Genomic DNA, 109,893 nt, shown 5'->3' with positions numbered 1-109,893 from the left:
AAAACATCCAAAATAAAAACAACCAAGGCAAAACAGTAGGTGAACCTAGAAAAAGGGAAAAAGAATTAGTTGGTCACCATGGTATAAAATGATGTATGTTTGTTTGTTTGGTTTTTTAACCACTTACCTGCTGCCAATGCTTCCGGCCACAACTGTCAGGCACCTTTCTCACCTGGCCCTGATGAGGGGGTTGGCTGGGGGAGGAGTCATCGCAGGGCTGTGTTCACAAACCCTACACTACCTGAAGCGTTCCCCACTCCACACAATTACAACAGGATCAGGGACAAGGCACAAGCTTAGAAATTGGTTTACTGTGTTGAAAGAGTGTATGTAGAGCCAGTTTCAGGGCTGGCAGCAGTTTGCCAGATGTAACCAACTGTTAGAAACATTATCAGACTGTTGCTCTCTCTTAGCGGCTGCAGTTAAAAACCTTTAAAACAGCATCATCTGCTTCTAACTTGATCTGAATTTAACATTCATCTTCGGGTGTTTTGTCAGATAACGCAGAAAATAAAACCAGATTCTCAAAAACCAATTGTGCACACGACACAATCCGTCCGTCCCCAAATAAAACCAATTAACCAATCAGTCACTGTGGGCTGATTTCATTTGCTATTAGGAGTCATTTAGGACGCCTGCAGTATAGAGTGGCAGATAATCAGAAGCATATTTGATTATCCATTGAGGGAATTATACACCCGTCAGTGTGAGGAACTGGCCGGGTTGCAGAGATTATTTCTGTTATTATGGAGCTGAATGGCTCAGCCAATGGCTTCAATCCGATTTAGTGCTTTCAGAGAGAGAACCACTGTTGTAAACTGCACTCACACTCTCATCACTTAAGTGTTTATAGTTTTCATCGTGCATGTGCCTCCATGTGACTATAGTTGAAAATGTAATGTAGTTTGAGTCATTTGCTTTTCAAAGTATTAATGTTTACATTCGGAGTTACAACAAATTAATATTGTTATCATGTTGTTGTAAGTACTTCCACGTACTTGCAAACTAACCTAGAGTAACCTGGTGTCCTTGTGACGTTGCACCAATAGAAGTTGAGAAACCATCACAAAAAAGCTGAGAAATCACAGATAACAAATACAATTTCATAAACAATCATCAAAAGCTTTATTACAGTGTAGTTTGAGGGTTGGAAATAAACTTTTTTCTACAATGATGAAGAGAGAATAAATTACTTTAGTACAAAATAAACAATCACTTCAATTTTTCTCAGTAAAACTCAGTGTACATTGTGATTTTATCTTTTGTTCTGCTTCATGACATAGACAATAATTTAATTAAATATGATCCGGTATATATAAAACTACTGATGTGCAGTGTTTGTCATCACTGGAAATATAGCAAAATCATTTTATGTGACTTCTCAAGCATTAGGCAACTTGCTAAAGTTTCCCTTTAAACAAACTTGCAGCACAGACCAACCAAGACCAACACTGTATTTTATCATGTGACGAGTAGGAAGCTAAGTCTAGCAAAACTGTATCAGCTCTTTCATGCTGCATCCTTTCTCGCAGCAAATATCAGATATCCTCCCAGCAGCTCGTCTGATCCGAGAGGACATGGGGAACCAGTGAGGAGCCAGGGAGACGACGTCCTCCTTCTCGTCAGACTCTGCATGGACGTGCGCTGTCCCTGAAGCCCGGCACTCCTCCGTGGAGGCGTCATGGTCCCCTGTGCAGAGGAGAGGGAAAGATATGTGGAATTAAAAGTGATAAGCGGAAAACACACAAGATTTCTTGGTTTCAGTTGGAAACCTTCTGTGAAACTGCAAAGGAAATAAAAATAAAAAAAAGGTTTTGCATTTTGGAGTGAACCCCGTATGTATTTTGCTGGGTTGATGGATCAGATAGTCACTCGAATGATGACAAACTCCAAGTAAGAGTAAGGCATCTTCCTGCACAGCGGCAGACACTGTTATGTAGAAGGTGCACAAATGTGGCTTTAAATGTTTAAAATGGTAAATATCACTTACATCTGTGATGCTGTTTGCAAGGAGTGTCTCTCAACCCATGCACATGATATGTTTAAAAATGTAACATAAAGTACTTACAGTGAGGAGCGGGCAGCTGCTGGCCCATTTTTACGTCCGGGATGCTTCTCCTTAGCCGTGAGTTCCCACAGGATGAGACCGCCAGACGTATCAGCTCTCTGCCACACATCTTAATCCTCTCCTGTGCGTGAACCACACTCGCTGCAGCCACAAGCACCACCATCAGAGACACCAGGCGCTTCGCGGCAGCCATTGTATGATGTGTTACTGCTCCTCAGTTGGTCAGCGGAGGTAGGAACTGAACAACGTTGGGCGTGTGGAGAGTGGTGACTTCTGAGGCGAACATGAGGGGGTTTATATATTCATTGTTACCCACAGTGACGGTTTCCAAAAAACGTTGAGGCCACATGTTTGTTGGAAACATGTATTCAGCCTTGGTGAGGGAAAAGCATGTCCTGATCTGGAGCTCAGCATGATAGTGAGGCGAAGCCTCCTCAAGGTTGAAACTGTCATTAAGATTAAAAAAAAATGTCTCATAGTGAGAAAGAAAGAAAGAAAGAAAGAAAGAAAGAAAGAAAGAAAGAAAGAAAGAAAGAAATACTTTGTATTGTTTTGGGCCATTGAGCTTCACAAGAACATCACACAGCTGCAACAGAGGTCTGAGTTTGGGCCTTAATTGAGAAAAGCAATAAAACCAAGATACATTTCAAGCAGTTCAGATGCTAATAATCCCTGTGTTTACAGATCACAATGTGGTTTTAGTGGTTTTTAATTTGTTTCTTTCAGAGAGACGTGCCTAAGCTCCTATTCCGCTCACGGCATGTACGTATGTTTGTTTGAAATTTGTCAACACGTCGTAATTCATGTTATTACACTGAACAATTTCCCTTGAATGTGAGTGGCTTTTACACCTTATCTTGGCACATCTTGAGGGATGGGAGCTAATTGGAACAGAGTGCGACTGGCAAAAAGATGTCAAGGATATTGACGCAACTATTCACACACATGGTCACCCCGGGCCATACTGTAGTTGCATAAACATGCCAGTGATGACCGTTTCATATTTGCAGCGCTGATGAAAAACATGAAAGGTGGCACTTTAATGTATTAAACGTACTTCTGGCTATGCTTGGCATTTTAACCTCTAATGACGATATCACTGGTAAGTCATGACTCTCAGCTGCTGCTCTGAGCAGGAGGTAGAGATGTAAGTATCAGTCTTGTCTAAATCCTTTCACCTCACTGATTCTGATCCCTGTCCTTTATCCCTTGTAGAAGGAGGTTAAAGTCCATGCTGTTCATTACAGTCCACCCAGATATTTTCTACAGATATCGAATTAACCGCACTTTGTTTGGCTCATCATATTACTCGCCACTGTACCACTGACAGAACATTAGACTCCAGAAAAATGTTAACTGTGAACCGAAAGCTTGAAAGCTGATTGTTTTCTGTTTGGTTGATTTCTTCTGCCAAATCTTTTGTTTTGTTTTGTTTTGCACTTCAGGGCAAAATTAATTATAGATGCAAAATCATCCATGCCTCTCTTGAACAAAAGGAAACGTCTGAGTTTCAAGTTTCTCTGTCTGATGTGTCTTTTTGAGGACGTAAAGTTTAAAGCTGCTCCATGTTTGTATATAAGCAATGGATCGACTGACTGTCTGTAGTGATGAACCCATGGTGAATCATCAATGGGGGAGTTTTAGTGTCTTTCGTCTCATCGTTTTGGTTTTATGAATCGTAACCTTAACGTCTTGGTTCAGTCTGAGCTGCTCTCATGAACCTTTTAACAGCAGACAGACACAGTTAGCGACTTGCTGCTAAACCCAGTAGAGCAATTAGCATCTAAAGAGCCGAATAGAGCCATAGTGCAACAGTGTGCTGGCTGTTTCAGTATCACCCATTTGCTAACACTTATGTATTACTTAAGATCTCTTATTACTGCTTTAAGGTCATTAAAGGTTTTATGCCTGTGTATCAACGTACCGGGTACATTTGGTATCTGCCCTACGTTTGGTGGATGTGTATATTTGTGTACAAATATACAGATTTTACAGTGTATATTTTACAGTAATCCTGCGAAACCTTCAACGTCTTGCTCTTACATCATGTCATCATATCAAGTGAGAATTATATACTATATATCAAATATATTAGCTTTTTATCAGCAATAATTTTATTCAAATTGTTCATCTGTCTTTGAATATTCTGTATGTGTCTGTCTTCCTGTGTATCTGTGTCTGTCTGATTGTCTTACTGACCTTCCCCCGATGTCCCTTTTGACTGCATCTATTCCTGTCCACTCTGTCCAGCCGGAGTCACACGACGCAGCCAAAATCCCTCAGTACTCTTGACTTTTAATTGATGCTGACGACACCATTAAACCATTGGCATCTCTCCCAATACCTTATCCTGTAATACTATTAGACAGGAGCACCGACCCTCAGACGAATGAGACAAGTGTCTGTTAATAGACACAATCGTCAAGTCTCTTGTATTTAAAGGAAAATAATAATACGTGAGTGATATGAGGAAGAGATTTTTTATAATTCAGCAAGAATTTCACTTTTGATGGGAATTGAGGAGTACATATTTTAATACATAATAAAATCTGTGTTTGACATGGTTTCCAGCCTGTATTGCATTAAATTGTTTTTTTCTGTTTTGTTTTTATGTACGATAAAGAAAATTAATGACACATTTCACAGTATTCTGTACAGTCACTGAGTAATATACTGTATAAATTTTCAACTCTGAAATAGGAATGAAATAAATTAAATAGCTAAAACATACCTGTAAGATTTCATAAAATGTCCTTTACCTTTGTCACCTTCTGTTTACAATTCATACAGTTACAATCATTCATGCACAAGAGATATAAAACTGATCAGACTGAACAGATTTCAATCAGTGACTCCCCAAACAAAACCCTTGAAATCTTTTGGCTACTATTGTGTCAGGAAAAATATAAATAGAATGTGGACACATCTGTCACTAGTTCATAAATAAATTCTTACCTTTCAACAAGTATTTTTGTATTTGCATAAAACTCAAATGAAAAGATTCATAATGTTATATTGATATTTCACTCAATAATTCACTGTCTCTAATTGTGTTTCATTTGGGGGAAACTAATGACTAATACTTTATAGAGCTGTGTGTTTGTAAATCAGAGGTGACCAATGCAGGTGCAGGGTGTTTTGTCATGACCAGAGGCACGACACATCTTCAGCACAGCTGGACAGAGGGTCAGTGGGCGTGGTCGGGGATGGTACTCCAGCGCACCGAACAGACCGGTCTTGAGCAGATCTACTACAAAAGCTGCAGTCTTTGTCCATAGCACTGAGTGAGTAGCCAATAAAACACATTGAGATGAGATAATGCATTTGCTTACTGTACTTTTGGTCTTTGGAGAACTGTTGTCCAGGGCAGGAGCTGGTCTAATGATCTTAGCTGAAGAGCTAAACACAGCCAGCACACACTGCAGGGACAGTTCTTACTACAGAACTGGGACATGCTTGATTCTGACATTAAAAGTCCAGGAACATTCGAGCTCAGTTCTCACTCCCTGCAGAGACTGTGCCAAACATTGACCTGCTGTTTATACAATTATAAGCTCTTATCTGCATTTTCCTGTATGAGAAACCTATATCAGAAACTAATTGATATGCTATCACTCATAAAAGTGGCTTGTAAGCTCTTGAAATAGGACCTGATCGTACACACCTGATCAGATTCTCAGTGCGACTCAAATAGCGCAGGACCTGATTGACTTTCGCCCCTGTCCAACCAGGCAGGAGGTGCAAGCGGAAATCCTGGTAATCCTTGAGAACAAATTTACACTCATGATCTTAATAGCTACTGACACCCCCCCTGCTGCGCCTCCCCTCCCACTTAGGTACAGTCAAGAGCACGCTGAGTGACCGGACAGAAAGAAAAGGTGCGGTTTCCACAAGATTGCTATGCATGACGCATGGCATGTGATGGGACAGCTTTGCACGGGCGATGTTGGTGATGATGATTTTTCTCAAGTTTTCATTGCTTGAACATTTAAATATCCTCAGTCTAAAAAAGTGGAAAACAATGACTACAGTCCAACATGATGCTTCACCAGCTATTAGCCAAAATTTTTACAGAAGACTGAAGTCAAAGTAATACTGTCTGTTGTGCGGAGTATCAGGAATGTAAAGTAACATGTAAGAGACCATGTAGTTGTCCAAAACAGTTCATTAATAGCACTTCCAATGAAAAGAGTTTTTCACAAGCACCATGCTCCCTTCAAAGTGCAACATTGCTTCATTAATAATGTTACTACCTGACCTCCTTCTGTCAAACATCTATTTCAGTTTAGTCAGCAATGGTTGCAGCCGGGCGCTATTCTTGGAGACAGACAACAAGCTGTCCAGCAGGAGCATCTTGTCTATTTGACAGAGTAGTCATCACCCATTGCGTGCAAACAGCAACGACTATAAAGCTGAGGCTTAAAGCTTATCTCAACTTGCTGCTGCCTCATTTGCCCCCCCCTTTAGATTGTTTATCTTAAATCACACAGGCTCAGAGTTGGAGGCAGATGGGGTCTCACACTTTCTACACCCATGGGTGATAAGGCCATTTAGGGTTAGCGACTTAGTGACCAGGCAGCTTCTCTCAGTCCTCGCTCTCACGGATGGTTTGCCTTCCACTGGGCCGGTAGTGTATCTCATCATCGGAGTCGTCTGGCTGGGGTTCGAAGCAGCCGTCAAACTTACGCCTCAGACGTTTCTTGAGCTGGAAGCTGCGCTCTGTGTTTGAATACGTGTATTCCTGTTCCTTCAGCTTGGCGTAGTAGTCGGAGAACTTGTTGAACAGAATGGAGATGGGCATGCCATTGAGGATGATGCCAAACGAGATGCAGCCAAAAGCCACACAGCGGCCAAGATAGGAGATAGGGACAACATCTCCGTAGCCCACAGTAGAGATGCTGACCTGTAGGAGGAAGAGAGTAATGTGAGCCATCTTACATGCATCATCGGAAATGTGCTTTACTATTTGAATGAAATAAATGACTGCCTGCGCTGGTTTTTATATTTTTAGATGTTTTTATATTTACAAAATATAGAGAACTTGGTGGAAAAAGAGAAGTGGGATTTCCCTTATTTTGCTCCAAAGAGAGAGGGCTCATCCTCATAGTGCTTTTCATCCTGCCCCACAATACTCTTCGGACATGGCCTCATGAGAATCCAATAAAGTTCAAATGTTTCTTTTACTAATCATTTGTGATCATTCGGATCATTCGAATCATTTGTGTTGCAAGTTGGGAACGAGCAGGATCAAATAAACCTTCAGGAATGCACTTCACCACTTTCCATCTCTTGAAAGCAATCAGTGGATCTGGCCACAAACAAGATGCATTACACCGTATTATAGAGGATTAGACATATTTAAGTTAACAGCTGCCACCGGATAAATAAAAACCAAACGCCCTTACATGAGAGTGCAAGAACACAGAGAAACAAGTTGGTGATGTACAGTGATACTGAAGCCTGTAAGTACATTAAAAACAAAGACAGAAAAATACTGTAAAATTGTTAATGTTATTAATTCTGACTATCCCAACAAATGTCAGAGAAAATGAATCTCTTCCCTTTACCTCTGGTTGCCCTGTGAAATTCATTTATGAGGAGAAACAGAATCCAAGATAGTGAGCTTATATAATACCTACTTATCCAAATAGCTAATTAGCAAAATATACTTGCAACCCATTGCTGAATGATAACACAGAACAGGCTGAAAAAACTTTTTAAGTTGTCTTTTGTGTCGGCTTTATTCCAGCACCCATCCATGATATTTGTTGCATATTTCTTCCTGCTTAAGAAATCTATATCAAAGTTGGTTTAACCAACCTTTCACCAACAAACAGAGATTATACAATGAGTCTTTAAATACAGTGCTATCATGAATGCATTGCTTGGTAGAACCACAGAAATAGCATTTGCCCTGCTCTGTGCACTTCTGTCCTGGTCTGACTAGACAGGCAGCACAAATCCTGGAATGCCTAATCCTTGACACCTGAAATGCACCCCCCCCCCAGCACAGTCAAGAGGAACAGCTTAGCAAGGTTCATAACCATGCTAACTGATCCGGAAGAATCTAAGTAGCAGCCATAAGAGCTCGTCCAATCCCCATTAAGATGAGGGGCAGTTCAGGTGTTACCTGGCATCATATAAATATGTAGTCAAATGCAGCTTAAGCTGCATTTTGTTATGTCCGTCATGGCTTGATCTCATTTTTCTTTGATTCAATACATGGTCATGGTCAAGGAAAAATGTAAGAAAGGGGAAAGCTAAAATAGATTATTACAACATTTGGATCCAGCCAAGTTTATTGCAAAGTCACTAAAATACCATTTTTGGCCACGAAATACATAAATAAAGCCCTAATTGCTATTCATTCCTGCTTTTTTTTATTTAGGCAAAGCCTGTCTGGAGGTTGAAGTTCATCCTACTCACCGCAGCCCACCACCAGGCATCTGGTATGCTGCTGAATGGTGTCCCGGGCTGATCCACTTCCACAGAGTGCATCAGAGCAGAGAAGGTAAAGATGCCCATGGCAATGAATAGAAACAGACAGCACACCTAAATAATGACAGAGGATTATATGTCAACAGCAGTGCCCATTTATATTTGGATTTGGATTGGGCTACCAATCAGGTCACATGTTAATGTTGTTCATTATGACTGATCTAGAATACCTACATATTTATGTATTAACAAAATGTGCACATGGTATTTTCAGCGTGAATGGTCCAAATAAACAGTAGCTGTCAAAAACTACTAAGCCAAGAATGACATATACTCTTATTTGGATGAGGCTGAGGATTTTTCCTGTTCAGAAGAACCTTGTGTCAGATGTATTATATCAGTGTCGCCACAGGTGGGATCAACAAGTGGAGTACAGTAGTAAGTTGAAAAAAAAGGAGCATCTTAAATTCTTACGCTAGCTGTGCATATCACAGATTATAAAATTATTATGCTGTTATCCCACCACTTTGACTTCTGACATGATTGGCACATGTACATGGAACCTGTCAACCTTTTATGTGTTACTTCTCTTCCCACCAAAGTTTCTGTAAATCTTTCTAGGTTCCTGAGGAAGTTATGGTGAACTTGTTAGCAAAACTATTTAGTGCACATCCAGTAGATGTAGTGAAACAGAAGCATCAATTTGGAGTCACATTTATGGCCATGTAGCAAGTGTTGTAATGTTTTTCGACTTTACCAACTTCGTGAAATATCTGCCTCTTGAGCAGCTGAATGCTCCACTATCTTTATCAGCTAGCTGCTAACTAGCTAGCTTTTTAATTAAAACAGTTCCCCTCTGTGGTCGGAAATGCTGATGAATGGTGAGACTACACCAAAAACAGTAAGTTTAACACTAACAGTACAAGTTGCAAGCCACAAATCATATGATTTAGTGTTAATATAAGATATTGATTATAGCCACTTTCTTTCAGCTCATTTGGGAATTACATGTCTGCTCCTTTGTTTCGTGCGTGTCACCTCAGTTTAAGATGTCCACAATGGATATTTTTTGTGTTTGTGTTAGATTTTTCTCATTTGATATTCCTACATACCTGCTCAGAGCACTGGCGAATGGTGAAACCAAATGCTCTCATGCCTGTAGAATGACGGGCAAGCTTCAGGATACGGAAGATGCGCATCAGCTTGACGACCTTGAGCACCTTGCTGACTTTACTGACCCTTGCCATGGTCTTCAAATCTTGCTGCCCACTGACATCTTCTGCATCTATAACAAATGTCTCAAAAATGATCTGGATGAAGTAGGGCATAACAGCCACCATATCAACAAAGTTGAGGGCACTCTTCACAAAATGTTTGATGTTGGATGTGGTGACTAACCGCAGAAAGTACTCTGAGGTGAAGAAAAGAATGGAAGCGATCTCTATCCACTCCATGTAGGTTTTGCCAGCGAGTTTGTACTGCCTGAGTTCTTTCACTGTGTTCATTGTCATGGCAACAATCGAGATGAGCACGAAGAGACTGGAAAACACAGCAAAGGCTTTGGCTGACAATGAGGAGTAGGGATTCTCCATCAGGTCCCAGAGAGCCTTTCGAAGGCCTCCAAGAAACATGTTCTTGTATCCCTCGTCATCCTGGTGAGGTTTAATCTCATCAAGCAGCTCCTGGTTGACCTTGAGTTGGTCTCTGATGTCATCCACTTTTTCCTCAAACAGAATACGGCAGCACCTGAGTAGAAGAAGAGGAGAATTACCACCAATTTTTACTAGAACTACTTTTCAAAATCATGCTTGAAGTACACAAACAGTAACAGACCAAGCCACACAATACACGTAGTAGGCTATCAACTATCTGCAGCACACCTTGGAGTGTCCTTCAGTTTCAGTCCCCAGAATGACATCTCTTCCTCAAAGTTGACAGGGCAAAGGCTGTCCATAACCCACAGGACATTACTGCAGTAAAAGTGGAATATGTAGTGGAAAAACATGGGGTCCCTGTCGAAAAAGAACTCGTTGTTCTGAACATTGTAATCGTCACAGAGTGTCAGACGCTTGACTGGATCATCGCAGAGGGCAAGGACACCAATCCTGGTTTTTGGGTGTCGGAGGACCAAATGTTTCGGGATGTGGAACACCTTTCCACCCACGTTGAGGTTGACGATGTTTGACTGCCTTGGGTTTGGTGCATCTTTGGTTTGATATTTTGATTCATTTTTTTTCTCATCAGGAGCATCAAGGTTGTTCATAGATGTCCATGGTTTCACTGAGCTGTCCTGTGAAAAAGGAAATTCATGCTCCTGTTCTTCAATGCTTTGTGAAAAACTAATTTCCCGTTTAACGGTTGCAAAAAGACTAGAGCGACGCTTCTTTAGCACTTTCACCTTTGGTATCATAGTCTCCATTGTGACCGCTCCTTAGAAGACAAAAAAACGACAGCAAATGTTGTGTACCGGGTTCAGATAAAGTCAGAGAAAAACAACAACAACAATATTCCACAAGATCTCCATTTAAGCAAGATGTCCCTTGAAAATTTCTGCTTACAGGTTGAAACAAAGATAAAGTAAGAGCTCCCGTGCTTGTCTCTCAGCGTGCAAGAAGATCAACTGCATGAGTTAGGGATTCAGCCTCCTCACTGATTCTCTAATCCTATTGCTGTTCTTTCTGTCAAACACAAGTTAAAAATACTGTTCACAGGGATTAGTGTTGTGATTTAAAGCTTTGAGCTCTGAGAGAGGAGGAAGGGGAGAGGGAGTGGTGTGATGACAGTATTGTATTGCTAACGAGGCTATGGATAGCTTTCTCACAGGAAATTCATATGGTACAGATAGATTACACAAGCTAGCTTGAGCAACAATTTTTCTGCATTTGTGCTGAACAATGAAGATAAGCCTCACTTTGTAATATCAAACAACAGAATTTAACATTTAGTATTAAAAAAATTCTATTTTTCTCTATATTTTTACGAAAGCCTTAGGTGTATCTTTTCATTTCTATTCTTCACGATCAAATCCCTGTTTGGAGTTCATCTCTGCTAAAACTCCATAACATAAATAGTTTAGTCATTTCAAAATAAAAGCAAGCCAGAAAAAAATCCAGTTTTGGATTTTTTGGATTGGAAATATACACAAAAGGGATCATGTAGATATGTAGTCTTGTAGTTTGTTGTAAACATCCCAATGAAAGAACTGTATACTGTACTATAAAAGTATTCATAGTTACTGCAAGAATTCCATATATAGTACAAAACATTAAGAAACGTCATGTACAACAGTGGGCAAAACCATGTAGAGACCATTTATCTGGGTCTTTTATTTCACATTGTAAGGTTAAATTTAAAGTACACATACAGAGAATAATGGTATGGCCCAGGTTTCCACCCATGGAAGCTTCTGTGAATGGTATTTTCCAATCTAGCGGAAAAGGAAATAGGAATATAAAATAAAATGTATTTTTTTTATATAAAACGTTTTACTGTGTTCATATGTACATATGTGATTAAAATTAGTTTTAGTTTAATTATAATTTAATTAAAATTGTCAAATTTTGAAAAACTAAAAGATTAAAGTTGAGATATATACCGTCTGCGCACCACGTGACTTCCTTTCCGGTCTAACCTGACAACATGGACGCCAGCCGCGTGCAGCCGATCAAGCTCGCAAGAGTAAGAAAATACTTAATATGGTGAAAATAAACGTAACCAGACGGATAGTCAGCTTCAGAAACAATTGCTGTCTCATACAGTGCCAAAACATTGAAGCTAAATTAACGTTTAAGCAGCGATTAGCGTACGGCAGGTCGGCTCTCGTGCTTCCATCATGGAGGCCTGTTCATGCCATTATCTGTGCTGCTTCACCGTCACACCCGTGCATGCTGGCCTGGACTGTGTGTGGCCACTGTAGAAAACACGTATTCCTAAAGTTGTAACGTTAATCTAAGTTTTGTTTTACTTTCAGGTTACCAAGGTACTCGGAAGAACTGGTTCCCAGGGACAATGTACACAGGTATGCTAACATAGCTAATGTTTCAGGGTCGACGGTTCATCTGTTTAACGTAGGGATTTGTTCGTTCTTCTCTTTCCTTGATAAGTTACCGAACAACCCCGACAAGTTTAGCATGTTCATAAACGTTTTCAATGTATTTTCCCTTGCAGGTTATCTGCAGGTCGGCGTATTGTCATTTGCAAAGGTCCTAAACCTGTTTGTAGCCTTGCTAAGGGTAGTAATGTTACTTAAAGTGAGTGTGTGAGTGAAGCAAAAGACAGCTGAAAAATCTGCAGTACCATTGTTCCGGACTTCTGATACCCAAAAGTCCCATCACATCCTTTAATAAATGCGTGTTACATTTTTTTTTAATAGATGTTTTAGTTGTCTTAAGATTACTTTGGTGAACCCTTCAGAAACACTCATGTTTTCATGTGTCTGACTTTTGGCTTACAAAGACAAATATCTCTTAGGACAATAAAGTTGGACTTGAGCTCTGCGGATGTGTTCAAACTCTTAACTATTTATTAGAAAAGTTGTCAGTGAAACAGTAATTTTTGTTAGGTCTATTAAATAAAGCTGTATAAACTTGTCCTATATTAAAAATAGGGAAAAATGCATGTTTCATGGAGAACATGTCGATGTTTGCAAATACTTTTTTCTGTGTTAAGAACACAAAGATAATCAATTTCCAGTCATGTTAACAGGGAGGAGTAAATTCTTATATTAAAGAACTTGGAATTGGAGAACTTCTGATATTTTTGCTTGAATAATGACTTAAATGATAATCAATTAAAATGACCCAGCCAAATAATCATTTTAGCTCAGCACATTTATAAATGTGATTGATGTAATTCCTTCAGTTACTGGGGGGCACACATTAAGTCATGGCTGCACCAGTTCCTGTGTAAATAATAGTCGACCATCATGTGAGATTTTAACGTGCAAAGGTCTTAACTTGTTAATGTAATTTATCTGTGTACCTACAGGTCCGTGTTGAGTTCATGGATGATAGCAACCGCTCCATCATCAGGAACGTGAAGGGCCCAGTCAGAGAAGGAGATGTGCTGACACTTCTGGAGTCTGAAAGAGAAGCCAGGAGGCTGCGATAGGTGAGGGGACATGAGCCCAGCTATGTCCGTTAACCCATTCACCAGTGTGTGTTTGACTTTATGTCACTGACACCATTAAACTGTCAACATTATAAGCCTGCCAGCAATTTGAAGATGTAGCTTTGGGCTCTGGTGATGTGTAATAGACACATGTACTTAGACATTTAATAGACTAAACAGCAATATTTTTAAGGAAAAAACCCAGCAGTTGTAATAAACATAGTTTTTGCACAAGAATTTATCACAGTGTAAGAGACATCATGAACTCCAGTGTGAGGTAATGATACAACTGTGCAATCAATATGAATACATTTTGATGCAAGTGAGTAGATTAAGTAGTTGCATTGAACAGCATTATATTGTGCAATGTATGTAAATGGGAGGTGAGGAAAACATTACAGCTTTTAATGAAGTGTAATACAAAAACACAGCAGCCTTGTACTACCATGGAGTTGAAAGGAGCTCTTTAACACTTTCTACAAAAAATGAACTCTTTCACAAAGATACGATTTATTGCTTGGTATTTGAACCGTATTATGTGTTGTACTGGTGTTCATATTTGATTAAGCGTAGCTGTGACCCACTTCAACTCTTGGCCCTGATGACATTGGCTTGCCCACCACTTTCAGTGACAGTTGAACTCTTGTGACTTGTGGTTTACCATGTATTTCAGCCATGTCAGCGTACAGGGTTAGTTCTGTGGTCCTCTGTGCTGATCTCAGGACTCACGGTGCAGAAACACTGATCGATTTTTGGCAATATTAAATCTGATACTTCGCAATCAATTACTAAATTACCTGAAAGGAGAGTCTGTAATATTTCCCTGTTCTTTGCTAGTGTCCTGTTTACGTAGAAGCATTGAAAAAGACGGTTTTGTTTTTGTCGGCTGTGTTGAATGTGAATATATTTGAGATGGAGTGTGACTGATCTCTTGTCTTCACAGTGCCCACTGAAGCTGTGAGGTGCCGATCCAGCGCTGTGGAACAGAGGACACCATCCGTTTCACTTGGAATGGCCTACATCTCATTTGTTCAGATGTTTTGAAATAAATTTGGTTATTAAGATGGAAGTGTGGAAGTCCTGTGTTTATTTTACAGTAGATGTGAACTGTTTAGGGTTTTTTTTTTTTTGCTTACCATAATTAACAGACTTTGAGGCTTTGACGATTTATGGACTAAACAATATTTTTAAAGTTGTGACAACTGTAATAACTATAGTTTAGTTGTATTTATTACATTTGTGTATAATTAATTGCAAAATAATTTATCACAGTGCACAGTCAACCTTTTGTCTAATATGTGGTTTTTTTGTTACTTGTCAGTAGAGGTATACAGGCAACATGCTTGCACAGAGATGTGTAAATAAACTCTGGATATTGAGGCAGAGTGCCAAGTTATGGAAGTGACAGCCGCCTATTAAATTTCAATCGGTGCACTGCAATGGTAAAATACATGATTTATAGTTGAACTGTAATCCAGAGTCTCTTGCCATAAGAGAAACCTTAAACATATGCAAAATGAAAGAATTCAAGTTAATGATGTTCCTTTTTAAAGTATCAAAAACCAGTGTTAATTTTATCTTGTAGTTTTCCTACAAGCATGTCCACCATAAACAACACTGTAACTTATCCGACCACTGAAACTAGAGCAGATTATTTTTAAATTACCAAATGTCACAAGGGCAAGTTGATAGAAGCTAAATTTGTTGTACTGTTGTGAGTGTCGGATTGCTTGATGCTATTTTTGCACATTTATTTCCACAAATGCATTTTAATGTGGCTCAATATACATAGATCTACAGAAAAGGAACATTATTACTACCAGGTTCAGGTTGTGCAGTTTGCATTCTGTCCAGCAGAGTGCAGCATCGCTCTGATCATCACAATAGTGATGAGTAATTTCAAGACAACCTTTGTTTTAGAATAACTAACTAAACAAGCCCCTTTGCTCTGCCTTATTTAACCTTTAACTGAAGATTATTCATCTCTTTCATGTATTTTTAAACACAAAACTCTGTACACAGGCAAAAATTAGGTGCAGAAGCAACAACATTAAAACCACCTGTCTAAAACTGTGTAGGTCTCCCTCTGACCTGCTCTGAAGGAGTCCTGTGGCATTCTGTTAGTTGCAAGGTGGGGCCTCCATGGATCGCACTTTTTCCATCAGATTTCACATTATTGCTCGATCAGATTGAGATCTGGGGAATTTAGAGACCATGTTAACATTTTAACTCTTTGTCATTTTCTTCAAACAATCCATGAACATTTTTTGCAGCTGGAACAACTGATGAACAATGAAGAAACAAAACACAATCTCATAAATAAATGTGAATTTTTAACCAAAGTGTATCTAAGTATATTTTATGACAACAATGTTTCAGTTATTATATTTTTTGATGAATTTTAAAATACATGTTTTGAAAATTGAACACAAATGTACCACAAATGTGTTTATCTTGATTTTTTTTCCATTCTTTCTCACCATATTTCCATACTTCATGCAGTCCCCTGTTTCCTAAATCTACATGTTCCAACAATACACCACACAGTGTTCTGACTTTTTCATGGTTGCTTATGATCCTGGCTTAGCATAGCTCTGTTTAAATGCTGGGGAACAAATAACCTGAAACCAATTTATTGTTGCTCTAATGGTCTTTATGGAAGTGTACAACCTAAATGATGGTATGTAAGATATCTGAATATGAAATGAAGTATTTCTACACTGGGATAGAGTTTGTAAATCAATGCACTATAGGAATTTAGAAATCGCCATAAAACTCTTTCTGCACATCTATATATTTAAATATTATACTTATATATTTATATTCAAAACCTTTATGTGTGAAAGTTGTTTATGAGCATGACGTTGCTTGGCTGGATTCCAGCTTGAGGTTCATGAAGTGCCTGTTTGAACAAGGAAAGCAGGTCAGTCTGGGCTGTGTGTTGCTAAGTGGCTCTTTGCCTGCTGTATGTATGAGTAGTGTAGGTTAAATGATTTTCCATTTTCCATCTTACTTTGACCTACTTTACACAAGGATTTGAACTGACCTGGTGGTGTGGAAAAGTGAATTTATTTTAGCTGTAAAAACAACATGATGTGGAATCAGAGCACCTGCCAGACACAGCTCTACTACAGCATACTGCTTTGATATTTGTATGAATACAGCTTTAAAGGGGAACTCATTTATCTGTTTAACAGCATTTCATAGTCATTAATAAGTTGACCAATTACAAAAAAACTCTAAACAGGTGTTCCTTCAAATCAGTTTTTACAATATAAGCCCAAAAACCCAACAATACACCACCGTTTGAAGGTGTTTCACTGTAGGGAAAAATAGAGGTGCTAAAGAATGCCCAAAATAAACACTGCAACAAAGGAAAGTGTTTTACTTGTGGTTGCCACAGTTAATACTTGTGCATATCCATGCCAAAAGTAACACAGGTGCACCCACGTTCCTCTCACGGTGCAGATTATTTACAGGATTGCATCTGCAGTTCCTGAGGCTTACAAACTTTACTGCAGTTTCAACCGGGAGGGCATCAACCAGTAACATGGAACCAGAGCGGAAAACCGACACCAAACCACAAATTAAATTTTGGCAGCTATTCATTAAGTTAAAGTAAGACGTGCAACACCAAGTAGAGCATGCTGGCACTTGACAGCCGGACTCAGTGAACCAGAAAGAGAGATGATAATACAGTGAGAGAGAGAGAGAGAGAGACAGAGAGACAGAAAAACAGTTTTCTGATCTTCTTAATTCTACAAATCCAGTCAGAAATCAGGGTGTAAATCTGGCTTAACAGTATTTATCTTGCCAAATACCGACGCCTACATGTAACAGTATGTTTGTACAGTGTGCCTCCAGAGCCCCATGTGTGCATAAACAAATGAACAAGTTGCCCAGTAGTCTGTGTATCAGAAAACAGATTTACAAATCCCACAGTCTGGATCTGACTGTTAATCACCTGCACTTGTTTCATTCTCATTTTGACCTAAAGGACAGAAAATAAAAGAAAAAGCAATAGAAACAGATGATAAAAGGGGGGGGGGGGGTGTACCAAGTATATTATTCAGCAGGATTCACAGTCAACAACAGCCCTGTGCTTGAAAACAGCTTGGTGTCAGTTTACCCCCCCCCATGTCATCATCATTCTACACCTCTCCATCTCCTCACTTTACTCACCCATCCAGAGCTACGGGTGGCATGTGTTTACCATCTCTCCATCTCCCCCGTCTCCCTCCCTCTCTCTCTCCCTGTCCCAAGGCCACTCCCTGTTTGTCTGCATGCCACCAAGGTCTAACTGAGCCGGGAGAAAACACCAGCAGTGGACATGTCTGTCTGTCTGTAGGCAGTATCTGGGATCTGCAACATTAAACCAGACACACAAATATCAAGGACACTGCGCCTAGAGGTGCAGAAGTGTCGCTCCTATTTTAACTCTGTTGGTATGAAATGTTTGCTGCTTTCCAAATTTAGACCAAAATAAGGGCAACATTTATCTGTATTCGTTATCTCTGATTTCATTTTATCATATCATACAGGACATATTATGTACCCATGTAACCCTTAAGTTTATTTAGGATTTTGGCACTTGATCTTACCTGAACCCACAAAGCAGCTAATCGTGGCCCATATTTAAGTTTGGGTTTTCTGACCCCAAACATCACTGTTTTTGTTCACTATCACCTCTTTCACCATCTTGCATGTTTAAGCCACATCAGGAGGCTGTTTCCAACAGGACAGCTAGAGAAAACCACTGTACACTACCTGCTCACCACCAAACAGCAGGAAGACACAGGTAGCAACTAGCTGGTAAACATAGTGGAGAATTCAGCAGCTGAAGAGCCAGATATTTTCCTCAGGTGTTTGGCTGAAACCAAAATAGAGCTAAAATGAGATTGAATATTTAACTTAAATTCAACAAGAAGCCAGAAACATGATTCCAAATGAATGATAATGTTTCTCCATGAGCAAGTGTTGGCTAACAATGTCATCATATCAACTTTGAAGTTGATGATGTGTCAGTGGCCGAAAAATATTTTTTCCAGATTTACGCAAAAGTGTATAAAAAAAGTGATAAAATCGTTTCATGCAGAAAGTGCCCCTTTGATATTATGATGTATTATATTGTTGGATTGTTACTTAATACTGATACATGATGAAGCTGGTGAAGGTGGATTAACTTGAACTTTAACTACTTGAATTTACAGTTCAAGAAAACAGTAAATAAATGTAATGGAGTTCAATAATCTATAATAATCTATAAAGTACCATGAAATGGTAATATTCAAGTAAAGTACCTCAAAGCTAAGGTAAGGTAAGTACAGTACTGGAGTAAATATACTTTGCCAGGGGTGCTATTTAAGGTTCTTCACAGATTAATTATCTGTGTAACAAATGTACTGTACAGTGACACAAGTTCAAACTGCAGATCATCTTGTCGAGCTGGTGTGGAGAGGCTCACGGGAATTGAAGGAACTTGGCAGGAGGCTTTGGGCTTTGTCGCTCCCATGCTGGTTAACAGGATGTGCAGCAGGGAGGTCATGGAGTCTCCAGGGGGAGAGAGGCCTCTGATTTACACACTCTGATCCCTGCTATGACCTGGGTCACGGCCCTCAAAATTTACAAATGGGGCCCATAGGACACAAGGAGGGGATGCCAAGAAGACACCCCAGAGGTAACTAGAGGACATTCCCTGCCCCTCTCTCTGCTGGTTTCTGTCCTCTTTCTCACAATCTCAAACCTTTCTGATCACTGAACTTTAGTACACCCTGCTTCTCTACAGACTCCCCTTGTTTCCTGCCTTTAACTGCAGAAGGTGAGGCTGGTCTAATTAGGCTCCAGGGGGATACGCCAAAAGGAGAGCTTTACAAACAAAAAAAGGGTGAAAATAAATGCTAAAGATTAGAAACTTGGCATCCATAGCATATCTCACATTATATCTAGGACACTCAAATCACTAATGAGAGAGGCAATTAGAAACAAATATCTTTGAGAATAGGCATTAAATGAAACCTTTGTATATTTGTGAGAGCAACAACAGTGTAGAGAATAAATAAATACAAGACCAGAAAGGGTAAATGAGAGACAGCTTGAAGGATGACAACAAAAAGCCAAGCACAGCTTGGACATTCTTGATTTACTTTTATGTAAGCAAAAGTGCAAAAGGGGGAGACTTCATTGTGCGAAGGTCAGAAAAACAAGCCATCCATTTATTTTTTGAAGGCTCCGTCCCCCACAATGCATACGACTTGTAAAATATCTTTGCCCACAATTCCCTGCACAACTGTGTCACAGCACAAACAGCAGGTGCGCAGACAGACAGGCAAAGTGACGGGCTGAAACACAGGGTCAGACGCTTGGCTGTTGATAATAACGGAGCCTGTTGTGGAGGGATGGTGACGTGGGGGCGGGATTGAGAAAGAGCTGTTTTGGAGTTCTGTGGCACATGTCCTTTAATAAACATCGTAAAACAAAGCTTCTTGGACTCTGTCCCCTGGCCTGACATGAATGCTGGCACAGCGTACTGGCCATATACACAGTCAGGTGGTTTTCCAGAGGAGTGTTTGTGTTGCGCTGAGGGAGAATCTGATGTGATCAGGCTTGTTTTATGACTATGACACATGAGGCCTATAATTCTAAGATGACAAGCAGCTTCAGATTCAAGTTCACCTAAGAGAAACTATTTCCTCTCCAGTTTACACTTGTTACCCACCACCACTGAATAAGAAAGCCTCTTAACTATGTGATCAGTTTCCTCCTCAACATGGTCCTAAAGGAACAGTTCGACATTTTGGAATATACGCCTATTTGCTTTTTTGCTGAGGGTTAAATAAGAAAATCGATACAACAGATGTATGTATGAGAGTTGTATCAATCTTATCATCTTGGCAAGAGAGTGAAGAAGTGTAGTTCCCAAAATGTCCTAATCCATTAACATCTGAGCCATCTGTTATCTTCTGATGAGGAACAAAAGTTTGTAGTAGAAACACTAATTGTATACTCAGCAATTTGCAGGAAGAGAGGACATTATCTGGGTTAAAGGTTGTGTTGATGTTCTGTCTTCTTTTGTTTCTTTATTCAGCGTTCAGGTTTGTTTTCTCTGCTAAAGAAAGGGACAGGCTGTGTCAGTATGAATACAGGTACACTACGATATACAGCAGTCAATGACACCTGTAAAAACCCGAAACTCGAAAATAACTCCCTGCAGGGTTAAATTTCAGTGGCATCACATACTGGTTCTATATTATGATCCTGGAAGACATTTTACAGGCGCTCAGCAGTAAAAACCCTGAGCTGCTGACACACCTAATTAGAGATCAGGATACATTCAGGAAACACAGCTGGGTCAATATTTAGCAGGAACAAACTAAAATGGAATTTGACAAGTTAAAATCCAAGTTCGGGAGCAAAAATATTTACCAAAGTTTTAAGAGACAGGTTACTCTAACCTTCTAGCATTTGACCTGTCTTTACGCCAGTGTTTGAATATCTACTCAGTGAGTGCGTAGGACAAATGTTTGTCATGGCAGCTCAGAGGAGATGGTGCCACCAACTCACCTCCTGTTGGCAATGATCACCTCTGCATTTTCAACGCAGGCACAAGGAATGCATCATCTTAAATTAAGGCTCACGTGTGAAATAAAGTAACACTAAATACCACAACAGGTCATTTTAGCTGGATCAAAACTGCTGCACACGCTAAAGTAATAACTGCAATCACAGGACTGTTTCTGTTGATTCTATCCACAGAGAGGAGTCTCACAAAATAAGGATCCCTGGACTGATTTACCTCCAAAACTCTGAAACAACCTGTTGCATCCCTGACTTAGTTGTGAAAATATAGAAAAATACAAAGCTGAAAGCACTTCCTGGGAGCACTCAATTTCAATTAGATTTCAGGATTTGAGATTAATTTGGATCAGGGATCAGTCATTAGAGATTATAGGGGGTTTTAATAGAGTGCCTCAACAGATGGTAAGAAGTCAGAGACTCAGTGTGACAGCTGATAATTCTTTAAGTGCATAGGTTGCTTTTCCATTAAACGTCTTGATTTAAAAAGACTCTTGTTTCTAACCGGTCTTGACTCACATAACACAGTCCAATGAACTAAAACACCCTTCACTATATGTAACATGCACAGTAAACGTATTCACTTTCTTGCAGAGAGTTAAATGAGAAGATTTAACATGTCTGTACAGTAAATAGGAAGCTACTGCCAGCAGTCGGTCAGCTTAGCTTAGCACAAAGACTGGAAACAGATGGGAACAGCTGGCCTGGCTTTGTCAAAAGGTAAAAAAAAAAACACCAGCATCTTTAAATCTCACTTACTAACACATTTTTATCTTATTTGTTTTAATCCATGCAAAAGTGCAAAAACAACAAGTTGTGGTTTTATGGGTCGTTTTACAGTGGTTTTTGATGTCACCTTGAGGTTGGCAGGTAATTGGTAAAACTGCAAAGTGACATTGTTACACTTTGGTTTTTGAACAAATTAACCAAACATGATAAAGCTTGTTCATTTTCAGCTTTCAAGGTGCTGGTAGGCAGGTTTCATTACCTTTGGATAGGGCAAGGTTAGCTATTTCCCTGTTTCCAGTCTTTGCTAAGCTAAGCTACACATCTCCTGGTTCTAGCTTCATGTTTAACAGACGGACATGAGAGTGGTATCAATCTGAGAGCTGCCTCTGACATACAAAAGCTTTTTGAAACTGTATGTTGCACAACAAGACTTCCGGAGGGTGAGTGGTTTCCAAACAAATGTGCAGTATATTGTCCCTTCTGCATCAGAAATAAGAAACATAAATGTATGATTTCTGCAGAAGTGTCAGTGCTACAGAGTGCAGCTGCTGTGGTGCAGTTACAGGTCAGAACCCCTTCTGTTCTGGAAGAACACTTTGTAATTCAAGCCTTCTTTCCTTTTTCCTTTCCAGACCGTCGGCTGCTTTGCACTTGACAGTAAGAGGCTGTCTGCCAATACCCACATCTTTCCCAGAACAAGCCTCATTCATAGTTAGATCCCTCTTCAGTTCAAGTGTCCCCTCCATCTGACCTGCTTCCATCTCCACTCTTGTTGATTGAAATTAATGGGGCAATGAATTAGTATCATTGTGATCAGTAACCTACACCCAGCAGCCTCAAGTGCTCATTCCTCTCTGGTAAACATAGTATGCGTGCTTGAATGTTTTACAGGAGGCCAATTAGTTCATGGGAATCAGGCTTGATATCTGGGGCACACACCGCCATGGGGCCGATTTTTGGGGACAAAGCTGCGTCCTCTGAAACTCTGGGGAGACTAAACAGCCACTGCTTATCACGTCTGAGGGTTTGGGTCCATTAAATGTAAAGCATGGGTTCTGGAGAGCTCATTTAGCACCCACAGCTGCGGGTGCGATTGGAGCAGAATTCCCAGACAATGTAAATGTGTGTTTGAGTTATATATAGCAACTGCATTTAGCATGGAATTCATCCTTGACCTTGGTAAGTTGTTTTGGTCTCCAGTGGGATTTTTTTTCTGTGTAAACACTGCAGGATTCAGGCCATATACATATACACATGCTTTTGTTAAGTCACAAATAATGCATCATTTCCTTCTATGTATTCATTAGTACACTGTTATATTATAATACAAAATATATATATATATATTATATATATTATAACAATATTTTGACATTTGAAAAATATGTTTATTCACAGGTTTGATGAGACAACTGATCCCAATCTCACATGTGTGCATTAACTATGAAGCTTCCGCCAGCTTCATAGTTTATCTCAACATAGTGACTGTAAAAAGAAAGACTGCCGTCTTTACACATCATTTTTTGCACAGATTAAACAAATGGGTTATAACATGTTAGTGAGCTTCAGAGATGCTGGTAGGTGGGTTATTTCTGTCCTTTAGACAGAGCCAGGGTAGCTCTTTCCTTGTTAATATTGTTTATGCGAGCTGTAGCTTCATATTTAAAAGACAGATGGATATTATTGATCTTTTCAATAGATTAATCAAGTTTGACATTTTGAGAAATCCACTTATTCATAAAGATGAGAAAGGGGGAGAAACAGCTGCCCTGGTTCAGTCCAAAGGTAAAAACAAAAAAAAAGTTAGCATGTTATGTTTTGTGTGTTTAATCTGTGCAGAAGTGTAAAACTGGATGAATAACTGTTTCCATGTTTCCACTGTTTATGCTAAACTAAGCTAACCCAACCATCTCCTGGCTGGACTGATGTGAGAGTGGTATCAGTCTCCTCATCTAACTCTTTGCATGAATGCAGATTCCCACTATATGTCCCAAAGTTTCCCAAGATTTGGCACTATGACTTTAAGCATCAGCTGTAGTTGTTCAGTGCGGTCTGTTCTGTCATCGGCCCACATGGTGTCTTGCATGAGAAACACACTCAGTAAGTGAAGCTTGGGCTTTGTTTTACGTCAGTTGTGTAACTCTGGGGCTTCCTGCCTGGAAGTGAAGACAGATCAGGGCTAGAAGGCAGAAATGACTCAAAGTGTCCTCGCTATTTTTCACCAATCTGCCCTGACACTAAATGTCCGGGTACTCACTCAAGAGGATGTTTTTGTAAGTGTTGTCTTTCCTAAATGTAGCCACTGCAGTTAACCCAAGGATCAAGTCTAATACTGTTTGCAGTCTTACAAGGACAGCGCTTATTTGTTTGGTGACAGAGTAAGAGCCTAACCCAAGAATACTGGAAGTGCAGAGAGAAAGAACTGTCAGCGTACACAGCTGCTGAGGTCAACCACAGTCTATATGTATTTACATTATCCAAACTGGGATATGCGTACATTCTGTACTTTAATGCTTCCTGCCATCTGGGACACTCATTTAGTCCATGAGCAGTGAAAGAACTGAGGGAAAAGCATGAAGAGTCTGTTGAGGTAAAAACCAGTCTTAGAATTAAAAGTATCTCATCGCAAACAAATACTGACCCAGCCAAGCAGAAGCAGTAACAAAAACACATTCATTTGTATCATGTAGCACAGGTCTGTGCATGTGTAAGCTGAGATGTAGCCTGAGGAATGTAAAAGGAGACAGCAGTGTGTATGTGTATGTGTATGTGTATGTGTGTGCATCTAAGCATGAAAGACAGATAGAGTACATGTATGAATGAAATGTGTGTATGTGTTCATTAAAGTCTTTGGTCAGCTGCACAAACAGGGCACTGGAGTGCACGGACAACAGTTATGCATTCTTTTGACTTACATAACTTGTCTTATGTCACAAAGTTTTTGACCTAGAAGAGAAGTAACTGCTACACGCTTCTAATAAGAACTATTCCAACTTTGCAGGATGTTAAAAAAAAAAAAAAAAAAGCTAACCAAAATGCAGCTATTTAAAGCCTCAGAAAAGTCAAATATTTGGGAACTGACAGAGTCTCTTGATACATGCTGATGCAAAATGATGGACCAACCTTGTCCAAAGAGAGCAGGACTCAACACAGGAAATCTGTTATATCCTCTCAGCCTGCTCCCCCCTGCCTGGGCCTGTTCGTGACGAACTAAACCAGAGGTGAAACGAGTCACACCCGCCGGTTTTCATTTGCGTCTGTGCCATGTCAAATCAAGTACGCAGCTCCTGGGACAACAATAGTACAACAGTCACCAAAGGGTAATGAATGAATAAATGAGCAGGGGTCAAGTCTGAACAAAGAGGAACGTTATGCTCTCGCTTTGCACCACTTGGGGGCGGTAGTGTGTTTCATCTGGCCGTTCTGGAAAATTGGTTCAAGGCAAACGTTTTCCTCTGCACGTCTGGTGGGGCGCGAGTGTGTGTGAATGAGGACGTGTGTATCTGTCAGCAGGTTTGTCTGTCCTCACTGATTTATTTGCTTGACAGCTGAAAAAATGTTGTAATGTAATTGTCAATGTCTCTGTGAAATGCTGAGATGAAAATCATATTTTCTGAGGTCATTTGTTTCCGAATATGAGGTGAAATATGGAAATATTAGAAAATTTGAAACTGATTAATGGTGGCATTTTTATATTGGCAGAAGCACACGTGTAACTAACAACATTAAATAGCTGCATTCCTTTTAGTTATACCAGTTTCAGGGTCTCAGCACAGTCACTGTTACTAGTAACACCCGTGCTGTTCATTCTGTTCAAGTGAAAATCTAGCATACTGTACATTCCTGACCACACCCCAACCAAAACTATAAAAATATTATTTCTTCATCAGTTATGATTACGGTGTGCCTACAGAGCAGCATCCATCCTCTTGTGTTTAATTAGGGCAGAAAACTCCCTGCTGTTCATCCGTATTTACTTCTCCAGACCATCCTGACTGACGTTTCTACTCAAACAAGACAATCATAAGCTCCGTTCACTAACCCATGCACCTCAGTGGCCACGCAGTGGTTTTGGTCTGCTACTCATGAATATCTCATCATATAAGAAAAGAGGGAAATAGGACAGGTGATGATCCGTTACCCTATCTGACTCCAAGAGATGTGATGTAGGTAGGTACACATCTGTAGACAACCAGTATGTGTGTCAAATTGAGTGCCTTATTTTGATGATGGAGTCTTGCTTGGATATTCATATGCTGAGATCTCACAGGTCTGAACAGGAGCATGCAAGATGAAAATCTATTGTTTCTTTTCCTCCGTTTTCAGTTTTTCTTTTAAAAACTGGTCTAACATCTTTATTCTGGATTTTTTACTTCAATTAAATGGATTCAGATATATACTTCTGACAGACACATGTGGAAAATCAATGAATATAAAACCTCTAATAAAACAGTCCCAAATGGAAAAGATCACAGATCAGTGTCTATCCATGGGAACCAGAGGTTTAATGCTCTAACAGGCTCCAGCACCTGTTTTTTTTTCTTCCTCCCTCTTTCCATCCTCTTGTACATGACTAAGTCTGGGGGCCGCACTGGGATTTACAGATGTTCTGTGTTCGGAATCTGGGTAAAAGGTCACCATGCCGGCTAGCGATGGGAGCGGCCATTTTGGGAAATTGAATAAGCAGCTGTGGCGAATCGTGGATCTGGTGATGATCCAGTGACACGGGACTGTATGGCTATGCGAGTACAAATGAGAGGAGAGAGGATACAGAGGAGACAGATTCCTTCAAACCTCGCACAATAATGTTTATTTAATTCATTTGTTTAGTCTTCTCTAAAGTAAATATATTCCTACTTACAACCTGATGATTAGTCTGTTGGTTCTTGCTTGAACTGGTTCAGTGTTCTCTGGATGAGATCCAGTGGTGGAAAGTTACTGAATGCATTTTTACTCAAATACTGTACTTAAGTACATTTTGAGATATTTGTATATTACTGCAGTATTTTCATTTCATGTTACATACTTTTACTCCACTACATTTTGAAAGAAAATATAAGATATATAATATAAGAAAATATATATATTTTTTTAATTCTACTGACATCATTATACTGACGATGTTATTTTGTAGATTATAATTTTACATACAAACATATATTATGCATGAAAGAGGGAAAATTCATGATTGGTAACAATGAAAATAGGTTCATTGCTTTCAAACAGTATATTGATAAGAATTAAACTTTCATGACGAGAACATTAAAATGCTAATAATTAAATAGCAATCCGCGTTAGACTACACTACATAATAACTAGCCTACCTTTGAAACTTTGAGTTCATGTTTAATAACATATGTATTTTTACCTAAGTAAATTTTGAATGTAGGCTTCTTACTGATAAGGAGTATTTTTGCACATTGGTATTACAACTTTTACATAAATAAAAGATCACAATACTTCTTTCACCACTGATGAAATCACAAGGATTTTAAATGCTGAGGATCTTGTTGAATTATTATGCACTTCTGCCTTACTGGTTATGACCAAAACATGCATGAGTCATCCAGCAATTACAGTATCAAGAAAAACTGGATTTTGCCTGTAACAATTTGAACCAGCACATTCAGCGATTATTTTCCACAGCTGAACATCAGACGGGTCTTTCATGTTCATTTAAAGAAAATTAATTCTCCCCATGTGTGAAATAACACAAAGCCAAAAAAAATGAAGGCCTGCAGTCCATCTTTCACACCCTTACTGTGCACCCCACTCATATCCCTGCCAGTTCTGTAATGTCGCAGAAGAATGCAATAAATGTAATAAGGCACATACGTTTTTTTACATGTACAGTCATGACGCTCATACCAGGCTGTCATAAAGTTCAGCTATTAGCATGTTCCTCCTTGTACCTGCTCCACACATGTACTCTCCAACCACTTGGCCTTTCATTTACCTGTGAAAAATACTTAAGAAAATATCAAAGAATATTTTCATTAAATGATAGTGAACTGTAGCTGAAAGAATATGAATCATCACCGCAGTTGCTACACAAGTCTGTCAGTTTGAACAAACAAAAGCAAATCTGTCTACAATGACCTCAGGGCTCCTATGAAATGAAAAAGACTACCTGGAATTTAATGAGAAAAGCCTATTTTTAACCAGAACACTGCAGTCTTTGCTCGCCCCAGTGGAAACCACTCTCTGCTAAGGGTTTGGGAAAACAATGCCAATAATGTTTGTTACATTCCAGCGTGTAAATGAGGGCTGTAATTCCTCTGCACTGTGTTTCCCCTCTCAGCACCGTCAGCAGTCTCCCAGTTACCTTTCACCTACTTAGTCTGGGCTGCAGACAGGAGAGGGTTAAACCAGCTCCTTCTTTGTGGTCTGGCCCCGGATCACGTATGGCCTGTGATCTCTGTTTAAAAAAAAAAAAAAACCCTTCTGCTCGTAATGTGGGCATTCTCTGTGCTGTGAACTTTCCCCTAATTCTCACAGTCCTCACAGATGAAATCTTTGCTGAGGAGCACCTCAGGCCACATCGTTTGCATATTCCTCTCCTGTCTGTGACTGACTTTGTTCATTCCTCGCATTGTCCAAGAGGAGATAGTTAGGACAGCCTGATGTACTTGCTCTACAATAGCTCTTTCTACGGGCTTTTAAGAATCATATTTGAATCATTATCTGATCTATCTCTGTCAGTCAAATGAAATATCAAGGATGCTTTATTAGGTGGAGTACAATTTACACTTTTAATAAGATTGTTGTGAAGGCTAATGATTGTAATCAGGCTAATTAAGTTAAAGGGAAATTTAAAAAAAAATCTCTATCTGTTTTTAAAGCTATATAATTATCTACTGTATATAAATCAACTTGAATCTTTTTGTTGTGCAGATCAATTCATGTTCCCTAATTCTGCCTGAATTCTTTATCAGTCTTGTGAGGAAACTATTTAGGATTTAATATTCAAATACAATATATCTATTCAATACAAATCTGAATCACATTAAACTAACCTAGACAAGACAGCATGTGATCCCAATGGATACAGAGAGTATAAACAGAAATGAGTAAGAGACACAGTAATAGTACAATCAGTAGCCTAAATGACAAAGAGCAAAGATTTCATCTGGCGTGAGGTTGCGGGACGTTGAATACATGGAAAATGTTTCTACTGACAGGAAGAAGAGGCTCAGAGTCTCCGCTCAGATAGTGATGAGTATAAAGGTCTGGGCTTCATCTTTCACTGGCTTCAGTGTGGGTGGTCTGCTGACAGCCCACAGTGGCATTTGCCACTTTCACTTTCACAATTCAGACTTCAGTAAAAGGCTGCTTTAAAGTAAATGGTGTTGGCTGATATTTTAAAATGGCCTTTTAAACAAGGATCTGCAGAGCTACAGTGATATGTTTTGGATTGACTATCTATGAGCATAATCAGGGTTCTGATATCTTTATCAACCAATTTCAGGATGTTCCTTATGATGATGAAGGGATTACCTCACTTATTCAGAAATACTACACATGATATACTTAGTGTTAATTCAACAATACTTCACAGAAAATGATTTGTTTCACTGCTGGGGATATCAATTGTTTAGTTTCAGTAGATAATGTAGTCCCTGTCTCCCACAGTGCAGAGATGAAAGCCAATCTTTTTGTTATATCATGTCCCTCCTCCGCCTCTGACATGAATAGTTAACAGAGAGATGGAGGAGGGACAGAAACCTGAGAGTAGCTGCACCCCTCCCTCTCCTCGGCTGGCCAATGGCAGGCAGCTTACAGCCTAGAGTTGAGGGCTGTGAAACTATATAACAGTGGTGCTGTGACTGTTCAACCAGGAGCCTCAGCTCTCATTATCAACTTAGCAAGACAGGGCAGGACACTGCACACTTCTGCAACAAGGCAACACACATTTCAAAGCAAGATTTCAACACTTAAGGACAACGGGAGAAATGAAGACAACACTAGCAACTCTTACTCTCTGCCTGGTGGTGCTCCTGGCCACAGGTTTCCCTCTCGAGAGGAAAGGGGGATCACCCGGCGGTGCCGGTGCCAAGGAGAAGCGTGTACAGTATGCAGCATGGGATGACGTGAATGTCATTGCCCATGGCCTGCTGCAGCTGGGCCAGGGGCTGAAGGAGCATGTTGACAAAACCAAAGTCCAGATGAGGGACATTTCCACCAAGTTGAAGGTCTTCAATCGTACAGTGACTGAGCTGGGAAAGGAAAGCCAGAGGCTGCGAGTAGAGGGGGAAGCCCTGAAGGTTCAGGCCCAGGGACTGGAGGACAGAGAGGGGCAGCTGCTGAATGTCACAGCCGAGCTGAAGGAAAAGGCAGAGGAAATGCAGCAGGAGAGGAGGACAATGAGTGAGAGGATGAGCCGGCTGGAGAGGAGGGTGGACAGCATGCTGCAGGGAGACGCGGTGCTGTCTGAACCAAACGCTGGTGCCAAGAACAAGAGCGATGTTCGCAACATCCAGGTGAGAATGGAAGCATTTCAGTCTACGGGTTCTGATGATGATAATTTGTTTTAATTTGTTTAAATAATCAGAATTGTGTTATCTGGATTAGTTCTGGAAGAAAATCAGCTAAATGAATTGCAATTGCAACAGATGGTTAAAGGGACTCTTCAAGTTAGTGGATCTACAGTATGCATGGATAGTTGGCTTTTATGGTGGGGCTTTTCCCTGAGCTCAAGGGCACTAAATGAAAATGCAAAGAGGGCAAGCAGTGGGCGGTGGGTGTGGTGGAGTGAAGTGGAGAGAGGTTGGTTAACGAGCCTGCAAGGCATGGAGGACGGAGTGTGCAGTACGTGCAGGGAAACACTAAATACTGCCAGACAAAGGGATCTGCAGGCATCAGCTACAAGAATGTGTGAATAATTTTCCACAGCTGTCACATTTTACAACGTGGAGAGATTCAACCATGTGACACACAGTTGAAGGGGCTTACGAGAGCTGTGCTGTCTTTGTAGTTTTGCTTTTACAAAGCAGTGTGTGAGCCTGAAAGGCTTTATAGTGGGATGGAAAATCAGTGAGGGAGTTACATAACCACACCACAGACAGTTGGAAAGGACAAATGCTTGTCATTGAAGGGTGGAAATGTCTATGTCTCCTGCAAGTGGCCCTGATCGATATGTTAATTCTACTGTTTCTTGCGGTGGTATTACTGTGCCATGAGCAAATTTTTTACTCATAGGCAGGGTGTAGAATAAAGTTGATAAAATACTAAAAAATGGTACCTTTGTGTTAATCTTCTGTCAGGTCATGCTGGAGGCTCAGAACAAACGCATTGATGATCTGATGGAGAGGATCAGACTCCAACAGGAGAAGCTTGACAAGCAGAATGTGCGCATCAGGACTCTGCAAAGTCAGGTGAGCAAGCATTACAACCAGCAAACCAACATCTCTGCATTCCCTGTCATAGAAATTGTTGAGATGTATTCTATTATTTTTGCCACATTTTCATGACTGATTCTGAACTTTTTCAGATCCAGCAGTCACGACAGAGACCCTCCCCACAGAGCAGCGACACCGACGGCCCGGAGCAACGCGACTCACCAGCCGGTAAGTAAAACCCCCTCCTGACACTGTCTTAAGTCTACTGGAAGAAATCTGACGCCAAATGTGGCAGGCCATCTGTTTAGTAAGGCTACAAAGAAGCTTAAATCACTGGCAATTAAAATCAAGGAATGGAATCAATTTGGGACACGCTTCTCTGCTCAGCTTGATGCCTGTGGAGGACTTTTTCACAGACTCTGTGGCTTTTAGCCTTTAAATCCTAATGACATTGTTCAGTTAATACAGGATAACATTAACACAATGACACAAGTAAAGTAAGTGAGGATAAGTTGTTTAAAAGCATTCACTTAGGCCAACAAAACAAAACATATGTTTATTTAGTTTGTTTTGACCTTATTTCCATTACCCCAGAGAAAAGACATCTATTGGGATAAATAGTAGTAGAGAAGCTGGGGAATTAACATTGACAGCCTTTTGTCAGTTGCCCTCATACTGCTGTGTACAGTCATTGTAAGAGGCAGTAAATGATGCCCTCAGTGTGAAGCAACGCCACGCAGCTGCTGCTCCCAACTGAACTGAGCTGTGACTGGCGCAGCAGTCATAATGAGTGCTTTCATCCAGACTGTACCAGACTGGATACACTCCAACTGTGGAAGAGCTGAGACTCCCAGCTTCCTTAGCCCACCACATTTTTGTCTCACTTTACTTATGTTTAGTCTTCAGAGAGCAGGGTGAGGGTGATGATGGGAGAAAGACAGGAATAAACACAGAAATTTATACATATTGAATAAGTATATTATAATAATGAATCAGAGTGAATTTGAACTTGTATATCTGCTTCTGATGGCCACAAATGAGAACTGGGTGAAAGGTGAACATGGCTGAGGCAACAGTTGAGTTCAGCCAGTCAGTACAAATCACAGTAACACCTCCGAGCTCTGACATCAGCAGGATTTGAGGAATAAAGAAAAAGAAACGAGTTTCTCTGGCAAGATTTCAACTGGGGGAAAGGTCGCTGGTCTTTGAGAGCGTTCAGTCAGGGTCACACAGCTCAATGGGATTTCTCACACTGATCATTTCTGTGGTGTCAAGGGGGCGGGGGGGGGGGGGGGGGGGGTAAGGGAGGGAAGCCTGGAAAAGGCAAAGGGAGGCTTTGTAGAAAACTAGCATGCAATGTTCCTCAGATTACTGTCCTTGTGCCTGAGCCAAGAAAAAAATGAGGGAAAACAAGGTGGAAAGTGGGAAAAGCCAGTCTAAATTTATCTGTGAACTTTGTACAGATATCCTCCACTGTTTTGAAGACCCCCCCCCCCCTTTTTTTCTTTAAGACATCCAGCCTCTGTGTGTAAAACAAACATTTGTACATCCCTCAAGAATGAGCAACCTTTCCCCTAGATCTGTCAGGGAGTCAGACATCCCCCCTCCGCATCCTCCCCCTCCACCTCAGTCATCCTCTCCTCTCCTCCCCCATCCTTACACACAAACACACCCTCCCCACCTCCACCTCCTCCTTCTCTCCCATTGTAATGAATAAGAAGTGTGCCAAAGTTCAGGAGAACCCCTGACCCCGAGGTAGACTACAGCCACAACTGGCCACACAGAGTTCATGCCTCTAGAGGAAAAGTCATTACACAAAAAAAAAGAGGTTTTGTGTTTCTGCGATCAGCTGGCATGCTTACATTGAAACAATGACCAGCAAAAAACAGCAAATCAAATCAAAATGAGAAATTACACTTTACTGTATTTTTTTTTTTTTTTTGTGTATATGTATTAAATAGCATCATGTGATGATGTCATCCACGTTAAAAAAAGGATTACTGTAGGGGTGCTATTAGTCTCGTGCCTCATTAGCCACATGACAGCTTCAATTGGCTCTGGAGTCCCCTGCTTTGTGTTCCTGCCGTCTCAGATGTCCCTTTTCTGCAACAGCCCCCAGCCCTCCTCCCCCCACCACCCTCTGATCACTCCCCTTGCATGCGCCAGCCATGCATCAGCCATGCACTCCTGCATCACAGAGCGGCTGCTGTGCACGTGAGAGAGGTGTGACAAGCCAAGGAGGGAATGGGGAGCCAGAGACAGGGGGGTGGGAGGGGGCTTAGGAATGTAGAGGCTAGTAGTGTGCAGACTGGAGGGCCAAGCAGCCATAAAGAGAGACGTCTGCTTGGGAACTGGGAGAAAGGTCATATTTATAACCGAGAAAGAAATTCTCACTCACTCTCTTCCTTGTTAAGGCTAGGTCAAAGGCTCTATCGGGTACACATACGCATATCTCCAGACTTGCTGATAAACTCACTTGGAGCGATAGTCTTATTTGCAAACACTCTGCTCTCGCAGCGCAGAGGAACCTGTCGCTGAGAGGTTCCCTAACTGTGATTGACCTACTTATCAAAGCTGAATAGTGTAAACAAGCTCCGATTCACAAGTAGCTCTTTCACAAGACACATACGACAGAATCAAATCTAAAAAAGCCTCATATTAGGAAACATGTACAAGAAAAAAGATGATTCGATGACCTAATACACTCTTGCAACATTGGGCAGCGGTCCAGCAAAAAACTCTCAGTTTTACAAACACTGTAACAGTACAAAGTTCAGGAGAGTAAAGCTGAAGAAACACAAATCTGTTAAATATGTCACATATAAATAGCATGGCTTGCAGGTTGGTTCACACTTTGTACACTATGGGATCTTGCAGTGATACTTTACAGAGCTGTTCCTTTTAACATTGTGTCTTTTTTTTCCCCTCTTTGTTCCTATTGTTAGAGACAGCATCAGACTGCCACGAGCTATTCCTGAGAGGAGAGACCACTAGTGGGGTCTACACCATCCAGCCAGTAAACGCAGAGCCCTTCAAAGTCTTTTGTGAGATGACAGCTGGTAAGTGGAGTGTTGTGTTCCAATTCAGTACAGTTTCGCCAACAATTGCCAACTACTCACACAATAAGTCACTAATTTCAAAGAGTAGAATCGCTTGAAGTCTCCAGTCTGGACCAGAAGCGGTTCTTTTGGCCGATAAAACATTTTCTTATCAACCCCTTTCTGTATTTCTCTCCAGATGGTGGATGGACAGTGATCCAAAGGCGCCAAGACGGCTCAGTGGACTTTGACCAGCTGTGGCAAGCCTATGAGAAAGGCTTTGGCAACCTGAATGGTAAATTCCCTTTTGTCTTTGATCTCATTCTCACTAACTCCTGGCTCTAGCTGGCCTGGCCAGGACCAGATTAGTTCGAACAGCATTACAGTATTTACAACCACCATATCAGTGGGCAGGAGACCATGTTATCACAGATAAGCTTGAAAACAGCTGCAGTAGTTTTCTCACCATTTCTCTCCTTTGCTTTGTCTTTGTCTTCTTCTCCAGGAGAGTTCTGGTTGGGTCTAGAAAAAATCCACTCCATTGCCAAATATGGTGGCTACATCCTCAACATCAAGCTCTCCGACTGGGGGGATGACTTGGCATCCGTCCGCTTCCCCTTTCAACTGGGCGGAGAGGAAACCAAGTATTCGCTCCAGATTCAGGAGGTCGGCACTTTCAGCATCTTGGAGAGTTCCCTGGGGACTGACGCCACCTCCAGCCTTCCTTTCTCCACCCGCGACCAAGACAATGACCAGAAAAACGACACCAACTGCGCCAAGCACCTTTCTGGTGAGTTGTAAATGACAATCACAATGATAAATGCCTCTCTTTCCAGGTTATTACTTGAGTTTAAATGCAGCATCTAACCTGATATGGTTCTTTGTCTTTTACAGGTGGTTGGTGGTTCAGTAACTGCGGTCGCTCCAACCTAAACGGTAGATACTTCCAGAGTCCTCCTCCCAAGCAGCGACACCAGAGGAAACAGGGCATCTTCTGGAAGACCTGGAGAGGCCGCTATTACCCTATGAAGTCCAGCGTGATGATGATCGCCCCCGCTGCAATCGAGAACAAGTCCTAAAGAATAGAACGAGACAAAGAGAAAAGGTCAAAAGAAAAGAAGGGGGAAGAAAGAAATACATTTCGGACAATTCTTTCTTTTGCCGGTGCTTGGTTGATGAGGTAGAGGTTTCCATTTCCCTGGTTGTCTCCCTGCAAGGAAGACTTCATACCAGAGTTAAGGCCCTCAAAATAGAAGCAGAACTCACACTAAATGAGTTCCACGTTTCCACTGCTCTGTTCTCTGACAGACGAGCAGATTCCTTCCCTGCACCTAAAGCCACAGTTGGAAAAAGAGACAAAAAAACATGCAGTGGAACATTTTTTGTTTTAGTTTTGTTTCACCATTGCAGTTGATTCTTTTTGTTGGTGTGAGGCAGGGGCCCTATAGTCAGGAGAGCATCACAGAGCGAGTCCAGGCCTGTCTGCTGCCCTGTAAGCCCTAAAGCATTTCCAACAAGTCGAGACTCCTCACCAGACTTGTGGTGTCAACGGTGCATGTGGGTTGTTGTTGAGTTTGAATGTGGGTTTGTAGCGTGTAAACAGCACTGTCAGCTCAAAAAAACACTTAAGAAACTGCTCTTACTTTGTAGGGGATTCATGTTGGAGTGAAATGCAGGCCGATTAAGCGAGCCTTTTAAATCCAATGGTGCGGACCAAATGGTGACTTAGTTAAAACAAAGAACCATTTTCCACATGAACATGAGATCAGTCTTCAAAAGCATTATGTAAAGTTATAAATCACTGTAAACTAGGATTACGATGCAGAAACTGTGTTAAGACTGATGTTGGAAAGGTGTTCATGGGGTACTGAAGATCATTCCAGGCTTTTGTACAATATACAGTATATACTGCCTGCAGTTTTGAATCAAAGTACATACTTCACTGACTTAAATTTTTCTGTGGAGATTTTGATGATGCTAAGTCATATTGACTAGTTTTAAGATGAGAGACATGGTTTTGTACATAGTGTATGAAGGAATGTGGTCAGTCTTTTCAGAAATGTAACTGTTACTGATTTGTCTTGACATTGTCTGTTTTGTCGTGACTTGAGAGTTTGTTATTGTAGATGTTCCCTTTTCTTATTTAAATGATGTAAAGAATCAATATATATATTTCTGGTGCTGCCTGTTTGTAATTTATATTGTCCTTGTTGTGTTTAATAGATGTAAGACAGTTTTTTTTTAAGAGAAAATACCAATCTTTTGGCCAAAATGAGCCAATAAAATTGATTTAAACTAATGTTGATTTTGTCTGTCTATTATTTGCTGCTTAAGGTTTTAATGTACATCCACATAATATAGTCAACAGAACTAAATGAAAAATATTTTACAAAAACAAAAATAATATAATATAAAATATACTGAATGCAAGCTAATAAGTCCAAAATGGCAAAATGTTGCCGTTGCCTGATTTGTTTGCTATTTCTGTTGGAAACATTTCATTGCAAACTATTTTAAGGTTTTACTGGGAGGACATTTTAACTTGTTCATTGTTCGTAGATTTTTCTTTTCAATATCAGAACAATCAAGGTTTCTCTTTGATTTTCATTTATTCCATCAACTCAAAACTGAGAACAGAATTAAATGCCAAACAGCTGAATTTTTAGATATGTAACATAATCCTCTGTATTTAAATGAACACATTAACTTGACCAAACCTGTCTGGATGCATGTTTTTTTCATTTGGAAACTGACTGCAGGTTCAAACACAGAGTAGAGCGAAACCATTTCATTGAGTCACACGTGGCAAAACACTTGTGTCTTAAAGACTTTACCAGCTTAGTCATATTACCTGGAAGCAAACTTCAGTAGCCTCAAGGTGTCAGTTTCAATTTTCATTGCACCACTGCCTGCTTCCTTGTTGGGCTTACTGTTAATGTGCTTCATCCGCAGTGATCCTCCGAGCACTGACAACTGGTTAAGGATCAACCTCTGTAACAGCTGATCTGATAGAGTGTGCTCTCAACTGACCTTCAGGGTATCAAGCGAGTGGAAGTCAATGTCTTGCTAACATGCAACAGGTGATTTCAAACAGAGAAGACAGCACTTGGAAAATGAAAAACATAGATGGTGACTTACTCAACGGACCTCATTACAAAATTGCTCTGTGAATAATAGAACAATTGTCATCACCAGTAGTTCGATTTAAGATGATAAGTTTTACACCATAAGCAGAGACAGATGGAGTACTCAGATCCTTTCCATAACAAAAAACATTAATACCGCACTGTATGAATAACTCACTACAAGTAAAAGTATGTAAGTATAATGAGGACAATACATTAACATATACATAAACATTTTAATGCAGTAAAATGTGAGTGTTGCGCTATTATACATTATATCAATGGGTTATTATTACCGATGTCTTGAGCAGCATTTATGACTTTAGTTGGTTGAAGTGGATCTTTTTTAAACTACTTTATATAAGGCTGCAACTAGTGATTATTTTTAATTAATATGCAGATTTCTTTCTCAATTAACAGATTGCTTGTTTAATTTGTAAAACTTACAATTGTGAGAAATGCCATCACAATTGCTGGAGTGAGGTAAAAGGTGCAATATTTCTCTGTGGAATAGAAGTATAAAAGTGACATGAAAAGAAAAACCTCAAGCAGCAGAAATGTGTACTGAAGTACAGTACTTTGCAGTACCTGAGTAAATGTACTTAGTTACATTCCAATACTGAAGAGGTATCCCACATGTTCCACATTTTACAAAGTTTCATATTTAGGGAAATATGCTTATTTACTTTCTTACCTAGAGTTATTGTAGCTGGGAACATAGGTATCACTCCTTTATAATTCTAGATGTATATTTTCTTATGCACGCTATTATATGTGTATGCTAACTAAATATGAAGTTACAGCTAGCAGAAGCAGTTACCAGGCAACCAGCTAACTGGGCACTGCTCCCAACCAAGAAATAGTTCGGCCTTAACCCCCGTAAAAACACAAGCAGTTGGTCTAACACTTTGGTTTTTGTACAGATAAAACAAATGAGATAAACCACGTTCATCTGTGAGCTTTAGAGCAACTTGTAGGAAAATTTTGTTACCTTTGGGCAGAGCGAGGCCGGTTAGCTTAGCTTTATGCTATTTTTTTTTAAGATTCCGTTACATAACCTCAAATCAAAGCGGGACTCACCTATGAAGTATGAGCATGAGAACTCCATTTCCAAAAAGGTTACCATGGAAACTGTGCTGCCCACAAAGAAAGGTGCCAGAAGGTCCAACAAGCCTCTGCTGCTTCACTCGTGAAAGATCTGGAGTGCTTGAAAGTCCATGTTGTGCAGGTTTGGTCAGGTGCAGCTCAGAGCAATTAGGAAGACACAATGAGGCTACAATTGAGGTTTTGAGGAAAACACACTTGAGATGAGTGTGGTTCCCAGTAAGATAGCTTGCAATGGACCCTGCAAAACATAAACAGAAAGACACATGCTGTAGCTAATATATACAATCTGTAACATGTTGAATAAGAAGACTGAAGTAAAAGAGAGCGTGTGATTGATTCATACATTTATTCATTATCATGTACAAATTGTATTCCGGTGGTACAAAGCTGTTGTAAGACTCCAGTGCTCACCCTCCTGTTGTCTTTATTGCAGTAAAAAAAGGAAATACCAGCATGATCAATAGTCAAGAGGTACTTTGGCAAATATAAATTATGTGTTAAGAAGGCAAGCAGACATCTCGAGCAATGTAATGTGAGGGGAGAAAACGGCACAAAACTTTCAATGAGCAGCTTCTGTCAGCACTCATTAAAAAAAGAATAAAAATCCATAAAAATATTTTATTTTAAACAACACACACTTAAAACACGTAGACAGAGGAAGAGACTTGGTTTTCTTCCTTTCTTCATCATTACACAAACTGCCAGGTACAGACTCACAGTATATATGGATATTGCAAGTCTGTGTGAGTGTGCTTGTGAGTGTCAGTGTTTATTTATGAAATAAACTGTATTTTACACATAGTGTGTGTGTTGATGTTTGCAAATATGTTTATAGATTCCATTTCATATCTGTGAACTGTAACCCCATTTCTACCACTGACTCAAGTGAATAAAACAGGTGGGGCAAGGGGGAAACAACACGATAACATTTGGCAAAAACCATCATGGTTGCAGATGAGGACGTGGCTGAGCGATGAGTCAATGTGACACAGCCTGCAAATATTTCTCCATATGTCCTTGTCTTTGTTCAGCTTTCAGGGTGAGACACCAAATCTCTGTGCTCGTAAACCATACCCCAGACTGTACACAGGGGGAAGGGCATGGAGGAGACAGGGCGAGCAAGTGAGTAACAGAACAAGAGACAGAGAGCGCGAAAGAGGGAAGGTATGGTGGAGAAGTGAGATGACTAGTTCATAGGAGAGAGTGGCTTGTGGCTGCAGAGTGTCTGACAGTCTCTCCACGACAGGGTGAACAGTTGGAGACGGGGTTTGGGATCGGGAGGTCAGGGAGAGTAAAGATGGGTGGTGAGCTGGAGGGAGTAAAGGAGGACAGAGGGGAAACTAGACTTCACTTCTTCCCGTCGTCTCATTTCAGAGGTATTGTTGTAGAAAGTGCAGCAGCATGATCTCGTAGTGCTCTCCAGACTCAGGGCAGCGAATACTGTGTCGCTCGTTGGGGTAGACCTGGACGATTGAAACAGGGTAACCATAGTTACCATGTGTACTACATGTGTACATTCTAAAAAATTCACTTTAGAAAATATCTTTGGAAAAACACTAAAAACTGCACTACAAGTGTTAATCTGAATACAAAATTTTGAAATTGTATCATATATTGGAAAAGTTATGGAAACTGTCAACGCAGATGAAGTGATCTCATACAGCAGCATCAACAGATGTGTTAGTGATCAGTATTAGGTATGTGATGCCTACCTGAAGCTGATAGGGCTTCCCAGCACGGATTATCTGTGACACTAGGAAATTGGTGTGGAAAAAGTGCACATTCTCATCTAGAAAACCGTGAAGAATCAGCAAACGATTGGGCCTGGAATGACAAGGAATACAGGGTTATAATATGATACACTATAATATGAAAGGCTTTCATAGGACAGACAAGATAAAGAGTGCAATTCCTGAAGTAGCACATTGTCCAATAGCAAACAGTGAGAGACTCTCCATTCCTTCAGGTGTTAAAAAAAAAAAAAAAGGAAAACCTTTACAGATCCAAATTTATAGAAAGCTGAAACACTGCAGCTGCAGAGCTTCAGCCTCTCTACTATGCATCCAAGAGCAGTGCTCTAACTTGCCGCCTGTCAGGCCCTCAGGGTCTGTAAACAATGTTACTAAACACTGAGGCTTGATTTAGCCTGTCATCTCAAACAGGAATAATTTCACCCTTGAAGATTTTAACAGTTGCAACTAAAAATCAGAAGCTGCTGTTTTTCATGTTCAAGAGGTTCTAAGGTAATGAGTAACATTTAAGATCAAGGGTGAAAACAATCACAACTATCTGGTAAAAGAATACCATCGGTACATGTGAAACAGATTGCCCAAAATTATATGAGTCATGACTTTGCAGGAAAAAGGACTGCAGGCATGATGAAACATGCAAGAATATCTATGCAACCACAAAGGACATGCAGCGTGGTTAAAAAAAGGTTTAAATCCAATATAAAGGCAGGGACTCTTGCCAACTCATTTAAAAAGGTGTGTATACTAACTCGCTGGGCAGCTTGTCCACATGCAAGGCCACAGATCCTTCCTCGTAGCCCTGCTGGTTGTTCTCAGGCACATCCATGTAACGCTCTGTGTAGCCAGTGTCGTATGCCATCCACACAGTCACTGGGGCACCTGCGATAGCCAGCTGGTAGGGAAGCACAATGTAGAAGGAGGGTAGTGGTTTAGAGTTGGCGGGAAATACCTAATTAGACTCTGAGTAGACTCTAATGCTGATGTTATGGCTCAGTTGGATATATATTTTGGCAAATGTTGGTACATAAATTAAACTTTTAGTCCCTCTAGCACAGGGGTGCACCCGCAGATATCCTTACTGAATTAAAGCTGTTAGTACCATACTGTAGCACTGTCCAACACGGACACCATGTGGATGTAAGTGGCAACTACATCTGCACTTTTGATTTGAAACTTCATACTTCAGGAATTAAGCAAGTAATTCTCATTTTGCTCAGGTTCATTACACGGTGATACAACCTTTGTTATGCTTTCTCATTTCTGGCTAAAGGAGACAGCAGACAATGCTCACTGATAGAAAGTGAGTTCATGGTTTAAAGATAAAAAGGATGGCTGAAGGGAGAGACGGCTTCCTAACCTTGAAGACATTGGGTCGCTGGATGAGGCCCATGAGTGAGAGGAAACCGCCATAGGACCAGCCATGGATAGCAACACGGCTCAGGTCCACAAAGTTAAACTTCTCCGCCACATACTGCAGCCCCTCCACCTGGTCCTCGATCTCCACCTGACCCTGGAGAGACAAAGGCAAATCGTGTTATGTGTTCATCTTTTCAGTCCTTTTTCCGTTTCCCTGCAAATCTGTTTACTGACACTGCAGTTATTTAATTATCTTTCTTTACCATTTTGTTTTTTAGTGCCCCTTCAAATTCAAGGCCCCTCTGACAGGAACCCCTCCCATCAATGACAACCACAGCGTAGCCCAGAGAGGCCAGTGTGTTCAGACGGAGGTACTTCATCCCCTTGAAGGAGTTGTTCACCAGTTGCACCTGAAAACACATACACACACAAAATGTCACTCTAAATGTTAAAGCTGTTTTCCCTTTACACAGTATATAGATGTGAAAGTGCTATTTCATGTAGTATTTAGTGTACAAATAGCACAACACACACAACACAGATCACAGACTCAAGCCAGAATAAAGTGGACATGGCCACGAACCTGTGGGCCTCCGTACACGAAGAGAACAGTGGGGTGTTTCCTGCCAGGCTGCAGGTTGTGAGGCTTGTACACCATCCCATAAAGTTGGAAGCCTGACTTCCCTGGGAAGTCAAATATCTCAGGTGGATTGTAATCTCCTGGGCAGCCTGGAAGACATATTACTAGGTTAGCAAAAATACCAGTGTCTGTGGGTAAAAAAAATCTTCAAAACATTAGTATTGGTTTTACACAGCAATGATTCTTGATTTGAGTTAATTTAGCTTGTGACACACTTTCTAGTGAAAAGCTACTGATGCTCTGGAACCAACACTGCAAAATATCACCTTGTGATACTGGGGTACAAGTCTGTTTTTCCTTTACAGTAGCCATTTTAATTCTGGAACTGGTCTACATGGTACTTCAGTCACACTGTTCTACTTCCAAATTAAAAAAAATTTGGTGTTTAATGCATACTTGATGACAATATCATGCCCTGTGATTGGGGTGGCACTTACCCTGTGACTCCAAATTATTTCTGACAAAGCAGAAATAATTTGGAAATGCACATCAAGACAGTAAAGGATTGCCCTCTAACTCCTGTTATTTTTAATCAATTATACACAACAATCAACTCTGACCCAAAGTGCTCATGATGACGTACGTGTTTGAGCACCACATTAACTGATTGCTGTCAGGATTGTCTGGAGGACAGCATTGTAGATCAAACTCACCGTCCTTGATCTAATCAAAGCCAGACTCGGCTCTATTGATTGTTCCAAAAATAAAACCATAGATAGGTGGCCAGCCTTCACACTTGGCCAGACTGCCTCCCTAAGACAAACTAAATGAGATCAATTATGTAAATGCAATCTCTGTATACGGAATCAGAATCAAATCTGTGTGCTAATTTACAGCTTCCTTTTTTTTAACATCAGGTTTGTAATTTATCATGAACGGCAACAGAACTGAAATAACCTCAACATTTTTAAAAGTTGCTGTTCAAAAACGTAACTAAAAAACTACTAATGACATTTACTAACAACATTTACTTTCCAGTGGTGTAGCCCGTATTTTCGAAATATCTGGCAGGTAAATCAATCAGACACTAAGACACATTTTAAACCAGGACCTGGTATTTCAGCGACTCTTGCATGATTCGTCTTTTAGTGCAAAAAAGGCGGCAAAGTTTTTTACTAAGTCAAAGACACATCTCGATGTTGAAACAAGCCACTTCTGGTCTACACAGGGGAATACAGCTGGTGTATGATACTATCTGTGTACGTTAATATTTTTGTTAGGAAAACTATGGTATGGTGGTTGTTCACATCACATTCTGTTTACCTGGTGACTCCATCATGCTGGCCCAGAACTCAGGTACCATGTGTAGTGGGTCACCTTCTGAACTGGTCAGTCTGTAGACGTGAACACATGGAGGCGTACTCACGTTACTGTAGTGGCTGACAAAAAAGTCAAAGTTCTGCAGAGAGAGAAAGAAGTGCAAAGTAAGTATAAAGAATTCTGGACCAAATTGAGTAAATATATACAAGGACAATGGAGGAACTGAAATGCTATGAGAGGACAGGATGCCATTGCAATGCTACACCGCAACCTACAAGGATCTGTGCTGCAAGGCCCAACATCAGCTACTGTCAGTGAACACTGCTGACAGAATCAGAACATTTATCCCATGTACTGCAGACTATCCAACCAATCCCTGGCTTTGACAGCTTTCCCCAGGTTTCTAAGGTGCTTTAACTGATCTGATTAAATCTATTCCAAATCTTCTATCTCCCTCTGTTAGGTCATAACATAAAACAAGGAAAATAATTTAAATACATCACTGTTCTTTGTGCCCACAAGCAGAAAAAGTGGCCAACAAAGGACTATTTGTAAGTACCATTTTTAAAACAGCTGACTGACAAAATTAGTGGATGGACTGATGAAATGTGCACATATGGATTTTTGGACCAGTAGGTAAACAAATGAATAGTTTTACCTGACTAACAGAGCAGCTATGAGAGAAGCCAGGCTTGGTTAGTCTGACCACGTCTCCGGGTGAGTCATAGCTGACCACATAGAGGTGGTGCTCCAGAGGAGTGTCCCTGGTGCCCTGGAAGTACACCAACTTTGATGCCTCATTCACCCAGATCTAGCAAGAGAGGGAAAATAGAAAAATGAAAAGGGATAGGGTTAAGGTTAACTTCTTAAATTCTGTATGAAGTTAAAAAAAAAAAAAAAAGCCTACTCTTATATATATGTGAATATAAACATTCACATAAATTCTGCAGTTCACATAAACAGTTCAGTCAGACAGTATTAGAACAGTGACGTTTTAATTGTTTTGGCTCTGTAGTCCAGTAACAGCTTTCAGCGTTGATGGTGTTTGGAGAGAGTTCATGTCCATACTGGGTGAACAATGTCAGATTTCTTTTTTTACTCAGTTCCTCGATTTCAGTACAATGCAGCAGCACAATATTCCTGAGGACCAGACTGAAGGCAAAAATCCCCCAAACTAGCAAGAAGTGAAGGTGGCTGCAGTAGAGGCCGGGCAGAACATCATCAGGGAAGATACCGTGTGTCAGCAGATGTCCATCAGTTGTAGACTTTAGACACTGAATTGAAGTCCTTCATCGGATGTAGATGTAAACTACATCCGATGAAGTTGAGAGTCAGGACTTCGCCGTTTCATTTCAAAACCAATGTGCCGGAGTACAGAGTCAACACAACAAAATATACGTAACTGTATACTCTCTGTGTCTGACTGCACTCTATACACCTGTGTATTTTTTATAGGTATGAATTTTGTATATCCAACACTGAGGGACTTTGTCTAACCTTGGAACCATGTCTTGCTAACACTTCCCATTCTCCACTGGTCAATGTAATCTCCTCCTTGATTGCACATTTGAAGTCTCCTGGAAAAAACAGATATGAGAATCAACATGCTCCTTGACATACCGAAAACTCTGACGTACACCCTGGTAGCTCAGTTCAGATGAGATAAAAGAGTTGTAGCTTTAAAAACACACAGCTACTTAATTATTTGACAGATATCATTTCAAGCAGGAGCTTCTCCTCATCTCTTACCCTCTATGTGTTGGTAGTCCTCTGTCCAATGGTAGCAGCCCGGTTGAAACAGGGATGTGATTTTATACAGGTGGCTGAAACCCGTTTTTGACTCATTTACCCAAATGAAAGTAAACTCATCCTCTGTCGTTTGAATAAAGGGATAAAATATATCATGAACCTGCAGGAAAAGAAGAACAGTTAGTCTACTCTGGAAAAACCTTACAACACTCACAACCATTACAGTTACAGTGCAGAAGAAACCGATGACCAAGATAACCAAAGTGAGCGGCATGTGAAAGACCTACATTAATCCAGACATCAGTGGTCTCTTCATAGATTATGTATGGCTGTGTGTTACTGGGCACGGCCTCCAGACTCTCCTGCCTCTGAGCTGGGTCATCTGTGACAGGGATGAAGAGGGCTGGAGGCAGCAGGACCAGCTGTAACTTCCTCTGACTGCGGTCCAGAAGCACTGCCCAGCCACTAGGGGAACACAAAACAAACTGAACTAAAAATATTGTTTTTTAAACTGCTCATTTAGAAACAATAAACATAAGCAGCGCTCCCAGTTTACGTAACCACTTTTCAAACACTTAAAAGAATATTATCCACACATATTCATGTCTCAGAATTATTAGTACCAATACCAGAAAAAAAAAGCATCACTCAGTCAACTAAATATTGACTGAAACACTCACTATTTGCCATCACTCGTCCATCCTACTCTGGCGATGTATTCTGTCCCAGGAAACAAGGAGGTAAAGGGGACGACCAGTTCTTTATCTTGCGTGCTCACAATCTGTTAAGTACAACAACCACACGCACATTAGGAACGTCTAATTATCATGTTGGAGAAGAAAGAAAGATAATGAATGAAAAACTCACTCTTCCTTGATGGTCTGTCTTTATCTCTGCCAGTTTAAGGGTAGCCTGGGGATTTTTGCTACCTGTAAATAAAAGACATTGGGAAAATATAAATGATAGGAACGGTTACTAAAACTATTCACTGCTCCAAGCCTGTATTGGCACAGTGTACAGGGTTACACTGACCTGTACGAGGATATCTGTATGCGTCTGCTTTCCGCTCCTCCAGTGCTGGAGATGGAACATGAATAATCTCTACTTCCGTCTCATCCACCTCTTCATACAGAAGGTACACTGTTTTTCCTCCATCAGGGTCTGACAGGGGGAGAAAAATAATGAGTTCAAGGAGAGTGTACGCAAAGAATAATAGATACACGACGAATACCAAGCAGCATTGGCTGTCAGTTAGTCTTATTCCTTGAGTACACGGATGACTCTGACCTTCCACTGCTGAGGGACTCCACCAGTAGCCAGTGAAACGGTCAAACTCTTCCTGGATGACAAACGTTGCTACACCTGCAGACTTCGGGTCCTCCTTAACATTATCCACACCTGGAAGATGTTAAATGAATTAGGAAAACAAAAACATGTGTGCATGTACTGTTACTGGTATAATGGTAAATTATGACATACGATTTTTTTTTCCTTGCATGTAATTTGAAATTAGATCAAATTGGCTGCACAACATTGAGTTAAACAAGGTATTAAATACAGAGAAAGTAAAACTGCTCAACACACGACATTTTATAGCCTATTCAAATAATCCAAATAAAACCGAGAGGATTCAGACCTTTGTGGCAGTAAGTGAGTCTCCTTTCCTCGCCAGTCTTAATGCTGGCTATCCACAGGTCGTTATTGTTGATGAAAGCTATGAAGTCAGGGTCTCCAGGGCAGACCTTGGGGTCCATTCGGGTCCCTGAGCACTGGGTCTTTATCTCCACAGGCTTTACAGGAGCAGACTGCTAAAACCAAAACACTCAATTTTAGTTATTGGGAAATAGAAGTGGTACATTGGATGCAAAGATATACTGCTGGAGGAGGTACTTGCTTGATGAAAGCATCGTCTTAAATGCAGACACTGACATGAAAAAGTACATTGTGCACTGTCAGGTGCACCTTGCTCATCAGCAGGCGTTCTGAAAGACTTCTCCACACTGACCTAGAAGCTGTCTCACCCGCTGATGTTTTGAAATGATAGTGGTGTTTGTTGGAATACAGAACAGGCCGAAGGCTCGCTTTGTAGACTGCTTCAAAAGTACAAAAAAGCTTTTCCCCGTACTCATCAACACTTCTCATCTCATTTCTTCAGCATCACATCTGAGTAAAGGCCTGTCCTATGCACAAATGTCACACTTCACTGATGTTTTTAAATGTAATAGCTGTTGAATAAGTATGAAATCAACAGGATTATTATATAAAAGTAATAGAATTTTTATACAAATTGTTGACTCAAAATGTTGAATCTTGTTAAACCAATCAAAAGGTCAAGGCACCAACTAACCACATCCCTTAACCATGCAGCAAGTAAAGTGTTATCAGTTACACCATGAGACAAGACTTTTTTGTTTTGGTTGGCCATTTGTGGCTTTATTATGATAGGGAGACTGAAAACAAGACAGGCAAGTTAGGGAAGAGAGGGAGAGGGGATGACATGCAGTGAAGGGCCTGAGTTGGATTCGTACCCAAGCTGCTGCGGTAAGGACTGAGCCTACATGGTACCAGGACGCCCCAAGACTTAAACAATTTTAAGGTAACTGTATCAAAGTTACAAAAGGCACAAACACAATGCACAAGAGCCAAAAATTGGAGAGCCCTTAAGATGCACCAATTTTGATCAGTATCCCAGATTCAAACCAACTGCATCATGTAAGATGAACTGAAATCACAAGCTGAAATCAGCTGAGTTCTGAGCATCAGTGACAGTCGTTCCCACAGAACTTGTCTGGCACTCCTATGATGGCCTTTAAAGAAACTACATCTTGAGTTTCATACAACCAGGATTTATGGCAAAGTTGTCATTCGAGGCCAACACACAAAGATCAACAACATCTGGTAAGGGCACAAAACATGAAGCCCAGAACAATGGAAAACAGAATATAGTCCCATGATCATCTTTCCTCCCATGATATCTGTTACTACCCCTAGGCAAGTTGGGTGGCAGTTCAGGAGTCTATGCTATTAAAAATACATTCAGCACGGAAACATCTGGATTTTAATCTTTGGCAACATATTTTATAAATATATTAACTATGCCCAATAAATGGATGACACTACACTAAGGATCAAATAAACCATTTGCAGCACGGACCCACAATGAATTTACTCACTGCCAGGCAGAACATTTTTGTCAATATTCACAGCAAAAACTCAGCTCTACCTAGCAAGCAGATGCTTGTGATATTCTTTGTCTATTCAAATGGCTGCAGACTATTTAAGTTAAGTCGGTGTATTCAGTGCACCAGTGCCTCCATAGAGCTGTACTGTGGACCTTGCTCTGAATTAAATCTTTCCTGAGTATCTAGGGATTCTAAATTGAGGGGGAAAAAATAGCAGAGTACTCACGATGAAACCATTGTTGCCTCCATCCTGACAGTAGAAGAGGCTATTGCTGGCCTGGAAGAGGAACAGGCCTGTCTGAGCATGGTAGTCATAGGAGGTGATACCAAATGCTCCCAAACGTTTACGCTCTCTCAGCAACTCCTCCTCCCGAGAGTAAGCCCCCTGGTGTGGTGTAGCCTTAAAGAACCGACAGGAAATACAGAAGATATATAACATTTCTAATAGACTGAAGAGATTTTTTTTTTTTGACAAAAGTCTGATAGGTAAATAAGTTTTAGTGAGCTACTATATACAGTATTATTACTGTGAACTATAGCTGACAGAGCCACATTCAACTGACCCATCCCCCCCAGTTTAAATAACTGTATATTGGTTGTACAGTACAAGCTTTCCTCTCATAGTTTCTACCATGGTTGCTTAATCTTGTGAGTTTTAGAACATATTTTCTGGTGCTATAAAAAGCAATAATGCCACACCTTCAGGGACTGCTTATCTCACCCATTTGTGAGACACATCGCCCTGTGCTGTTTGGTATTGGCATGAACAGGAAGAGAGGGGGAATTCACCTGGAAGTGATCCAGCATCTGTTTCCATGACAACACCAAGAGGGCCTCTTTACGGATCTTCTTGGGGATTTCTGAGTAGAGTAACGAATTCTCTCTGCTCCCATAAGGCATTCCTGGTAAGCACATGGAAAAAAAGCTAAAGTAAAAATGCTTGTGGTAACTGGAAAAGGATAAATTCAACAAAGTGACTGTTTTAATGTCATTCTGCTGCCTGGAGCAGGAAAACATGACCGAGGTCAAGTGAAAGGAGAACAAATTAGCTGCAGTATACAGAAAATACAAATCATAAGCTGATATAAGCGATTGTCTGAGGCACCAACAATCATCTTACCGAGATAATACAACCGGTGGGAGTGGGGTCCATTCTCATCCTTCTTCTGCACAAACTGGAAGTCATGGGGGGCCTTGTTAGCGATCATGCCCGAGTACTTCCTGCTACAGTGGATAATGTCACGAAGGCCCTCCCAAGAGTGTTTCTCCACGAAGTACTGAGATGGAACATCCTCCATCTCCACCACCTCTGTACTGTGCGAAAGGCCGTCCACAGCCGTCATACTCACTGTCACACAGCTGGATGTCAACATAAGAAAGAACTGATAAGAGGTGCTGACACACAGATACACCTGGTTAAAACATTTAGTCATCCATCTTCCTAAACAAAATGGTTAAAAGGCGTAAAATCAACCCAATGTGTCATACTGTACCTTTTCCAGATACCCTCTTTATTGTCACAAAGTTTGACCCTCTTGACTCTATGCATTCACCGGTCAACGCACCTCACTCCAATTCTGTAACCTATGAACAAAGTACAGTCCTAATATCATTCAGAATTCCTAAATAGAAAATAACAAATAGAGTTAACCATAGTGACACTAGGGGGACAGTAATTCCTTATTATGACAGCTAGGTATGAACATACTTTTATATGCATGCACTAGTCTTCTCTCTTGGCAGATAAGACTTTCATGACTGGAGGACATTTTTTTCTTCAACAGTCTTCAGACTACAATGCAGTGATCAAAATGTGCCTCAAGGAGAAGTGGAAAAACATAAATCATTCATAAAGCTCCACTGTCACTGTAAAGAAACATAGAAACTTTAAAGAAACATGGAGCTATAGATTTTAAAACTCCAGACCAGAGTACCAATTAAGGATCATAATTCCTGTTAAATTTCCCATGTCAAACAACTGATATATCTCCAACTCAAGGTTTCAAGGGGATACCCCACATTCCTTTATAATCTGTGTCGGGTGAGGGATCAGTATAATGCAAACAGCACTGAGAAAGATCATATACTCTCAACAATTTAAGTAAATTTCTTATGTCGGTGTTAGGAAGGTGTCTGACACTGTGGTGAGGCACTTTAAATCTGTGTATAAGAAACACTGAGCTCACAACAAATTCACAAACCAGCATATACTTCAGCTGCTGGGGAGATCTGTATGAGGCGTGGGCTGATGGAACCATATTTATGAATGAGATCACCCAAATGTAGATCTTACTTTTTATCTGGCTGTACAAGAGTAAATGCATCTATACTACTGACTGTCTTCTGTTAAAAAAAAAAAACCTCCCCTTAACATTAAACTTTTACTTAAAAAGGTCTCTGTGATATTCTGTAAAACATGTTAAAAATGGAAGGAATTACTCTGCAACTTGTAACGTTATACATGGAGAGGCCCTATTTGGTTGAGCTGGTTACTTGGGAGCCTTTAGCAAGCTAATAGTAAGGGTGGGGAACAAGTCGGGTGAAATATAAAATACCGGTACCGTTAATGTTAACAGTTAGCTAGCCTACAATAGATCTTTGTTCTCGGATTTCAACTACTCAGTCACACTGGGAAAAACACCGGCAAATTCATTTGTGTTAACACTTTAACGACACGAACGTTACAATTGGCAGTGAATGACAAAACCCCAAGTAGTTAGAAAATGACAGTTATGAAGTAGTGTCTATGGTTAAAAAAATCTCGCTTGGGTACATTTTGACATGACAGCTCTCTTCTGTCATTTTCGCTCTGAAGCTAACTAGCTACCTACCGCTAACCTAGCTAAAAACCAGCTAACCGCTAGCTAGCGGTTTCTGGTTTTCTGTAAAGAAAAAATAATAATAAAAATACCAGATGCTCAGACGACCGTCTTCACGAAACAAGCTAAAATTAAGGAAAATACTTACCAATCTGGTCACTGTTTCTTTGACCAAGTTCTAGACTGTATTAGCTTGGTGTCAATAAACAGATTTTGCAACTGCTAAAGGTTGTATCCATGGCCCAGAGTGGCCACACACAAAATGTAGCTGGCTTTCAGATCGGAAAGAGGAGGAACCTTGAATCTATTAAGAGTACACACCGGTACGTTTTCAGGGCTGCACCGCCACACTGAGGAGGCGTCAGCGACGGTCAGTGCAGTGAGGCGTGTGGCAGGATGGTTCATGACCCACAGACCGACTCCTCTACTTCGCACATTTGTTTGAACAATTTTACATGCACTAGTTTTGACTGCACAAAGACTACTACCGCCCTCTCGCAAAATGTTTAACTCTATGCAGATAAACCAGTGAAAGGCAACACCAGCGTATTTCTATACATTACCCAACGTAACTAGATTTCAATTATTTTCCAGTCAAATCAATGTATTAAAATCCACTAGCATGAATCTGGACCACACTTTTAATTCAAAACTAAATGTTTAGAGTCTTTGTTAATGACAGAGATTAAACAATTTTGCTGAATTGTAATTACTCTGGTTTTCCAGCTCAAATTACAACTCCTAACACATACAAAGCACAACCCATTATGTGAATTCTTCGTTATTTTGAAGACACCCACGTTATTTATTAAAAGATCTAAAAAATGTTGAAAACTTAAGCTGTAAGCTACCTGTAAACAAGCATTTCATCTTCATTCTTGAAACAATATGCAGAAGAAAGCAAAGCAGACAAGTCAAGTGGAGCACCCAGTTTTTTTTATTTATACAAAGAATATAGCCATTCTACTTCAGAGGAATGAACCGAGAAGAGTGTGTGGCTCCAATACCGGGGCGACCGTGCTTGACTGGTTTGTAGGTGATGGAGAACTCGCCCAAGTAGTGACCACACATCTCAGGCTGGGGAGAGGAAAAACAGCATTATGTTAGTAACAAGACACACATCTTTCAGTCTGTAAACAAAAACGGTACAGAACACTCAAGTAGGAGATGGTAGTGGTTATTAACTTATGGAAATGACATTCAAAACTAAAGTCCAAACTTTAAAAAACTTTTTTTTTTTTTTTTTTAAAAAGACATTGCGTGACCTTGCATATAAACCAAACTTAAAGCCATGAAACAGTTGTGATTTAGTAGCTGCTAATAATGTACTGAGGTTTATGACAAGATTCTCTGTGGTCCTGTACAATTTAGGCAGGATTTATTCAGTGTACACTTAAAGCTAGAGGTCACTAAGAGTATGGATCAATGCATCTAAGAAGTGGCTTACACTAGCTTTGTTAGCCTGCATGTTCCTTTAGGTTACCTTTATAGCAGCATTTCCATTATTCTGCAGCATCCTGCATTTATATTGAATAACAAAACCATTGTGCTGTCACTTGTCTATTTCATGGCCTTGAATGTTCTGCGTACTGTAGTTCTGACATCAAAGTTTTAAGCTTGTTGTTGTTGTAGACAGGGAAATCTGACATTTTTTCTAGTGGAGCAATTATGACTGAGAGGGAGGGATGATTGAGGAAATTTACATGAGAATGAAAGCAAAAGACAAGGACAACTTATATAAATTTGCAAAAATATTTCAAGTAAATAGGAATCACAATTTAACTCCTGCAAATGAGTAAGTATTATAGCTTAGACTTCTTAGTGCACAGTGGATCAAATATAAGAACCCACATTGCCTGGATCATTATATGCTTCATTTGAAACAAATTTGACCTGACCCCTTTTCTAGGGACAATACCCATTATGTTTTAACACTAATGTCACTGTGTGACATGCTTTCTTCGACATGACAAAAGTAGTATATGTGGTGGTTCATATAGGCCCAGGTTTCAAAACCTGGACTGACAGCACCTCACCTTGATTTCAACCTGGTTGAAGGTCTTGCCGTTGTACACGCCAACCATGGACCCGACCATCTCAGGCAGGATGACCATGTCCCTCAGGTGGGTCTTTACCACCTCGGGTTTCTCCATGGGGGGAGCCTCTTTCTTTGCCTTGCGCAGGCGCTTCAGGAGGGACTGCTGCTTGCGGCGCAGACCACGGTTCAGCCTCCTCCTCTGGCGGGCGCAGTACAGCTGCATCAGCTGCTCACTGTAGGGGGAGAGAGGACAGTGATGACTATGAAATCCCTGATCACCTTTAAACCAAAATTTTAGTTGCTGGTCAAATGCAGACAGAGCACAGCTCAGAGGCAGTTGTTGACTGAGAAATGCTGTGTATGCAAAAAACCTCTCATCTCTGTGAGCTACACTTGAATAGACAACAGGAAAGGGAGAATACAAAGACAGCCAAATGTGTAACAATAAAAGAGTGCAATCACAAGTGCCCAGACAAATCTGCCAAAGCATTTCCAGTTTCAGTGTGGTCTCTAGCCATCAATGGCAGACTTGCAGATCCGTTTTATTCAACTTCAAAACATGGACAGCAAGGTCACTTAACATTAAGGGAAAGTTATATGATCAATGTCAGGAAAAAAGTCTGTTTCACTACCGATAAACGCCACTTCTGTCAAGACAATCAGATTTACTATAATTCACTAGCAAAAAGAAAAAAAGAATTACTAGATGCCAACAGTTGAAGGACCTGAATTTCAGATTTTAGATTTATGGACACACAGATATGTCAAGGCCCTTAAGCCAAAACTGAGTACATGCAGGTTTTTGCAGTTTGTGTGCAGTCAGTGTGATTCTGAAACACGCTAAAGCTTCACACCACTTATATGAAGCAAAACCTCAGTTTCTAACCAGTGAGACTGTGGCACTGAAGCTGGCCAACATGCAGCGACAGCAGTGTCACTTACTAGGACATGTCCAGCAGCTGGTCCAGGTCCACACCTCTGTAGGTGAACTTCCTGAAGGTACGCTTCTTCTTGATCTCGGTATCCGCCTGGAAAAGACAGACATGGTTCCCGGTCAGTACGTAGCATACACAGTTAGCATTCACAATATAGCGCAAATGCCTTCCTTCAGTGACGATATTAATTCACAGAAAGTTTTATTAACTCTCGCTTGAGCACTGCAGGAACATTATAGAGACAGGTCATGTTTAACTAGTAGTTCAGACTGTGTAGAACCACCGGGTTAGCTTAGCCACAGATGGCCATAGCTCAGGCTAATACACAGCCTACAAACATAGATTTATCTGACATTTTGGGCAACGATTTCCTGCGTAATGGTCAGTGAACGTGTGGAAGTGTCAGATGGCATAGCCAGCTATCTTAATTGTTTACTCTAGAGCTCAGATGCATATAGATTATGTTTTGACAAGCTTCGGAATCAGTAAAGGACCTACCATCTTGCCTGATGTTCCGGGGGAAAAGAACGGCTACAAGTCTCGTCAGGCCTGATATCGCGCGATTTGAAGCAAACATCCGGTGGTGTCTTCCGGCGTCAGTTCTCTTTGTGAACAGCAGATGGCGCAGTTGTACCATTACTGCGGTTTCTGATTAGTGTCAAGTTTCTACCAACGTGTCCCGTTTTCATTATCGTTTCTGTGCATCACTGTTTAGTCCATTCTTTCTTCGGTATATGAGGAGGAGAAAAGACAGTTACAGAGCAAAAACTAAACAGGAAAAAACATGTTATTGATTTGTTTATTTGGTTTTTAACACAGATGTAGCTCTAGCTAATAAAAGTCTCAAAGGTAACCACATTTACTCAGGTACTAACTTAATTACAGTTTTGAGGTACTTGCACTCCAGTATTTCCATTTGGTGCATCTTCTAATCCAATACATTTTAGGGGAAAATCTTCTTCTTTTAACTGTCACTTTTCTAGTTTTTTTTTTTTTTCCAGATTAAGATTTTACAAACATCTGAAAAGATCATAAAATACAATAGTGTTTAAGATCAAACCAGTGGGGAACCCCTTACAAAAAAGCAGTGTCTAGTTGGGCGCCTTCTTTCGTTTCTCGCACTGTATCTCTGTGAGTTGTTACCAGCTTCACCAAAGTCTCACATTTCACATGGTTTCATTTAAAGAACAGTTTGAGGCTGAAAGATGTGAAAAAATCTCCAATATATCACTGTTATACGAATTAGTTTTATCTTGTTACCACTGCACTAAACTGCCTAACTTTATATAAACAATCTCCACCAGCTACAACAGTAAAATGGTGCTTAGGCCTACAGAAATATGCCTCAGTATTAACAATGTAATAATGTCATACATAAAAAATTATCAGTCACAGCGGCCACTTTTGTGGAGAATGAGTACCTTTGATACTTTAAGACCATATCGCTGATAATACTTTATTACATTTACCGAAAATAAAATATAATAAAAAATAAAATTCTAAATGTGATTCAATCTACATTTACTAAAGTATGGGACTTTACTTGAGTATTTTTAGACACCATCTCATTTTCAGATAAACATTTTACTTTTAACACATTTATTCAATGTCCTCTTTCAGGACCAATGATGACAAGGTCCTCAGTTTTATCCTTGTTTAAGTCAAGAATATTTCACCACCCAAACATGCCCAACTAATATTTAATATGCCCGTTTGTTGCACTTCTTTACCTGATCTCTCTTGCACTTAATGAATAGATGTACTTCTATGTAAATATTTTTGAGATATCCAACACAGTTAATGTTTGAAAATTTGACTTGGACTTATGTTATGGAGTTTTTCTTTTTTTCCATCGCTACAACTAAAGGGTTTCAATATAATTTGCTTTAAAGAATTTATACTGTGCAGTAGCCACCCTTTCACCCAATTACAAAAACACATGCAGTTATTTCCACTTCCTCTGTTGGTGTCTAATCACTCAGTCAGCTTCGGTTTTATTTACCCAGGTTTAGATATATCTGCCTCCACCCGAACACAAGAGTGAAAGTCAACATGGACAATTGAATTAGTATTTATTCTAATTTCACCAGTGTTAAAATGATATAGTCCTCGTTTTTGTCTGTGATCTATTATTGTTGCTTTAGATGTCAATGGCTGATAATCTGATTAATAGAGATTAATTTAATCTGACTTCCTTTATTTTTTGGCTCTGTAGTGTTGTTTGAAAATGTGTACTCTACATTCAGGATGTGGCTTTAACTAATTTGCTCATGCTGGCTGGGCACTTTTTCACAACACGATAATGAAGACTTAATTCATTTACTTTTAAAACAAATGTTGATATTGAAGATTATATATGGACATTTTCATTGCTCGGAGTTCCACAAATTAAAGCCATTCACCATCAATGTTTGGATGGCAGGGAGCAGTCTCAAAACCTGAACAAAAATACAACCAAAACTATCTGCATACCAGAAAATGTTTTATACGGTGCATTCTATGCACTTTTTTCACATTTTGTTATGTTGCAGTCTTTTGCTAAAATTGTTTAAATTCAGCATTTCAACCTCATCAATCTACACTCAATACCCCATAATGACAAACTGAAAAACAGCATTTTAGACATTTTTCCAAATTGTATTAAAAGGAAAAACTACAATATCACATTGACATTAGTATTTAGACATGTGCAATTTGGCTCAGGTGCTTCCCATTTCTCTTGACCATGAGGAGGAAGGAACTGCCTGTCGATGTACAGATCTGGGGAAAGATACATTGAAGCTTCCCAGGAGCACAGTGGTCTCCTTAATGCTTTAATGGTAGAACTTTCGAACAACCAGGACTCTTACCCAGAGCGTAAACTGAGCGATCAGGGCAGAAGGGCCCTGGTATGAGATGTGACCAAGAACTTGATGGTCACTCGGCTTGAGCTCCAGAAATCCTTCTTTGATTTTAGCATAAAGCTGCAAGATAACAAAATGTGAAGAAAAACTGAAGGGATCTAAAGACTTTTCTTGAATGCAGAGAATGTATTTCAAGTGAACAGGACCTTTGAAAACACACGTTTGTTTTGTATGGGTGACTTGCAGCATTATACAATAGTGTGTAGTAATAGTACCACTCCAGCACTGCATGCAGAGCTACGGTTTCATTGACCCTCCTTAAGTATTTTCTAAAGACTTGATAAATAAGCCTCTATGCAGCTAGTGACAAATATCTGTTCATTATCTTTTTCACTGAACACCCGACAATTGTCCTTTTATATTTGTCAGGCACTTCGAGCTCTGTCATGTGTATGAAAAGTACTTTTCAAATAATCTAATCAGTTTTTATTTTAATTTGATTCTACATCACTGCAGACTAAGTCACAGGCCTATCCTTTGTTCCACACATTACATCAGTCTTTTTACAAATCAAACGGACACCAGATAATGAATACACATCTTTATTACATAAAGATCACAAAAAAAAAGTTTTCCATTGGCATAAAAATTATTCCAGAGGAAAAACCAATAGTCCAATACAAAATGTTATTCAGAGTCAAGGTACAAAGTAGCCCCCATTCAAATCACAAATAAGCATAAATAATAATCTTAATGATCAAATATAATCATGATTGGTTCACATATCAACCAATATTAAGATTGATTCACTTAAACATTACTGACAAGAAAAGAATCCAGTATTCTTGCTTGGAATGTTCAAAACTTCACTTGAGTCTTATTTTGTCCACTCCCCACTCCTCTCCCTCTCTCTCTCTCTCTCGCTCTCTCTCTCTAATCCAAAGAAAACAAGCTCAACTCCAGTTGGACTGGTTATGCAAACAAAGGAAATATTTCCTCCATTAAAAAAAGAAAAAACTGAAATGAGTGAGAGAACAGACAAAATATAAGATGATAAGACTGGTTTGTTCGAAAAAGTAAATTGATTTTGTTCCCTCATCTGTCTGAACAACCTAAAAAGGTTTTCTACTGCATGTGTGAATGACCAATACTGAAGGAGATACTGAAGAAGTAACAAACACAAACAAATGTACATTCTCATTCACAGGAATTACAGAAATAACTTGATGTTGTTTACACAGATGTTATAACTATTATAGATAAGCACAAGCATGGGTGTCTTGATAGAAATAACATGCGTTTCCTACAAACCGTAAAAAAAAAAAAAAAAAAAAAAAAAAGTTTCTTTTTAAAAAGTCCCTAATGTTTCACTTTTAATTTCATATTGCCCTTAAAAAATAAAATTAAAAATAAAAAAAAAAACCTAGGGATCTCCCTTAATGCAACTAATGACTCAGCAAAAACCATTAGGGGAAAAAAGGGGGCTTTGGCACATAAAAACAAAATCCCTGGGATAGAAAACTAGCAAAGCCAAAGGGATTGGCTTTTGTGGTCACTTTAAATATTAAAAAAAAAAAAAAAAAGTAAAAAAAGATTCCGAAATACAGTTCATGATATGTGTAACATTGGTCTTGCACAAATAGGGCTAAGAAAACAATTCAATACAATACTAAAAAGGATGAGACCTAAAAAAAGGAACAACATCCTATGGATATAAAAATAAGCCGCCCGCCTCGAGGAACACGCCTCGTCATTTCCCTTCCTCAGCTCTCTCCTTCCGTCTAGTAATCCGTCCCGTCTTCTTGGTACACCTGCTCTTCTTCCTGGTAACCTTGGTAACCCTCGTCTTGGTAATCTGGGATGTAGTCGCGGACGCCCCCTGCCCCGTTTTGATCACCTGCGACCTCTCCGGCTTTAGGACAGTACTTGGCGTCATAGATCTGCCTCCCCAGGCCGAAGTTCTGGCCGCTCTGGTTGGCTCCCTGGCTGTAGCCCATCTGCAGGGACATGGTGCTGTTGTCACACTTGTCTGTGCCCAGTTTCTGGTCGTAAATGGCACGCCTTGTACCTGGAGCCGTCATCCCAGCCTGTAGTAGAGATAGGGAACAAGGAAATGAGAATTTTATGACATTATAATATTTACATAACAATTGTGTTTCCTTCAAACAAAGTCCTGATTTCACTGAACCCAGTTTTTGACTCGGTGTAGACAATCCAGATTGTAGAGCTGTCTACAAGTCTAAACATGACACAAGCTTACAGCAGTGAGGGGACAGGAAATGAGTGAGGCCCTGAGGCTTATTTCCACTGCAGTGCTATAATACAGAATTTATGAGAAGTTGGGAATATGTTGGAGTACCTGGCTCGCCCCCTTGTTGGTTCCCATTTGCAGACTGATGGTTGTGTTGTCCATGGGGGGCTGGATTTGAGCTTTGTGGTTATATAAGTGCCTCCTGGTGCCATATGCATTCATACCTGCCTGACTGGCACACTTGTTGGTCCCCATCTAAAGAAAAGAAAAGAAAAAAAACACCACAATATATCAGTTAAAAAAAAAAAAATTGTTTAATTTAAAAAAAAAAAAAACATACAAGACTTGCAAAACAAGAGTGCTTTATACCAACTTGCTGCACTTACACAACAAACAGCGATAAAATGTTGCATAATACCATTGTATTTTAGGGAAACAAAAACTTTTTAAGTTTCAGTCACTTGTTATAAACAGAAAGCTCTATTGTAACCTTTCCCCACTGCATAGGTAGCCCTCATTTTTACTTGACATCTTTGTTGTTGGCAGAAACAATAACAAGCAAGAGGCTTAAGAGCCCGTAACAATGAGCAGCTCTTATGCCGAAGTATGCTAGGCTTGACATGAGATCATGAAGTCTGGTTTCGCAGTAGTTTCGCCACATGCAGTCGTGTGTTCAGCTTTCCAGGGCATGTGCCTCACCTCCGTCAGGCACAGGCAAAGGATATCAATAAGATATAGTGGAGCGTCATTTCATAGTCCAATACTCTTTTCCTTTATTGACAAAATTGGGAAAATTTTGTTCTGTCCCACTGGATTATTGTCTTCAATAGACTAAGTATCACTGACAGACCTGCTGCTCATCCAGGAGTCTCCGATCAAACCATACCTGTAGGCCAATGACGCACTGTCCCGCCTTCATCTTCTCCTCATCAAACAGCCTCTCCTGCTTGTCAGCGTACTTCACCCCGATGTCCACCCGTGACTGGCAGCCCTTGGTCTTGGCCTTAAGAGGAAATAAAGTGTAGAAGGTTGTCATTGTGGATTTCAAGAAGTGCAGTCATAAACATGCATATTTTCTTTTTATTTTTTTAAGACTCACCATGCTAGCCAGTGCCAGCAGCGTTGTCTGGACCTGGGTCATGTTTCCACTCTCAAACAGGTCGTTTGCCTCGAAGATATCGTGAGGTTTCAGGCCGTATGACGTGATGGCTTTGATGAAGTTCGTCAGGTTCTCCAGCTAAAACCACACCAGTTTAAACAAGATCAGCAACAGTGTTCGTGCAGGATTCGTAATGACATTTGTGCAATTATTTCTGTTTGCACAACCATCTTCTTTTCCTTATTAATAAGATGCAGTCGTTTAGGTGTAAAAACAGTTTGTAGTCTGAAATGTGGAGCTGGTTTACACTGACTGGTTACACCTCAGTGAAGAATCCAGTCTGAAAAGATGCTTACATCACTGCCAACAGGCAAGTATAACCATGACCTAGCATGATTCAGTGTGCTGACATCCGAACATTTAAAGCACAATACAAGAGCACAGGGAGCTATCTGTTGACCATTTATATATGTATGTAACTGATGTCATTAGGAGGCAATTATTAGCACGGCTCCACCACACCTTCAACTTGTTAAAAAGAAGGTCACAAACTAACACACCTGATGCCAGTTCAGGGCAGACTGGTTGATCTTTTTCACTGAGCCTGGTTGAAGTTTGTTGATGAGTCTGTGACAGAAAAGCAGAGAGAAAAACCATTCAGTTTTTCCAAAACACTGTAAACAGGAAGACAAACGATCAAGGCCCTGGTGTCGCAGTGTCATGGACGATCGACGATCTCTGCTTACTCGCACAGAATGACTCCATTCTTCAGGCCTTTCTGGAAGTCTGGGCCAATGGAGGAACCAGTGATGTCTTCAATCCAGATCCTCAGTTCCTCTTCCTTTTGAGGGTCATACTTCTGTGCAATCTGGTTGGACAGAGATGTAAAAGGGTCACATGTGTCTCATGAGTAACCACGATAGCCAGTAGCTCATCTGTTAAACAGTAAATGCATTGATAGTTTGTCATTATCTCTTTTTGTTCCTCCCTGCCCACGTTGACCTCCCGCTCACACACACATGCGACTTAAGATTTATAAGAATTACACAAAGACACAGAGAACTAAGCTGTACATCATATAACATAACAACATAACATGTTAACATTTGTCCCGAAGGTGTTATGACTGCATGAACTCATGTTTCATGTTCACCCCTGAATTTCACTGTGCCTCAGTGTAGTAAGCTATGTCTACAGAGGTGTTGTTGTCTTGTTTAGCCCTCATAAAAGAAAGGTGACACTGACATGCCCTACCATACACACACACACACAAGGATATCCTGTTTGGTAAACTGCTAAATTCTGCACAGGAAGGCAGCGACTGAAAAAAGGGAGGGAGGGTGACTTTTAAGGGGCTTAACATTGCACAAAGATTGACTCTCTGGTGAGGGTGCCACTGTTGAGGTGTTACTTTGATGTATAAGCTTGTTTGGATTGGTGACATAAGTGTAAGAAACGTGCTACGCCGACTCTGAAAAAGACCATTCAGGAAGAGCATTGCAGTATGGTCACGTAAACAACAGTCCACTCTGTTGAGTGGCACACTGGGGAGCAGAAATGAGAAGAACAGAGGCAAACATTTCTTCTCCTCCGGTATAGGATGAGGTGTTGAATGGGCTGTCGAATGGGCTGCGTGCAAACTATCAACCAGCTAACAATCTCCCTCTGTTCCCAGAGGGCAACGAGAAACTGAACCGCAGAGCTCAACCTACCATATACATAGAAGTTGGCCACACTCTGCTCACAGCTGGTTGCACTCTTAAGGAATTTCTATCTTCTAATTATGTTTCCTTCTTTTCGTTATCCCCACATTAAAAAACAATATTGGCTATTTTAATTGCCCACAAAGAATTTGACAGATGTAATTTGCAGAGACAAGCTGAACACAAGGAATTCAGTCCACAGTGCTCGGATAAAAGAGCTGAATGAAGCAGCGAGGGAGCAGGATTGCTGTGTGTTGAGCCAATGAATGAATACAGACTGAGTGGAGACTAAAAAAAAAAAAAAAAAAAAGAAAAAAAAGTTGTGTACTGCTGCCGCTCAACTTTAAGTTCAGGGTCTAAACGTCAGTATACTCTCGCCGGTAAATGTTCTGCACCTTTTTAAGCAAAAGGAAAAAAAAAAAAAGGGGAGGGGAGCCAAGGGGAGAGTAAATCCTTAAATGCCTCACATTTTACGGAGGGGGCTACGTCAGCAATGGCAGGAAATACCACTCAAGTCAGCATCTCTTTAAACCCCCCCCTCACTATCAACCCCCACCTTCAAGGACGCCACTAGTAAGAGACAAGGGAAATCTGCATGTTTTTCTTTACGTCCGGCACTTGTTGTTCTGTGGAGATTTGGGGAGGGGACATGACCCTTTCTCTCCTGTACAAGGGCACAGCCAAGGAATGCAGATTAAAAAAAATAAAATAAAAAATCAGTTGACGGTGAGTTAAAATAACTTGAGCAAAACCAAAGATGTCTGAAGCAGGTCAGCTGCAACTTAAACTACATTTGAGAAAATGTTGGCCACGCTAATGAAGCAGTATTACACAGTAGCACCACATTTATTCCCTACATTTAAAAAAAACAAAAAAACAAGGGGGAAAGTTGTCAAGGTTATGCAGCTCAGGGTGATACACACTTAATCTCCAGCATCAGCCCTGGTATTTTAAGTGGATCCGGCTGTGCAGAGATCTGTGCAGACAGGCCCAAATAAACAAGGTGCTTTCCTCACCAAGGCCCCACTCAGAAAGTTACACATTACCAAAGAGTGGGCTTTACTTTAAAGCCTGGTTTGGTTTGAGTGACTTCAGTCTGGGGCTGATTATACTGGGTGAAATCTGAAAAGGGAGAAAAAAAAAAAATCCTCTCTTCCATTTTGCATTGCAGTTTAGAGCGAAGAAAAGTTAAAGTATGAGAAGCAGCACGACACCTTACCACAAGGGGGGAAGTAGGAAACTATTCTTGTTATTTCAAAGAAGCAATAAAAAAAAAAGGGAACAGGGAAGGGCAACAACGAGGATGGACTGCATCCAATGCAGGGGACTAATGGGTGAATTACATTATCTGCTAATGCAGGTCACAACGCCGGGTAACAAGCTGCACACTCAGGGAACAAAAAAATCCTGGAAACGGGGATAACAATTTTGCCACAACGACAGACTTTTTTTTGCCAAGAGGGACAACGCCCATAGTCTGGTTTTAAGTTAGTCTCCTGCATGGGAAACTTAACATTAGCTTCTCAAGATGCAAAACTCGAAGATGGACATATACTTTGCAAACTAATCACACACAAAGAAAGTTTCGTATGAATCATAAAGTTTGTTTAATCTTTAAAAACACTTAAATCTCTCTTTTGACGTCTTTTCATCCACCTCTGGCTACCTTTTAACCTGGGCACGCGTATCAAAATGGACGCCAGGTGACTTTGCTGCTGCCGTTCAGAGAGACGCACAATGAGCATGATGGGAGTAAAAGTTGAATGCAACTTACTTTATAATGATATATAAAAAATATGTACACATACCTTGTTTTTGACTTCCGCAGATAATCCGTAGGCAGGACCTTTGTTAAAAGCAGCCATTGTCAAAGAGTTGTGATTTTTCTATTGGAGTTATAAAAAAGAGAGAGACACTGACCTAAGAATAAAAACTGCGCTAAATTATCTTCGACTTTCTCTTCCAATGAAACCTCGGTGAGAACTAAATACTTCCTTTCTCTTTTACGGCCGCCAATTAGAGCGCTCCCACGGTTTCTATCAAAGATGATGCGTTAAAGAGTCAAGATAGTTCACTGCCGGTAGTCCAGCAGAGCAGTACAGGGGAGCGAAAGCTCGGGGAATGCCCCTTATATGAGGGGAGCCTGAAAAAAAACACAGATCTTAATGAATATTCAACACAAGGCGTCAACACGATGTAGTGTTAAGCTACTTTACCATTTCAAAAGGGGAGGGATAGTCTGAGGACTCAGAGGAGACGCACAAGAAGTCATGTCTTTTATTTTTCTTTATGCTATGTTTTGAGTGAAAACTTACATACATGACAGGTATTTTTAAGTGGATTTTTTCAGAAACAAAAAATTTGACTTATTTTGGCCAACCAAATATGAATGAATAATGACTTTCCACTGAATTCATCCAAGAATTGTATTCTTGGTGGTGTAGTTAACTGTATTTAGACCTTCATGATGGGAAATTAAATTCACACGATGTTTAAGTGAGCAGGTAACTCAATGAATGAAACATGACAAGTTATTATGTGCCACTCACAATCCACATGACGGAAAGATGTGTAATTTGTCACATGTGAGATGATGCTTGCAGTAGCACATGCCAGACACATCAGAACAAGTAGTGGGTGGGATCTACCAATTTCAGGGAGTGAATGTGATGAAAGTGCTGCATTTCTGCAGAATTGAAGTAACTAAAGCAACAACTAAACTCAGATGAGGGTGTGTGGTTTCGCGCACTGGTGTGTGTTGAAATCGTATGAAAGCCGTGAGGGGTGTAGGGGGGGACGGACTCATGACCTCGGTATTTCCAACAATCTGGCGACAGCCTTGTGCACAGCTATCTAATATTTTTTCAATGTGATCATGCATTTTTACAGCATGTAGGATTTGTGTTTAGAGGCTGATTCATTCATATGTCAAAAGGACGCCTTCATTAAGCTTCACTGGTTTTTATTACTATTACAAGTTTATTATAATAGTATCTGTCTTTCTCTTCATGTAGCCCGAGTAATACAAATTGGCGAGAAACAGCTTTTACTTCATCCTAACACATTCAATATCGGTGAATATTGTCTATATTGACTATCCTTGTGATGCAAAATATTGGGATAGCGACACTATATGCTTAGTTAAAAGTCACCTATAGCCTATACTACAGACTCTATAAACCAACAGTCACTACAATGTACTAAACTGCCCTTTCATCCCCGCTATAACAAGTACACAGGCAGACATCCTCTTGCTTTTCCTGAATACTCTTTGGTTATATTCTTCGTTAATCGATCCTAAGCTCCACCTTTCCCCTGCTCTTCCTTAGGTCGCGATTGATATCAAAAACTCCTTATATGGAAGGAAACTTCCCAAATTCCTGAATGGTGGGAGTGATCCGCAGGTCCCGCCCTGCATACCAGACGTGCAGTGGACCAGACGAATGGTCGCATTTTTTGAGTCACTGTCGATTAAAAAAAAAAAAAAAAAAAAGTTTTGAGGAACTAAACTAAGCACAATGGGCTACTGGGGTGACGTAATGTCGCTGCTATCGGGTTTTAGATAACAGACACAACTTCTCCTCACTTGCCAGGATTTGTAAAGCTACTGCAGAATAATGTCCGGTGGTCCAAATTTCAGTATGAGACAACAGTTTACAGTTTACCTTCTGTACATATTAATGTCACCGTGTGTAATGTAACCTGACAGTTGGAAAGAAAGGGGACTTTCTTCTCGGGGGCTTTTTTCTTTCTCTTCCTTTTGTCAAGTCAGCTCCACAACAGCAGGACTGGTCTATGCCTTTGTGCTGCTTCTAAAAATGGAGAACCATAACTTCTAAATGGAAAACTATCTAAAAAAATATATTCAATTTTATTTTCCTCTTCACACCTAAATGTGGGGATCATGAGGCAGGAGTACATCGTGTTTTTGTTTTGTTTTTTGTTAAAAAAAAAAAAAAGAAAAAGTAAGTGTTAAAATGTTGCAAGTTAAAACTCACCCTTACAAGTCCATCATCGTATATTTCCTAATAGGAAGCCTAGACACGGTGACACATGACCCAGCTGTGTTTCCAGAGAAGCTGGTGTCGGCTTATGAACAGTAGTGCTACTAGTAAAGAGGGCTACTGATGTTTGTAGAGTCTGAAATAAAAACTGGCCAAAGATACAGCTAGTTACCTTAAAACCTGACTTTAAAAAAAAAAAAAGGTTTTAGTTTTATAGTTATTATAGTGATTTCTTTGCGACAAAACTTTGATTTCTGTTGGAAATGAAGTTAGGTGTTATGGGTCAAAGCATGTCTGATGTTAGGGAACTTCTGACTGGGAGGTTTCATGCTGAAAATCAAACAGTCGGGGTCCGTGGAGGTATTTAGGAGGACGTCCTCCAGTAGCAGAGCTCTCATTGCTCTACTGTCGTTATCTTCTGCAAAGTGAAGAGCATTTTTGTGGTTAATAGTTTTCATACAGATAATTGTTCAGTTAATCAATTAATCTTTTCAGCCATTTTTCCAAGCAAAAGAGGGAAACATTTGCTGGTTGTAGCTTCTCAAATCTGAGGTTTGATGCGTTAAATCACATTGAATATGAGAGGGTTTCACATTGATGAAAAACGAAAGCCTAAGGAATCGTGTTGGCCTCTGGGAGATCGTACAGACAAAGCAATCAATTCATGAAGACAAAGTTCAGCAGATTAATCAGTAATGAAGGTGATCAGTTGCAGGTCCAATATCAACATCAGCAGATTTCAGTGAAATGCACAACTTCAACCTGACGTAGTGTTCGCTGAGTCTGAATCCTTCATGATACATTGCCAATCCTTCTCCACAGATTCAAACCAGACAAGATGGGACGTAAAATCTTGGGAACGTAATAATGACATAAGCCCAGGTGTCTCTCCTCTGACAGTGTGTCTGGTCGTAAACACAGCTGTTATTTCTCAACTTTTATATGGCTGGTAATTACGTCATACAGGTGAGCAGAGGGCTGATTCAGAGTCAGAGTAAATACACCCGAGGGGAGGCCAGTTACTCATCCTAATAGACTACTTATATGAGATCACATCAGCTCACTGAGTCATGGCAGGAAGTGATGTAGCTGTGATGCCCCCTCAGTCCATCAAACTGTCAAACATGTAGGGACCCATATGCGGTCTCTGTTGAGGCCACAATGCTAATAAAAATGTCACTTTTGCACACAAGGCAATTTCTTAACTGAGGTGATAACAATTCCCAGCTTCCACAGATGGAAGCTGATGGGAATCTTAAGTATGATTGTTTTGTTTAAAAATAGATGCTCAATATTCCCTTTGGGCTTGCAAAAATTATATTGTTCCCCACTGAAATTACTCATACCATCCCACCCCTTACATCATACATACTGATGCAGACTAAAGAGGCAAATGGATAACGTGCTCCCCCACATGGATGAACTGGGTAAGTACAACAAATTACAGCAACTTCTACAGTGTGGCTCAAAACAGAAAGCAGAACTGTACCGAGCTCAGACTGACCTTTAAGTTTCCATTTCGGGAGAAATATTCAAGATCAATTGCACTGTAAAAGACCCACCAGTCAGTCGACTGAGCTGAAGATTTAGATCATTTTATTTTTCAAACAATTGAGAGATGTTAAACACTGAACAAATAAAGATGCCCCAGTCAAAACTCCAGAAAACAGGTTCTTATCAACCAGTTGTAGCACTTTTCCTTTATTGCCAGCTGTGTTGTTGTGCAGTTTCTCATTGTCTGCAGCTTCACCCTTGCTTGATCAATGTGTACAAAAAGTTAACAGAAACGGTGCATATACCAGCTTCATTTTGATCATGGGATTTGGAATTCTCGCACATAAACCCAGCTCCACAGACAGGCGTGTTTTATGCGGAAGCAAATCCAGATTAACCATTTACCAAGGCACATTGGTAGGGATGAATGACTGAAAGAACAAACAAACAAACCAACAAGAAAGGCTGCGCATAAGCCTATCTTAATTCAAATTGTGAAGAAAAAGTGGTAGTGACTGATGAGTATAAAGGGAAAACAAAATTAAGTATTAGTTGTCACATGAACAATACCAAGAATATCTGATGCACACAGCTTTCTCTCTCCCTTTTATGTTTGCTGTATTTAAAAATGGAAGCAAAGGAAATGCTACCTCAAAACAATGTCCTAATTTTTTTTCTAGACTCTTGAAAGCAGCTGAAAGAACTTTAAATGTGTCTGAATAAACTACGGGCACATAACTGTAACTTGTGGGAGGATCACTCACTATTCACACTTGAATCAAGTCAGCGATGAAATGACCAACAAATTGTCAACTTATGTACAAGTGCATAAGAGGTCTCAATCCTGTACATTCACTAAGGCTGTTTAACATACAAAAGTCAAGGATTTTCAGAAGGCAAACAATATCTAAAGGAATGGAAACAAAGTGAGTTCCAGCATTCAAACATTTCCTTTTTTTTTTTTTTCGTCTCAAATGCAAGTATTGATTGGCTTGGGAGAGAATTAGTGGGTGGCAATAGTTTTCACTGTAGTGAAGTTTCAAAGTAGCACCACACTATTTAATGGAACCATTTGAAACCAAATAATTTCTCAGGATTTACTTCTCAACAGTTGAGATTACTTGGACATATAAGAGCTGTGTGATGAGACAGAGAGAGTGAAACTGGGTGAAGGGTGGAGTATGGAATGTTAATAACCAAATGCATTGATCAATCTTAAAGAAAGACCATGCAAAAACATTTGTATGCCCCCTTTAACATTGAAGATTAGGCTGACAACATTGTGATGCAAACAGGAAAAAAAAAAAAGAAATCTATAGGTTTTTGAACATCTGTTTTGATGAACTGGTCAAAAATAAATAGATGTATACATGATACGAAATTTATAATTTACTCTTTATATCTCACATAAAGCTTCTTGTAACTGCCAAATATGCTCCAGAATTTCATACTCTGGACATGTTCAGCTCTACCTGTGCTAGATGAGCTCTATCAACACCTTTTCTGGGCACCAACATAGCGGTCTGGACAGGACAGCTAAACCCCAGCCTTCCCCTCAAATTTAACACTAGATTGTAATTCCTCATTAGAAACTAGAAGGTAAAAGAAGAAGGCAGTATCATCCCAATAACCCTGAAACAGGGGTACAATTCTGAACATTAAGAATTCACATCATAACACCATTTCTGGTTGTCTGGGATAATTATGCCCTCTCTTTTAGGCCTTCTGTGTTAGTACCAGCACTCTGCAGCTAGGGCCTCATTATTCCTGTGGCTTTCAGTTTGAAAAATAAAACAGAAACAGCCCTTGGTATTACAAACTCAACTACTTCTTTTAATCTTTACTCTTTTTATACCAAAATCTCAATAGATTATCACAGAAAGAAGAAGAGGCATGGGGGAGTTTAGCAGGCCTGGCTTTTGCTAAACTCACAGTGGACAAACAAAATCACAAAGTATCTTGTCTCTGTAGAGACAAAGAAAGGAGTGGAAAAGGACAGCAACCGTCCCAAACCCCTCAGTCTAGGCAAACATATGGCAGGATGTTCAATTTGCTTTCATCCCCATGAGGGTCCAATGATATGCACTCTGTCCAATCATACCAGGTGCCCTTGGTATCATAACAACCATTCACCCCTGGCCAGTGCTGTGTGTGTATCCTGTCCAGGTCCTCGTCTGTCACCTCCCGGCTCACGCCTGGTAAATCCCCTACTGAGCTGTCCGTCTGCAGAACATGTGTCTTCCTTGAATCCTTAATCTCCTGTTCTTCCCTTTTCAGATACTCTGACATGAAAAAGTGTGCACTAGGGGCCTGGACCCCTGAGGAGGTGAGCACATTGCTCTGAAGGTTCAAGTAGGACTGGATGATTTCATTTCTGGACAGCTCCTTCCAGTTTGTTTGGTGGAAAGGGTTAGGGCTAGGGCCTGGGGCTGAGGATGGGGCTAGGGCTGGAGTTGGAGTTGGAGTTGGGGTTGGGGTTGGGGCTGGGGCGGGGGCTGGGGCTGGAGCCGGGGCCGGGGCAGGGACTGGGGGAGTGGGCTGTTGTACAGTGCTTTCAGTTCTCTGCCTAGATTCAGAAGGTTCAGGATTGGGGATTTCCTCTGTTTGAGAAGGTTCTTTATGTACCAGAGGTTTGATCTGACCTGTCACAGGGTCAAATGTTAGTCTGCGTTCTTTTAACCGTACAGGTTTAGTCGTGTCCTCTATTTTCTGGCCATCTAAGTTGACAGAGTAGTCTCTAGACCTGTACTTCCTCCTTTTATGCTCCGAGTTAGGGGCCGTTGACCCGTCTGTGTCATCAGACACAGCCATGGCTCCCTCAGATGTCGGTCTGTGTAGTTCTGAGTTCTGTTGGGGGAGAGAGGTTGAAGGGGAGACTGACAGGGATTCCAGTGTTGCAGATATGTCTTGTGGTGGGCAATGAGAGGGGACTTCTGACGAACTGGGCCAGTGCATTGAGGACCTATGAGAAGAATGTGGCAGCTTGTCAGCGTATGATGCTTGGGCTGGAGAGGACACAGGCTGGGACAAAGACAAGGGAGAGTCCCTAGAGGAAGGGCTTGGGATTGGAGTTCCTTTCTGTGCATATACTGAAGAGCGCTTGGTCACTGTGTCTTGCTTCATGCTCCTTGGACTGGTAGTGAGGCCACGGGGACTTTTGGCTTGATAATAGCCCCCTCCTCCTCCTTCATCCAGTCTGGCCTGTTGCTGCATCACAGCAACCTTGATCAAAGAGGAAGTGCTAGGTAGTTTGGCCACTCCAGGGGAGCTGGGGCGAGGCTTGACAGCATTAACCGGAATTCTGTTGGTTTTATCGTTATCAAGGTGCTCTATTCGAGATCTGTCAGGAGACGGAACAACCTCCTGATCAGGCTGGGCATCTGGACTGCCTGCAATCCCATTGGTGGGTGGTGGTGAAACATTGTTATCATATGGAGACATCTTGGAGATTTTTTCTGGTAAGTGCACTCCACTGTCTCTGTGCTCTGCCCGCCGCTTACGACTGCTTGATTTTTCAGCTTTTGGTGAATATGTGTTGTGAACATCATTTCTGATTTTGACCTCAGTGACACCCTTCCCTGACACAGAAATATCAGGAGGAGAGGCATCTGTTCTGCAGGGATGAGAACTACCATTGGTAGACCCAGGGGCACTCGCAGCCACAGCTGGCCCGGGTTCAATCAGCTTTTGCCAGTTCCTTAAGAGTTTCTTAGCACGCTTTGCAAGGTCTTCATCCTTGGTCTTCTTCCTGACATCATTGATCAACTTTCCTAGTCGAGTTTCCTACATAAATAATGTGTGTGACAGTTAGAAACACATAAAGCTCACAAATTTTCTACATGAAGTAGTAGTTCATGTTTAATTACTTGTCTTACCTCAAGTGCTTCTTTGGTGATAGGATATTTTTCAAGACAGGCAATTACCTCCAATACAACCACCATATTGCATATCTGCAGGGAGGAAATACAAACATTTTGTATTACTTCACCTCCACACAAAGCAAATATTTGGTATTAGCCTAAACTCAACCATTACCTGTGGAAATAACAGTAAAAGTGATTGTTGAATTGGAATTCCAATTACTCTTTATTTATGAAGAAAAACAACGTTAATGACCACTACTGGCATGATTAACCAAGTCTCCCAAATTGATGTGAAAGCCATTGAATCGTGCCTACAACGTGTGTATGTGGGGCGCGTTAACGTTAGCTTTCACGTTAGCCTGGGAAACATTAGCTTGTCTGTCTGTACGACGCTGAAAAGTAAAGATGGAAAAGTGTCAACTCCAAAAACCTTTTTCATTGCAAAGGTTTTAATAGAAGTGTAGCATGCGAACAAAAGCCAAAACTAGGAAAAAAACACAAACTTTAATCTAAGCGAGTTTCTTCGTCCTGTCGACAAAGTCAATCAGCGAGTGTCGGCAGACTTACCTGTTAGCTGAATTGGCTACCGCTAGCATTTAACTAACTTGAGAAGGAAGGATCCGACTATTTCCTACAACGTAGCTTCAGCTTTTCAAGCTAAGAGTAAGCTAGCTACCGCTCACACTTCGTTAACATGGAATTTTTGGTGTGAAACAATCAACAACGAAACATCATCTAGTCAACTGATTAAACAAGCAGACGATTCAATACTAAAATGAGTATTCCTAGGGAATATGTATGCTTTACGTCCATGCCGTGAAATACTCTAAAGTCGCTTCTGTGTTTGGGCTAAGCTAACAGCTAGCATGCTATACAGCTAACGCCAGGACTACTGTCTAACCATGGCAACACTGCTGCTATGTTAGCTTACAAGCTGTCAACTGAAGAGTTCGGCTTCTCTTCGCATTTCATGGACATGTTGGTGCTCACCCAAAACATAAAACACGCATATTTAAAACAAACAATACACAGTTATTTGACAGTTGTTGTGTGAATTGCCTTGTCGAGTGTCCTGGGGTGCAGGTAAACAAGCTAACGTTCGCCAGCTAGCCTGTTAGCTTTAGCGTTACTCACATTGCTCTGACTGTCGATGGCCTGCAGCAGCCGGTCCCTCATCTGCTGCGGGGTTGCTGAGACCGTTGTCATTGCCTGTTCGGTGCGATCCGGAGGATGGAGGGAGGAATCCTCCAAAATGAAAACCGGGTGACAATGGTGACTCAAAAGCCGCTGCGGTTACACGTCAGGCGTCCGAACAGCATATTCTTCTGTCGCCTGTAAGGTACACGGCTCAGTTTGTCTCACATGGAAGTGGGAAATGTGTGCGCTGTGTTGGCCGCTAGCTGCTGCCTGCTCGGCGCTCTAGCAACTCACTACCAGCTGCTGGATCTCTCAACGGCCTCCTGCTGCATGCTGGGATACGGTGAGTGCGCTTTGACGTCTGCACGTAGTCAAGTAAACATCCCTGCCGTACACCTACACTCTTGGGTATACCCCACTGCTTCTTTCTAAATGCCTTACTGACCCATAGTAAATTAATTTTACACAGCAGATCACTGAACTGAGCAACGGAATTTGAAACAGTCCCCCACAAAAAATAATGAGCATGAGTCTATTAATATGTCAGAAAATTGTGGGCAGTGGCCAGTTCAGATTTCTTACAAGGTTCAAAACTACATAAACAGAAACGTGCAGCAGATCCAGCAAAAGAATGTTTGGCATTTTTTCTGGCTTAAGTCTTCTTCAATTCTTCAATACGAAATATTGTTGTTGGTCGATTTTCTGTCAATTAACTAGGCTAATTGAATTATACACTCATCATTTCAGCTTTCACCAAAGCCACATGTCAAATCAAAGGATGGATATCAAAATGCAAAAGATTACATGTAATACATTTAAAATACACTATTTTCTGTCAGTTAGATCTCTCCTCTTTCACTCCCAGGTGAGAGAATTGCATCAAAATCAGCTGAGGAAGTTAACACTCTTTTAAATTAACTCATGGTATTTTTTTCCCATAATTGCACCTCACACATGCACACCGTTTTTTTGAGGAGGCAGAAGCTCAAATAATGTGTTTGTCACAACATATAGATTGTTATGAATGATGGATCTTGCTGACTTTATGTTACAACATTCAACCAGCAGATGGAGTCATGCATTTAAAATAGGGTACAACTGTAAGAGGGGGTTGAGCCAGGAGAGAGTCATGATGGCTGGAGGAAAGTGATTGTAAAACACTCTTGAGTCATTTAAGGGTATCAGTTGTGGTGAAGCGCGGGAACTTCAGCGTGAGGGGATCAGTCATGCTTAGTTTTAGTGCAGTATGTTTATTCCCGAGTGGCTAAATATAATATCTACAAACATAAAAATAAACTTGTCAAATTTCTTGCTAATTTCATAAGTATTGGTATTAAGAAATCAAAATTGGAGATTCATTTTGAGATGTGTCAGTTCTAATAAAACACTTCCAGGCTCAAAGTAGCTTCTCCACAGCTGCAATATAAGCCAATAAATGAAAACCTTCCCAACATCATCATGACCTTACTTATTGTTAAAAAAAAAAAAAAAGACAGAAATCTTCCGCTCGTCATCTTGACTTTTGTCTTACCCATCCCACATGCAAAATGTCTACTATCAACTCACATTAGTGTGGACAGAGTGGGAGAGGCACGGCAAATGCTGGGCGTGAAGCTGTGCAGTGGGAGAGAAAGTCTAAGTTATGCCAGTTATGGGGGCTGCAATCACCATGCAGCTACTGCTTTATCTCTTTGTTTTCCAGTTCTTTTTGTAATCCACCTAAGGACAAAATAAGATGAAACATCTCTGCTTATTCAGATATATTTATTCTCATTTCATTTACAAATAATAATGCAAAGATACAAAGACATAAGCCTTCACACAAGAAAAATACATCAGGTACAGTTCAAACAGAAGCATATTTCATTTGAATATAGCACACATTTACAGCCAACTTGGATTCTTTTGGTCCGATTTGACAGAAATTACAAAACACACAATTTGAAGGATTGAACCAGTCATTTTTTAAAGGGTTAGCTCAAAAAAAAGTACCAACTTGCCAAGCTGTGCTGCAGAACGCTAGATTTTGCATATTCTATGAGCATAATGTTTCCTGTTGCTGTGGGTGCACTATAGGAGCTTAGCGCACCCCTTCACGGCAGTAAAATGCATGTGCAGTGTTTGGAATAGTATCACTGTACTCTGAAACAAAATACATTATGTAACAATTTAGCTGCCATTGTATGAGGCTTGAACCAGCAGTGGGCAGTCCTCAAAATGCACACAAAGGATTCATAGATGTGGTTAACCCACAGAGTGACCATACATGATTACGTCTCCATTTCATCTTTCTGATTCACTATGTGTACATGTTATGTCACAAAGTCAATATATATATATATATATATATATATATATATATATACATACACGGATATATATATATATATATATGTAGCCTGACTATACAGTGTTTGTATCTGCTATTTCTAATGTTATTTCTTACTGTATGTCTATGTGATTTCTCAGACAAGATGTATATAGTTGTATTCACTACAAATTAGTGTTTGACTGCAGAATTATAAAACAAAGGCAAAACTAAATACTTAATTTAAAGCAAAATACAACATGTCAAGGTATTTTCTGACATATTTTGAAATTCAGTATCATGCAGAAAAGAGATTTCTCAGGTAGTGGACGGGACACATCAGTCACATCTCTTTAAGTTATGCTGCAAGACTTTCAGTAATCATGTTCGTTGTAAACAATGCATTGATAATATTATGCCTGAAATAATTTGTACCGCAATAAAGTATTTTGAAAAACAACGTGTTTCAACAGTTAGGAGGATAAGATGTCTCAATTCTCTCTCATTTATGGCTGTTTTGAACTTTGGATTTTTGGCTTAACTGTTGATTTAACAAAGAAAAAAAGAAAGAAAAGAATAAACAGTGCTGATGACAATTTTTTTTGTAAAGCTAAATCCAATAAATCTACATAGTACCTACTCTCTTAAAAAACGTCTGCTGGCACGCTGCCAATAATGGGACATACACAGGGAGGGGAATTTCTGCAGAAAGAAAGTCTGTGAATTAAATAAAAAGTACTTTCAGGGCCTTGAAATGCACAGGGATGAAAGAATATAATAACGGTCGTACAATTGAAATTACATTACTGATTCAAAGTTGATCTACACTGCAAGTGGTTCATATGTAGTCTGTTATTGTAGATAAAGTATTGAACTAAGTTGAAACATCTTATGAAAAGAAAAACAAACATTGCTCTGTTGTAAACTCTTGTTTCTGTAAACACTGGTGTAACACCAATGGATACCTGAACGTTGATGCATAAAAAGGTGGCAGTAACAGGCAACACATCAGTCAGAGCTATCTACATGACCACAAGAACGTTCAAAGAAATATCAAAACATAAAGTGGACCTACAAAGATGTCAGGCTCACTATAAAGTCTGAGGTCCAGCAGAGAATATAGAGCCACAATAACATATTGCAGCACAGTATTTCTCAGTGCATTTTCTCACTTTGACATCATATCACATAGAGCACGAAAAACATTGTTCCTATAATAGCCATATACAAAGCTAGTCTATACCATGACATAATAAAACTGTGTGTGTTGCACAGAAAATAAGCACATACTGTATATTGCAGTGTAAAACATAGTACCAAACAACAGCTTCTACATGTGCATAAAAGGCTGATTACCATATTTCTGATGCTTTTAGGCTTCACGTAGCAGTTACTTAGCCTATCCATGACTCTGAATTCAAAAGGGACAAAAGACAATTTTACCACACAAGAAAAACAAAACACTTAGACAAACAAAGCTGAATCCACCATTTAACGGAAATAAAACCCAAGCCATCGAGGGGCGAACATGTCCAGCGATTCATGCAGTCACAAAATTATTAAAATAGAAAATAACAAGCCAAAAAAAAAAAAAAAAAAAAAAACCCCACTGCATCAAAAGTCAGAAACATGATGCATCCAGAACATTAGAATATTTTTTGAAAAGGAAAAAAAAAGGTCAAGGTCAACAACTTAATTTCAGCTGATTCGATCACATTTCCTAGAAGATTTTTGATTCACGCTGTGTGAGAATAATGGTGAAACATGCTGGCACAACAGGACCTTGACACACATCAACAGACATAATGTAGTAGCTACAGATTAGCCTTTTTCATAGTGTGGAATATTGATGGGAAGTGGCTATATAGTGTCCTAGAAAATAAATTATACTCTATTTGATGGGCATTTTAATAACAATATACCTGGACTGAATTACAATATGGATTCCATAAAATACATTTCAGGGACCTATTGATCTCACCTGGCACAATATTGTGATAATATGCCCCGCAAATTTGTGAATGTTCTCATTTGAGAAATCACACTATATCTGTATCTTAAACTATTTTAATAATAAACTTTTAATCTGCTACTCAGTGATTAATTATACACATAGTTCATTTAGTTGAATTTACCCGAACCTGCTGTCAGTAGCAGAGAGAGCTGCAACACAGGAACATGACCGACACAGCTCTGATCACCACTGTCCCAAAATACAAATGCTTTCCAAAATTTTGGAAAAACCGTGTAACAGTAGAGAGCTAACAAAATATTCACTGATTAAGAAAAACAGCTCTTTTAAATAGACAATCTATATAAGACGTTTCAAAAATAACTATAATTTAGCTTTTTTTCATATTTCTCTTTTGTTTTTTTTTGTTTTTTACAAGAAGGCAGTTTAATCAAAGACAGGGCAAACAGGTCCAGTGCACATAACAGTCACAGGGGGTGTTTGGTATAAACTCTCATAAATCAGTGGTTTAAATAAATGCATAAAGTGCAATAATGACATACAGTTGCGAGTGAATCCAAAGGATCCATTCACTGAGAAACACACAAAGGAGCAAATGCTTGAAGCCATATTAATGCAGAACCAAAGACCATGAGCTCGATGAGGGGAGCACACAACATGAGCATGACGAAGAAACTGATATTCAGTGTCACCGCAGTGTCAAGGAAACAAGCAAAGTCATATATAAAACAGCCACATCTCCTCTGTTGGGAGAAAATGAACAGGTGAAAGATTTTTGGTCCTACAGTACATAAAGGCTAGAGATGAGAGGCGATGAGGACAAGATGGCAACAACACAGCTGTACAGATGTGACCTAAATACATTCTCATTGCATCAACAATGCTGTTCTAGGATAGAGGCAGTTCAATTGTCTGGAAAAATATATATATCTCAACTACACTGAGGTCACATCTTTGGGAGTAATCCAGGAGACTTTCTACTGTATGTCACACTCACCGAGCCTTTTTGTTTTTCTCTATCACTAGTCTGAAAGCAAAATGTATAGCGTTTCAAAAGAAATATAACATGGCACCATCACTGTGCATTCTGTAAGAATCCTGCACATTGGCTTCCTCTATATAAGGGTTCATTTTATGTCTCATTTTACAGTCCTAAATCAATCACTGTAGTTTTGCATAGATACTATTACGCAAAATCTAATCACATTCTTTACATGTAAAATGCAAAATAAAACACGCCTGTAAACATCTATTTCATAACAAAGGATTCATTTATCCATTTAGATTAGACTGATAAATGAATGTGATAAATGATATGGTAGTGACAGTGGATGAAGTAATGGATAAATATCAGCACACCTCAAAAGTACAACTACAATAATGCAACTGTGAACACTGTAGGCCAAACCACCTGTAAAACAGTAAAAATGACTATTTTTCTCATTTACAGAATAGAAAAACAAAATGTAAAGCTATTAAGGCAAAACAAGTATGCACAGTGATTTGTGATTTCATGCATAACTGATGACTGCTATTTACTATGGTAAAAATCAAAATTCAGCATTTCCTAAAAATAACTTAGGTGGCAAAATAATGACTCATTCCGCTTTACATCTTCACTCAAATCAAACTGGACCTGACTTTGGCTCCTCTAACAAACCACACAGGGATCAGCGCAAAATTAATATCTGTACTAGCACAGAGGGAGGTTAAACTTGACATGTGCTTCCTCTGAGTTATCAAGCTACTCTATGTTAACAGACGAGCTGTGCACTGTAGTTTGTGAAGGGTTTGCTCTGCAGCTTATAGCTTAGTCAGTCATTGATAGAGATACGAGACTTCCGCCCTCATGATGTTCTCATCAAGCTCCCTCAAATGAAAACTAGGTATCTGAAATAAATCAAAACTGGATGACAGAAGAACCACGAACATGATTCATACCATAACTCGTATGTCATCAGTCGTAAATCATCTCTCCGGTTCTAAAGAGACGGGAGGCTGGCAGCAGTCTTCAAAAACATTTTCGATGCATTTTCTTACAATACAGTTTCTTTTAAAAGCTCTCTTGTGGGGTTTGATTGGGTCGCTTGGTGTGGAATCGATGCTAAGCCCAGACGAGGTCTATACCAACATACTTCAGAAATCTGCTCCTCCTAGTTTTATCCTTTCAGATGAGAAACTCTCACCTCCTCCCCCTACCCCTCCACTACCCCCCCGCCCGGGGCAACAGCGTTCACACACCTGCGCATGAGCATGCTGTGCGGTGGTTAGAGCCGGTCGAGGCGAAACGCGTCCTCCGTGGCGGGGTCGGCGAGGACCATGTCTGGGTCGTTGAGCATGTGCAGGCCATCCAGCGTCAGTGGGTCAATTTTGAGATCGTCCAGCGGGAACTGGGAGTCGACATCAAAGCTGACATCGGTGGACAGTGGGCCTGTCAGGTCCTTGGGCAGGCAGGGGGGAGACTCTCCACTCACTGCAGAGAAACAAGACGGCCAATTAAAACAACAGATGTACTAGTTCAACACATTAGTTGGCAGAATCCCTGATTTAAAAAAAAAAAGAAAAAAGAAATCAATGGCAGCAAGAAAAGCAGTTGAGGAGTCTGGGTTATGATTTGATAATGACTTAGGAGGCCTGACATCTTGACATCTTAATTATGCATTTCAGTAAAGAGGCAGTTCACAACAAACTCAGTTCAGAAACAGCTGAAGGGAAAACTCAGCGGGACTTTAAATTTCTGTTAAACGCAATTGGCAAATTCATTTATTCCTAAATTAACAAGGGTTTGAGTTATGAATCTGAGTTAATTTTTTGTTGCTGTAACTGTCATTCATGGCAAAATTTGACAGTCTCCTTTATATAGATTCTTCACTCCCTTGTGTTTTTATACTGTATTCCTTCATTTCAAAATCTGCTTACCTGTGTCAGGCTGGTTCATGTCCCATAGATTTGGTGAGACATGTCACTTTCTAGTAAGAACCGAACTCAACACGTCCCTGTTACATTTAGAGATTTGCTTGTTGCATGAGTGGCAGATTAACAACAGTTTATTGGGTGCACCGGTACAATCTAATCTATTATAGCAGACCTACAATCAATCATATCTTTGTGAAGCTCATAATGTTCGGTTTTGGTTGACACAGTCTCAGAGAAAGTGTTACAATAAATAGACATGTAAGCACATATGAAGCACAAGCTTCATCTACCGCTGAGAGTCTAAAGTTTGGTGCTTTAACAAGAAGTCTGCAGTAAGATTCAAGAGGCCAAGCGATGTCGAAGCAGCACCTGTGAGAATGATGTTGGGGATGTTGCCATGGTTACTGTAGCCCAGCTGCTGTGAGTCCTGAAGGTTGCAATGGCCACCAGTCAAACCCATCATAAGCGCCTGGGAGTAGTTGAGGGTGGAGGTCTGGGTGTACAAGCTGTCAGAGCTGATGGGGGTTTCAATCATGTTGAACTGCTCCAACTGGCCATCACAACAGAAAGAAATGAGAAAACTGCTCAACATTTTTTCTAATGCAACTGTATCTAACATGTGCTCGCTCTGAAGCGAGAGCAGGTAGAAAGCAGAGCTAAACCTGGACAACACAGACAGTGGCCGTACCTGTTGAGAGAGGGCACTGGCCTGGATGGATGGGAGCTGCTGGTCGTAGAAGTCTGCGAACACGCTGCCCAGTATGGAGTTATGCTGCGGGAAGAAACAAGCAAATCTGTTTATTTAGAAGCAGGTAAAAACTCCTTGTGCGGACGACCAGTATGAATATCCTTGAGCCACGCTGCAGAAGTTACAGTTGTATGCAAAAGTTTCTACTGACTTCTTTTCACTTCAGGGGATGCCCAAACTTTTATATACAACTGTTTACATTTAACATAAAACGTGGAATATGAAAAGAACACAGTCAAAGCAGTCACAACACTGAAACAACAAACTGTTCTTTGTTACATTGTTTTGAGGTGATTTTAAGCAAGTAAATGTCTTTCCTCTTTAGAGTTGGCTTTGCTGATACGCAGCCAGTTTATGTATGGTAATGCGTCCAGTGTTCTGTATGTGCATGATACAATATGTTTGTACACGTTGCAGTGTGCTCACGCATCAACACAGCTTAAATGTGTGCTCACAGAAAAAGGAGACGGTGCCAAAGAAACGTATAATTCAGAGGAAGCTTAAGACACAGACACCGACCATCTGACAGTCCACCAAGAAATGTGTAGCCTACTGTTTCAATAATAAATGCGAGCTAAGCGGGTCCCTGCAAGACTTTCAACATCTTGCATTATTTGCAGTGTTTTCTGTGATATTTACACGTGTAGCAGGCATAAACTCACTACCACAAGAAATTACACATAAATATTTCACTGACTGAGCTACTTACAAGGAACCACAAGGGCCACTTTGGCAGCTTTTTTCCATCTCCAGAATACTTAGAAATTGCGTGGATATTATTGAAACCCAAAAATATATCTTTTATTTGGTGTAAAATAAATAACTAAATAAATAGATGACTAAATTAGTTAATAAGCAAGCAAATAAATAAATAAGAGATTAATACCTCCATTCCATGCCCTTTACTATTATCCCAAAGGTCAATATACACATAATACTGACAAATGGAAACCCATGAAATATCAAAAATCAGTTAGCTAGAGATACGGACGGGGCCACCTCCTTCCACATGAGCCTCTTCTGCCGCCTTCTGGCCTCTGTGTTTTAATTAACATGAACCAAATGGAATGAAATTCACATGAAATAAAGTGAATTATTGAAAAAATAATCCATTTGTGACTTTATTCTCCCTCCACTGACTCATCCAATGAAAGATGATTCTCTTGAAGTCCCTCATTTGAATGTCCTCATTCAACCAGCAGCACAAAATCCTCCTATTTCATCGTGGCCTCTTAATGTATAAGTAATTGGATCATATTCTCAGCCCGTGCTCCTCCTAGTTCAAAACCAAATTATCTGTGTGTGCTGCAGATGTCCCCACAGGGCAGAGCAGGATAATAGAGCACACAGCCTGTCAGTTGTGGTTTAGCCCGTGGATAACCTCAGGACTACAAGTGAGCCACTTCAGCTCAGGAAAGAAGTGAGTTGGGTAAGCAAACAGCAGGACGAACATGTACAAATGTGCACACACACATACATACACATACACACACACACACACACACACACACACACACACACACACACACACACACACACAGAGCGTATATCATCACTGTCACTTGCAACGTTTTCTCTTCCTCAGCGTTTCAAGGATACAAAGTCACACTTACAATTCAGTAGAAGCAAGTGCTTAGTTAAAATGCTACCTGATTGTTTAAAGGCTTTATATGTTTTCAATACTGAATTTAATACTGTACATACTGTACAGTTTAACATGTAATTAAAGGATTTATTCAGGCAAATTTTCTACGAGCAGTGAACAATTTACACTACTACCTCTTTACCGACTGACTGAGATTAACAACCCTGATCCATGTTTACCTTATCTTACAGCACCACCCTGTTTGTTGAGATTCAACCATGGGAATGATCAGCAGCTTTTCCTCAAAAATGCCCCCCCCCCATGCCAGCTCAAATCCCCATGCACAATAAACACAGAGATCTGATTAACATAAAAACTCCAGCACAGAGTCTCATATAGCGGGACTGGGGAGGAAACAGTGGAGATGCAACGCAGATACCACAGAAGCAGCAGAGAAGGAAGGTCAGGGGACACAGCTACATCACAACACACCAACGACACGGAGTGTTTAGAGAGACTGGTGGTCAGATCTGGGCAAAAGAGGAGCTGCTTTAGACCTCACAGTCTATCAGTATTTAATCTAATCATCTATCACTGTAATCATATAACACTGTAAAGTGTGAGATACAATCTTCTTGTGTGAATTCGCATGTTCAGTCAGTTTTCTCCCAGAATGTTTCTTTGACTAGAGAATGTTTTGCTTGACCTTTTATCATGTCACAGCATGAAAAGAACCGCTGTAATTATTAACGTCAATTATGGTGTTGTGGTTGCTGGGAAACTTCCATTGACAGACATTTCCTGCAATTTCCTGCTATGACATGTTAAAATGTCAGCTGAGGAAGAAGTGCATTGTGTTGCATATTGATATCAGAGGATCTTACTACTATGATTTTTGAGCTAAAAAAAAGTGACCACCAAACTAACTCTATGGAGAAAAATAACCTGGTTTGATTTGATTCATCTCTATTTTATTTTTTTGCCCAGATCTACTCATGTCGACACAATAAAAGCAGCTGTAGGGGGTCAACAGAGTCCTACTCGGCAACCACAGAACTACGATGCAGGGGACGGTGAAGTTTATACAGAGCGAGCCAGCAGCTCGTTGGTTCACACGCCCTTACTTGAGGCGAGCCTCCAGGTGAGAAGCCTTGATTGGAGACAGGGGAGGTTGGAGACTGATTGGCAGAGGATCCGACCCTACTGCGGTACTGTTGGAGGGAGGACGCCTGATACAAGAGGATATGTTTGAGTTATTCACAGTGGAGGATTATCTTTGTTGGCGTCTTTGAATGTTCATGTGCTCATGTTGGATATGTAGTTTTGTTAAATGTATCCGTGTTGTTTGTCTTACAGTCTTACAATGGGTAATACTTTTCCCAGCATCAACTCAGCTGGAAATCATAAACAGCAGGAACCCTGACTGAGGAAATCACTGAAATATTGTCTTTAATGGCTGCAACGCAGAATATTTGTATCTTGTACCAAAATGAAATTAAAATGATTGGAGAATGTGAGTGAGAAAAAACAATGTGAACACCATGCACTTCATGTCACATCAATACTGGAAAAAAGATCTAGGAGAAACAGTGAAAACTACAGGGGATTAATTAGGAGAGGAAAAATATTGCCAACAATCCAAGCAGAGCAGCTGAACACTGTAAAACTGGAGGATCAGAGAGAACCGACTCTGCGTTCTTTTGTTCTGTTCTGCCATATCTGCTCTTTTCTGTGTACTCATCCAACAAAATCAAAAGAAGGATATTTGCACAAACCAAAAAGAAAATGAAGATAAAATCACAGTGAAATTCTATTCAGATAACAAAATCAACTTGACTTAGGCAATACACGACCGTAACTGTGGAGGGAAAATATCAAAGTTACTATCACAGTAAATAACAGATAAACTATCGAGTAATTCAGATGTAGAGGTGTATCAAATCAGAGTGATAAACTCTTATCACTCAAAAGCCAACAGGGGTTCAAATCACAACATTCCTAATCTATGCATAGATAAGCTATCAAAACATCGGGAGCATGAGATATAGAAGTGATAAAGCAGTTCAAGGTCTCTGGATACAGATATAAACTAGAGCAACGACAATTACTACAGTAGACCTGTTTGAACTCTCAAGAAACCGAAACTGTATTTGCTCCAAAACTAAAATGTGCAGGTTAGAAGTGGAGGAAGAGACATGTGAAAGCACCTCTGAAAACAAAGCAGTGCATAACTCCTAGACAGCTACAGATGAGATTCTTAATAAACACAATGTTAGGTCTAAGCTGCAGTCCTACTGTGTCTCCTCACAATGTTTCACTTGACCCCACACAGCAAAGTCTATAACTGAGATGAAGAGAATGTAGGCCACTTCATTTCTGCAGTAATCCAAACACATTCCCACTGCAACAGAAGTAGAGCAGCGAGAGCCAAGATCTGGAGGATGCAGAGCGCCTTGCAAAAGCATTTAGATTCCTTGATGTTTTACACATGTTGTTGTGCTTTTATTTTTTTGCATTAATTCAGTTTTATTGTCTTAGTTCTGTGCAAAGCATGTAAGGTAAAAAAACGAAATTCTGAAATTTTAGATAAGAGAGAAAGCAGAATTGCGCCGTCACGCACACTTTTATACAGATGGCGTTTTCGATCTAAGTGATCGTCGTACAACTCAGTCTTTCCACGATAAATGCATCTTGGAACAACTTCATATCTCAACAAAATGTGCACAGCGCCAGCAAGTCTGAATACTTTGACAAGGCGGCGTGTATTCACGGAGACCGACACACTGATGTCGCCTGAAAACACACTTCCAGGGAGACACAAGAAGAAGCCAGGGAGAACCAGTCACCACCGGCAGCTTCTGTCATTAAAACCACACCTGATGCAGACGGATGTGTGCGCCGCTCACCGTGTTCATGTCCATGGTCATGTTGGTTTGTGAGGACGTGTGGTTGTCTGACGCGGAGCAGGAGTTCACGGAGGACGGCAGCTGGATCAGACCTGTCTGCTGGAAAATAAAGAGTAGAGTCATAAATAGATACAGATGATATGCAAGTCATCAAGTACCACTTTATAGCTTTAATACAGGCTTATCACAAACAGTACATCAGTATCTGATTTATAGTGTGCTGGCAGATGTGTCAAAAGAATTAGCAGAGCCAAATGGCTACAGGCTGAATTATTATGTATATTAGGACATTTTAATTCTAGTTTTATATATACATACAGTATATATTATTTATAGTCATTAAATTTCCAGTGGTTTACTGTTCAAACTTTACCATTATCTTATATTTATTCTTACAGTTGTATAATGTAATATCCCACATATCTTGTACATATGTTTTGTACAACTTTCATTATGTGTTTATGTCATAATAAATATCAAACATCATTACTAGCTATGATAATAATGGTTAAATGTTAATAACTATATCAAGGATCATAACATTAGTAAGAATAAGACATTAAGGAGGTCTAATTTTTTAATCATGACCCCGTCAACAAATCACAGTCAAATCATTCATTTATGAACTGCTGCTTCTGTACATCAGAGCAACTCTACATCAAAGGGATTTCCTCACAAGTGTTGAAGTGAAGTGTTGAACAAACGACAGAGGAGAGTTTCCAGAAAGCCAAGGAATATCAGTGGATTTAGATTTGGGTTCTGGATTTTAATGAACATATTTCCTCTTTCCTAGTTTCAAAAAATGTTTTAGTATTTTTCTATTTTCCGGTGGGAACCCTTCGGATAATACACTTTATGTGGGAGAGACTGAATCGCAGAGTGTGTCTCAGGGATTATCAAGCACAGCTCAGAAGAAACTGAGGTGACATACAATATAACAGAGGTCTGTGCCTTGCTGGTAAATAAGAGGTTTATTTATTTATAGAAATACGCTTCAATTCATAGATGACTATCAAGATTTTCTGCAGCAGAATATGTCCCATTTTGCTATTATTTATTTATATTTGAGATTAAGAAGATTATACCACCAGAAAAAGTAGTTGAAGGTCAGGACAAATCATCTTCAGTGAGTCTAGCTTTTATCTCAGATGATTATCCCAGATGTGTTAATTTATCTAATTTAACCACAATTTAATGGCTCTAGAAAGTCGTTCAAGTATGACTATAACCCCTGTTTACAGTTAATAAAATCCCCATCATCAGCCAATCCGCAAAGAAAATGATTGGTTGAGAGTCAGGATTGATTTTATTTGACACTGACTTCAAATTGAATTATTTTCTGTATTTAAGCGCAAATTCATAAATATGCATAAAAGAAATATGCATAAATGTTTATGCATAAATGCATAAATATTTCAAGAATTGGACAAAACCGCTCGCTCTGGTTGAGATGTGATCACAAGATTGCAGGAATTAAGGAAATGATGGAGTCATATGTAGAAAAGCAGTTTGCAACAACTGAAAAACTAAACAAAGCCACAACTCTGTAAAAGAAAAGACAGCTAGCCTCATTCACAGCACCAATCAAATTTGTCAATAATTTCAGTGTAGTTCAACTCGGTTTAATGCAATAATGTAACCATAAATGCATATTGTAAATCATTTAATTTTGTTTTCTCTCAAACTAAAATTAGTCTAGAAATGCATGCGAGCTGAATAACAGTTAGTTTTGTGTGTGTGTGTGTGTGTGTGTGTGTGTGTGTGTGTGTGTGTGTGTGTGTGTGTGTGTGTGTGTGTGTGTGTGTGTGTGTGTGTGTGTGTGTGTGTGTGTGTGTGGAGGGGGAGGGGGTTGAAACTCACTTGCTGGCTCTGGTGAGTCTGGGACGACGGCTGCTGGTTGAAGAAGGCGTACTGGGACAGCTGCTGCTCAAGGTTCATAGCGTTGATGGCCGCCTGGGGGAGAACAGCGACAGATAACGGATGAGGTTGCAAGATTTTATGGAAAATGCACTGATTTCAGAATTTGCAGGCTGCTCAGCTGCCTGATTTTACACCTACCCAGTTAAAATATATGTACCACCTAAGTATTTACACACCACAAATATAACCTCATAACAACAAAACGTCAGTCTGAACCGATGGGAATAGTAATTGTATATGAATAGTAAATGTAATCAAAAATGAAATCAAATACACAATAATTAACTAAGCTTACATGATTATTTTTATTCAGGTCAGAGAGCAGGTCTGTACCTGAGAGAGAGTGAGAGGTGGAGATGTCGAGGAGAGCTGGAGGTTCTGGTGCTGGTGGGAGTCTCCTGCATTCAGGATAAGAGGAACCATGTTGTCCTGCCCAGACTGCATTTCCATGGTTACTGTGGGCTGAGAGGTGTTCACTCCTACCCAGCACACAAACAAGGCACATGGAAAGAGTTTTCTTAACAGCACACACACAGAGTCTGAAATTGGCACCCAACAAGTGCCAAATTCTGAGATACTGCATTTAATTACAGGAGAGTCAGAAATGTTCCATAGTGCTACCTTGCGTGTTAGCCAGGCTCTGCGTGCTGTTGGAGGAGCCGAAGGAGGCGGCTGCTGCCTCGTCCGAGTCGAGCGGTGTGGGCAGCGGAGGAGGGAACTGGATATTGGTCAGGTCAGGCAGAGAACCACCAGTGTTGTGGGCTGCTGGTTTTAGTGAAGTGGTCAGCTGCTGGTCCGGAGACGGGAATATGCTGCAGAAAACAGAAAGATGCAGTGAACTCAACAGTGACGACAAGCTCAATACCCTCTGAAAAATGTAATCAGAAACATAAACACTTATGCAGATTACTGAGAAACACTTGAAAATGCTTTCAAAGACAAACAACTCCAGAGATATTTGGACTTCATGCATTTGGCCAGTGGTACTTTTGCTAATGCTTTGGCTCCATACTATCATTACTTTGGCAGTCGGATGAGTCCACTACCGGTCAGACGTTTTACTACACATCAGTTTTTCCAGCTGTTATTTAAATTAACATAATTCAATGTCTCAGTGTTTCTGAAATTAAAGCATAAAACAAATAAACAATTGGAGAAATCATTGTCTTACTGTTGAACTAAATTTAATTTCTATTTTTGACTCATCCGGCAGCTGAACACACTCGTGGTGTTTTTTCTACAATGGAAAATAAACATTGTTCAGAAAGTTCCAACACTGTTTCAGAAGTTCCCACAAATGTGTTGTGTGCTGGTCTTCCATCACGTTCTGGGTCATTATCTTGTTGTGGGATGAATCCCCTGACCGACCTGGCTTTTTCTCTGAGAGAAATATACAGCACTACTTCCTGCATTACAGGGTTTGTTAATCATCACCTCTAGGAATTGTTTGCATCAACTTTCTAGGTGTTATTTAGTTAAAAAAAAATGTAATCCCTGGACAATCCCTGATATTAACTTTTTTTTTTTTTTAAAAAAACCTAAAACCACTGAAATTTCAATAAAAACTGAAAAACTTTGGTGTTCTAAACCTTTAGACCCATAATGTAAATGAAGATGTTTAATTACAGTCAGATGACTTCAATTTAGAGATATGTTTTATTCATACTTGTTCTATTGGTGTATGTAAATATGCATGAAATGTGAAGCTGCCTGTCAGCTCTTTATAACAGAGCAGACAGCAGCCAGAGCTAAAACATCAATTCATTATGTTAATCGTTAAGCATCCTCAGAACGGCTCACATGAGGAAAACAATCAAATACTCACTGGATCCCGGGAACTTTGCAGGGCTTGGACCTTGAAATGTTCTAAAGGAGGGAGAAAATTTACAGCTGGAGTTTTGTGAAGACAGTGAAAGCTGAAAGAAAAACATTTACTTGTGTGTAGATAGTTTTTCACCTTTTTACAGTCCCAGTTCTGGATTTGTGCATCTTCATCAACCTCTTGTTTAACTGCTTCAGACCCCGGTACAGTGAGCAGGAGAACTGGAGAGACAGAGAAAAACGAATCCCCTCAGTCTCTTGGGTCCAGAGACGTCCAGCCCGTTTGAGCTTGTAATAATCACAGCCCACATGTCCTCATTTCACATGATCAAATGATATTTCAAGAAGACGATAGAGAAACACGGGGGAAAGAAGAAGGGACAAGAAGTGTGACATTAGGAAGCAAAAATCGTAACTACTGAATGGCAGTAATGGGTAACACCCAAAATGTCTCCGAGGAGATTTACACAAATTCAACCAAAGTGCATCAAATTAAAAGAATCTGCCTCACACGGCCATTAGCAGTAAAATTCATCGAACACTTAGATGCAGCCCGTCTGTTCATCAGTCATTTTCCTCCTCTGCCTTCAAAGCCACATTCAAACCCTTTCATCAGACACTGCAGGGCACTCGGCTGAACCATCAAGAGAAAGCAGCAAAATACCACAAAAAAAAAAAAAAAAAAGACACCACCATCCCCTACTGCAGATAATAAGAGAAAAAAACACCTGAACAGTCTGGTTAGGGATTGTGAAATTAGAGGTAGACATTGTTTAACGGTTCAGTTTATACAAAATGTGTTAACTTTATGTGTTGTAACAGCCTATTGCGTTACAGTTTTTCACTTAACCCACACATTTATATAATAATTTTCCTCAATACTTAAAGTACAAAACGACCACGTCCTTGTGTGTGCTAACAACTTTTAAAATGTCGACTCTTTCAGAAAATGCGTACCTCGTTTTGGCTGGAGCTCCTGTGATCCTCCGGTGAAAGAGGCCTGCTGGGCAGTGGTGATTGTGCTCTGGTGCAGTGCTGAGTCAGAGTTTGTCCTGCAGCGCAAGAATTTATAAGTCACACACAGCGATGTAAAGTGAAATCAAAGAAACTTCTGAATTATGTGCATATGTGTAAAAAATACAAAATACATATCAGTGAACAACAGAGCTCTGCAGCAGATAGAAACAATAGAAGGAATAAATCTCAATTATCACCACAATTTAGCCATGATGACAAATTTTTAAGTCTCCGCTAATTCGTGAAAAATGTTTCAAAAACGTTTCAAAAATAACATGTTCTTTGTAAGGGTTTATGTTTTAAATCTCCTGGTGACCAAACTAAGCCTGAGACTAAGTATAGCGGTCACAACTATATCAAGTAATGACTTTTATCACCAGAATCTATAACAATCTGAATGTGATCCTGTATTTTGTGATGAAAAATCTACAGTAAATAGAGGATTTGAGTATATGACCGTAATATATGAACGTAAACATGTGATAATACAATGTGTTTTAAAACTCAGTTAGGATTTTAAAAGTGCTGCAGTGTGTTCAGAGACTTCACTCTGAACCTGTCTTGCGTTGTTGATCTGACACTGCGTCTAAATGATTGATGATGATAAAAAAAGAGTAAACACTAGTCACACAGAGACAATGTTTCATGCTTGGAGGCTGTCTTACCTCCTCCAGCTGGTATCAGGTGGCGGTGACAGATATACTGAGCCATATGGACAGCTGTCAATGTGAGATCTCAGGTTAAGCAAATACAGCTGGAGACTGAAAGTCTTGGCAGAGTCAATGCGTTCATCCCCGTGAATTCTTTAAACACAAGAAGATATAATTAAAAGCACAGTGCTGATGGTATGTCAGCCAAACCAGCATGTGATTTAAGTGAGGATCAGTGAGCTTCACATCAGGGTCTGATATTTGTCAGGGCTTCATTTGCGATACTGATTGGCTCATTGTCCATCTGCCTTATTACCTTCAACCAAACACTTCCAAAAAGTGTCTTTAATATCTTTAATTAATTACACACTGAAGTCATTTACAAAACTAGTTCAGTGTTTCTGGAGCCATAGAAACATCTGTAAAATTTAACAAGAGACCATCTTTGCGATCGGATCGCTCCAGCCACGACACACGTCAACATGCTGCGTATGGAGTACTCATGGAAAAAACGCCCATCTTCAAACGCAGCCCTCATTTTGATGTGAGCTACACACACCTGTAAGGTTTTGTGACTCTATCTTACACGATTGTGACGCTGTGGCACTGACAAAATCTGTGCACAGACAGACATATAAACACCCGCCAAAAGTAGACTCACAAGGTGCAAACGAAAGCAGCCACACGTTGTCACGGCTGGGAATTATCAGCAGACTTGAAGGAAGATTTAGGCCTTATGGACAAAATACAAATATTACCTCTATATCATATGTTTGCCAATCTAATGTGACTACACTTGTCACTTAACTGAGGAAGGTTTATTTTATATTTTTGTTGAACTGAATTTCATAATGTATTATTATATACTTTTACTTTACAATATACTTTACTATAATGCTATACACTTAATGCTATATGTAATTGTACACTTCATCATAAAGCAGCCTTTAAGGCCAGGAAACTCAAATTTACTTTCTACCACAATATTAAGACAAACCAAAATCTGAGGAAATATGTGGTATTACACATATTTACCAGTGTGGATAGTTGTATTGATTGATCACCTAGTTCTACTGCAGTGATTAGATTTGAGCCGCTACACATCTCCACAGGTGATTCACAGTTTCATTTTGTTGCAGCCATTAGTGGAAATTATAACTTCATCATTCTTGTTAGTAGCTCGAGTCTGACAGCATGAAAGGATATCTGGCGTCCGTGTTTGTCAATAGACAGGGGTTTTCGGTGGGGGGATGTGATGCGGCTCCGGTCCCGGTAGACTCTGTCCACCAACCCGTGGTGTCGCGTCGATCGGTTTGTGTCCAGCCCTGAATTCTGACAAACGAAGACAGAAAACATTTTTAACAACTGATCAAATTGGGAACATTACTTTCCAGTTCAAGTCACACACCCCCCACCCCCCCCCCCCCCCCCCCCCCCCCCCCCCCCAAAAGTAATGGGTCTTCAATATGAAATGCAAACAGAACGTTAAACTCTATCGCAGAGGCTCGTGTAGCCTGTGCTTTAGAGGTTTGTCTTGGCCCCAGTTACACTGTCTTTGGCTCGCAGAGAATAAACCTGTGTTCTGAGCTCTCTCATCAAATGGGATGAACGTTAATGCGGCTTGAGGCAAAAAATGACGACAGAAAATTGGGAAATGCCTGTGAAATTAAAAATTAAAATTAAAATTAAAAGGATCTGGAAAAGTGCCCATTTTGTTCTGTTCACACATTTCTTAAAGTATTTTCTTAGTATTTATGAGGGCCGTCATACTGTAGCTGATTCGTGGGGGAACTGAGTGTTGACGGGGAAACAATAGCACTAACTCCCACCATCTTCAGTCTAAATAATAACACTTCACCTACGTGGGTTTTGCTGGGTTGTTAACGGGAGGGTCTCAGTCATATTCAACTTTGTATCTCTGTTCCCAAAGAATCAATTTCTTTTACATGAATAAAGCCAAAGTGTTATCAAGCGACTAATGTCACTACAATCCATTAACACCTATCAAATTTCATTCATTTCTTTTCACATGGGCATATCATGGCAATAAACGGTATACATCTGTCTGTATAGAGATATAGATATCCATAGAGATAGAAGGGAAAAAGCTTTTCTACCACAAGAGCACCGCAGTGCAAGATGACCATTTCTGCGAGGAGCTAATATTTCAAAAATTCCCTATCTTGGTGAGGAAATTCAATACCTTTGTTTGCCTTGAGCAAGACATTGTTTCTGATGCTATTCTGAGTTTAAAAAAAGGGAAAAATGGAGCATCTTCTCTCTTTCATATACATAGCCTGTCACGGTGGACAATACTGCCATCACACAGCTCCATAACATTTACAAAATTAACTGCCAAAATATGTATATATATGTAATATAATCTCATAAATTTGAATCCAAGTATAATATATGGTTAATGTGTTGTGTCAGCAACATATGACGTTAAAAGGTACTGTTGAATTCTCTCTGTAGATGCTGTAAGTAAATATTTACTGTTATTCTGGGACAGAGCTCTGATGCTGACACAGAGGAAAACATGGTTCAACGTACTGTAGTGAAACAGACACTTAATGTAGGTTGTGGAATGGTATATTTACTCTGCCGCTGTCTATTTATTCTAAACATAGCACTGTTGTTGCTTGCACATTCAAAGTGTGTTAACTTCCTGTAGCACATAATTTAGCCCAGGAAACATGATAGTGTTTAAAAAAGCAAATGTAAACATTTTTATAGAGCGGCCACAGGTTGAGTCAAAACTGTGGGATATTATTTGGACGTAGACACCGGCAGAGATGATATTTACTTATTTGAAATAGCGGAGCATGATTACTGTAAAACTAAACTTGGTACAAATTACATGTTCACTTTCCAGCATTCAAGACAAATTCAAGACAAACTTCAATAAATCGCTCACCTGAAAAGGCACATCGACAGTGCTGTTTCCAATCTGATTGACATTTGGCAAAGATCCTCCATAGTACTGGCCACGATTCTGTCCCAGCTGCAAATACTGAGTCTTCTGCAACTGTAACTGGAAACAGAACAACACCAGGTAAGACAAGGTGAAATCATGTGAACTTCACAAAAGAAATAAATGACTGTTTCTCAGTCACGGCAGGTTCATGCTCCAGCGACAGAAAACCAGTAAATTGGCTATAAACATCGAAACAGACCTACAAAAACAACATGTAGTCAATCATATTATTGATAATGAGCTCAGTGTGATTCCCTGCAGGAAAGTTTTAAGCAAAATGCTGCAAAGGGGACATTTATTTATCCTTACACTAGTCCAACCCCCATTCCCATTAAGTTCTTACAGCTGCGTGATTATGTTCTATAGACGGCAACATTGAAAACAGCATACTGATTAATGATGTCTTCATTAACGACCTGTTTGAGGAGCCAAAATAAAGAAAAACATTTGCTGGTGTTTGCTCTAAATTTAAAGCTGTCACTGCAGCAGCACATTGTGATTTTAATATCTTTGGTAAGAGGTGTTAAGAAACTTTAGGTGGAAGCAAGGCACTGCACAGAGAACTGACTGAAGTTGCACATGTGTGAATTTCTAAAAGTAAACTCCCTAAAGCCTTATGACAGTGTTTAAAACAAAACAACCTCCAGTTCCATTTCCCATTACAGCACCCATACTCGGTCAATTAAATTTTCTCATGCAAGCCCACTGCTCACTGTTGGCAGGGCAGAAAATCTAATAAAAACAATTACTAAGCCTGCATCACAGGTGTATTTTGATAAGCCTCTGACTTTATTTGTTTAAATACATGCAAACCTACTCTGTTGACAGAGGATTACATATTGTAACATCTCTGGATCAGGAAGAGGCCAGACCTAATCTTTTTAACCACAGCGAGTCAGGTACAGAAAGAAGAGAGAGGAAGGCTGAAGGGGAGAGAGAGGGGACAGGGCGAAGAGGGTCAAACTCTAAACCTGAGGCCTACTTCTAACAAGTCTAACTTTGGCTCAGACAAGAGCTTCCTATCAATTCTCCATTCATTAATGAAAATAAAATTCACGAAAATGATGCCAAAGGCCTCAAATCAAATACACAAATATCCTAAAATATAAATTTATAATAACATATTAATCATGACACAATTTGTATGTCAGAAAATTAAACAAATAAATTACAATTTTTCAATTGTATCTGTTGCTGTTGTCGTTTATCGGGGGAAAAAATCCCAACATTTGCTGAAGCTTAATGAACAGGCTATTTTCACAGCAACATTGTGACTCGTCACAGCAGGAAAAGCATAGAAGTTACTAATATCATTAGCAGTGGCTCCATTCTGTTCAAGTGTCCCACTAAGTCATGGAAGTGTGACAGTGAGACAGCATGCACAAGACCAGGACCTCGACACTGAAGCAAATAACTGGAATTCAGCTATTGTTAACTATCAAATATCCAAATATACACATATTACAATTACTGTGAAAAAGGCATGTGAGAAGAGTTTTTGTCCTGCGTGTCAGACTAAATTTGCAGTTTGAAGTTTTATATTCTGACATTTTTGTCTACATGCACAGTCCTCTGTCACTCTATACTGACAGTTAAGAGTATACAATAAGCATTACAGTAGCTCCATAGCCAAAGTCTTTCTGCCCATCATGTCTCCACTCAGCAGCAGCCACTACTGAAGCCCTGCCTCCATAGGATTTATTCTGGAGGCCTGTGCTGTATGTGGCTTAAATTCCACATAATCTGGTTGCCGTTATCTTTGGTGTAAGTGTCAATCATGTTGCAGTGCACACAGGCCTGAGGACCTGTCAAACAAGTTTACAGAGCCACTGTGCACAAACACCTCACCTTACATTACTGCCATACATACAATGGTCAAAAATTATTATTTAATATTACAACACATATGTATATATCTATTTTAATGGGTGATAACCGTCTTGTCTATTCGCCTCTCCTCTGTGAGCACGAGAGGAGGAGAAAATCATAGCTGCAGTTGGCCGCGCGCTGTCAAATACGCATGCACGCCCCTTTGCTTTCTACTTGCGTGGGACAAAAATTGTAATAACTTTTTCGGACGGAGGTCCCCGTCGTCCATTTGTACATTAAAGCACTGTCACCTCCTGCCAGGCCTGTTCCTGGTCACTGGAGGGAGAAAAATGCTACAGCTGGCAGGAAGCGTCGTTTGTTATTGTTTACCTATTCTGCCCTGGCTGCGTGCAGCCGCCGCGCTACAAATGCATATTTGACAGCTCGCTGAAAACAAACGGAGAAGAGGAGGTGAGGGGGAGAAAAAGCAAGATCCGGTTTCGTTACCCTCGCTGCTCTGGTAATGCTGAGGTCTTTCATTACTTCTTCAAACGCCGCCGTCTCCTCTGCCTGCTTCTGGTTATGTAAAGCGATTTTCTCGCTGAATTTCCGCGGATTGTTCGAAGTCGCCATGTTTCGCTCTTCTGCTCCGTTTTCCTTCAATGGTCAGCATCAAGTTAAGCGAATTACAGACACCGAACTTCCGGTTGGAGATGTTGACATAAAAGAAAACACCAAAGAGTAACTCCAATTTAAAGGTGCATTAAGAGGGGTCTCTCCAGCAGGGGACAAGGACGACTCACAGAATCACTGCCCTGATATAACCAGCAGCTAATCAAGTAATTGTTGCTAACGTGTTAGCATTAGCATTATCTGTATATTTATCTCGCAGTTTTATATTGGTGATTTGTGTGAGCGGTGAGACAACCAAACCGATGTGTAGGTCTTTTCCAAAACAAAAACAAACAAAACAAAAAAGCACAGGTGTAGCTAATGACATAGGCTACAATAGCCTATATAGTGGGGGCTCCATTACATTATTTATCCCAGCAAGTCGCTTCAGTGAGCAGATATGCACCACCGCAGAAGTCCCATTAACATGGGCTGTAGCCATCATTAATCAATATTATCAGTTACACCTGTGCTTTTCCACATCAAAATATCTGCTGTGGAGAAAACTCTATGAACTCAAATCTGCAAATCAATGCATAGATGGGCAGTTTTCGGCAGGCACAGAGTAAGAGTGAAACTAGTCTTATGTTTATTGTAATCTTTTTAACAAATTGATCAAAGGGTGAGCACATTAAATGTCAAAACAGTGACAAATGCCTTTTACAAGGTACCACAGCCCAAACTGTCTTAAAAACAAGTTATTCAATTTGACCAACAGTCACTGCAGTTAATCAGTTGTCTGGTGATTGGTCAATTGATTAACCAACTTCACTAGTTGCCAGTGGCTTTTATTCCCTCCTTGTGTAACTAAACAATTTGTTGGGGCAAGTGTATGCTTTTATTTTGAAGCCAAACTCGTTTCATTTCCGGTATCTGTTGGTTTTACTCTGGTGGACTTGACGCAGCTCCCTCGGTTTGGCTTTGCGTGCTCACGTTGCTGCTCGGGGGGTGTAGTGGAGGCGCACCGCACATCTGGACTGCGGAACAGCCGCAAAATCGCACTTTTTAAGAAGACGAATTTGTGAATATCTCTTCAATCTTCAGTAAATTATTATTATTAATATTATTAATATTATCATTATTATCATTGTTATTGTTGTTGTTCATGCTAGAGCACTGGCAGTGTAGAACATGTCTGTCATGTCCATTCATTTTTTAGATCTAAATGACAGGTTATGAGGAACTCATACATGTGTTGGAAAATAAGCCTCAATTCAGTTTACTTACCTTTTTTATCAGTGGAAAAGAAGAGAAGTAACCTTTCTGCTCTGACTTGGCCTAAATATTCATGACATGAATTCTTGGGCCAGAAAGTGGCAGTGTCTGCCTCCTCTGGGGTTGTATGTAAACCCCTGCTGACTGAGGATAAATACTGTCACAACACTGTCTCCCCCTGCTTTCCAGCTGAATAGATACACAAGGTGAATGGACTGCACTCCCCTGTTAGAGAATTACTCATGTGGAGAAAATGAGAGATATGTGAGAGAGATAAGGGCAGTATTTCTGTCATTTATTTGTTAAGCCTTTCCCCCAGTGAATTATATAATAAATGCTTCAGGATCAAGACACAAAGAACTCAGCATGTCCATTCTTGTTTCTTGACTGCAGTGGGAGTTTCATTTTCACAGTTTCTGCAGCAGCAACAGCCGACTGTTAGCCACATAAACAGCTGAATACTCAACAAAATCACCAGTGAGTTTTATTTATGACTGTATATCAAGCAAAGTAAAAAACAGCTCATGTGCAAATTCAAATTAATGCGAAACATTAAACATCTCAAGTATTCGTTTTTCTGAGAGGCCGGACGCCACACCTACAATAATTGTTTCTTCTTCTTTTTTTTGTTGTTGTTACAGTCACTGAAGGCACAGTGGAGCTGTTTCACCTGCCATTCAGTAAAGTGTAATTTGGTTGTAAAGTAACCATGGTAACGTAGAAAAAGAGGTGACTCCAGGGCAGGTGGAGGGAAGGTTTATTCTGTTATTGCTGAATAAGCCTCCAGGGGGGGAAAAGAGTTGAAGTTGATTCCGTTATAATGAGAAAAAACATATGTTGCGGTGTATTTCTGTATCCAGCTGTGCTTTGCCAGATATTATTAATGTGTATCTTATGCAAACACAGCAAGAAGAAACATCTTTCACTTCACTTCATCATCAACATCAGTTAAACCTAAAAGTCTCTTCTTTGTTTTCTTTTTGCACCACTAAACCACAATTTTAAGCCACTTTGTTGTGGCCTACTATGATATTATTTATGGTGTACAGAAGGATGTTGGAATAGTAACAGACGTACGTAGTATGTTGTTAATGCATGTGAAGTTCACTCTTGAGGCCTGTGACATGTGCGTGATTCTCGGAGCAGTATGTCCACATAGATGGAAGTAGCCATTTAACATATTTACATATATTAATTAAATTCTGATTAAACAAAAAAAAAAAACAGAACATCCTCTCTCTTTTTTGGCACAACAGGCTCTCGAATACCAAATGATTCAAGTTAATTCATGTAGTCCAAAGTCATCACCTTCAGTTCCTCTAAGAAGGCTTCCCAAAAAGTACAGTGGCAGTTGGACTCACCAACGGGTGCCTGCATGTCTATAAACCCATAGCCTATCAATAGCAGTATGTGGTGTGAGAATAAAAACTGTATCTCACAGCACCTGACAACCTTACGTGTGAGCCCTGTTAAGCAGCAGTTTATATAGAGTTATTAGTTTCATTATGTGCGGTTGATTCATTTATAGTGCAAATGTAACAAGATGGCTTGATATATTCTGTATATGGGGAATCAACCTGACGGCAGGGGGAGGTAAAGGTCCAGCTGAACTAAATAACCAGCAAGTTTAGTGAGAGAGTGTTTCTAGACCAGTTTCACTTTTACAGTATAATGTATTTTGATACTGCTCCACACTGCTTAAATATTGTGTGTGTTGTTTGTTTTTTTTAATATCTCTCTCTCTCTCTCTCTCTCTCTCTCTCTCTCTGCGTGTGTGTGTGTGTGTGTGTGTTATAAATCTCCAATCTATGCGACACACATATTTATCCTTTCTGCATAAACTCTCCGGCAGACATCCAGAGTTAGAAAAAAAAAATTATTATTATTTTTTTGCAAATTTGCGACTTTTCAATCAGAAGATAGAAATACCATTTTATTGCAAACTTTCTTCTGTTCAGAATCAATTATTTTATCACAACCAACATCCTGTCAAGCTAAAGTTAAAAGTATTTCAGTGCTCAGGTTGGAATTTTGTCTGTTGTGTCATATCAAATTTAATATAACTCAAATTCAGCTCCTGTCAGCAGCTGTCTAATTGCAGAACGAGGCTTTACAGGAAATCTTCTGGTTTCAGCTCTTTCGTTTCCTAGTTCCATTATTTCGCTAAAGGGAACTTCTTCATTGCAAGTGTGAGGTGCTGAAGAGAAACTACATGACTTCACACTCGGCTTAGACCTTGACCCACAGCGTTGGAGTATTGTCTGGTAAGATCGCTGTTTTCTCTTGAGCCTCACTTTGACAGAAATTTGTTTGACTTGGCTTATGTGCTTTATTTTAAAGCATTTCCTAGAATGTATGTATTTTAATCCCTATTAAAATGCAAATCATTTAAGAATCTTGTTTATTTTGATGTAATAGAACCTGGATTGGTTAACTGTTACCTGGAAGTGAGGGGTGTATTTTGTTTATTTACATACCTTTTTGAATAAGAATCATAAATGACTAAAACTTGTTTAAACTGTTTCAGTTAATTATCATGTAATTTAAATTGTTACACGGCTCCATATTAGCTTCAATTCTTGAATTTTCATATTTGCAGATCATGATTGTCAATGGCACAGAGACACCTTTTGTCAGCGCCTCCAGCTCCCCCGTAGGGTTGGCTGTGGGGCTGACACTCTTCTTTCTGCTCCTTATGATTGGAGCTGGTGTGATCATGTACAAATATCAGAATAAAATCAGGAATATATTGCAGTCTGGACAAAGAAGAAGCCCGAAGAAGGAGGACTATCCGGAGACGACAGAAGCTGATTCTCACCATTATACCAGTATGATCAGAGAACCGTCGGCAGGACAGGGGCCTATCTATGAAAACCTGACAACTCGAACTAGGCCTGCTGACAACCACAGCAGGTAAACTGTATTTTCAGTGTCCTCACACCCTGAGTTTTTTTTGTAACAGTCAGGGCAAGTTTTACGCTCAATGTGGAGCTAATGAGTCTGAAATGCCACTTATGAAACCACAGCGGTTCAAAAAGATAAAACGGAAACAGATGAAGAAACACTGTGTGCATGGTGTGAGTTTCCCCATTTTGCACAATCCTTTTGTAATATATGCACAAACACAATTTGGCCAGCGTCTGCAGGTGATTTCATCTGTTGTTTTACGCAGTTTAAAGCCTATTAATCAAACGAGACAGCTCATGACTCAGTGCTGGAGTTTTTCTCTGAGCAAGAATAGAAACTGGCGAAAAGTAAATCCACACAGTTTACATATATTTGTCTTGCGTCACAATGGTTTTACATCAGCAAAGTGCTTTCTAATAGGAACATTTTCTGCTACACTTATTGTTTCTCCACAGGCCGCCTGCTGAACCTGAAGACGATTTGTACTTGGCGTGTGATTCACCGGATGATGCAATATACAGCAATGACCCAGAGTGTAACCTTGCCATCTCTCAGGAAGAGGACGTGTACATTATGCCAGATTCATGACATATATCGAAAAAAATATCTGTATAACCGTCTGAATATTTCTATTCCTTTTACTCTATACGCCATTCATTGGCTCATGCTATAAATATATATTGTTACAAGTTAAAAGCTGACCCCTAAACAAAAATGAAATTATCTGTAGTGTATTGATATTCAGTACAAGTGTACAGCTACATGTATTATATTTCATATACATATACTGTATGTTGTATTCTGCATCATCTGTAAAGTTAGTTTTCTAGAAGCACTGCCATTACATTTTGCAGTTTTTACACAACTTTTGTTGCACACAGTTGAAATTATGACAGAGAGAGGATGAGTGTGGACAGTTTATTCACACTTGTGTGGTAGAGTCATGCATACTATCTGCTGTCCTCTTTTGTGTCAGCAGCTTTTATTTTCAGCCTCTATACGATTTAGAAACAGCAGCATAGAAAATTGATATTTACACTAAGTATTGTTATTTTCTTCATATTGTTCACAAACAGGTTTAGAATAAATCTACAAATACAATTACTTTTTTAAAAAACAAACTTTAACATTGAAATACCAAGAGGGGGAATCTGAATATAAAAATATGATGCACATTTTTGCACATGCATAAGTACGTGGTGTGAACTTCTATGCATAGTATTCATTATTTTTTGTAATAGAAAACACTTCTAAAGCTACCATTTATACATCGTGTTCATGTGATCAATGAACTTTTTGAACACCTTCAAAGTTTGTTATAGGATGTCATGGTTCACAGCAGCTGCATTACTGATAGAGGTTACTATGATTTCATTGAATTCATTCTGTTTAACCCTTTAAACGTACTTTGTTCTGTATAAAATGTTCTATAACTTGTTACTATCAGCCACATTTTAAAACATGTAATCCTGTTAAAATAAAGAGAATATTGATAAAAGTCATAAAGCTTTTATTACACTGACTAAGATAAGTTTATGAAGATAATACACAAAAAACATATTAAGCAAAACAACAACTGAACATTTATTTACAATATAAATGGTCTCATGTATTTTAATTTGAACTATCATGTTCCCTTAAAATGATTTGCCATTAGCCACCATTTCTGTCATACTAGGTTTTAGAAAAAGAGATGAGACAAATATAATTTACTTTCTTATCCGTCAAATACTGCAAATGCAAACACTGAAATATGTTTTATACAATATATGCAGAAAAACTAAGAAGAAAACGAGGTGTTTACATGAAAACATATTTAAGAAGTGCATCAGGTCAAAACAATGCAAAGGTCAGCACTGTAGTGGGTGTTTTGTTGTCTGTTGGTTTTTCAGAGGAGATATATAGAGGATGTGAAAATCTGTCTGGCCATGTTGCTGAGCTGAACTGCTGTTGAAATGATACCAGACCGAGGCAGAAAAAAAAAAGGAGCTTAAAGCTTTGTCTAAAATTTGTAGAATAATAAGATTTAAAAAAGATTTGTGCTTCTCTGAGCGGATAATGACTGGAGATGGGCAGGAAGGCTTACAGAACATTTGCTTTTATTTTTGTTTCCTGTTGTTCCCGACATTAATTTCAGTAATAGTTTTCCAGGTTAGCTACGTGAGGATTAAAACCAGGGGAAAGCCAAATACCGGAGGCTAATGAGTTCATTCTGTCTATCTTAGATTACACACAGAAGGCTTTGATAAATCCTGTCTCTAATTCTTTCATACTTGTATACTTTGGGTGGTACTGAAACTCTGGACCTTTCAGAATCTAAGATTGAAGACCTTTCCATCCACCCACAGTTGTGTAATGAGTGAGGATGTCATCCCTGAAACAAAGAGTAACAGAACCAAAACAAAGAAATGAATGAGCAGTTACTGGACACAGGTCTGAATTTAAGTGTAATTACGGTAAGCATTTGTGTCTGCAGCTCTGATTAATCACCTCTTAATTCATCTGCCTATTTATTCAATCGGATCATTCAAGATGCCCCACCCCTTAATGCATCGACTTTATTAATTGTTAAACAACAGATGTTCGCATTGTGTGACCTTTACTCATTGAGAGATAAAAACTATAAAACACTCATTAGGGGTGGTGGTGTCACTTCGTGGAATGATTAAACTATCGACATTTCAGTTGAGCTTTCTTCTGATTTGGGGTCACCTAAGTTCACTCACTTAATATCACACTTATCATCTGTTTATCACTTTTATTACTTTTATTTAAGCTCCAAAACCTGGAGCCGCACTCAGCTGCATCTTCTGAGTGTCATCTATGAGCTGCTGTTCTGATCTTTCTAGTCTTGGCCATCACACTTATCGGAGGATATCTCACATTGTTATTTGTTCTTTTTCTAATAACTTATCTCAACAGCACTTAAAGGCAAATATTACAGACACAAGCTCTGATAATGTGCAATAGAAATCTATTTACAGTATTGTCAGTGATATGTAATCTGAACACGTTTACACAGCAGGCAGCTGCAAATTCCCATTTTCCTTGTCAAGTGAAACTGTTGGTTTTGTCCCTTGACTTTCTGGTCAAGGACACGGTGAACACAACTTCAGGGTTAATAATGGGAGATAGAAGTTATCATATCTTTACATGCTGATTTCTCTGTCACACCCTGACCCTCATAATCTATACTGGCTGACGGTGCTTTTTTTTAGCGAATAAATGAGAAATGTGAGAAAATATAATGCTCATGTGTTTATTATGAAATGTACATGTGGATACATTCAAGTGCGACAGCTCAGTGGGAGTCAATCACAACATTTATTTGGGCATATCATTATTGAAATGTAGAAGACAAACAAAAATATCTCATAAAACAGCACTTTAAATAATAACAGTAAAATTAAATAGAAAACAGCTCTAAAATAAGTTGTAACAAAGCACACAAAACAAAACACAAATAGGAACCATAAATAACTAACTTAGAATAAATAACTACCTGTTTAAAGGCAAAGATATGAAAGAACAGATCTACTTTTTGATTCACAATGCAAAACAAAACAGTGGCTCTGTGCAGCAGTAACATCTTTCTTCATCTTAAACAAAAAAAAAGAAGTGATGAATGAAAGAAGGCGTTTTTAATTTAGTTAACCAATGAAAATATGTGATAAAATGTTCATTTAAGAACAGTCAGGTTCACAATGTAACATATATTTTTCAAGTGGAAATGCTCTCCCAAAGGATTGAGTTTACAGTAAAAAAAAAAAGAAAAAAAAAGAAAAAGTCACTTTTTTTTTCTTCAGGCACAGTGACATTTACTGACAATCAAGTCATCGAAAGGTGTCAGCTTTAACTTTCCCTTGCTGTCATAGTGCATGAGGACCATGGGCTCGTAGGTGGCTGGCACGCAGCAGGGGTGAGGTGTCCCACCTTTGGCAATCTGGTGCAGCCGAGATTTCACCTGTGTGTGCATGCTGGCTGGCTTGTAGTTGTGTGGGCAGGTGCCGTCACAGTAGTGCATTGTGTATTCGGCCGGGGCCACCACCCAGTCCGTCCAGCCGATGTCCTTGAAGGACACGGCGAGTGACTTCCGGCAGCACCATCCCCGTTCGTCGCAGTCGTCCTCCTTGTTGGAGCGACGTCTCCTCTCTGCCGGCTCTGGCTGCACGAGGCCTAATTCCAGAGAAATGGTTGGGTTTGCCTCGAGGGCATCTCTGTCAAGCACAACCATCCCTATATCCACCACCAGAGCCTGACCGCCATCACTTCTCATCCACCTCGCCACCTCAGGGCTGATGTCCAACATCACATCCTGAGTGCTGGACACGTTGCCATGGACAGGAATGTCTGTCTGTGTCCAAGCAGGAGAGTTCATTGCCTTCCTCCCGTTGACTTTAACTTTAATGTCTCGTCTTACCTCAGGCTGAGCTGATGTGTGTTTATTTACGATCTGCCTGGAAATCATCAGTTCTGCCCGAGTGAGTGTCAGTTCAGTCTGAATGTTTTGGTTTTTATTGAAAACAGCTCTGTGCCACTGCATGTGTCGATCTGACTGTGGGTGTTTTTCTTTCCAAAGCACTTTCACTTGCTCCACTAAAAAAACACACACACACACACACACAAGCGCCATTAGGAGTTGGCAGCATCCTGTAATGATTTGGCAAAGAACATATAGGAAACAACATGGCATGGAACAACTGAGATTAGAAAAACAAAGGAAACACAAACATGTTTTTGATCTATATTGTACCTATCGTCACTGGTCGGCTTATTATTGATGACATTGATAAAAATGTGTTCGCAGTGTAACATCATGTGAAAGGTGTGCCAGTCACGCTCATGATCTCTAAAAGCTTGTAGGAATGTGTTTGCTTTGTTTACAGGACTGTTTGTCTATTCACATATGTTTAAACTCTGCAGATAAATTCCAGGAAGTCAGCGATCTTTACCTGGAGCATGAACTATAGGGACAGAAGCTGTTTGTAGTGTTCGTAACCGCACCAGTACAATAGCTTTTGTCTGTGTCTGCAGAGGTAAACTCACAGCGTTCCTTCCTGCTCCCACTCAGACTTATCAAATTGGCTTTTCACAACAGTTATTTAAGTGCAATGATGACTTAATTAAATGTTTTCAAGTCGCATCCTCGTCTAACGAATGTCTCACCTGTGGCTGGAAAGAGGACAGTAGAAACTGTGGACTGCCTGGTTTCCCTCATCGATTGGCTGGAATTTCCTCTCATCACTCTCAGTTTGTCTGTGTAGAGCTGATGCATCTTCTTCAACTCCTGCACCGTGGCCTTTTGGGTTGGCCTGGGCTCCCTGTCCATACCCAACGAGCTGAGGATCCCCGTCTTCACCGCCTCCAAAAGCAGGACGTTCTGGCTCTCGGTCCCGCCCACGTCAGGTGTGCCTTCGTGGGCCTCGGAGTGAGGCCGGCTCTCCCCTGAGCTGGAGAGGGAGACGAGGAGCAGCAGCGTGCAGGGGATGACTCGATGGAGTGTGCGTGATCTGAGCATGGTGAGCCGGCCAGGTAGGTCTGGTTTGAGATTGCTGCAGCTCAGTGGATGGGGTTTGTCCATGACATGAATGAAATTCCTGACACTATTTATAGAACCTCTGTGTTGCCACACCCCTGTCAGTCAGGTGAGTCAGGTGAACCTGTGATGGGCTATATGTCATTATGTTGCAACATTTCGCACTATTGTGTTATGTATTAACATGTGACCGATGAAATTACAAATCCAAATTAAGAAATTAAGCTTTAATTAACAGGGTTTTATTTCAGTTTTATTTCCACAGTGGGGGGGTGAAGGCAGAGACGGGAAAGACATGAAATAAAGGGGTTTCTGGATGAGATTTAGATACGTCACAAGTACATAATGAGCACCTCACTGTCACCCGGATTGTCCAGTAATGCGTCACTTAATCAAATAAATGACCGTATGTCTTACAGTGACCAGTTTTAAGAAGAGGGAGAATGGGCAATTACATTAGCTCCTCTGGGGTTATCAATGACAATGTGATAGTTTATTGATTCCTGTAAGGCTGTGACGCTGGTCCCTTGTAGCCCTGCCCAGAATGGTCAGCGGTCAGGATCAGCTAGAGACGGATTTAGACTTTTGTTAATTTGCCATCCAGTTGCCTAAACCTGGGAAGCCCCATCTCTGTACAGCTCTGATTGACAGCATACAATAAATCAATAATAAACATTAAATAAAGACAGAAAACAATGGAGAGAGTTAATTTCCTGTCACTCCTCTGTCCATTAACCATAAAAAAGAGATAAACAAACTGAGAAGTTATCTCCTCTGTTGAAAAAGAGAACTGTCTCTAGCTTCTGTGACAAAGACTGTGACGGACTATTATGAAACTAACCATATCATCACACAGCTTGACCTTGGGGAACGCCGTGTGTAGGTGCTCTACTTTATGACAATTAAAATAGACTGAAAAGATAACTGATCTCAACCTGTACTGGTTAAAAGAGCAGCATTCCTGCTGTGTCAGTAGTGATTGTTGGGACAGACCAAAGAGCAAAACACTAGATCTGTGTCTGCACGGTGGAGTACTCGTCAAGTATTAGCATATTATGTGAAAACGCTGACTTCTGACAGTAAATAGGATCAGTACACTTCCTGATTAGAAAGTAGTTTCACTGTTACGTGGCCTTCTGTGTCACTGACCCTATTCTTTCAACATAAGGGCATTCCCAACCATTTGCTGATAAAATATCTGTATATTGAGTTTATGGACACACAGATTGTTAGTTTTGAATTCTAATATTCTGCCTTTGAGCAACCAGATAGTAAAAGTGTTGTGTGATGAGAGGGCTGTTGAACGTACAATTAAATACTTATATGTACATTATAATATAATAAAATAATAAAATAATAAAACGATAAAAATAACTGCCACATAACCACATGATTAACGAGGTGAAATCTAATTTAATTTGAATGACAAGTCACATTAAATGTAATAATTCAAAGCTCATGCAATAAATTGCAAAGGGGCAGTTTCAGGACAAATTGGAGAAGTCAAGAGAGAGAGAAAAAAAAACATTTCTGCAGCATAACATTATGTTTTTTTCATGTGAAGTGATGACCTATTATTACTAATCAACATTAAAATTCAAACAATCGGAGAAGATAACGTCATTCTTCTCCTTGTCCTTCCAACCTGTGATGATGGTTCACAAGAAGACATTGTAGAGGAAGCGAAGGGAGTCAGGGCTAGAGCAAGTCTGGCATCTTTTTACCAATAAATAATAACATGTCACAAAATCATGATTAATTCCCAAATTTCAAAGCAAGAAAAATATTCTGTGGTGTGAAGAAGTTTTTGTCCAAGTATCAAACGATGTAGAGATGTAGCTTCTTCAACGGTGTGGAGTGTGAATTTCTGAGCACTGAGTCACTGAGGTGATGAAACAATCATGTGCTTTTCCAGGTGAGCCTACTCTGCAAGTTCGAAGTGTGTTAAAGGTGTAAAGTGACTCATGCAATGTTGTTAAGACGGTCATGTAAGACTCTCACTCCTGTTCCCCCTATTCTCTGGCTAGTTCCCCTTTTCTTATCGTTGTTTGATCGCGTGACAGAAGTGGAGAAAAAGAAAAATTAAGAAAAACTACAAAATGGACATGAAGGAGAAGTGTCTGAGAAACAGCGGTGAATTTCAACATACGCTCTGGTAACAGATGGAGATGTTGGCTGTTAAACTTACTAATCGGACAGAGAAGAAGATGACAGCACATTGCATTATTCACTTATTGCAGTTGTACCTGATCTGGAGGTTGGGACCCCCAAAAGAGGATGTGAGAGCAGTTATTTTCTAATACACGTATACTGTATATATATATATATATATACACACACTTTTAAAGGTACTGGGGTGGTTTGCTCCGAGCATCTGAGAACTTACCACAGTTCTTTTGTGGATTTGAGGCGTCTCAGCATCTCTGTGTCTCTTCATGTCCCAGACTGACTGAGGAGTCCTTGTTCGTCTTGTCCCTGAAGATAGTTCTTCATGACTCTGGCTGTGAGTTTGGGGTCATTGTCCTGCTGAAGTATGGATTTAGGGCCGATAACACGCCTCCATGATCGTATTGCATGATGAATAAGAATCTAAACAGCTAAAGTGCCTAAACTTTAGCACACTGCTGTAGATGAAAGTGTTAATGGTAAATGTGCAAATAAAGAGGTAGAGAAGTTGGTGTTTTGAGTCTTTTTGTTCCACTGCCATTCTTTTACTATTAATTCTTTCATTTATCAATCCATTCATTACTTCTTTTTTCACCATTTTCCCCTTTCTTTTAGCTTTCATCATATTGTATTCAGAGCGGCAAGGGGACTGGGACCTTTCCCAGGACGGATTGGCAGAGTGGATAACTAGTCATATACAGGGTTAATATAGCCAACATAAAGCTCCATTGTACCCTCTTGTGGCCATAAAGCACAGTACAGGATTTAATTAACTAGGTACAGCCTGCTTTGGAGTCAGAGGGAGCCCTGTTTTCCAGAAGCTCAACTAAAGGCCAAATGTAAGAGTATGATATATATATAAACATATATAAGCCACTGCTTGGTGGGTTCTGATTAGTTTGTTTGTTCAAGCTGTTCCTGTAGAACTAACCAGGTTTATGATTTAACCCGTCAACTGAGAAGCACTGACTGTGCCAAACTTCCACATAATTGAACAGCTGGACTGTCAGAAAAGTGGGAGCAGACTCTTTTTTTTTTCTATTTCAGTTTTGTAATGGAATAAAACAAGTAAGTGAGGTTAAGATCTTGTGGAAACACAAATGACTGTGAAAAGAGCTCTGCAAAAAAGAGGAAGAACTGACTTTCATGCCTGACTGGACCCACTAATGAGCATGGAGAATTTGAAGATGACCTATGCTGGATCACATGGAGATCATGACAAAAAGGACACGTACTGACTTTGCAGCCTGCGCCTCCCTCGCTCCATCTCCAAACTCCACCATCGGTCTGGTGCAGAACAAAAGTCAAGATACACATGTACACACAGTACACAGTTCATTTAAAGAATTTTCCCTCATCAGTTTGTGATGTTCAACTCATAAAAAGAAAATGAGTCATACAAAGACAGTAGCAGCTCACAAAGATGGACTCACCAATCTTCCCTGTCACTTGGACTAAACTCTCTGAAGTCTCAGCGACACACACACACACACACACACACACACACACACACACACACACACTAACGATGACAACAATGATCTGCAGCATTAAACTGATTGTGGATCTGGATGCAAGCATTAATATAAGAAAAAAAACAATGATGTTTGTGTAAAAAGCAGAGAATATATAAAGATTTGGACCACACACACAGATGTGTTTTTGTCTCTACAATGGCAGATTCCTGACATTCCTAAGTGGCTTGTTCACCTTTACTCTTTTTTATTGGCATCAAGGCTGAAGTTTGAAAAAATTAAATCAAGCAAATCTTAATCAATAAACAAAAATATCCATTTACAATCACTCAAAATACACATGCTACAGCACACAATTAGGATTGCAAACACACTGCTCAATACAGAATACTATAATGTATTAGTGTTTTATTGTCCCTTCTTGAAGTGATACAATCTAAAGCCAGGCAAAACCAAACCAAACTGTACATGAAGCAGTTAGAGAAAGAAAGAAAAAGACACAGTATGGCCCCCCACCCAGACCAGAAAAAGGGAGAGAAACACGAAAAGAAAGCATCATTATTTACCATTATTAAAGCATTATTATAACCAATGATTTCAACTTCAGATAGCCTTTAAATGTATTTCATACAAAGTAGTCGCCTA

At 40.0% G+C, this 109,893-nt stretch overlaps 10 protein-coding genes across 14 annotated transcripts; 2 read left to right on the top strand and 8 right to left on the bottom strand.

Annotated features, from left to right (window-relative positions):
• Positions 1–1,129: 1,129 nt before the first annotated feature.
• Positions 1,130–2,485, bottom strand: insl3 (insulin-like 3 (Leydig cell)). Its single transcript, XM_056392179.1, has 2 exons — positions 2,069–2,485; positions 1,130–1,689 (listed from the first exon to the last, which is right to left on the bottom strand). The coding sequence occupies exons 1-2, from the start codon at positions 2,259–2,261 to the stop codon at positions 1,487–1,489; spliced, it is 396 nt and encodes a 131-aa protein (XP_056248154.1). The 5' UTR covers positions 2,262–2,485; the 3' UTR covers positions 1,130–1,486.
• A 2,105-nt stretch (positions 2,486–4,590) lies between these two features.
• si:rp71-39b20.4 (potassium voltage-gated channel subfamily V member 2) lies at positions 4,591–10,925 on the bottom strand. The gene is made up of 4 exons (XM_056392003.1): positions 10,387–10,925; positions 9,619–10,252; positions 8,495–8,620; positions 4,591–6,971 (listed from the first exon to the last, which is right to left on the bottom strand). The coding sequence occupies exons 1-4, from the start codon at positions 10,923–10,925 to the stop codon at positions 6,654–6,656; spliced, it is 1,617 nt and encodes a 538-aa protein (XP_056247978.1). The 3' UTR covers positions 4,591–6,653.
• A 1,151-nt stretch (positions 10,926–12,076) lies between these two features.
• rps28 (ribosomal protein S28) lies at positions 12,077–14,684 on the top strand. The gene is made up of 4 exons (XM_056390397.1): positions 12,077–12,184; positions 12,477–12,524; positions 13,493–13,615; positions 14,559–14,684. Exons 1-3 carry the CDS (start codon positions 12,146–12,148, stop codon positions 13,613–13,615), a joined length of 210 nt encoding a protein of 69 aa, XP_056246372.1. The 5' UTR covers positions 12,077–12,145; the 3' UTR covers positions 14,559–14,684.
• A 15,053-nt stretch (positions 14,685–29,737) lies between these two features.
• angptl4 (angiopoietin-like 4) lies at positions 29,738–36,592 on the top strand. The gene is made up of 7 exons (XM_056390395.1): positions 29,738–30,396; positions 31,180–31,290; positions 31,407–31,482; positions 34,200–34,313; positions 34,492–34,587; positions 34,798–35,082; positions 35,187–36,592. Exons 1-7 carry the CDS (start codon positions 29,869–29,871, stop codon positions 35,369–35,371), a joined length of 1,395 nt encoding a protein of 464 aa, XP_056246370.1. The 5' UTR covers positions 29,738–29,868; the 3' UTR covers positions 35,372–36,592.
• A 2,259-nt stretch (positions 36,593–38,851) lies between these two features.
• LOC130178299 (dipeptidyl peptidase 9-like) lies at positions 38,852–51,666 on the bottom strand. Of its 2 annotated transcripts, none has more exons than XM_056390393.1 (21): positions 51,430–51,666; positions 49,956–50,046; positions 49,583–49,821; positions 49,252–49,364; positions 48,689–48,862; positions 46,917–47,088; positions 46,568–46,678; positions 46,313–46,441; positions 46,148–46,209; positions 45,961–46,061; positions 45,568–45,745; positions 45,281–45,440; positions 45,029–45,108; positions 44,190–44,342; positions 43,535–43,670; positions 42,215–42,360; positions 41,895–42,041; positions 41,633–41,785; positions 41,025–41,167; positions 40,237–40,348; positions 38,852–39,987 (listed from the first exon to the last, which is right to left on the bottom strand). In XM_056390393.1, exons 2-21 carry the CDS (start codon positions 50,009–50,011, stop codon positions 39,895–39,897), a joined length of 2,658 nt encoding a protein of 885 aa, XP_056246368.1. In that variant the 5' UTR covers positions 50,012–50,046; positions 51,430–51,666; the 3' UTR covers positions 38,852–39,894. The 2 variants fall into 2 exon arrangements, with proteins under 2 accessions (XP_056246368.1, XP_056246369.1); XM_056390394.1 differs by having other exon boundaries at positions 46,917–47,085.
• A 534-nt stretch (positions 51,667–52,200) lies between these two features.
• rps15 (ribosomal protein S15) lies at positions 52,201–54,814 on the bottom strand. The gene is made up of 4 exons (XM_056390396.1): positions 54,753–54,814; positions 54,262–54,347; positions 53,318–53,552; positions 52,201–52,358 (listed from the first exon to the last, which is right to left on the bottom strand). Exons 1-4 carry the CDS (start codon positions 54,753–54,755, stop codon positions 52,245–52,247), a joined length of 438 nt encoding a protein of 145 aa, XP_056246371.1. The 5' UTR covers positions 54,756–54,814; the 3' UTR covers positions 52,201–52,244.
• A 2,869-nt stretch (positions 54,815–57,683) lies between these two features.
• On the bottom strand, positions 57,684–64,240 carry cnn2 (calponin 2). Its single transcript, XM_056392282.1, has 7 exons — positions 63,959–64,240; positions 61,194–61,315; positions 61,008–61,074; positions 60,448–60,585; positions 60,235–60,351; positions 59,457–59,603; positions 57,684–59,184 (listed from the first exon to the last, which is right to left on the bottom strand). Exons 1-7 carry the CDS (start codon positions 64,013–64,015, stop codon positions 58,879–58,881), a joined length of 954 nt encoding a protein of 317 aa, XP_056248257.1. The 5' UTR covers positions 64,016–64,240; the 3' UTR covers positions 57,684–58,878.
• A 3,493-nt stretch (positions 64,241–67,733) lies between these two features.
• Positions 67,734–72,984, bottom strand: crsp7 (cofactor required for Sp1 transcriptional activation, subunit 7). The gene is made up of 3 exons (XM_056392332.1): positions 72,646–72,984; positions 71,524–71,598; positions 67,734–71,431 (listed from the first exon to the last, which is right to left on the bottom strand). The coding sequence occupies exons 1-3, from the start codon at positions 72,715–72,717 to the stop codon at positions 69,665–69,667; spliced, it is 1,914 nt and encodes a 637-aa protein (XP_056248307.1). The 5' UTR covers positions 72,718–72,984; the 3' UTR covers positions 67,734–69,664.
• A 1,411-nt stretch (positions 72,985–74,395) lies between these two features.
• crtc1a (CREB regulated transcription coactivator 1a) lies at positions 74,396–95,929 on the bottom strand. Of its 4 annotated transcripts, none has more exons than XM_056392122.1 (15): positions 95,785–95,929; positions 93,409–93,525; positions 91,698–91,823; positions 90,507–90,568; positions 89,782–89,876; positions 88,961–89,046; positions 88,829–88,869; positions 87,625–87,815; positions 87,337–87,482; positions 86,944–87,036; positions 85,084–85,182; positions 83,302–83,406; positions 80,533–80,616; positions 80,214–80,394; positions 74,396–79,401 (listed from the first exon to the last, which is right to left on the bottom strand). In XM_056392122.1, exons 1-15 carry the CDS (start codon positions 95,908–95,910, stop codon positions 79,196–79,198), a joined length of 1,758 nt encoding a protein of 585 aa, XP_056248097.1. In that variant the 5' UTR covers positions 95,911–95,929; the 3' UTR covers positions 74,396–79,195. The 4 variants fall into 4 exon arrangements, with proteins under 4 accessions (XP_056248097.1, XP_056248098.1, XP_056248099.1 ...); XM_056392123.1 differs by having other exon boundaries at positions 85,084–85,179; XM_056392124.1 differs by lacking the exon at positions 83,302–83,406.
• Positions 95,930–103,357: 7,428 nt separating this feature from the next.
• On the bottom strand, positions 103,358–105,613 carry LOC130179289 (growth/differentiation factor 8). The gene is made up of 2 exons (XM_056392184.1): positions 105,238–105,613; positions 103,358–104,667 (listed from the first exon to the last, which is right to left on the bottom strand). Exons 1-2 carry the CDS (start codon positions 105,587–105,589, stop codon positions 103,874–103,876), a joined length of 1,146 nt encoding a protein of 381 aa, XP_056248159.1. The 5' UTR covers positions 105,590–105,613; the 3' UTR covers positions 103,358–103,873.
• Positions 105,614–109,893: the final 4,280 nt, after the last annotated feature.

The sequence above is a fragment of the Seriola aureovittata genome, chromosome 12, assembly GCF_021018895.1.
Source record: "Seriola aureovittata isolate HTS-2021-v1 ecotype China chromosome 12, ASM2101889v1, whole genome shotgun sequence".
Taxonomy (NCBI): domain Eukaryota; kingdom Metazoa; phylum Chordata; class Actinopteri; order Carangiformes; family Carangidae; genus Seriola; species Seriola aureovittata.
Note: the sequence above shows the minus strand (reverse complement) of the source record. Positions and strands in the feature narration are given on the sequence as shown.

Bases quoted from the DNA above. Each gene is read 5' to 3' on its own strand.
- rps28 (XM_056390397.1), top strand. From the start codon at position 12,146: ATGGACGCCAGCCGCGTGCAGCCGATCAAGCTCGCAAGA. The intron at 12,185-12,476 runs GTAAGAAAATAC...TTTTACTTTCAG, and splicing joins AGCCGATCAAGCTCGCAAGA to GTTACCAAGGTACTCGGAAG. The intron at 12,525-13,492 runs GTATGCTAACAT...GTGTACCTACAG, and splicing joins CCCAGGGACAATGTACACAG to GTCCGTGTTGAGTTCATGGA.
- si:rp71-39b20.4 (XM_056392003.1), bottom strand. From the start codon at position 10,925: ATGGAGACTATGATACCAAAGGTGAAAGTGCTAAAGAAGCGTCGCTCT. The intron at 10,253-10,386 runs GTGTGCTGCAGA...TCTTCTACTCAG, and splicing joins AAACTGAAGGACACTCCAAG to GTGCTGCCGTATTCTGTTTG. The intron at 6,972-8,494 runs GTGAGTAGGATG...TTCCTCCTACAG, and splicing joins ATGCCTGGTGGTGGGCTGCG to GTCAGCATCTCTACTGTGGG.
- crsp7 (XM_056392332.1), bottom strand. From the start codon at position 72,717: ATGACAACGGTCTCAGCAACCCCGCAGCAGATGAGGGACCGGCTGCTG. The intron at 71,599-72,645 runs GTGAGTAACGCT...TCCTCCCTGCAG, and splicing joins CCATCGACAGTCAGAGCAAT to ATATGCAATATGGTGGTTGT. The intron at 71,432-71,523 runs GTAAGACAAGTA...TTATTTATGTAG, and splicing joins TCACCAAAGAAGCACTTGAG to GAAACTCGACTAGGAAAGTT.
- LOC130178299 (XM_056390393.1), bottom strand. From the start codon at position 50,011: ATGCATAGAGTCAAGAGGGTCAAACTTTGTGACAATAAAGAGGGTATC. The intron at 41,168-41,632 runs GTTAGGAAGCCG...CTTCCCTACCAG, and splicing joins AGCGACCCAATGTCTTCAAG to CTGGCTATCGCAGGTGCCCC. The intron at 39,988-40,236 runs GTAGGCATCACA...TCAATCGTCCAG, and splicing joins GGAAGCCCTATCAGCTTCAG to GTCTACCCCAACGAGCGACA.
- insl3 (XM_056392179.1), bottom strand. From the start codon at position 2,261: ATGGCTGCCGCGAAGCGCCTGGTGTCTCTGATGGTGGTGCTTGTGGCT. The intron at 1,690-2,068 runs GTAAGTACTTTA...TCCTCTGCACAG, and splicing joins GCAGCTGCCCGCTCCTCACT to GGGACCATGACGCCTCCACG.
- LOC130179289 (XM_056392184.1), bottom strand. From the start codon at position 105,589: ATGCTCAGATCACGCACACTCCATCGAGTCATCCCCTGCACGCTGCTG. The intron at 104,668-105,237 runs GTGAGACATTCG...GTGTTTTTTTAG, and splicing joins TGTCCTCTTTCCAGCCACAG to TGGAGCAAGTGAAAGTGCTT.
- crtc1a (XM_056392122.1), bottom strand. From the start codon at position 95,910: ATGGCGACTTCGAACAATCCGCGGAAATTCAGCGAGAAAATCGCTTTA. The intron at 88,870-88,960 runs GTGAAAAACTAT...TCCCTCCTTTAG, and splicing joins AGAACTGGGACTGTAAAAAG to AACATTTCAAGGTCCAAGCC. The intron at 79,402-80,213 runs GTGCTGCTTCGA...GTTTCTCTGCAG, and splicing joins CCCCAACATCATTCTCACAG to TGAGTGGAGAGTCTCCCCCC.
- angptl4 (XM_056390395.1), top strand. From the start codon at position 29,869: ATGAAGACAACACTAGCAACTCTTACTCTCTGCCTGGTGGTGCTCCTG. The intron at 30,397-31,179 runs GTGAGAATGGAA...ATCTTCTGTCAG, and splicing joins GCGATGTTCGCAACATCCAG to GTCATGCTGGAGGCTCAGAA. The intron at 34,314-34,491 runs GTAAGTGGAGTG...ATTTCTCTCCAG, and splicing joins CTTTTGTGAGATGACAGCTG to ATGGTGGATGGACAGTGATC.
- rps15 (XM_056390396.1), bottom strand. The intron at 53,553-54,261 runs GTAAGTGACACT...CTCCCCCTACAG, and splicing joins CAGCTGCTGGACATGTCCTA to TGAGCAGCTGATGCAGCTGT. The intron at 52,359-53,317 runs GTGAGGTGCTGT...TCCTCTCCCCAG, and splicing joins TCAACCAGGTTGAAATCAAG to CCTGAGATGTGTGGTCACTA.
- cnn2 (XM_056392282.1), bottom strand. From the start codon at position 64,015: ATGGCTGCTTTTAACAAAGGTCCTGCCTACGGATTATCTGCGGAAGTC. The intron at 60,586-61,007 runs GTGTGTTAGTTT...GTGTGGTTTTAG, and splicing joins CTGCCCTGAACTGGCATCAG to CTGGAGAACCTGACGAACTT. The intron at 59,604-60,234 runs GTATGGTTTGAT...TCTTTTCTTTAG, and splicing joins AGTGCGTCATTGGCCTACAG to ATGGGGACCAACAAGTGTGC.